General features: G+C 41.0%; 2 protein-coding genes across 5 annotated transcripts in view; one reads left to right on the top strand and one right to left on the bottom strand.

Moving 5' to 3' along the window:
* THADA (THADA armadillo repeat containing) overlaps positions 1–16431 on the bottom strand; it is a 427561-nt gene extending 411130 nt beyond the window's left edge. Inside the window, exons 1-6 of one of the 3 annotated variants that reach the window (XM_075204153.1) lie at positions 16281–16431; positions 12122–12221; positions 10600–10694; positions 8145–8275; positions 6612–6760; positions 5728–5760 (exon numbers count right to left, since the gene is read on the bottom strand). In XM_075204153.1, coding sequence (XP_075060254.1) covers positions 5728–5760; positions 6612–6760; positions 8145–8275; positions 10600–10694; positions 12122–12197 — 484 coding nt within the window. In that variant the 5' untranslated portion in view covers positions 12198–12221; positions 16281–16431. The remainder of the gene's footprint in view (positions 1–5727; positions 5761–6611; positions 6761–8144; positions 8276–10599; positions 10695–12121; positions 12222–16280) is intronic. The other 2 variants (XM_075204151.1, XM_075204150.1) reach the window with 2 other exon arrangements.
* Positions 16432–28539: 12108 nt separating this feature from the next.
* PLEKHH2 (pleckstrin homology, MyTH4 and FERM domain containing H2) lies at positions 28540–139267 on the top strand. 2 transcript variants are annotated; one of them, XM_075204147.1, is made up of 30 exons: positions 28540–28714; positions 39060–39187; positions 78340–78402; positions 90781–90930; positions 91651–91734; positions 92109–92190; positions 93673–93843; positions 94893–95827; positions 97261–97333; positions 97761–97852; positions 97979–98120; positions 100207–100343; positions 105215–105325; positions 107441–107527; positions 109958–110116; positions 111420–111500; positions 112686–112865; positions 114185–114293; positions 115188–115300; positions 122289–122468; positions 123172–123269; positions 124724–124901; positions 126178–126333; positions 126984–127081; positions 127537–127678; positions 130004–130137; positions 130640–130769; positions 133609–133695; positions 134124–134258; positions 138682–139267. In XM_075204147.1, the coding sequence occupies exons 2-30, from the start codon at positions 39065–39067 to the stop codon at positions 138865–138867; spliced, it is 4416 nt and encodes a 1471-aa protein (XP_075060248.1). In that variant the 5' UTR covers positions 28540–28714; positions 39060–39064; the 3' UTR covers positions 138868–139267. The 2 variants fall into 2 exon arrangements, with proteins under 2 accessions (XP_075060248.1, XP_075060247.1); XM_075204146.1 differs by having other exon boundaries at positions 97758–97852.
* The last annotated feature ends 4912 nt before the right edge of the window (positions 139268–144179 follow it).

Here is a 144179-nt window from a genome sequence, read left to right as displayed (position 1 = left end):
ACCGAAGCCCTGCTTCCAGGCCATCCTGAAGGAAAGCCAACAAGCGAGGGAGGCGAAAAGAGGATGAGTGACATGTCTTATTTTCGCACCATCTGATGTAGGCTCTCCAAATCGGGTGATAGATGAGAGCTGAAACTGGCTTTCTGGCTTGCATCATAGTATTCACTACGCTAGAGGAAAAACCTCTATCCCTCCAGAGGCTGGCTTCAACAGCCATGCAGTTAAACTGAGCCGAGGTAAATTCTGGTGACGGAAGGGACCTTGCAGAAGAAGGTCGTCTCGAGACGGAAGATGAAAACCTTGTCCTTCCACCATAGAGATTATGTCTGCGTACCAGACTCGGTGCGGCCATGAGGGAGCTATTAGAATTACTGGCAGACCGCCCTGCCTTACTCATCTGAGTACGCAAGGAAGCATGGGAATCGGAGGAAACAGGTATCCCAACCTGAACACCCATGACATTGTCATAACGTCCACTGCCACCGCTAAGGGGTCTCTTGCCCTTGTGCAAAACCTGTGAACCTTTCTGTTGTGTATGGAGGCCATGAGATCTATGTCCGGAAGACCCCACCTCTGAACCAGAGACTGGAAAACTTCCGGATGGAGTGACCACTTCCCCTGCATCATCTGGTGTCGACTTAGGTAGTCAGGCTCCCAATTCTTTATTCCTGGAATGAAAACTGCCGATATTGCAGGAACAAATTGTTCTGCCCAAACCAAAATTTGAGCTGCAATATTCATTGCCGCTGCACTCCTGGTTCCTCCTTGCCTGTTGACATATGCCACGGCCGTGGCATTGTCGGACTGAACTCTGACAGGGTTGCCCTGAAGGAGGGACTGGGCCCCCCCGGAGGGCCAAAAGAATAGCCTTCAACTCCAGCACATTTATTGATAGGGCTGATTCCTGAACCGACCAAAGTCCCTGGAGCCGGAGGTGCAGAATTACCGCCCCCCAACCTTTCAGGCTGGCGTCCGTCGTGGCCATGGCCATGGAGCGAAGGACCTGCCCACTGTCATGTGATCCTGAATCAGCCACCACTGAAGCGATTCTCTCGCCCTTGGAGATAGAGAGATCCTCTGGAGATCCAAACGTAGGTGGGATCCTGACCATTTCATCAATAGATCCCACTGAAAACAACGAGAATGGGCTCGACCGAAGGGGATGGTCTCGAAGGAGGCCACCATCTTTCCCAGCAGCCGCATGCACAAGTGCATTGAGGGGTTGGGAGAAGACAATACCTGAGTTGTTATACTCTGAATTGAACTGATCTTTTCGACAGGTAGGAACACCCTTTGCTGGCTGGTGTCCATAATAAGCCCTAGGAAAACCATGCGTTGACACGGAACCATCTGGGATTTATTTAAATTTATTAGCCATCCATGGCCCTCGAGAACCGCCAAGGTGAGGGATAAGTGATGACGTAAGCAATTCTCTGTGGAGGATTTGATGAGCAGGTCGTCCAAATAAGGCACGACCTGAACTCCCTGAAGGTGAAGACATGCTGCCATAACCGACATAATCTTCGTGAAAACCCTCGGTGCTGTTGAGAGGCCGAAGGGGAGGGCCCGAAACTGATAGTGGAAGGATCCCACCGAGAATCTTAGGAGAGACTGATGGTGGATCCAAATGGGAATGTGGAGGTATGCGTCTTTTATGCCTATAGACGCCATAAACTGATCCTTCTCTAAGCCGTTTATCACCGACCTTAGGGATTCCATCCGAAATTCGTCCACCATTAAGAGCACATTGAGACCCTTTAAGTTTAGGATGAGACGAAAGGAGCCGTCCGGCTTCTTGACCAGAAACAGGTTTGAATAAAACCCTTTCCTTTCTGGTAATCTGGGACCATGCAGATAACTCTTTGAGAAAGAAGAGAGGTGACACAATCCTGTATTGCCTGCCTTCTTGATGGATCTCGGGGTAGCGGAGTTAGGAAGAAACGATGTGGGACCGGGCCCAGCAGGTCTATCCTGTACCCCTCTGATATAATACCCCGAATCCAAGGATCTTGGGAGGACGCTGCGCACTGTTCCTGAAACAAAGACAGATGTCCCCCCACTGGTGCCCCCTCCGGAGCAGAGCAAACCACATCTTCCTCCTGCAATGGATACAGGGAAGAGAACCTTTTGGGAACAGAGAACCTCTTATCAGGCTGTTTCCAGGCTCCTTCTGCAATATCCTTAAGCTCTACGGAAGGGGGAAAACGGATAGCCTTTCTTTTGGCCTTCTTAAATAGACTTCTGTCTCTAGGAGTAGTATCCTCCGGTTCTGGGAGGTCCAACGCTTGTCTCACTGCTAAAACCAAATCATTAATAAATTGGCTTTTAGAGCTTTCTTCCTGTTCCAAAGGTTGAACCTGGTCAGGATCAGAATTAATTTCCCCCTCTTCCTCTGAAAACTCCTCAGAGTCTGAAAGGACCATAAGGGTATTATCAGATCTAGGCCTCCTTCTTTTAGCAGGCGGAATGTTTGGGGATTCAAGTAACTGGTTTAGTTTATCCAAACCCCTTTAGAAATGCTGCAGACATGCCGGTTCCGTCGGAACAGGGGCTTGGTCTGTATGAGAAGAGGAAGGTCCTGGTATAGACGTTCCAATAAAACCTGTGGTAACAGGGAGGCCCAACTGAGTACTAGTATTATTAGCCACCGAAGTAGCCACAGTAGATAGCAATTGATTAGGTTGAAAAACCATCTGTGCTAAAGAGGAACCCGACTGTGACAGGGAGGTCACCCAGGCCGGTTCCTCCGTCAGTGGGGCTGAAATATGCTGGGCTTGCGCAGGGGGGGACTCCTGCTTCGCAGACAGAGCAGAGCGCCAATGGGTCCTTCTGCCCACAGGGTAATTTCACATTACATTTAGAACATGTAAAATATTTTGCAATAGGGCCCTTTCCCTTATCTGACATTTCTTAATAAAGGAAGGCACACCAAACACACAGACTTAAATTGTTAAATTTAGCTGAGTAGAGAGAGAGATATAAATGTGTGGAGAGAAAAGTGTAAACTACAAGTAATCAACTAATCTAGATATAAAAGTTGTACTTGTAACATTTTAAACACGAAATAATACTTAAGGAAGTAGGAGAACTATAATATAACCCCTACTAGCCCACTTGTACACAGCAATACAGAATATGTGTTTAAATAAATCAGATACTTAGCCCATAGGCCAAACAGGGGAGAAGTCCAACAGCAGTATCCTGGTGCCTGCTCCCTCAGATCTGTTCTCTCTTCCCGGGCTTCTCCTTGGCGCCAGAAGACTGGGACAAACCATCTCTCTCTCTGGAAGGAGGGGGAGCTCTATGTGTTAGCTCCCCCCCTTCAGTAATGCTGCCTCTGCAGCGATTCTGTGTCTGAATAAAAAAATAAAAGTATTATGTGGCAGAGTAGTGGAGACCTCCAGGGGAGGTCTCCGCAGCGGATAATACCAGATGCCCCCTCCTATGTATGAGGGGGGATCCTGGTATAGCCCCCTTCTCCTCTCCTCCGAATCCAAGATGGCCGCCATCAATGCAGTATCCGATAACCGGCGCTCTATGCCTGCAGTGGCTGCGCCGGTTATCGGGGAGGCTCCAGGAGTGACAGCGGTCCGTAAGACCGCTTGTCACTCCTAATTCAGGCACCAATTTCTTCAATCTCCTCCTGTCCCTGTCAGTGAGAGCCGCTGGCTCTCATCTGACAGGGTAGTGCCTGCGCTGCCCTGCTGTGAGTGTGTTCTCTATATTAGAACACACTCCAGCACTGCCACCTGTAAAAAAAAGTTAAAAGAATAAAATAAAAGTTAAAAATTACCTACAGTACTAAAACCCTGCCCAACTCCATGGGCACCTAAAAAAACTGACAGGAAGAGGAAGAGGCAGGGGGATTGTAGAGGGGAGGGGTCTGTCAGCAGTACTAAAAGTTAACTAGTTAGGTGCCAACTCCCCAAGCTCCCTCCACAACCCATGGTAAGCAGTGTCCCCCAGACTGGATAAAAGAGAAAACATTTTTTCATTTTCTGCAAATAACGTAACACTGGCACTAGATCTTGTTAAACATTTCCTCAAAGGACCAAATAAACACCACCACCAACGATCAAAAGATAGAGCCAGGCTCTACTGACAACAGTGCCCTGTGATGAACAGATATTACCTACAAGCATCAGTCAGCATTCCGATTGTATTCTTAGTAACCCCCGCCCCCCTACGATCTCCATGTGGGGCCAGCTACATCTAGTATACAGGCTGCATGACTACCTGGCCATCATAAGCAAAGCAATAGGGGTAATCAGTTCCAGAGGGGAACCAGTGGACAAAAGACATGTTTATGAATAATGAACAAATAGAGAGCGCTGTTGTCGTGGCAACAAATTTATTCCAATTTATATAAAATAATAAAATAAATTAAAAACAACAACCAAATAGTCAATGATCAATCATTAATGATATCAACGGAATCCTTGAGCAAATGAATCTAATAAACGTTCTTATATAGAATATATTCAGTCACCTATCCACTCATATTAAACAAAAGTCTCAGCTGAAACAAAGGGGATTATGCAAACACACTCACTAGCATACTTAAGATAACTTTGCAAATAGGAAATCAGGGTCATTAGCATGCGAAGAGACACCTCAGCATACAGTTCTTCTGGAGTGAGAGTAAATGCAGACACTTATCCTTCCCAGTAACAGCAAAACACTTGTCCAGAGAAGCAGTGGTTGGTCCCCCCCTTGGTCCCTACATTTTCCACCTCTCATTCATTAACACCCCCCCCCCCTCCATACCCTATAATTCTGTAATGTTAAAACATCATCTTTTCAATTTTGGATAAATACATAACTATCTTCAGAATATAAGAGAATTATGAGAGTGTTTATGCGTCCTGCTGTATGTAAACACATGTTTTCTGCTACTGATTAACCTCTCAAGATTTTGTAATGCTTTTTACTGGTAAAGGATGTTTCTAATAAAAAGTTTATAAAAAAAAAAAAAAAAAGATTCACATTTTGATTTACAGACATAGGGAACTGCCATGGGGACTAGGTTTGCCCCGAGCTTCGATAACTTCTATATGGGGCTCTTTGAGGAGCAGTTTGTTTGGGGATCGTCGTTCAGGCCAAACCTGGTCCTCTATGGCAGGTATATTGATGATTGTTTTTTTATTTGGGAAGGTGATGAATCTTCTGTTTCTTCCTTTTTGACACATTTAAATTTAAATGATTTTGGTTTATGTTTCACGCACGAGCACTTGCAATATTACCACCATTAATTATTTGGATATCACTCTGAAGGTTAGTAACAATTGCATTACTACAGAACCTTACACAAAAGATGTAGATGCCCATAGCTTTAGGCAAGACATTTCTTACTTAATTCTCCTAGAAAAACATGTTAAAATGCAAGGGGTGAAAATTAGTTTTCTATTTTGCACAGAAGTTAAATACTGGTTGTTTTTTTCATGTAGCACAAAAATATTTGATAGCTTATTTGTACACTGAAATTTAAAGTTGATATTTGTGTGCTAAATGAAAAAACAGACAGTATTTAACTTCTGTGCAAAATAGAAAACTAATTTTTACCCCTTGCATTTTAACATGGTTTTGACCAGGAGACTAAAGTAAGAAATTTCATGCCTAAGTTCCTTAATAAATCAGGCCCAGTGTGTGTAGTGTCTTCAACAAGCACGGGTACCAATCATTAAGGCCAAGCAATAGAAAACAGAAAAGTAAATAAGAAATACTTACCCTCTGGAAATAGATTAATGACACAGCTGCTTCCTGCAAAGAAAACACATTTGAGTGGTGTCCACTTTAATACATATTACAGCCTGAACAGCGGGGTCAGTGACGATAAACCTTGCACATTCATCTTGTTAGATCAGTCGTGCCTCTATATCACTTCCAGTCTTTGACACAATACAACTGTGTTCCATATTTCCTGAACCATAGATTTCTATGGGGGTCCCAGTTATGAAGGTAAACCTGTTACACCTATGAATGTTATTCTCATCTCAGTGACTGGGGGTTATTATAGGGAAGAGTAGAGAGCCTTGTATCTTTAGGTGTAAATGGCAGTACTCCAATAGTAAATAATAAAGAAAAAGACAAAATAGAAACACCCATATACACAAACTATAAGTAGAGGAAAAATCTAACACATAGAGGACAGCATCTTGAAACCTTATTATCTTTTATTTACATAGCGCCAACATACAGTGAAGCACTGTATGGAGAATGTTCAAGTACTCACATCAACCCTTCTATACCACACACTAGGGTTAATTTCCAGAAGCGAATTACCTTACCAATATGTTTTGGGGCTGTGGGTGGAAACCCGGGGAGAACATACAACCTCTACACAGATAGGGCAGCAATGCTGACCAACATTTACTACATCCTCTCCCTAGATGTTCCCTATAATGGTGTTAGTGACACATAAGAAGCAGGTGTAGGATAACAGAACAACAGGGGTAGCGCTCGTTGACTGTTAATGATCAAATTTGGTTCAATTAGTGGCGCTATATAAATGATGATGTTGATAATAGCCCCAGAACACCCCAACTTCTGCATTAATTAATATCACCAGAGAAGAACATTAAATGGATAGTATGTGTATCCACAGAGATTACCTAGGCTGAAGCTCTCCATGCATGACGCCAAATTGCCCACCGCGTTCCTGTAATGTTCTATGTCTTCAATGTCGATGTCCTTTCTTAGACAGCAGGTAAACGCGCAGACAGCATCACTCCTACATGTATCCGGAACACTGTTCAATGAGCTGTAATTCACAAGAGACACATTCACTATCGATAGGACCAACTTTATCATTATTATTCTTATTATTAGTAAAACTTTCAGTGTTCATTACATCATTGAAGAGGTGTCAGTTAATATAAAGGAATCAGGGGCCTGGTGTCAGCACTGTCCCATCTTAATCATTTTCTTTCACCCTACTATCCTGTCACTCTGCCTTATGGATATCAGTATACGGAGACTCTGGCAGTGCCAAAAGCCATTGTTTGCCGGAACTACCTACATAGCAGATGAAACACAGCACCAACACTGAACATAATTATTTATTTTTCAAGAGAGCTCCACCTCTGGTCTAGGAGGTTTAAAGGGTTTTTCAACTCTACATCCACATTAGCATTTTGGTGAACATACTTCCCCTGAGACCCCATCTATGGGCGCTGGAGGATGATCAGTGTGACAATATGGGCAGCTCTGTGGCCTAGTGGTTTGCACTTCTGTCACACTTACAGCACTGGGGTCATGAGTTCAATTCCCGACCGTGGCCTTATCTGTGTGGAGTTTGTATGTTCTCCCTGTGCTTGCGTGGGTTTCCTCCGTGTGCTCTGGTTTCCTCCCACACTCCAAAAACATACTAGTAGGTTAATTGGCTGCAATCAAAATTGACCCTAGTCTCTGTGTGTGTGTGTGTGTGTGTTAGGGAATTTAGACTGTAAGCTCCAATGGGGCAGGGACTGATGTGAATGAGTTCTCTGAACAGCGCTGTGGAATTAGTGGCGCTATATAAATAACTGATAATGATGATGAACATATTATTAGATATTGTACAAACATTGTGTTAGATGTGTATGTTGACTGGGGGAGTTCAGGAATGAGATGTATATTTTGCATTTACTGGAGTGTGTTCACAGGAGGTCAAAGGGTACAGCGGTGTGCATTGTCAGTGTTAATAGAGTAGCCACTTAGAATAAAGGGGGTATGTTTTCTTTCTTGATCCATTATAGATCAAATTTAAATACATAATCACATAAAAAAATCCCATAAAAAGCATTTGAAGAAATATTGATTTAAGACCTAGAATGTGTTAATAAACTGTTCAGTTGTAATGACATCATATAATTATTAAAGGAAACCGCTGTCAAAGGTATTCATTGTAAAAACAAAAAATAACGAGTGACAAGCATGGCATGACCTCTACAAATAACATCTGGCTTGTGATTGGATGGCCACAGCTTGTATCCATTCAGAAGTCAGCTGTCATTTCTAGCCATGCGTCAGGTTCCACCCTCCTCTGACACGGATAGGTCGTTAGACGCTGACCAGCAGAGTTCCATCACAGGAAGTGGAGAAGTCATCAAACAATGTGGAGTTAGCTTTTGATAAGACTAGGAAGTACCCCAACTGAAGTTTACCTTGCCAAAACTTTTTTCAGTGGATTCTTGGCACTAACCGCAAAGTACATTTCAGCCAGGACACTCAAGCAGCAGCGGAGAACATCTGAACCAGCAGAACTGCTTTGTAGGTTTTCCAAAAGAGGCACAATCTAAAAAAAGATATATATATATATATATATATATATATATATATATATATATAAACATTAAATAATATATATATATATAAATATTAAATTATATATAAATATATATATATATATAAATATTAAATTATATATATATATATATATATATATATATATATATATATATATATATTATATATATATATATATAAAGCTATATAAACCACATTAAGCATTAAACAGCAATTAAACAACTTTTTTAAATGAATGAAAAGTTGTGCATTCTCGAGATGAAAAGTATGCCTCAAATAACTAAAGTTCCTTATACCCTCCTGTGCTCCTCTGCTTCTCTAACTGAGCAGACACAGTGTGACTGAAAGGCTTGCAGTCTGGTTCTGCAAGAATTCAGTGTGAGGATTGGTGGATTCATAAAGCGGAGCAGGGTCAGTGATGTCACAGCAGTTTAAGTGAACGTAGCCTCAGCTTTCTGCTCTGTGTCAGATGCATTAAGACATTGAGGGGAACTTTACTAAAATTGAAATCAAGTGCAGTAGCACTAGACTATAGCAGTCAATCAGCTTTTATGTGCTTCAGTGGAAGCTAGATAATGCAAATATTTGATAGGTTGCTATAGATTACTGCAAATCTGTACCTAAATACAAGGTCAGTAATTAACAACCAGTGTCTTTTAGCCGTCTGTGAGAGAGGGGGTGGTTATACTCTATTAATCTTTACTTTTTAACAGTAAAAGGTCTGGCTTACACTGAGTAGTGTATGTCCTCTTCATGCAACATGTCAATATTGGGGTTCAGTGGTCCTCGTCTAATATCATCTTTCCAAATATTTAAGTAACAAAATTTTGGCTATTGAATGTGAGTAAGTCTGAATATGGATATAATGCTCCCATTATATGTGTGGGAATTATTTCCCTTTAAATGAACATTACAATTCTGGTAATGCTATTTTTATATTCATAGAATGGTCACACTAATTGCCTGTACAGAAATCAATACATGGTGCGTACTGTATGAACTCTACTTCATATGGTATAACAATTGTTTGCATTTATATGTTAAAGGGTAGTTAGCTCCGAACCGGTGTATTACCAATCACAAAAGGGTAAAACTAGGGCAAATGTGACATCACGTGTCTAGATTTGCTCCAAGTTCGCCTGGTTTACAAGGAAGTACATGGATTAAATGGTGGCATACGTGAGCAAGCAAAGAGGTGCGCCAACTTGTGGGTGTTGTTATTGGGGATCAGGGACGTTCCTTGTGAAGGAGGTATGAGTGCACCCACTTCTGCAGTGCAAAAATGTATGGGACTATTTAAATGAGAGGAGTGGAGGGGGCACATTTACAGGGGCATGCCCTGATTTGTAGGAGAGTGGACAGCTCAGGTCCCAGAATTTGTCAAATCCCTCTTCCTATACCTATAGTGAGACGCACTACTGACCCCTCCAGTTGCATTTCTGAGCAGGTTCAAGCTCTGCTTCAGCCCATTTAATAAAGAACACAGACACCTGACTCATGTAATAGTCATACCCATCACTGTCATGATTCATTTACACTAAAAATGAGGCCAAAATGAACAGTATTTCAGGAGAGAAATGTAGAAGCTTAAAATGAATTAATGTGGCGGTGCTAAAGTGGTAGCAGGTTACATTCTGACAATTTTACGTTTTCCACCCAGAGCACTTCCAGCCCATTCACCGACCAGCAAAACTAGGCACCAATTGCTTTTAATGAGTGGTTTCCAATGACAAGGAAGGGGGCACCTTGAAATGTTCAAGGGATGACGAGTAGACGCATGGCTGCACGTAAAGCAATGCTGGTCCACAGATTCATCAGTTTATAAACAACCCTTTGTGCTGTGTGCTTTCAAATGCTCTTACAGGCTGCACGTAGCCCTGTGAATGTTCTGATTGGCTATAAGCTGGTCTATCCCTGTGAATGTTCTAATTGGCTATAGGCTGGTCTATCCCTGTGAATGTTCTGATTGGCTATAGGCTGGTCTATCCCTGTGAATGTTCTGATTGGCTATAGGCTGGTCTAAGCCTGTGGATGTTCTAATTGGCTATAGGCTGGTCTAATCCTGTGAATGTTCTAATGTTCTGATTGGCTATAGACTGGTCTATCCCTGTGAATGTTCTAATTGGCTATAGGCTGTTCTAACCCTGTGAATGTTCTAATGTTCTGATTGGCTACAGCTTGATCTTGTCCTGTCAATGTAACACAAGGCAATATTTTTATGTACTTAAGTTTTCAAAAGCAGTCCAATTACACTAATCCCTACAAAACATATTTATTTACCCCACCAAGGATCTCACATTGCCTAGTTCTTACCTTCTTGACACAGTGGATTTGCTGAACTCCATCTTGTAGCTGTAAACATTGCAAGATGAGTGAAGGCAAATTTTGCTCCTGGTCATCTGTAAAAACTAGGAAAACAAAGAGCTAACATATATTATCTGCTATCTGCATCTGTCCTCCTGAAACATGAGGATCCTATAATCACCCCTAAAAACAGACAATAAATGATCTAAGATAACAGTTTTAATATTGTTTTAATATTATTGCAATCATAGGAATTACATAAACTATTCACAAAAGCTCTAATTTTAAATGATTAGACTCTATAGGGGGAATAAAATTCAGCCAGGATAATAGGATTACCGCTAATACGATAATTTTAACCCAGATTTCTGCTCGTGGAGGCACAAGCAAAAATGAGCGCTAACGGTATTTTTGCAAGTAATGTGGCCAACTGAATTCCCCCCTATGTAATTGCTGGACTTAACTTTGGGTTTAAAGATAATCTAATAATTCATATCATTCAATTTGAATTCATTTATAAGTGTGTATGATATTTTAATATTCTTGTTTTGTTGTATATTGTAATCACAACAGCAAATTGAGAGATTTGTTTGCAGAATGTTGCATTAAATCCTTTAAAACTTCAGGATACCAATTATCAGTTACATTTCCTTAGATTTATGGAAAGTTTTTGCCCAAGGAGTCTGTGTTCACTGTTATTTTCATAGCATATATGGAGAAGCATACAAGTAGCTCCTACCTGATACATAAGCACAGGAGACTTTCACAGATGAGATAGCGGATACATTACCCACAGCAAATAGAGGAAGTGAAACATGGCAATCATCATCATCATTTATTTATATAGCGCCAACATATTCCGTAGTGCTTTACAATTGGGGACAAACATAGTAAACTAATAAACAAACTGGGTAAAACAGACAAAGAGGTGAGAAGGCCCTGCTCGCAAGCTTACAATCAATGTACAATCATGCAGCCTTATGGTGTTATTTATAAAGCACAGAGCACAAAGGGCACGGTACAATAAACCGTTTGGTCAGTGCGGTGCACCTTGATTTCCGACAAAGAGCAAAGGTTTGCAGATTATGATCGCAGAAGGCAGATGTCTGCACAGGCCGATGGAAGGAGTTTAAGTGGGATGAGGACCTTCATAGCTAGGCACAGTGAGGCACATAGAAGCGCCTAGTTTTGTAGAGCAGTGGAAAAAAGATATTTAATTTTGCAGAACAAGATTACAGAAATAGATAAAGGGGTAGCGCATTTTTAAAAGCACTCCTCGTCGGCTCCATGTGCACTTATATTTGTAGTATTTATTGTGTTTGGTTCACTTTTTATGCACTGTATATTTTTTCAGATTACTTATGCTTTTGACAACTATTCATTTGTTTACAATCTGAACTTTAAATGAAAAACTTTTCAAAATAAGAAGTATACAGAAACATTGAAATCACCTACATATTCCAACTAAAATTACATTAACATTCATGTTCGTTATGTATCACACACAGTTGTGCTCACCCAGGATACTTACCTCTAAGCTTCTCAAGATTGGGCCCATTGAGAGTCAAGACATCGACTTTGATCTCTTTTTTCTTCTTCAAAACCATTTCCAAGTTCGTGTCCTTCAACAACTAAAGAAAATAATCTTATATAATCATGATTATCACAGCAAAAATGTACATTATTCCACTGTTTTGTATAGCGGATTACATTCAAGTCCTCTGGCTCTCCCCTAGGTAATATTCCAATATAGCTACACACAGATGACCAAATTGTACTCCAGCTATTCGGCAGTCGGTCAATAAGCCAGATCACATAGGGACTTGTTAGCGCAATCGACAGATATCTACACACACAGCGGAAGATAGCAGTCATCTGCCAACCAGATTAAGAGCTCACACCCACTGGTGTTTTTCATGCATGCATGTGATACATGTATGTTTATCAAATGTAAAGGCATCTGATACTAGAAAGCTAAGTACATACTGCAGAAAATTTCTCCTGATGCGATATCGTTAATGATTTTACCAAAGTCCTGATCAGCATGCGGATTCATGCATACACACTATAGACGTCTTACACGTGTACCTTCTGTGCTCTTCATCTGTCATAACCATCAGCTGAAAAGATGGTGACGCTGTAAACTCTATGGAGATCTGCCTACACTGCTGGTAGTGAGTACATGCACATTTCAGAAATTGCCCGACATCGTTCCATTGTTTACAGAGATTTTTAGTCCGTTTATAAAATCTAACGATACAATGTGCTTTGGTATGATAAAACATGAACGTGGGAGCGTACACACTAATGTGATATCGGACCTAACGTTGTGAATGGCATGATAATCGGGTGAAAAAACCTGTAGTGTGTACCCAGACTTACCATACCCACTGGTGTTCTTACAGACACTGTTTTTTCCAGAACACTACGGGTTATATTTTTTGTATTTACCAAACGTATACACATGAGTAATGCCTACAATTATCTTTTACATGCAAGCAACACACAAGTAAACCACCAAATGGGTATGTAGCCTTACATACATGAACTGTCAGATGTCTGTGGATAATTCTCAGGTATATAGTTTGGTTTGAGGACACACAAGTGCCAATTGCATAATTTTCCAGTATTGGGATGTATGTGACTATCATATGACAATACCTAAAATACATTTTCACACTGCTAGAATGAGAAAGAGCACGGGGGAATGTGGGTAACATGAAGCGCTGGGGGACCGGACAAGGGTTGGGGAACAGATATGGGTTGCCTTTTAAAGCATTGTTTAATGTTGAGACTTCTTTAACTTCACAAAAGAGGATGTAAAGAAAAAACTAAGAACAACACAAACACAAATTTGCCATCATCGTCATTTTAAGTGATTTCAGAAAATTTGTTCATTTTTTAGATAGATGTCATTGGCCAAAATAAGACAAAGAGAGAAAATATTTATGGAAGGACTGGTTTAAACATTAACTATACTCAAAACCGTCTTGTTATCCAATTGCATAACTAAAATAAAATATTACATTTTAGATTTAAAATAGTTGAAAAGGCAAAGAAATAATAATATATTAATGTAGACAGTGTATATTGATTGGGGTAGAGATGCTTGCTAAATGTGTATTTTTGGTGGCTCCACTATTGGTTTCTAATGCTTGTTTCCTTCAATCAGCAATAAGATTCAGTCAATCAAGCTGCTGAGACGGAGGATTCAGCAAAGCAGGCACACTGAAGGATATGGTAGAAAAATGAGGTATGTAAGGGTTGGAGGAGCTGCACTGTGATCAAGTACCCCTGATTATGTGATCATACACAAGCACCAGCTTGGTGAGAGCAGATCAGTACTGCAAACATCGTACACTGAACTCTATGCGGAAAGTATGAACAGTACGAGTCTTCAGAATGAAAGCTGGACTCGTACAGGTGTGACATGTCCTATTCACTATGATGTGCAGGTAGGCACAACCCTCATAGGGTTCAATTACATTATTTATTGACATATATTATGCAGCTCTTTACAGACAATATTTAATCACTCACACCAGTGCCTGTCGCAGTGGAGCTTACAATCTATATTGTCTACTACATGGAAACACACCCAAGCACACACAGTAGGGTTAACTTTGTCAGACGCAAAATAACCTAACAGTATATTGTTGGAGCGTGGGAGGAAACCCACACAAACACATGGAGAACATACAAACTGTATACAGATAGGGCCCTGGTCGGAAACGAACCAAGGACTGTGAGGCAGCAATGCTAACTATCGTGCTGCCCAATGAACCTACAAATTGAGCTGCTTTCATCAACAAGTAAATGCGGCTAAGGAGGTGACAGGGAAAGTGCTCATGTGTACAAGGTCAATGTGATACCCTCACTTACAAAGCCCTTACTAACGCTTCTCTTCCTTACATCTCTGACTTTGTCTCGAGGTACATACCTACCCAGCCACTCCGCTCTGACCTCCAACTCAATTCATCTCTCATTACCTCCTCCCATGCCCACCTCCAAGACTTCTGCCATGCAGCCCCTAATCTTTGGAACTCTCTAACCTGTCTCACTCAACTCTCCCCCAACCTTCAGTCTTTCAAATGCTCACTCAAAACTCACCTTTTAAAGCTCGCCTATCCTGCTAACCATTCTATCGATCACCTCCTCTTCCTTTGCCTGCCATCTCCATTTTCTCCCAGTTGGTCCTACTGTCTCTCACCAACCCTCTTTAGAACGTAAGCTCTCGCGGGCAGGGTCCTCTCTACCTATTGTCCCATGTCTGTCTACTGTCCCTCGTACGTCCAGTCATGTCCTTTGCTGCACTCTGTGCAAGTCCTCCTAGCATTACTCACACTCATCTGTGCTACTTATGTGTATTACCCCTTCTATTTGTTACTCGCTTCTGTATCCGGAGCTACGGAATCTGTGGCTCCTTATAAATAATATTAATGAGTTTTACACCTGTATATCCTTGCTGGACTATTAATAATGTTAGCCACTTTAATACCAAAGGAAATTTCCCATCTTGGTTTTCTAGTTAACGGACAGTGACAGCCTCGTGCACAGCAATCTGACACGACGGACGGTAATAGTGTGCTGTGACTTGTGGTGCCACTGCAGGCGGTAACAGTGTGCTGCCACAACGAACAGTAACAGTGTGCTGCGACTTCTGGTGCTACAGTAGACCGCCACGGCATGCTGCAACTTGTGGTGCCACAGCACACAGTAAGTGTGCTGCAACTTGTGGTGCCACAGTAAGTGTGCTGCAACTTGTGGTGCCACAGCAGACAGTAAGTGTGCTGCAACTTGTGGTGCCACAGCAGACAGTAAGTGTGCTGCAACTTGTGGTGCCACAGCAGACAGTAAGTGTGCTGCAACTTTTGGTGCTACAGCAGACTGCAAGTGTGCTGCAACTTGTGGTGCCACAGCAGACAGTAAGTGTGCTGCAACTTTTGGTGCTACAGCAGACTGCAAGTGTGCTGCAACTTGTGGTGCCACAGCAGACAGTAAGTGTGCTGCAACTTTTGGTGCTACAGCAGACTGCAAGTGTGCTGCAACTTGTGGTGCCACAGCAGACAGTAAGTGTGCTGCAACTTGTGGTGCTACAGCAGACAGTAAGTGTGCTGCAACTTGTGGTGCCACAGCAGACAGTAAGTGTGCTGCAACTTGTGGTGCTACAGCAGACAGTAAGTGTGCTGCAACTTGTGGTGCCACAGCAGACAGTAAGTGTGCTGCAACTTGTGGTGCTACAGCAGACAGTAAGTGTGCTGCAACTTGTGGTGCTACAGCAGACAGTAAGTGTGCTGCAACTTGTGGTGCTACAGCAGACTGCAAGTGTGCTGCAACTTGTGGTGCCACAGCAGACAGTAAGTGTGCTGCAACTTGTGGTGCTACAGCAGACTATCATGGCATGTTGAGCCTTGTAGTTCCATACCAGGCTAGCAAAGCAAAATTGATCAATAACTGCTGGGGAACAACAGCCTGCCTAACTCTGTTATGGTACATAGTAGTCTAACGACTAACAGGTTAGATGGATACATTTGTACTGCAATCACTGCTGGAGAAAACAATACACCATGAAATCCTCAAAACATAAATAAAATGAAAAAACTAGTCGCATGCACAGGACTGTCTCCCTTAACATGTAAAGGAAAACAGCGCTGAGTCACGTCTGTGTACGTGTAGTACAATGTGGTTACCTTAGTATGTTACTGGCTTCCACTTCCCTGAATGCAGATTGCCATGTGCAGGAAGTGAGCTAACAGAGGTACCAGCCGGTATTGCTGCCTATTTACTTCACAACACTCACACACACCGAATCTGCCTTTACCGAAAAATGTCTCCAGTTTGCATGCGGCGGCCATTTTTTGGGAGCTCAATCCCATAAACACTATGCTCTTTGCTCCAATAAAATGGCTCCGATATTGGAGACAGGACAGGACTTAAAAAGTTTCTATCGATATTGACTCCTTTAAAATGTTCCTATGTTTAAAACAGATGCTGAATATTGTCAGACAGGATAAGGCTACTTCTGGCTCTCCAGCTTTTGTAGAAGGCTTGCTGGTACTTTTAGTTCCACACCCATTATGGAACCACTGGCTGCTAATGAGTAGGTGAAAGTCCTCAGTAGACAGCTGTGTACTTTTTTCTGATGCATGTTTTTTTCATGAGTTATTTGTTAGTATATATTTTTCATTTGGACAGTATTATAGAGATCCTTCAGTCTTCTTGAAACACAATATTTCAAATACCTAGAAACAAAACACATTATGTATGCAATGGATAAAACAGCAGTTTATTACAACTCCAAATATATTTCTATATAGTCATTTACCAGGTGCTTACATGATTCCTTTTTTCTGGGGATTATGTTTACTTAAATTACTTATATCTACTCAGTGGATAATTGTGGTGAAGTTGATGGACCACACCTGGGAAGCCAGAATACTCTTTATGAGAATATTATTTTAATTTACTTATTCTGCTAATTATACATTCTTTTGTTTCTTTATAAGCTCCAAAAACATAAAAAAAAAAAAAAGTATTGTAGTGGCAAACTTGGCCTATTTTCCTTTACATGATTCTTTACATAATCATTATGCCTAAAAATTGGCAGCATTGTGGGATTTAGTGAAATACGGATCTAACAGCAGCTGACATGTCATGTACCGTTAGATCCAGGCTATACTATGGGGCAGATTCAATTCGGCCACGTTAGTCTAGGATTAAAGTGGCGTTAGTACTATTACCTTTAATACGGTCATTTTAACACAGATTTTTTACTCGTGGCCCTGAGAGGTGTGAGCAAAAATCAACGTTAAAATGACCGTACTAACGATAATACTGCATACTTTTACCGTACTGACGGTAATAGTGCGCAGGCGGCGTTATTCTAGAAATAAAGTGGCCTATGCACTATTACCATTAGTACGGTAAATTGGATTGGCCTCTATAAATGCTGATATCTGAGACGGATTGCTGGGTGGATCGAGAACGCAAGACAATAGGACATGTTGCATCTATAGTCTATCCGATGTTTGTTCTGAACTTTTCTGTAGTGTAGGCAATTTCTGCTTTTATGAAGTCAGTGTGTGAATTGCCTAAAGGGCAAAATATTAATTATCCAGTAGTAATGATCATGAGTGGTCAAACACTGGCTCCTTTTCTAGTTTCTAGCAGCAGTGTTAACCTTTGAAAATAATTTCTACTGAAAACAATTCTACCTGCTTAGTGGTTAGCACTTCTGCCTCACAGCACTGGGGTCATGAGTTCGATTCCTGACCATGGCCTTATCTGTGTGGAGTTTGTATGTTCTCCCCGTGTTTGCGTGGGTTTCCTCCTGGTGCTCCGGTTTCCTCCCACATTCCAAAAACATATTGGTAGGTTAATTGGCTGCTGTCATAGATTGACCTTAGTCTCCCTCTGTCTGTCTGTCTGTGTGTATGTTAGGGAATTTAGACTATAAGCTCCAATAGGGCAGGGACTGATGTGAGTTAGTTCTCTGCACAGCGCTGCGGAATCAGTGGCGCTATATAAATAACATGATGATGATGATGATTGTCGGTCAGAATGTGTTAGAGGCACATGTATGAGAAATTAAAAATGTTTCAGCAATTCAAACTGGATAAGGTAGTGGTGGCACTGTTTGCTTTTACACCTGTCATAGTTATGACATAACCAAGGGTTAAAAATATCTAAAATCTGCATTATGTGTGATTACTGAACTCACTGTAGGCAGGTAACTAAGGGATTAATTTAGCTTTGCTGACATCAACTGACCATTTGCCATAGCGAGACACCCTACTGTTCATTATGCCTTGTGTCACAGCAGGGGTCTATATCTTGTTGACTGAGCATCTCCTTATCATAGTTATCAGATCACATGTCAGATAGAGATTTATGACCGTCAGAGCACATGGTCAGATCCATAATTTCAAATAAGAAATGCTCATAAAAAAAAAGCAATTTCTTCAATCATTCCTTTTCATATAATTCCCTGTGCATATTCATACTCATGAAATTGAACTACACCTAATACGTCAAACAGAAAAATCTAGCCGGTCGGAAAACAATAGAACAGTTTTGTCCCAAATAATTCATAATTTTATAGTGGTGTTTCATATCTATACATTATTATGCATTAATATGATTATGTGATGTCCAAGAGGCAACATATGGCCTATAAAAGAATTTCTGCTACTCTTGAATATACTGTGTTTCACACAGGTGTCCATTTCCCTCCTTAAGCATATACAATGCTTTTTTTGGCCTTTATAAACATTAAAACAGTTTGCCATTTTTCCTTTTAATTATTACAGAAACTTATTTGCTTAATATTACTGCATGTTATTTGCTTATCTTATTTTGTTTATATTAAGCATTGTGGCCATTTTGTCACATTAAATTCCATTTAATAACATCCTGTATCTGTGTTCTAATAAAATTTATGTGCTAGTTAAGCTTGGTTATATATAGAGCTACAAAAACTAAAATACGGGGTATTCATAGCCGGATTAAGGGGGGGGGGCACAGGGGGCACGTGCCCCGGGCCCCCCTCTCTGCGAGGGCCCCCCGCCGCCGCGCGCATAACTTCTGAATTTTTTTTACACTTTTTTTTTACACTTTTCTTTTTAGCGGCGGCGGCGGAAGGGGGGGGGGTTCGGGGCTCCCTTTGTTGGTGGGGGGAGCCGGGTAGTAAAAAAAAAAAAAAAAGATACACTACTCACCTCACCGCGGCGCTGGCGTCCCTCCTCCTCCCTCCTCTCTGCACTGTTGATACTGAATGACAGGCGTGACGTCATCAAGTCACGCCTGTCATTCAGTGAGGAGCAGCGCGGAGAGGACCAGGAAAGAAAAAAGAAGACAGAAGAGAGGAGAAGAGAGAAGCTAACAGAAAGGTAAGTAAAAAAAAAAAAGGTAATAACGCAGAAAGGCACTATGGAGGAAATAGGAAAGAAGAGAGGCACAGTATGGAGGAAATAGGAAAGAAGAGAGGCACAGTATGGAGGAAATAGGAAAGAAGAGAGGCACAGTATGGAGGTAAAAGGAAAGAAGAGAGGCACAGTATGGAGGTAAAAGGAAAGAAGAGAGGCACAGTATGGAGGTAAAAGGAAAGAAGAGAGGCACAGTATGGAGGTAAAAGGAAAGAAGAGAGGCACAGTATGGAGGTAAAAGGAAAGAAGAGAGGCACAGTATGGAGGTAAAAGGAAAGAAGAGAGGCACAGTATAGAGGTAAAAGGAAAGAAGAGAGGCACAGTATGAAGGAAATAGGAAAGGAGAGGCACAGTATGGAGGTAAAAGGAAAGAAGAGAGGCACAGTATGGAGGTAAAAGGAAAGAAGAGAGGCACAGTATGGAGGTAAAAGGAAAGGAGAGGCACAGTATGGAGAAAATAGGAAAGAAGAGAGGCACAGTATGGAGGTAAAAGGAAAGAAGAGAGGCACGGTATGGAGGAAAAAGGGGTAGAATAGGCACAGTATGGAGGAAAAAGGGGGAGAGGAGAGGCACACTATGGGGGGAAAAGGGGGAGAAGAGAGGTACACTATGGGGGAAAAAGGGGGAGAAGAGAGGCACAGTAAGGAAAAAGGGGGAGAGGCACAGCATGAGAAAAAAGGGGGGAGGAAGGCACAGTATGGAGGAAAAAGGGGGAGAGGAGAGGCACACTATGGGGGGAAAAGGGGGAGAAGAGAGGCACACTATGGGGGAAAAAGGGGGAGAAGAGAGGCACAGTAAGGAAAAAGGGGGAGAGGCACAGCATGAGAAAAAAGGGGGGAGGAAGGCACAGTATAAGAAAAAAGGGTGAGAGACACAGCATGAGGAAAAAGGGGGGGAGAGACACAATAGTGGGGACAATTAATTTAAGATGGGGTGGTTTGGGGAGAATGAGGTCCCTTTATTAAATGTGCCTATGAATTATTTAACGGTTGCGGGAAATAGGTATATTTCTGAAATGTAAATACTATTAATTTATTGCTGGGGCTGTTTATAGGGAGGGAAATAGGTTTATTTATTAAATGTGAATACTATTATTTTAATCCTGGGGCTGGAGGAAGGCCTAATTATTAATCATGGGTGGTACTGATTTAACGCCGGGGGTGGCTGTAATTTTCTAAATGTACCCATTTTTTTTCTCCAAATAGGGCCCCTAACATTCCAGGATCCAGACAAGCCGCAACTAAAGAAACCTGCAGCACAGATGGTGAACGTGAGAAGAACAGGTAGGAGAGAGCAGCAAAGTCTGTGAAATGTTGTGATTCTAGTGGGACAATCCCAATTTTTGGTGACCGTTCAATGGTGTACACAACAATGCAGTTTTTTTGTCTGTAGGAGGGTGGCCTGGCCATGCCCAGTGATGCATTATCAATGGTATTTTAATTTGCGGTATAACTGCTAGTTTTAATGTGCATTATAAATTTTATTTTTAAAGTGCGGTATCATTGCTAGTTTTAGCGTGCGGTATCATTGCTAGTTTTAGTGTACATTATCAATGGTATTTTTAATGTGTGATATCATTGCTAGTTTTAATGTGTGGTGTCAATACCCATTTTAATGTGGTGGTTTGATGATTGTTTTAATGTACAGTATTTCAGTTTGTGGAAGCAATAATTTTTCTTATGCAGACAACCTAAGCGAGCCCTCTGGGAGAGCTGTAAGTGTCATACTGTGGGCTGTACGTGATGTAATGCAGGATGTGTTACTATGCCCTTAATTTTAGATCTTAGAGGCCCCCCTGTCTTAAGTGCCCCGGGCCCCCCGAAGCCTTAATCCAGCTCTGGGGGTATTATTTGGTTAATGGTAACTCTGGCTGATTTCAAGTTTGGAATATAGATTGAGATAGAGCAGGGAGTAACGTAGGCTTCCTGTAAGAGTTCAGCTCTCAAAACAAACCAGGTGGTGGCAGAATCTTGAAATTAATAGTAAGTTACAACACAAGGGTGCCGTACACACACCCACTGCAGGAGCGAAGCGTAGTGACGCAGACAGCTGCATCATTGCGAAAGCAGGCTACTGATAGGTCCAATATAACTAAATATTTATATTTTCAGGCAAACCCCACTGAGTGTAATATTTATATATATATATATATATATATATATATATATATATATATATATATATATATATATATATATATATATATATATACATACACATACATACATACATACACATGTAGCCCTGTACAGGATAAATAAAATATATTTGGGTTTAGGTAAAAGAAAACCAGGATATGCATAACATAGCAAGTCATTAACATTTTAAACAATTTATAGTATACATGTAAAATAGACGCATTACAGTCCACAAGAGAATGCTACAAACAAAGTAACATGCATAGCCAGTTTAATAGGAACCCAGGCATATCATGGGTTCAACATGAAATAAATCCCAAATGCATTAGCAAAAAAAATATTTTCCATAATCCGTACCAAAGTAACCAATCGGTGCAATAATAGAAATATACCCTAAAAGTTAATCACCAAATATGGGCAGCACGGTGGCTAAGTGGCTAGCACTTCTGCATCACAGCACTGGGATCATGAGTTCAATTCCCGACCATGGCCTTATCTGTGTGGATTTTGTATGTTCTCCCCGTGTTTGCATGGGTTTCCTCCGGGTGCTCCAGTTTCCTCCCACACTCCAAAAACATACTAGTAGGTTAATTGACTGTTATCAAAATTGACCTTAGTGTGTGTGTGTGTGTATATTAGGGAATTTAGACTATAAGCCCCAATGGGGCAGGGACTGATGTGAGTGAGCTCTCTGTACAGCGCTGCGGAATCAGTGGCGCTATATAAATAAATGATGATGATGATGTGTACCCTTGTATCACTAAACTGAGGTCTCCCCTACTAAAAGCAGTGATAGATACTATGGTGCCTATTTATCAATGTGCCACGGTAAGGCCACTAGAAAATAATTTTTTTCCTGCAATTTCTCAATAAAATATAGCTGGGGCATCTAAGAGATACTTGGCTACCTCGGTGAAACTGTCCTGCAGCGGTATAGGCTAAATTACCACTTCGCCAACCCAGTACCACTTTGCCAGCCCAGTCTCATGTGATGTGCACATGTCTGACCTGGTTTGCTGGTTCACACATGCGCAGTATAACTGAAAGGCTAGACTTGGACTTTCAGCTCTACTTAGTGAGCAAAAAATAAATAAATAGTTAAAAATTGATGTATAGAGCGAAGCCCTATCGCTGCTGAAAACTCACACTCATAGCCAAGGGTAAATAGCCACCTAAATAACTTAGTTTTAGCAGCATGTAACAATGTAGTCACTAGGTGCAAGTTACACTGTAGGTGCAAGTTACACTGTATCTATCTGTGCTAACATGCAGGGCAGATCTGAGACAGTTCTCTCTTGCAGCAAAGTGGACATCCCTATGCTAGGGAAAATCCTGCAGAGAGGAACATGAAAATGTAGTAAAATTATGAATCAAGGGGCAGCCAGGTTCTGTGTGGTCTTTCCACAAATCTGGGACAGGGTAGCAGTGCAGTAAACGAATAACTGCCTTTGTCTTGTCTTGTTTCTTTGTAATATTTTATTTTAAATGTGCATTATTTCATTAATCAGAAATAATTACCTTTAGGGTAGTCTCTTTTTCTGCAGCCCACCCATACTTGTAATGCTTATACACTATTAATAACACTGATATCCCATTTTTACTGGATAGGCCAGTAACTAGTTCTATTCATTGGCCATCAACATATATGTTTAGTAGAGGGGATGCACACCCTCCCATTCTGTAAATGCTTTTGAAACGGATCTGCAGCGGATCTTTGTGAAGCGCTGTTGGTATTATCACAGAAAGAAGCATTCAATTGGTTTTGGGGTATTCACAACTAAATCATATGCTGTCTTCTACGACAACACATTTACCACCCTTTTAAGTTGTTAAATACAGTAAATAATTGAGTTGTTCATTTGTGTTTGACTTTAAAAAGTGCTGTAATAGTTGTTCATCTTATCATTCTGTTTTCATATTGTAACCACAGAATTGGATGAAAAGGTAACTTGTGCAACACCAAAAATATCCATTGGGAAAGTGCTTTATGTTTTTAAATTAGCCCAGTTCCTATAAACCAAATCAAAGTTAAAGGAAAAATAATTTATCATATTTTTTTTCTAGAAATATTCGGCAAAAGACGGATTGTACACAGGCTTCTTCACAACTGATCAAAGGCTGGATCTGTAACCAATTTGTGCATGCCCTATGGGCCCAGGCACACATGTTTGTTCATGTACACGTGTGTCCTATATATACCTCTAAATAGTCTTACTCAGAGCATCAAAAGAGCACGGCCTATCTTACAGCGGGTGAGGCTTAGGGGTATATTTACTAAACTGCAGGTTTGAAAAAGTGGAGATGTTGCCTATAGCAACCAATCAGACTCTAGCTGTCATTTTGTAGAATGTACTAAATAAATGAAAGCTATCATCTGATTGGTTGCTATAGGCAACATCTCCACTTTTCCAAACCTGCAGTTTAGTAAATCTAGCCCTTAGTGTGAATGTTGGAATGGCTGCACGAATCTGTGTAGAGTTTTGACAAATTGGAGGCATGGTTTGGATAGGTCTAGAGCAGGCCTTATTTTGTCTTGACTCAATTTAGATTTTTAAAAGGTGGGTAGGTATGTTTATAAAACCCATAAAGGTCAAAAGGAGAACAGCCAATTAAACAGCCAAATAAAAAAACAACCAAGTAAACAGTCACATTTGTAATAGGATCAAACCATGTAGTGGAATAAGGACAAATTAGAAAGAAGGTGCTAAGTGCCTAATTGTCTGCTTATACAGATAGAGAGCTGTTGAGTCTTCACATATAGGGCCTCATTGGAGTTAGGAGCAAATCCAGGTAAAGTCTGCAAATTTTCACCTAAACAACCATATTGGGCTGCAAATGCACTGTATTTTGTATGCAGCTCAACATTGTAGCTGGAATTACTCCTAACTGTAAATGAGGCCCATAGGTTGCATAATTATTAATGTTGGTGAAATTTTTATACGTGCTGTAACTTTTATAAAACCGCACTTGTCATACTCGGAAAAGGACTATACACCAATGAATGCAAGTGCATCAAATGCAAATGACACTTCCTTGAGCCTATGAATTCATGGGTGTAACTGGGAAGGAATGGGTGTATGCACTTAATGTACAGTAAGGGCGTGCCAAGGTTGAATGCACGCTCATCCCTCCGCTTCAAGCTCACGGCATCTCACAGGTACGTGTTTTTCAGCCATATCACTTCCACCTACTACAGGGCAGGTGGAAGTGCCCAGTGATAGTGATGATAGTCCTGTATGCAGCTAGATCATCTATATACACAGTAAACATTTAGAACATCTCCATGAATCAAAATTAAACTTTTTTCTATCTTTAATGTCTTTTTCTTAATGATTATATTATAAATAGTTGACAATCATTGAATATTTATTTTTTCCTTTGCCTTCTGCTGACACTTTATATTGCACATACGTATTGTTGGTATTGTGCAGTGTGTTTGGTCTGTCTCAGTACGACGAGCGGAGCGAACCTACATCCATATGCAACAGATGTTTTTTCAGATCCGCTTCTAGTTGAATATGGACGTCCATATGTTCGAATTACGTTTGTTTTCTATTCCTTAATGAATCAGGCCATTTACGTCTGGTAATTTTCTAAAACTAAGGTCAGATCCACATAAAGTCAAATTTTTTACACTATAAGTAATAAATACAACAATTTATCATATAGATTTGGTAGAAACTTTAAGTTAAAGTAGAATAACTATTCTCCATGTTTTCCTTCTGCAAAGTATGCCAGCGTGCTCCCTTTGTCTGGTGCCCACTAACGAGTCTTCTGATAATTAATAAGCAGTCTGAGTCCTGCTTAATGTCTGGACAGCTGGCAATGGTTTCCTGCACACTTAACTATTTTCTTCTATTTTGGCCCATGCTAAGTTTTTCACTTGTGTGTTAGCATGTCGACCAATGATCCCCTACCCCAATTTTATCACCATCATTTATTTATATAGCGCCAGCAAATTACGTAGCACTTACTCACTTGCTGTTCAACTTAATGTGTGAAATTTCTGTAAAAGTGCTACTGTGGATTTACCCTTAATTCAAATCAATATGGTAGAAGCATCAAATTTCATCAGATGATTTATGTTTTTATTAAATTAAACTTCCAACCTCTGTAACAGGCAGGGCCATCTTAACATCATTATGGGCCCCCGGGCAAAGCAGTGCACTGGGGCCCCTAGATATAGATGAATACAGATATATAGAGATAGAGATAGATAGATGTACTTGCTCAGTTACCCTTGTAGGTTTTTTTTGCAGGTTTGTTTCTTCTGCAGGATTATTTATTCACATTAAGAGCCGTGCCTATGGGGCCCCCTTGCCCGTGGGCAGGGCCTGATCAACCACTAGGCTGACCAGGCTGCAGCCTGGGGCGCTGGGTCCTGGGGGGCGCGGCACTGTGGGTAATTTTTTTTTTATTTTTTTTTTATTTTATTTTTTTCTTCATTCATTTTTTTTTCGGGGTGGGGGAGGGGGGGTCGCCGCTGGGGGTCGCCACGGGGGGGGGGGGGGGGGTCGCCACGGGGGGGTGGAGGGCTCGACGATCAAAAGCATTGGTGGTCAGTGGTTAGCAACACACAGCCAATCGCCAGGCTGCCTGTTGCTGTGCAGCAGACAGGAAGCAGGGCGTCTTCACTTCCTATCTGCTGATCTGAGGAGAGGAGCGACGCTGGCACAACTACAGGTGAGTGACGTGGGGAACTGCCCTGCATATCTATAGGGCGGGGGGGGGGGGGAACTGCCCTGCATATCTATAGGGAGGGGGGGGGAACTGCCCTGCATATCTATAGGGAGGGGGGGGGGGAACTGCCCTGCATATCTATAGGGAGGGGGGGGAACTGCCCTGCATATCTATAGGGAGGGGGGGGGGAACTGCCCTGCATATCTATAAGGAGGGGGGGGAACTGCCCTGCATATCTATAGGGAGGGGGGGAACTGCCCTGCATATCTATAGGGAGGGGGGGAACTGCCCTGCATATCTATAGGGAGGGGGGGGACTGCCCTGCATATCTATAGGGAGGGGGAGAACTGCCCTGCATATCTATAGGGAGGGGGAGAACTGCCCTGCATATCTATAGGGAGGGGGAACTGCCCTGCATATCTATAGGAAGGGGGGGGGGGAAACTACCCTGTATATCTATAGGGAGGGGGAGAACTACCCTGCATATCTATAGGGAGGGGGGAACTACACTGCATATCTATAGAGAGGGGGGGTAACTACCCTGCATATCTATAGGGAGGGGGGGGACTACCCTGCATATCTATAGGGAGGGAGAGGGGGGACTGTCATGCATATGTATAGGGAGGGAGAGGGGGACTATCATACAAATCTATAGGGTGGGAGGGGGGGCTGCCATGAAAATCTATAGGGAGGTAGAGAGGTTGATATGTATGAAGGAGGGCAGAGGAGGGGGGCTGATATATGTGACTGGGGGAGTTTTGATGTGACGGGGGGGGGGGGGGATAGCTAGCTAGCAGAGTGGAGGTAAGGAAAATAGCTGCAAGGGGGGTGGATGCAGGGTGGGAGGTAAAGAAAATGGCTGCAGCAGGGGTTAAGGAAAATGGCTGTGGGGGGGGGGTTGTGGTTAAGGAAAATGGCTGCAGGGGGTATTTTAAAAAATAGAGCAGCTTTGGGGGGCAGAATCTCATGATTGTGTGGTGGTCACATGGGTGGTCTCAGCAATCACTAGAATACTAAATATTAGTGAGATGGGGCTGGTAGAGGTTTGTATTTGATTGACAACAAATATTCAGATATTGCTTATATATGCCTGTCCAATGGGATACTTTTAGCTGGCCATAATGGAGTGTTTTGTTTTAACTAAAGGGCCTAATCATCCAGGGTTTGCATTATAATACATTTTTGCATTTTCAAAAAAGGACGCCAACTTTCCAGAAGCCAGCGAGAGGATAACAAAGTTGCAAGAGAGAAGAGCAAGGACAGGTAAGAGACAATGGCACAATCTGTCTAAATTTGAATGCTGGAGAATACACCTCAACATTTATATTCAGGAGTGTTCCTATACACCTATATATTCGGAGGAGGGGGGGGGGGGGGCGCGCTGCGGCCGTATTAGCCTAGGGCGGCCAGAACCCTTAATCAGGCCCTGCCCGTGGGGCCCTAGGGCAGCTGCCCATCGTGCCCAATGGAAAAGATGGGCCTGGTAACAGGGGAAAGCACAGGGAATGACTGTGTGTTTCACCAATATATATATATATATATATATATATATATATATATATATATATATATATATATACATACACATACACACACACATCCTCTATGTATATATACATTCAGCTTTGGTAGAACATTCATATCACACTACTCTACAAAGAAAAATCAGGGACTGTGTTAGCAGTGCTAAAAAAGATTGTTTATCTGGTTTTCATCTTATTTCAATCAGCAATGATCTGTTCTAGAGAGGGGGGGTTCCTGGCACCTGTAATCCTCCATCCCCGACCTGTATATCAAATTTGAAGCATCAGCGAAGCACAAATGTTAAGACACTAATACAAAAATACAACACCAGATGGCGCCATTGACAGCACAAAGTGACATGCAGGCTTTAAACACTTTCTCCTATTACATCGGGAAAGTTCAATTCTGTTTTCTTGTTTTTATTTTCTGCTTCACTCTTGCTCAGCCTCGCAAAAAAAAATAATAAATAAAAGGAAAGATTTTAGAGGGGAAAACATTTTCCAATGGAAACACTGTGTGGGCTGCCATGAGAATTAAACGTTCAGGGTTTGTCAGTTAATATTTCCACTTTGACAAAGTTTTTCCTCTGTGCTGACTTTGTGCTGCTGACGTCCCCCATCAAGCTGTTCTGATTCCCCCCCTCATGCTAGTGTGTCTCAGGGGCAGGGCTTTCCATTAAAATGTGAATCACTAGGCTCCTATCTGCCTGCCTACTCCTCGCTGTGTAGGCTGCAAGCACCGGACACTTCCTTCATTGCTGGACTGTTGGGATCCTAACTTTAGGGTGCTGAGAACTCCACAGCACCAGAAGGAATTCCGTGCTGGTGTTTGGGCATTCCCTCTGAAGCACGTTACCAGGTACGTTTACAATTTCTTCATGCATATTCTCTGCAGGGTGCATCAGTAGCCCAGGCTAGCATACTGACACATCTTCTATTTGATTGTTTTAAACACTTTCTCTAAGCTGGCTGCGTTCATAAAAATGTTTAAAATATTATTTTCTGTAACATTGACAATTCACTTTCTTTACACAGGTTATGAGTGTGCAGTAAATAATATGCAAAAGAAGTCATTTATGATATGGTTTGTGTGAGCTGCAGGACATCACAGGCATTCATAATGGCATCATTAAAAAAAAAGGTGTGAATTCTCCATCACCAAGGGGAGCACCTTGTCCCTCACCACCTGGAATAAGGCGCAAGGTGCTTCCTTAGTGCAGGGATCGCTACATAACCTAAACTAACATGATGTAGATTGTTTTTACTTGATTGATTAATTGAATACAATATATTAATGTATTATATTCTGTAGTGTGAGTACTCTGCGTGGTGACTTCTCTAGTTCCAACCTATTGGTTCAACCCACAGAATTGCTGTGTGCAGGTGACAGACTCTACAAGGCAGCAGAGTGCATGAGCCCTGTGATGTGATGACAGCTTAGCTCCCACTGGTGCCTTTGTGAGACCTGGCCCTGGGCCACCTGTCCTTTCATTGTCTGTGATGACATATTCAGTAGGTGTTTGTTAAGCTTCTGTACTGCATTTAATACATCACTCCAGGGTCCTAACTAGAAGTGACCGGGCCCATTGCAACATTATAAAAGAGCCCCCTCTCTTCCCAGTCACTCCTTAATCCGCTCGATGATTAAAGTCACATCCAAACACTGAAATCTGGTTGGATCCATCACCCACACACAGTGGGGACAGCAGTTTTAGATAGTCAGCTTACTCTGGGAGTTCTGGCTGGTAGTATTAAGGGTTAATTTACAGCTTCACTGGGCCAGTGTAAAAATGTGCATGAGTAAGAATAATTATTTCAATGATTTGCATCTGTTATCACCATCCTAAGATACAAGTAATAGGAAAGGGGTCATTCTCACTGACATTGATGTTTTTTGCTTACTGACTTTAAAATTGTACTTCTTTGTTAGTGGCTGTAAGTAAATGTACTGACTGTTGTCAACCCTAAATGTCATTGGCCAATTGCACATAATCTTTATACTAGAAGTACTATGTTGTGTCTGTGTCTATCTGCGCAACCTGTGGGTCAGCACCCAAATGATGTCCCAGAATCTGTTTTTTTCAGTCCTCTGGGTTTGAGATATACAATACTTCCTAATGGTAAATTCTGCTTTTAGCTTCCCACATCAATGGTACACTGACACTTGGGGTCCCAGAACAATGGTACACGGACACTTGGGGTCCCAGAACAATGGTACACTGACACTTGGGGTCCCAGTACAATGGTACACTGACACTTGGGGTCCCACATCAATGGTACACTGACACTTGGGGTCCCACATCAATGGTACACTGACACTTGGGGTCCCAGAACAATGGTACACTGACACTTGGGGTCCCACATCAATGGTACACTGACACTTGGGGTCCCACATCAATGGTACACTGACACTCGGGGTCCCAGAACAATGGTACACTGACACTTGGGGTCCCAGAACAATGGTACACCGTCACTCCGGGTCCCAGCACAATGGTACACCGTCACTCGGGGTCCCAGAACAATGGTATACTGACACTTGGGGTCCCAGAACAATGGTACACCGTCATTCCGGGTCCCAGCACAATGGTACACCGTCACTCCGGGTCCCAGAACAATGGTACACTGACACTTGGGGTCCCACATCAATGGTACACTGACACTTGGGGTCCCAGAACAATGGTACACTGACACTCGGGGTCCCAGAAGAATGGTACACCGTCACTCAGTGTCCCAGTACAATGGTACACCGTCACTCCGGGTCCCAGAACAATGCTTGCACTGTCACTTTTGGAGGTCCCAGCTACAAATAGGTTGAGCACCACTAAATTAGACTATAGTTTGTTCAAAGTGGGACATTTAAGAATAAATGTGACATAAGCCAGCAATTACACATCAACTTTCACTTTTTCAACTGTACCAGAAGAATTACATAGTTGCATTGTGTAACTGGGTATCAGCACTTTTTTTTTTCTTTGTGTCATAAACGTTTTCTAAAAAAAAAATAAAGATTATGGGGCAGATTCAATTCTAAAATAAAATCGCAGCGTATTATCCCAGAACGGCTTTTGTTCGTGCCTCATGGGACGCGAGCAAAAGTGAGTAATGTTCCCCATACCTCTTACACTGTGAACTCGTCAGCGCCAGGTTGACATCCGGTTACCTGTCATTGTATACTATTTGCTTGTTACAAGATTTCCTAGATGTGCAGACTGAGTAATATGAAGAATTATTGATACAGGGTTACCTAGTGGTGTCAGCAGTCTTCCTGCCCCCGATTCGCACAAACCACACCCCTACTGCACACAAGCCCTGCCCTAATCTGCCCAGTTACGCCCACTTTCTGACAAAGCCTCACCCACTCCTCTGTAAGCCCTTTATTGAGGCCTGACCATCTGAATTGTCCCAGCGAAAATGAGACGGGAGGAATTCTGAATTTGGAAATCCCTATAAAGTAAAGTTCAGGGACGGACTCTTGTAGTCCCTGGACAACCCATGTACTATATGTGATGATTATGACGTTTGTTTTTGTAAGATCATTCTTACTTGTCTTTACTAATATATTTTGTTACCACGCCATTCATAAAAGGTTTTTTCTACATCTGTGACTATCTGATACAGTTCTGTTTTGTTTTTCCCATTTTAAAGAGTAGCAACTATTGTCATTGAGATACACATATTGTTGTGTATCTAACTGGCAGACTCCAGTAAGATGCAGCTGTGCCCCAAACTCCATTTTATTGATTGGATGGATCCAAGAAGATTTGCTGGGCACAGCTTTGGGATCTAACAGTGCTAGAAATAGGAGATGCATCCATCCAATGAGGAGCTGGCTGTAATTTCTGCAGTGTACTGGTTATCAGCAGTATCAGGCATAGAAGAATGCTGCATTTGTACAATTAGAAGCTGGCTGTCATTTCTAGCAGTGTGCTGGATATCAGCAGTGTCAGGCATAGAAGAATGCTGCATCCATTCGATGAGGAACTGGCTGTCATTACTAGTAGTGTGCTGGATATCAGCAGTGTCAGGCATAGAAGAGTGCTACATCCATCCAATGAGGAGCTGGCTGTCATTACTAGCAGTGTGCTGGATATCAGCAGTGTCAGCTATAGAAGAATGCTGCATCCATCCAATGAGATATTGGCTGTCATTTCTTACAGTGTGCTGAATATCAGCTTTGTCAGGCATAGAAGAATGCTGCATCCATCCGATGAGGAACTGGCTGTCATTACTAGTAGTGTGCTGGATATCAACAGTGTCAGGCATAGAAGAGTGCTGCATCCATCCGATGAGGAACTGGCTGTCATTACTAGTAGTGTGCTAAATATCAGCAGTGTCAGGCATAGAAGAATGCTGCATCCATCCGATGAGGAACTGGCTGTCATTACTAGCAGTGTGCTGGATATCAGCAGTGTCCGCTATAGAAGAATGCTGCATCCATCCGATGAGGAACTGGCTGTCATTACTAGTAGTGTGCTGGATATCAGCAGTGTCAGGCATAGAAGAGTGCTGCATCCATCCAATGAGGAGCTGGCTGTCATTACCAACAGTGTGCTGGATATCTGCAGTGTCAGGCATAGAACAGTGCTGCATCCATCCAATGAGGAGCTGGCTGTTATTTTTTTTTAAAGTGTGCTGGATATCAGCAGTGTCAGCTATAGAAGAATGCTGCATCCATCCAATGAGGAGCTGGCTGTCATTTCTAGCATGTGTGCTGGATATCAGCAGTATCAGGCATAGAAGAATGCTGCATTTGTACAATTAGAAGCTGGCTGTCATTTCTAGCAGTGTGCTGGATATCAGCAGCGTTAGGCATAGAACATAGCTGCATCCATCCAATGATTGCTGTCATTTCTTACAGTGTGCTGGATATCAGCTTTGTCAGGCATAGAAGAATGATGCATCCATCCGATGAGGAACTGGCTGTCATTACTAGCAGTGTGCTGAATATCAGCAGTGTCAGGCATAGAAAATGCTGCATCCATCCGATGAGGAACTGGCTGTCATTACTAGCAGTGTGCTGGATATCAGCAGTGTCAGGCAAAGAAGAGTGCTGCATCCATCCAATGAGGAGCTGGCTGTCATTACTAGCAGTGTGCTGGATATCTGCAGTGTCAGGCATAGAACAGTGCTGCATCCATCCGATGAGGAGCAGGCTGTTATTTCTTACAGTGTGCTGGATATCAGCAGTGTCGGGCATAGAAGAGTGCTGCATCCATCCAATGAGATATTGGCTGTCATTACTAGCAATGTACGGAATCTCAGTTCTATAAGCTCCAGTTGATAACGTAGCTCAGCTTCTTTTGCGCAAATGGTGCAAGTGCTTGGGACATGCAGTCACGCAAACATGTACATTTGATTGGCTGAGTTGGTTGTTTGATGGTCACAAAACAATTGTTCTGCATGAAGAAAATGCAATTAAATTTAATCCAGGTTAATGACCCCCATTGGAATGTGTGTTTGGTCTCCCGGCATCTAGGCAACCAGGAATTGCCCCTTTGCTTTGTGACCCAGTAATTCAGCCTTCTTACTAAATACAGTTTGGCCACAGATGCAGTCAGTTGGTGATCAGAATGAACAATGTGACCATTGTGTTAGTGTATGAAGGTCTGATAAATGTCATTGCCATTGTTGCAGCATAATAATTTTAACTAAAAAGAAACAAAAAACAAATTCAAACTGCATCAAAAGTTTGCAAGTATTTCAAAATCCCAAAACACTGTTTTCCTAAATCTTCATGGATATTTCATTTCTTTTAATGGATCTGTGACTAATCAGACAACAGCTGTTTTCTCACTCTGGGTTCATTGACTCATGTACTCTAATTCACCATAAATTTCTCTTCCAAATATCCAGCAGACTCCTATGTTGTAACAACACCTGGCAGTTGCATGGATCTCCCAAGCTGTCTAATGCAAACAAATGAACAGCCTTCATTTTTACAAGCCCTAACTGCAATGAAACAGCAAATTAAACAATCCGTATACATATTTTTTTTTGCATTGTTTTGCCAAACCCATAGCCCTTGTTATTATGAAGAATGTGACCTGTGTTGGTTGTTGTGAACTCTCTTTGGTTTCCATACATATGTACATGTTGATGTTGGAATTAAACTGTGTTTTCCCTAAGAGTAATGTAAGCATTGTACATCCAAAGAGATGTCCCTAAGTAGATGTGCAAAGTACATCATGTTTATATATTGTATTTTATTAAGAAAATAACGTTATATTATTGAGGTTGGGGACATAGGAAAACCTTTGACCTTAGAGTTGTTGGAGATGTCAGCTGACATGTTTCAGTTCAGTTTGAAAATATAATTATTGGGGCACTCATATCCCCTCCCTTCCATATTCACTACAAAGAACTTGCCAAACAGCATAGACTATTGTTATTTTTTTTTGCTGCAGCAAACCTTCAGATAGTGCTTCAATGTGGATACACTTCTGTTATTTGATTGCAGCTGTCAATGCCAGAGAGCTTCCATTGTGGTGGGCACATCTTGCTAGGTTAGAGGTGTGTCATGAGTGCAGCACCTGATTGGACAAAAGCAGTGGCCAATCCAGTCAACTTGTTCATTGCACAGAATGCTATGGACAGCTGTGGTCTTCCAGCATTAGAACTCACTGTTGCTCTTCCTATGGCTGGTAGTATTGATCAGATGACAGCAGGGAGTTGTTGGGGGGGGGGGGGGAATATGCAAAAACAGGATGTTGTCAAATAGTATGTTTAATAGTATGTACTTGCTGTTTAAAAACATCTATGCCCTAACAGTTTGATATATTAGAATGGAAAGTTAGTAACAGAAGTCCTTTTAGCTTCAAATACACAGTTAACCATAGTTGCCTACTCTCCCGGAATGTACGGGAGACTCCCGAATTTTTGGGAGTTCTCCCAGACTCCCGGGAGAGCAGGACAACATCTCGGGTCCAGCTCACCTCATTTGTGATGGGGGTGGGGCTAAACGCGTCATCCTGGCCCACCCCTCCCACCGATAGGCTGAAATGGGCAAAGCTTGACGGGGCGTGGCCTAACTGGCTGCAAAAGTTGGTAAGTATGCAGCTAACTGAACATCATAGACTCTAACAATATGCAAATGTGCAGTAACCCAACACCAACCAATGAGTACAGTAGACCATGGGCAGCACGGTGGCTAAGTGGTTAGCACTTCTGCCTCACAGCGCTGGGGTCATGAGTTCAATTCCCGACCATGGCCTTATCTGTGCAGAGTTTGTATGTTCTCCCTGTGTTTGCGTGGGTTTTCTCCGGGTGTTCTGGTTTCCTCCCACACTCCAAAAACATACTAGTAGGCAAATTGGCTGCTATCAAAAATTGACCCTCTCTCTCTCTCTCTCTGTCTATCTGTGTGTGTGTGTTAGGGAATTTAGACTGTAAGCTCCAATGGGGCAGGGACTGATGTGAATGAGTTCTCTGTACAGCGCTGCGGAATCAGCGACGCTATATAAATAAATGGTGATGATGATGATGGTAGACCAATCAAAGCTAATTATTTATAGGTTGTTATAGGCATACTTCCCTACTTTTCCTACAATGTTTTTGGGAGATGTGGAGGTGAGATAGGAAAATAAAGGTGGATGGTGCTTAACAACGGGATTCGTCATCAAGCGGCAGTCATGACAACAAGCCCCATCCACCTCATTGAAACACTTAGTGGTAGGAGTCATCCCACCCCTGCCACTTGGTGCTTGCTAAGGTGAACAGGGCTTCATTACGCAATCCACGTCATGTTCCTGCTCACCTTACAGCAGATGAGTTCTCTCTGGGAGAATTGTTTGCTCTCTAGAAGGTCTAATTCAGGAGCGTTCCGGACATTCCGGAAGAGTGGGCAACTGTGGCTATAGGTCATTATTTAATGCTACTTTTGCACCATGATCCCCCGTAATCTTTACAAAGACACCAGTGTTGTTTAATGCGGTACAATCCTGCCATCCCATGATAGTTGTGTTATTTACTAACATAAGTGGAAACTTTCACACAATATTATGGGTCACCGGACAGTAAACAATCCCTAGTGTATACTTTCTGTACTAAGCTCTTATTCATTAATGAGAATACCATTTCACAAAAAGACAAACAAGTTTCCTCTCACATTATGGTTCCATATTTCAAAGAGAAAGAATCCATAAATATGTCAGTACAACTAACATCCGAAACCAGCTAATGTTAAGCTATTTGGTCACCCTTCTCTAATCTCAAATTTCATTAGTTCCAAGTGAGTAGTACAGATTTTTTCCATGAGAATGGCTGCAGGAATGGTGTTTGGGCTGGGAATTGTGTGACTTAACCCCTTTTGTCATATCTGGTTTGTAAGAGAAATCCTGCCAGCCCATTTGAGACAACTGGTTTCGGACAGTAACCAAGAGGGCTTGTTAGGACTGCAGTATGTGTGTATTATGTGTGTATGGAAGCAGTCCACAAGAAATAGATATGACATTTGAATAAATGCAACTTTTTTCATGGGGTTAACAACTCTTACCACCTCTTTTATGAACATTTTCCATTTTGGTAAAATTGATAAAACTCCAATAAAGTGTTTTCTCTGCCTATACACAGTGGGCTTCATTTACGAAGAGCAAAATTACTTGCTCAGGTGGGCTTAGATTTCCGCCAAAACATATGGGTTGGTGGAGCAAGATAGAGGAGTTTGCGGAGGAGCAGAAGGTTGCATTGGTGGATGGGAGCCCTTGGGTGGAGTAAACACGGTCTTTGTTAAGTTTTTGCAGTACTGCAAAAACAAGATTTAATTTTATTTATGCAAGTTTGTTGAAATGACATAAAGGCGTGATGAGGGTACATATAGGGGGATTGCTTGCACACAGCACTCACAATGCAATAGGACTTGATTTTTATACCAGAGGAGATCGGTTCTCATCCTATACTTTTAATGGGACACATTTTGCATTTTCCAGCTGAACTTAGACACGAATTTCTAGGCACACTCTGCCCAATGTAAATATAGTTTCAAGCACACAAAAGTGACATGTAATGCAATCAGTCCCTACCTCACTCACTTTCATGATTAACTTATCCCTAAATAAGTCCCACGGGAACCAAAATCCCCAGCCTGCACCGAACCTTCCTCCCCCAAGATTGTAGTTTTTATCTCTCTTATGATTCCCATGCTATGGCTGTTTGGGTATCAGGCTCAAAGTACCCATTAAAGGATTCCTACTTGCTGAACTTAGGATTGTATACAGGACCACCTTGTCCCGCCCCCCTTCCCATCCAGGTTCTCTGCTGAATTGGCTTCTCAGAGTCTGGCTGGTGGTCGGAGAACACAATACCTAGTACCAAGAGGGCATAATGGCCAGATAAGACACACGGTTGGGCCTTTGTTAACTCTGACTTTAGCCCATGAGTGGTAAATTGCCCTTTTATTCCACTTTGGGGCATATTTATCAAAGAGTACCCAATAAATCATGGGGTAACCATCAGCGATAATATTCCCTGGGTCTCGCCAGCATCCTACGGCGGCAATACATATTCTGTGATTGCCACCTCAGGATTATGGCCGCATATTGATAAATAGGCCAATTGGCCAGCCATCATTCAGACCAATTACTGAGGATGTATAAACAAGGAATAACCGGTTTAAATATGTGCAGTGAAATGCAAGCAGAACTTTGAATTGCCCACATGAAAGTTTAGAAACCACAGGGCCATAGTCTCTTAATTACTGTCTGGATGAGAGGAGCTGCCAGACAGGCTTAAACTTTATTAGCAAATGCCTAGCCCCTACCTTTTACGACAGGCAGTATGTCACTGCTGGAGGGTTGGTCTGACTACCACCTGTCTGGTTGATGGACAGGATTACCTTGGTAACGTAGCAGTGGTACCCGAGGGAGCTGAGGTTATGAAACAAGAGATTAGCAGAGGGTTAAGGCATTTAAGATAAGTTATGGAAAAATGTTGATTCTACCTAAGAGTCACAAACGGTATCACTTTCTAGCTGGGATTACCGGAGCGGTATATATGTTTAATAAAGCCATTTTAGAGCAAGATAAACACTTTCCTCTTCTTCTATTGGTATGGAGATATAATCCACGCCTAGCTAGTGACACCACTAGTTTATACTTGCCAACATTTTGGATCTCCTCTCTAGGAGCCCCCGGAGTGGAGATCCTAGTGCCGAGTGCGATGACCATGTGATTCCCATCATTGTGACCCCCGCTGCTCAGTGCCACGATTGGTGACATTATACATTGGGGGGAGGGCGAGAATATAGCCTCACCCACTTTGCTAAGGAACTGAGCAGGATGTGGGAGTCTGTACTGCTTTCCTGTGAGATCTCCTAGAAATTCAGGAGTCTTCTGGACATTGTGGGAGAGTAGGCAACTATATGCTCGTTCCTTGTGATTTCAAAGGCTTCAGTCTTGTAAAAATTGACGCGGACTGGCTGCCACCACTGTGTACAGGCAATGCATACATGCATAGGGCAGCACGGTGGCTTAGTGGTTGGCACTTCTGCCTCACAGCACTGGGGTCATGAGTTTGATTCCCGACCATGGCCTTATCTGTGTGGAGTTTGCATGTTCCTCCCGTGTTTGTGTGGATTTCCTCTGGGTGCTCCGGTTTCATCCCACATTCCAAAAACATAGTAGCAGGTTAATTGGCTGCTATCAAAATTGACCCTATTCTCTCTCGGACTGTCTGTGTTTGTTTAGACTGTAAGTTCTGTTGGGGCAAGGACTTATGTAAGTTCTCTGTACAGCGCTGCAGAATTTGTGGCGATATATAAATAAATGATGATGATGCATACTTATTTTGATGATGATCCAAACACATTTGGAGACATGGATAAATACTAATGCACAAACGAACGGTGGTGTTGTCTTACCAGCCAATCAGATGAATTAATTTTGTAAACTGCACTTAATAAAATAAAAAGAATTATAATCGGATCTTGTGGAGAAGTTTTTATATATATCCCCCATTAATGTGCTATATTATCATGTTTGTACAAATACATTTGATTTTCTTTATAAAACAGTATTTACTTGATGTTGTATTCTCTCTACAACTCTGTTAGTCAAACATTCATTATAGCGTATGTAATAAGTAGCAGGATTCAACTAGATTTCACAGATGGTTCATTGTAGTAGATCCACTCCAGGAAATAGAGGAGGGAGTATTGACTCTTGTCACAAAGTGACCACTCACATAGTGTTTATGTGTTTTTCTTCCTACAGCAAGCATGGCAGAACATCTGGACTGTGACGGAGCCATAGACTGGGAAGAAAGGTGTATAACGCTGGAATCTCAGCTGATGAAGTTCCGTATCCAAGCTAACAGGATCAGAGAATTACTGGCCGAGAAGGTAATGTCACACGACTGCTGTACAGGATAACATGCCTAGAACATTTAGAGGAAAAGAAGCATGAAACTGGTGTTGAATGACAAAACTTTCCCATAATGAGAACTTAACAGCAGCGCCACTTAGCCAGATGCATGGTGGGAGTTTGGTTATCTACAATGAAAGCTGAACTAACATGTCACAGACGTGTACAGGCACAAGCTAGCTCATGAAAGGAGTAGAATATTTATTAAAGGGATATGATATAGAATAAAAATATTTTGAAAGGTTATGAACAAATTTATATATATTTAAAAACCAGTGTTATTTGACACAGATAATGTGCAGAATGAACAAACGGAGAAAAGCTACAAATGTAGGGTTGTATTTACTGTTGTACATAAAGGCACAGCGCTCCGTTTCTGGAGCAGAGTTCCGCCATATGTAAAATTAGTTATTACATATACTGCAGCGCTGCTCAAAAACGGAGCTGAGGCGGTAGAGGATTTTGGTGAACGAATGAGGGGAGAAAGCAGTAGACACCCCACATATTAATTATGAATGAATGCATGCTGTAGCTCCGCCCTGACTCCTCCTCTGGCATGCCCGCCAGCACAAGGCCAAAGTGACCAAGAGGAGGAAAATATGGTTGAAAGAGTAGAAATCATATTTGTTTTCTCTCCCAGAATGTCTGGGAGACTCCTGAATTTTTTGGAGTCTCAATGGAGAGCAACCACCCTCCTGGGGGAGGCGGGGCTGAATGTCACAAATCGCGTCATTAAGTTCCACCTCCACAACACAAATACACAAATCACGGCAGGGGGCAGACCTACAGTCACACATTTGTCACCTGACCTGTAAGTTAGCAAGTATGGTGGGGCAGAGAAGGGAAGGCAAGCTTCCTTCAGTCCTGCAATAATTATACACATCATCTACAGCCACTGTGTATGGTCATTATGGACTACAGGTATTTCGTGTATGTCATTGGCCTATGCCAACAGTCACTCAACAAAGGGGTGCTGTTACTCATTTGTGCTTACCCCCGTCAACACATTGTCAGCAGTCCTTCCTTTGTTTTATTTAATCTCAAGTTGTTTTTCGATGAGTGATCTCTCTTCCTGAGTCTTCTAGCATCTTCCAGACTTCGGGATTTATCATTCGTGTTTATGTTAAAACCACTGCCTTGCAGGTCTAACCTCTTGAAGGGAGACAGACATTTATTTTTCATCACTATATTTAGTCTTGTTTTTTGTTTTTTTCCTTACTATCCCCTCTTTCGAGTTAGATGAAGTCTTGTCTATCACTATATCTCCAGAGGTGCAGTAAACAGCTGAGCAGACCAGACATTTGTGCCTGGAATAAGTCATTGTGCAAGAACTGTACAAGGATGTAAATACTGTGTTCACTGTCTTTACATCCGATCTACAGTCAGTAACCACCAACCAGACAGATTGAATTGAAATCACAATATCATTGTCTTTGAAGTGAATGCTTTAGTTTTCAGTCATCAGCGTCTTACCACTGCAGCAACATTTTCAATACTTTGCCTGTTTGCGTAACAGCAGTTCCTTACTCAGCCAAACATATTGTTCACTATCTATATGTATACTGAAACGATACCATGTGAGATAATGTCATTCCTCATGCTATGCTTTCCTCTAGTTGCTGTAGATAGTTTGATGAATCAGCCTCATTCAGTAGCACAGCGTGAAGACATGATACACAATCCACTCATATTATGGAACAACTTTACAGTGAAAATGTGCCTCCTAATGTTCTTTCATGTTGGCGTGAACCATCAATTGGAAAATAATTATTGTACTGCTTCCCAAGTCAGTTGCTTCATAGTCCTTTCTGACCCCAAAGCTGGTGTTGTGCTGTTGTTTCAGTATACGTTGTGAGATCGGCAATACCTTGAGGTTGGCCTAGCTTGTCTCCATCACCAGAGGAATTTCTGGTCCAGATACAGCAACTTCTTAGGGCCCCTTCCATAGCTGCCGAAAATGGTGTGTTCACACCGGGTTGGTGGCTCCTCCCTCTATGCAGGCAGGCCAGGGCCCGGTACTTAGTACACGCCCCCTCCTCTCACCACCCATGCCTGACCACAGGGAGATCCTTGGGGGCGGATCCAGAGAGAGGATGGAGAGGACCAGAGGGAGAGAGATCTAGAGAGGGAGGATGAGGAGGGAGAATCGGAGAGGCAGAGGTGGGAACAAAACGCCCATCTACTATGATTAACAAGGAAAGTTTGGAGAAAGTAGAGGGAGAACCTTGGAGGGGTGGGGAAAGGGGGGGGCAAAGTCAGTACTAATAGCCAATGTGGGGTTGGGGGCTCACACCTTGGATATGGCAAGGGTCCCCGCATTTGCAAAGACCAGGCCTGTAATCACTTATACAAAGAAAGGAGAGCATGGTCACACACAGCTATGGAACTATTACTCTATTTGGGAAGATTGAATATTGTTTCCACATAATAGGTAGGGTGCACGCTCATATGTTGATAACAAAGAAAAGGAAAGAACATGAGAGGCACTCCCGTTCCCAGGAACATTATAGTTGTTGAAGTTGCAATAATAGTAGTGCAAATATTAAAACGTAAATTTTATTAGTTTCTATTAAAAAAGCAGCGAAATATATATACTTTTTTTTTATATATATTTCGCTGCTTTTTTAATAGAAACTCATAAAATGTAAGTTTTAATATTTGCACTACTATTATTGCAACTTCATCAGCTATAATCTTCCTGGGAACGGGAGTGCCTCTCATGTTCTTTCCTTTTCTTTTTTATGTACTGTAATCACTTATCCATTTTTAATTAATTAATTGAATTCATACACTTAAAATGAATGATATCCACTAATTGATAACGAGATGATTTTCAGTGTGTTCATATCATCCCAGATAGTCTGTGATTTCCTATCAGTATAAAAAGAACTTGTCAGCCAATACTAATAACACACTTACCGCTGCTATCCTGCATTGGGGAAGCTGATTATCACTCAGTTGCTCCAATAATATTTTAATAATGCATTGCAACAATAACAGATTTTTGAATGCTGGGATAAGCAGCGATAGAAAATCTGTGTTAGTAATAATCAGGGGCATAAGTCTGATAGCTGTAGAGAAACCTCAATTTTAAATATTGGGTGTACTAGTTATAAAAACCAGCTGCTCCGAAACGGAGCTAAGGGGAAAAAGATAGAAAAAAAAAACCTGAATTATTTATATAACTATTCTGTAATACATTTTTACTTAATCCCTTTAAGACCAGATGTGTTTCGCCCAGGCCAGTTTTCACATTTTTATGTAAATCTGTATTACTGGGAATCATTCTACCCAAGTGAATGTTAGATCGTTGGTAGCATATTAATAAATATAATTTTTATTAGGCTGTTTATAAGCTATGAGCGGAAAAAATGCATTTAACCATGGTTTTACTAGTTTTTATTTGTACGCAGTTATTGCAACCCTACAACTATACCACTAAATATGTTTAAATAAATTCTAACACTTAAAAGGGACACCAAACATATGTATGTCTACTAGTAACGTCTCAAATTCATGTTTTTATGTCATTGGCAAAATTGTTCTTTTTTTTTCAAAAAACTTTTTCCTACTTTGTTTATAACCATTTTATTTACTTATTTTTTACCCTAACACGAGAGACATTTAGGGCTAGATTTACTAAGCTGCGAGTTTGAAAAAGTGGGGATGTTGCCTATAGCAACCAATCAGATTCTAGCTTTCATTTATTTAGTACCTTCTGCAAAATTACAGCTAAAATCTGATTGGTTGCTATAGGCAACATCCCCACTTTTTCAAATCCGCAGCTTAGTAAATCTAGCCCTTAGGGTCATTTACGAACCACAAAAAGTCCAGAAAAACAGTTCTATGTACACATGTGTCCATCTTGTACATTTAAAGGTATGTACCCATTCACAGACTTTGGAGACACCTTCAGAAAATTAATCTGCGCCAACGGTTTGGCACTCTGCAAAATGTAGCACCGTAAAATTAAGTTGGTTCAGCGCTCCTCAGAGAAGGGGGATAAGGGGTGCGGATGGTGCCAGAGTCCCTAGAGGGTTGTCTTACCTCCCCTCAACCAAAATTAATGGCAAGCTGAAATATTAGGGAATTGGCGCAATGGTTGGGGAGGGGGGGATTCTGGGTTAGGGAAATGAAATAATACAGATGGAAAAAAGTATAATATAGATGCCAGGTATAATCCAGTATTGATTGGGATGATGAGAAATGGGATATAAATGGAAAATGTGCACAGTGGTGTAGTGGAAAACACCAATAGTCAATTTTGTAAGTGAGCAGAGCGACCTATTTATTAATCAAACCATAACATAAAAAAGTTACAAAATAAGTATATTTACTTTGGAGCCCACACAGTAATTCAGTGGTGGAACTACAATTGGTGCAGTAGTGCGGTGCATCGGGGCCCATGGAGAGAATGGGGCCCGCTGCATGGGGAACTAGTGAGCTGTGGGCCCCTGTTCCCTCCTCCCCGCCTACCGGGACCCACAGCTCGCTAGTTCCGTCTCGGCAGTACTTATACTATATAAGTCAAAAAACCCTATTGCCAGTGAACATGGGAGCTGAAATTGCTCTATACACGAAAGAGTTAATGCCGGTTTGCACTGCTATTTAACGAGTACTGCAGCAATATCGTCATCTCATGATAATAAAATCATGCTCCGTTAAAGCGGCAATCCCACATAGGTTTTCTTTCTTTAAATAACACGTTAAGTACCTTTTTATGCATGCATGTGATGGTCCTTTTTCTTATCTGTCCTCCTACAAATCATTATCTCCTTTCAAAATCTCTCTGGATGATCTGCGAATCAAGGTTGATATTACAGCAAGTAGGTTAAAGAGAAATTTTACCAATGTCTAATTGAATTTCTCTTGTGCTTCAGCATTCCATGGAACGCTAATCTGCAGTGTGTTTGTAAATCGCATGATAGGGGAGTGGGTTGAGGGGATAAGGGAGGGAAGCACAAGCCAAAGGTTTTAATGATGAAGAAAAACGCACATAAGGGGGAGAAGGAGAAGAGGGAGACAATAATCAATCATATTCCTCTTCCTCAGGACTGTCAAGGGTGCTATAGTCTCTTAGCATGATGTGGCTCAGCCTGCGACAGTCCTGGATGGTCATCTTCTCCCACTTCAAAATGAGGCGATTCCTGGCAAGTCACATAGCGTCCTTAAAACAGTTCATAAGGCGCCATGCCTCCTGGATTGCCCCAATGGTGTGGGTCCCAGAAAATAATCCATAAAATATCAAATGGTATGAAAGGCAAGTCCTGGTCACACTGTCATTAAGTTCATATTCCAAGGCGTCCAACAATGCCTGTGCAGTGGAGCAGTCCCAAATATGCTGTGCTGTTTCCCTTCTGGTTATACAAAAGGGTCAGTGAACATATTGGCACAGGTTCCGGGATTGCATGAATGTCCTGATAGGCAGACCCCCCCCCCCCCGGATAAACAACCATGCAATGTCCTTATGTCTATTAGTCAACCTCTTAGAGGCCACATTCTCCCACACGTGTTTTGCTGTAGCAGCAGGGAGCCCTGGAACAGACTCCATAATGTCTTTCGCTCTGATTTGCTTGTGGACAGTTTTTGGCTTCCACAAGTCTGGCTTAAGTTCCTCCAGATGGTGCTCCCTCACAAATTGTCCAACATCCAGGTAAAACCAAGGTGTAAAACAGTTGTAAGGGAAGGAGCTGTTCCACTTGTCCCAACCAAGGGTCCTCATGATCCCGCCAACTCCACCTATTGTTTGGTGTAAACATTTGCATCCCTGCAGATACCACCATCATGGCCCACAAATTCATGGGGTTATATTTACTAAACTGCGAGTTCGAAAAGTGTAGATGTTGCCTATAGCAACCAATCAAATTCTAGCTGTCATTTTGTAGAATGTACTAAATAAATGATAACTGCAGTAAATGTACCCCATGGTCTTACTTCTAATAGCTAGAGATGTTCACTGACCCCTGGTTTTGGTTTTGGTCTTGGATCTGTATTAACTTTGAGGTTTGGTGTTTGGCAAAACTGCTCTCACGTGTTTTGGCAAAACCGCCCTCACATGTTTTGGCAAACCCTCCCTCACGTATTTTGGCAAAACCGCCCTCACGTGTTTTGGTTTTGGTTTTGGATCTGTATATTTTATTTTATTTTTTCAATTGCTAAAAAATGCTAAAATAACAGAATTTGACTCTTTTTTTGTTCCTACATTATTATTAGCCTCAATAATATTAATTTCCAGTAATTTCCAGTCAATTTTTGTCAAGTGACAAGAACACTGCTACCCCTCCTGTTCCTGTATGAGCGATGGCACTGAGCAATGGCATCGGAGACTGGAGAATGACAAGAACACTGCTACCCCTGTTTCTGTGTGAGCAATGGCACTGAGCAATGTGACTGGAGACTGGAGAATGACAAGAACACTGATACCCCTCCTGTTTCTGCGTGAGCAATGGCACTGAGCAATGTGACTGGAGACTGGAGAATGACAAGAACACTGATACCCCTCCTGTTTCTGCGTGAGCAATGGCACTGAGCAATGTCACTGGAGAATGGAGAGTGACAAGAACACTGCTACCCCTGTTTCTGTGTGAGCAATGGCGCTGGATCTCCTGGGCAGGGAGGTACTTCTGGAATCCAAAACCTGCGAGATCCGACAACGCAACGATGATGTTTTGCCTCGATTCAGACCCGAGGAAGTGGGAAATAACCAAGCCGGCTTGGCCTGGTACTCGGATTGGCGATGTTGAGGGGGAGGGCTCGGTTTTCGAAACCTGAGCCTGAGCATATCTACTAATAACAGAAACCTGAGCCTGAGCGTCACTACTAATAACTGACTCATTCACCCAAAAGTAATGTCTGACATCACAAAACAGCCTTAGTGCTGCAGGATTACACTTTTGCACGGTCATAAGTGACTGTTATTATTTTTTGTTTTTTTAATTTTAATGGAAATAACACCAGCTTACATGTGATATCTAAGCTCTAAGCTAATGGCAGAATATTTTAGCAAACACTATAATACTATGGACACTGTTTAGAGATCTAACTAGATCTAGCGCTCCCTTCTCTAAGGAATCCCCAGTGGTGACAGTCACCAAGGTTTCCAGAGGTTATGGGTGACTTTGCGTCTTCTCCACAGTGTTCTATATAGAACGTTGAGCAGGATGATCTGTCCGTGAGGGACAATTTCTGTTCATTCTCGTTGGCTTCACAGGAAGCAGAGGCTCATGGAAGCTACTCAGATGAGCACACTGCCTTGAATGACATGTACGCCCTGGTGTGTTTATATCAAGGTACAGTACACATAGGGGCTTAAATAAAAACTTAAAATACAGAGTAAGTCACAGAGAAATTTGGGTTTTAATAGTGAATGCTACACCACCTCCTTTGTTTTAAACATTTTCTACTAATGTTGGTTTATTTCTTTTTCAAACTAACTGTTAAATATCTTTAATAAATGCGTTATAGCTGGTTATACCCGCCCACTTGCTTTAGAGAGCACAGATGTGATCTTGCACTCCAGTGTGGAAAATAAAGTGATTTTAACTGTTATTTTTAGCCTGGTGTATATTTTTCCAACACAGTCCTACTGCTGAATGAAAGCTGACTTGGAACATAGTTGTGATAAAATCCATCTAAACCGTACCTTTTGTTATTATCTTGTCATAACAGCTGATGTGTGCACAGACAGCCCATCTATATTTATCGGCTGCGCAGTTTGTTTTAGAGACGCAGGGAGTCGGAATCTGACTTCCAATGAAAGATACTTTGTTGGAGTGTGAAGCTGGAACTGTACTGTCTGGGAGCGGAATTTCAGGAATCATACGAGGGAAATAGGCCAAGTTTGCCACATGTATCGGTTTTCTAAACGAATATTATTCCAAAGTGCAGAGTGGTTTTTTTTTCTTCTTCGTAGCTGCAGCAGAAAATATGTGATTTTATTTCATGTACTGTTTTTACTGTATTTCACTGGTTTGCAGTGTACCTAGGGTTGAGCAGCATAGGCAGTAGCTCAGGGCACAGGCAAGACAACATGGACAGGGGGCGCAATATTGTATTTGGAAACAAAGTTCAAGAGGAGGAGAGGGCAGAATTAAGAACAGAATTAAGAAAACTGCAATGTAGTCTGTGCAATGTGCCTGATAATAGAGCCGGCAAGGTTATTGTACAATAAAAGTGTAATTAGTTTTCTGTATATATGGACAATGGTATGACATAGAAGGGTGAAAAGGGGGTGTAATATAGTGGAAAGCGGGGGGTGACATAACGTTTGCAAAGTTGGGGGGGGGGTAGTTACAAAACTCTGTGCCCAGGGTGCAAAAATTCCTAGTTACACCTCCCCCTTTTTATTTATTTATTTATAAAAATTAATTTTTTAAAACTGTTCACCATTTCTGTAGTATTCCTTGCGTAGTTAAAAAATATAACCCCATAATTGCCAACTTGGGCAAGCTGGCGTCCTGGAGATCGGGGGAGGTGTGTGTGTGTGGGGGCTTCGGGAAACGAGTAATTGACCCGGCCCCTAAATTACATCACTCAGGTTTAGCCACAATAAGGCGCGAAATCGCAGCATAGGCCCCGCCCCCGGGAGGTTTGCCTGCTCTTCCACAAATTCGGGAGTCTCACGGAATGTAGGCAACTAAATATAACCCTCCACGATTAAGCATAACAAACTGTCAGGCGCCGTCTCCGCACCTCTCATGGGTGCCGGAGACGGACACCTTCTAACCGCAGCTCTTGTCCCTTTGCCTAGCAATGGGACCCCCTTCCGCCCACATGACCGGAGCACGCATGCGCAATTCGCCGCTTGGCTTCCTAGCAACGGGTCGCTTGCCCGGCGATCAGCTGATTCTGATCGCCGGAAGTCTCTCTCCCTCATTTCCTCCTCCACACTATTTAAACCTCACTGCCAGAGTATTGGTTCAAACCTACTCCAGCTTCCTGCAGTTCTTGTTGTCTCCTGTGATATCCATATATACTTGGCTTGTTTGACTACTCCTCCGGATCTCCCTTTTGCACTTCGCTGCCCTTTCTGGTATTGACCCTTGGACCGTTCCTGACTACTCTTGTCTATTCTCCGTGGTACTGCGCTCCTCTGGTTTCAACTCAGCCTGTCTGACTGCGCTTCTTCCTCTGCACTGGTGACTATCTGGGAGAGCCACGACCTGCGCACTTCACGCAGCGAAGTCCATACCTCCTTGCGGGGGTCCCTGTTGAACACCGGAAGTGCGTTAGACTCCGCGCCTCCCAGCTTAGTCGCGCCAACACCAGTCAGAGGCAAATTCCAGTGAAAGACGTGACACAAACTAACCTATTGGATAGTTGTCTACTGTTCCAGAATGTCTATGAGACTCCCGAATTGTGGGGATATATAAATGTGTGTGTATGTATGTATGTATGTGTGTGTATATATATATATATATATATATATATATATATATATATATATATATATATATATATATATATATATATATATGTTCTAATACACTTTTACATCTGCTTGTGGTGACTTGCAAGCATTAGGTGTTATGTAACCTCTGTGCTGTCGGAAAATATTTCTTACATGGGATGTGCTTGCTTGTGAGCCACTAATGGTGCATTATCCTTACTGGCCCCAAACTGTAGCAATTTGCAATTTCGCTGTAAAATGTAGAGTATATGGATGATGTTGAAGACGGATCACAATGTTACCCGACCCTAGACACGCAATTGTGTCTAGGGCCCCTGCAAGTATTAATCACTATCTTCAGACTGTCTTATATATGTATTGCTGGCCTATGCTGATTTTTCTATAGCCATATTCAGTCATTAAACCTGCCCCATGAGCCCCTCTGTCATTTCTAGATCTAAGGCAACTGACTGTGTTGCCATGTGGATATCCCAGGTTTGGATGATTTTTCAATATGGTATCTCCGACTCCTATTATTGCTAATAGATATACAGATAAATGAAAAAGTTCACATTTGAATGAAACGCGTCAGTGCGGCAGGAACTGTGCTTGGATATCCCTCTATTAGAAGCACGTCTTTTGGAGTCCTTAGGGACTTAATTTATTCACTTCAATATCCAAATTCCTGGAGTGTGATCCCTAAATAGAAGCCTGGAGATCAGAGCAGGAGATTAACAACTCTGTGGGTGGCCACCTGTATGTATGTTTCATGTCCCAAGTCTTCTGGATCAGGTGATTTTAGCTTTATTGGAGATCCCAGGAACTGGGTAAGAATGTTTGGATCTTTGCTGAATTGAGAACCTAACAAGTATCACCAACAAGTGACCAGAGTATACGTTTTATGGTTTAAACCTGTCGGGTCAGGTGATCTGTTACATTTATATTGCAGTTCCCAGATATTGGGTAAGAACGCTCAGACATACATTTATTGAACTAAGATGCATAGATGTGGATACTACTTGTTTACAGCTATTATCAGTATTCTCTGATCAGAGACTTATGCTCATGAGTGTCTGATACAGGCTGTATGTATTGATAGATGTGGATTTCTGAATACAAGGAATGCTCTGTTTATAGAGTGTATCCTTGTACACATATTTTATTTCGACTAAAAGTGTTGATTTTATATATTCATCTTTTCTATAGAATGTATGTGTCATATGTGTATATTTTATGTTCACATATATAGAGTTTGTTGAGATTAAACTATCATATTTAGGTACAGTATGTATGCTTGTAGTTCATTATTCTGCCATTTGTGACCCGTTATTATTATTATTATTATTATTATTATTATATATAGAGCTTGCAGATCGCTGTATTTATTTTTTTATTTTTTGTGCCCTGTGTACACAAGCCCTAACTCCCGATCAAACATTTATTTATTTACTTAAGAAAATTTTAAGGATCACTAAACCCCAAAATGTAACTTTTTAGATATAGATCATGAAAATAAAAACAGTGTGTAAATTATGTCAGACTTTCATAAGGTCTCTAGGCTTCTTTCTGAGGCATTCTCCTATCCTAAACCATCTGCTTCCCTTATGCTTCACATTCAGGTTTTTTGTTTTTCTTTGCTGATGTAGAGATATATAAGAGCACTTGACCTATCAGGTTGCTAAAAAAAATAATTACTGTGCTTAAGCCTCTGATATATCTATATAGACTTCTCAAAACCATCCTGATTCCCGATTCTGACAGGTATAATCCAGAGGAATGCACAATGTGTGCAAAGTTTTGCAGAAAAATGTTGTGTGTTTTCACTATAAGTTAAATAAATGAGAAATAAGACATTTTTAACAATACTTACAAAATATTTAAACTAAATTCTTATGATACATCCTCCTTTAACTGCTACCAACCAGAAACAGTATATATACAGCAGACTGTATCGGACTGATTCATCTTCGGATGTCAGTCCATTTGTGCGTTGTATTTTGCGTGAATTCGCTCTGGGTATGCGTCAGAACAGGACTGACGCCATTGAATGCAATTGCATGCAATTCATGTTCGGATGTAAATGACACTTACCACTGCCTATGACTTGAGGGGCGGAATAGGGTGTGGGAAGGGGCCGTGATAACAGCTTCTACATCCACTGGCTGCCATTGCTATCAAACCCAGTGACATTGCAATGATATCAAAACCTCGCTTGTTAGATGAAAGAAACTATGGGATGAACCAAAATATTCTTATTCCAGTTTTCTCTATAGGATGGGCATTAAATAAAAATATATTTATTTCAATGTTCGACCAAAACAGAGCCCTATAAGACCTGAAAATCAATATAAATTCAAGTGGGCGAATTAAGAAATAAAAATGTCCTTATGAAGAGATGCATTGTAAAACCTACAAACATTGGTCTGGTCATAAAAGTCCAGAAAACCCTCCAGTCGTGAAAGGGTTAACATTATAAAGATCTTGCAGTGTGCTCTCTATAAACGCAAGTTTCTTATAAAACAATAGACAGAAGACCATGTAATTATAGAGAGCAACAACTCCACTGGCATTGAAACCACACAAGCAGAAATAGCTATATTTAAACAGCTTAGCATAACACCCCAGAAATCAAATGATTCACCAATTCAATTTAATTTGTTTAGACACATTTTTATATAAGTATTACAGAACCTCCAATACACAAATATGACCCCTTCCACATCGTTCAAAATACTATAAGTGTTTCTATAGCATACTTGCCAACTCTCCCGGAATTCTGGCTGGGTCTCACGGGCTGCCAGGAGAGTATGACAATCTCCCGCCTCTTAAATCCAAAATGCCGCAATTCACCGTGAATCGCGGCATTTGGCCCCGCCCCTGCTGTAAAATGCCGCCTTTGCGTCATTACATCACGGGGCAGGGCCAAAATTATGCGACTTTTCGGAGCCCCGCCCCCTGCACACCCACCTACCCCCGGCAGCTTCCGGATCATACTTGCCATAAGTTGGCAAGTATGTTCTATAGTAGTAGGGGGATGTAATATAGGATGTGACGCTTACACAGTGCCATACCTCCCAACATTTGTCTCTCTGGCAGCGGGACGGGGGCGCATGACCACTTCACGATGGGGTGTGACCATGTCATGATGGGTAAAGCGCAATGCTGCCCCGTACTAACCTCCACTTCCCTCCGAACCATTTGCGCCACCCATTCACAGCTACTCTGCCGTGTAGAGCATAAATGATGATGATGATGATGATGAATGAACAACACAAACCTCCCAAATTTACCACACGTGGGACAAAGCTGTGCCGATCGGGATGGCAGAAGAGAGCCCTCAAATCGGGACTGTCCTGCCTAAACCGGGACAGTTGGGAGGTATGCAATGCCAGGCTGGAGATTTTCCTGTCTCTCCGCACACCTAGACACACTTCTGGCTTGCAGAACTGTCTTCCAAGAGTAGAAAGCAGGCATGCAGCTTGTAGTGCGCTAGATGGACCATGCAGCAAAACCAATGCATTTTGCAGTGCACACTGAGTGCTAATATACACCAATCAGACACAACAATAAAACCACCTGCCTAATATTGTGTAGGTCTCTCTCGTGCCACCAAAACAGCTCTGACCCGTTGAGGCATGGACTCAACAAGACCTCTGAAGGTGTCCTGTGGTATCTGGCACCAAGACGTTAGCAGTAGTTCACCGGTTGTCCTTCCTTTGACACCAGTGGGTACTAACCACTTGATACCTGGAACACCCCACAAGGCCTGGTGTTTTGGAGATGTTCTGACCCAGTCATCTAATAATCACAATTTGGCCCTTGTCAAAGTCGCTCAGATCCTTGCCCATTTTTCCGGCTTCATACACATCAATTTCAAGAACTGACTGTTCACTTCCTGTCTAATATAGCTTATCCCTTGACAGGTACCATTGTAACAAGAAAATCAATGTTATTCACTTCACTTGTAAGTGTTTTTAATATTGTGGCTAAACAGTGTATATAGAAAAATAACATTTGTTTAGATAGGTCTACTTTAAATAGTTTGTACATTAATTTGTATTGTACAAATTTTAATACAACTTAAATAGATACTGAGGTTGCTGTTTTCAAAAGCTATTCCTTGGCAAAGTCAACAATGTAGTCTGTCATTTTTGGTGACAAGTTTTTATTGGGGTTTATATTTTAAGACTATCTTGAAGTTCATCATTAGAGTCCATCATAGGAGCCTATAATTCTATAATTTGACTTTATCATAGGAATCCATGATTGGAGTCTATCATTGGAATCCATGGTTGGAGTCTATCATTGGAATCCATGGTTGGAGTCTATCATTGGAATCCATGGTTGGAGTCTATCATTGGAATCCATGGTTGGAGTCTATCATTGGAATCCATGGTTGGAGTCTATCATTGGAATCCATGATTGGAGTCTATCATTGGAATCCATGATTGGAGTCTATCATTGGAATCCATGATTGGAGTCTATCATTGGAATCCATGATTGGAGTCTATCATTGGAATCCATGATTGGAGTCTATCATTGGAATCCATGATTGGAGTCTATCATTGGAATCCATGATTGGAGTCTATCATTGGAATCCATGATTGGAGTCTATCATTGGAATCCATGATTGGAGTCTATCATTGGAATCCATGATTGGAGTCTATCATTGGAATCCATGATTGGAGTCTATCATTGAATTCTATGATTGAAGTCTGTCATTGAATTCTATGATTGAAGTCTGTCATTGAATTCTATGATTGAAGTCTGTAATTGAATTCTATGATTGGAATTGTTGGAGACCATCAGATTGATATGCATGATTATGAAGTAATACTTGGATTTTAATATATGAACATCTCTGTACAAAGAGATACAATTGTATCTTGATCCCCTTTAGGGAGGCACATAGAGGTAGCCATTAGTATAGCCAATTTACTCAGTTGATTGCCAGTACTGATCAATATCTTGGGGTACATGTGTCAAGCTGAGAGTTTTCTGGCGGGTTTGAAAAACCAATCAGATTCTAGCTATCATTTATGTAGTACATTCTACAAAATGATAGCTAGGATCTGATAGGTTGGTATAGGGAACATCTCCACTTTTCAAACCTGCCAGAAAACTCTCAGCTTGATACATTTACCCCCTGATGTGATGTCATATAGATGTCAATTAAGCCTAAAAGAAACGTCATCTTAATAAATGCTGTACAGTCATTGGCCAACTGGACTAATTTGACCTGATTGTTTTGCTGAGCACCGAGCAGCCAGATCTGTCCAGTTAACCCCATGTGTGTGTCCATCTTGGACATAGATCAGTTTGATCGGTGCCTGAACCAAGTTGTCAAATTTACCCATTTATGGGCAACAGTCGACCCAGAAAGGTACTTATGCAGCTATAAATCGAGGTACAATGTTTCAGTTTTGGCTTAACATAATGTGATTTATTTTTTATCTGGAAAAAGTCTGCCTATAATGCTTCCAGTTAGAAATTCCAATGTTAGTTAATTATTTAAGAAAAAGTACTGTACGTATGACCTTCTACACTTATTCCTGAGCTAACCCAGCACCCTGTGTAAATGCCATCTCTGTATGTTTCTCTGCATTTGGCAGGACTCCCAACTCGGTCATCTCAGCCCCCACTGCAGAAAAACGAAAACAGAGAGCAGTTATGGTTACTCATTAATTTCAAGGCTGCCGAAATCATTCTATATATAGACGACATGGATGTGCAAAAATATGAAAACAGTTCAGATAAAAGAGTCGAGGATGTCTCTTGCTTGAGTGCCATAATTCAGGGTACTAGAGAGGCTTAGCTACGTGGTTGAAAGTTCATTGTTCTATAAAATTATGATACAGCAGCAATCTGCATCGTTAATTGCCTCATTTTGCATCTCATGAAATCAGAGGATCCTCTATGTACTATGAAATTAATGCCAGATAAAAGATCTAATTTTCAGGCTTTTTTTTTCTTTTTTCTCCAAATTATTCATAGCTGGCATTCATAGTTTATATAATTTCCTGTCCAGGAATTCTACACGCTATCTATATGAGAACTCTTAGAAATAAGTTGTTCATTTATGAAAATTAATTTATTCTCCTCCAGGTATTTTCTGTCCCCTGATGCACTCCTTTACCGTGCAGTCTCCGTCCCCCGATGCACTCCTTTGCCGTGCAGTCTCTGTCCCCTGATGCACTCCTTTACCGTGCAGTCTTTGTCCCCCGATGCACTCCTTTACCGTGCAGTCTCTGTCCCCCGGTGCACTCCTTTACCGTGCAGTCTCTGTCCCCCGATGCAGTCTCTGTCCCCCGATGCACTCCTTTACCGTGCAGTCTCTGTCCCCCGATGCAGTCTCTGTCCCCTGATGCACAGCTCCTCCGGGAATTCTCTGTCCACCACTGCACGCTTTCTTTTGCGCAGTCTGTCCCACGATTTATGTAGTTACTTTGTTTTTGTTTGCAACGCTATTGGTGTTTCTTGAAGAGGACCTGTCACCTCAGACTGCAGAAGAAAGTTTGCCCTGGAGATGGACAGATTGAAAGTTAGCTCTTCGTTTTAACTGCATACCAAGAAGCCCTCTACCTCATGCCTGCCAGCCCCCTGCTCCACACCAGTACTTTCCACATGTGTAGAGAACTAATTTGGAGCAGTTGCGACAGTAGCTGTGATTAGCATATTGATTGTGCTGGTGTGCCTTAGTGGTATAATTCCGCATTACAATTTCTGCAGCATCCTTCAAATGTTTATTATTGAATATAAGGGGGTTCAACTCTAAGCTTCAATGCTCTTTATACCTGCATTCCGCATGCACTTGTCTGGTAAGCTTATCTTGGCTATGAAAAGGCCTTCAGTAAGGCATTATTGTTATTACTTTTGTTTGGCCTACTTACATGGTGTCAGCATACATATTAATAAGTGATTCCCATTTACTTTCTTGGATTTGAGACTGGACAAATGCTGACATTTACCATGAAAATGTTGCAATAGTCGTTCTCTATCTTCCTCTCTCCAAGGACAGACCTTGCTTTATGCAAAAATGTCTGTGGTGGCTTGCTTCCAGGCTGAGAAGATTCTCTTATGTCAGGATTTTATTATATTAATATCTGCGGATTGCATCACAATGTCAGGTCTCTAGGAATTATATTTGTAAATAGGTTTTTGAATTTCAGTAGTAAGAATACACAGGAACAGTCTTTAAATAAAGAGATATAGCACCTAAATATGAAAGAATGAGTCTAAGAACTGAGGTATTAGCAAGTCCAGGGCCAGAGAAGGTAATCATCCTAGAGCCAGGGATCAAAGCCAGAGAAGGTAGTCATCCAAAAGCCAGGTTAACAAAACAGAGAAGGTAGATGTCTGAGAGCCAGCCAGGGTTCAAGCCATAGAGGGCAGTCATCCGAGTGCCAAAGGTCAAATACAGAAAGGCAGCCAAGTAACAACAGAATCTGGAATGTTGGTTCAAGGAGAGAAGCTCAATATTCTTGGCGTGGCAGGATGGCTTAAACATACATTTGCAAATGTGTGCAACAAAGACTTTTGCATTTTTATCTACAGTAGAAATGGCAGATCTGTTGCTGGCTATAGCAGTGTGCTGGGGGAAAAAATGTTGTGTGTATGTTCCTTGCAGGATAACCCCACCCTTTCAGCACCTGTTATGGCCTATAAATTGATTTGAGCAGCTTCCACTTTTGTATAAGCTCAATATTCTGTCAGTGTGTTGTTTCCAGGAAGCTGCTTATACAGGCCTGAAATAAACATCAACTGCTCGCATCTAATTACTAGCAACAGGTCATTTGAAAATTCCCTGATGCAGGTTACACAGTTGAGATGAAAAGAATAGAACAGGCTATTTAGTGAACCTGCTGCTACCCACATTTGGCAGCTTTAGTCCAGTAGTGGTGTCATGTGGTATGAGAAACCCTGTGACTGCAGCAGCCAAGCAGCTGCACCATATTGGAAAAGAGGTGTGATCCCAAATGGGGACCCCTGCATGAAAACAGTGAAGATATAAGAGCATATAAAACTTGTGGACTAACCACAGGGTAAGCCAGGGACTAAACTAGCATGAGACCTGATACTGTCTTCCTCCTCCAGAGATATGTCTGCACTCATCAGCGTGGAGAGTGGAGATTGCATTAATATAATATAATAAAGGACCCTGATGTGACTGTAGCCATGGAGCATACCAGCTCTATCTCAATGCCATAATGTGGGAATCCTTCAAAACAGTATTATGGGGCTCTTTTAAGGCCAACATTGCCAACGTCTATATGCAGAAACCACAGAGTAGTTAGAACTGATACTAGTTAGTCACTGGTGGACACTGAAATTTTATTAAAAGACAAAATAATCTTGTTTTAACTGTCTTTATTGCAAATTGTATCCCTGACTAGGAAACGGCTTCTAGACCAAAACAGTAAATATTTCAGCAAGACCATAATGGGAAATTGTTCTTCTGGTTGGCTACAGAGCAGGACTCTTTTCCTAGCATCTCTCATATTTTTGTTGGAGGTTGAACTTTCCACACCTATTACTATTAATTATCTCAATATTGCAAAATGATGTTTGCTTCCGAGTTGTCCTGTTCAAAGGATGCTGTGGTTTTCATCTCAGTTTAAGATGTGGTTTGTGGAATTGAGAACAGACATGCCTGGACTGATGGAGGAGCAGTGGGATGAGGTGCTAGATCACTTACCTGTTGTGTTATCAGTGTTCAGTGTTGGACTGGGGTATCAAGTGCCAACTGAGCGACGCAATGGTAGGGGCCTATGAAATAGTGTGCTGTTGGGGAGGGAGTGGCCAGTCAACGGAGGGCATGTTCAATCAACGGTGGGCATGGTCAGAGTGTGCTTAATCAGATTGCCCTCTAACCACTGCACTTCCCCTCCATTTTACCAATGTAGTCTGTGGAACTTAACGTCAGCTCTATGCCTTACCTTATCTTTTAATAAAACTGTTAAAAAATTGTGAAGGCAGTGGGAAATTACAGAGTAGTACCGAGGAATGTCATCAAACTAAAGACAGGGTTGTGTCTAAGATGTACTGGAATACCATCTCAGTTCAGCTGCTGGACCCAGTGAGTTCAACTTTGATATTGCCATCTCTGTTTATCTTCTGTGGCCTCCTTGGTGGCAACAGCAGCTGCTGCCACATCTTCTGTGAACATGAGGAACAATGTTCCTGGCTCTGTGTCCAGCAAACACATGATGCCCAAGAAAAATATGGGGCACATGGATACTCTTGGCAGCTGGATAACCATAAGAGTGCCCATACAGCACAAAAGTGAAAGCCTTCTCCAGAGGTTCAGTTAAAATAAATGGTGAAGGATAGTTATGATGCAATGTTTGGTTACGTTCAGCTGTCTGACTTCAAAGCAGCATGGAGGAGTCAGGAGAAGTTATGATGTAGGTGTAGAAATGGGGGTGGTGGATTTCCACCCATAGGGACCACCATTGATTTCCATGGTATGTTTGTGGGTCAGCCCAATACTGCTTCCTCCACAGAGTATATATCACTCCAACTTGTTTGAGGTTGATGAATCCTGGCAAGTTGGATATGAGACCTAACTAAATAGGTGTCCTAAATGTATGAGAAAAAATGGCACCTTTATCACATGATGTGGACCTGTGTGTTACATCGCTTATGGAGCAGTATGGCAGTGATATTGATACCCAATTTATTAGACCATCTGGAATGTGTATTAGGAATCGTGGATGAGGCTGTTCCTACTAGGATAAAGCATTGTCGTCTCTGCTTCTCAAGAAATTTAACTTCCTCATATACTCCTAAGAAAGCATGATGGTTGGATTTGGTTAATTCAGCCTTATCTTTATAAAAGATGACATAACTAAGCCATAAGTATCCAAACAAATTCTACACATTTTGGTCCCCTTGGTTAAAATCAACCATGACAAATGTCTCATTGTTCTGTGACATTCCTTTTATAGTAGTAGTTTCATTTTAAATACCTATTTCAGGGATTTTCAATGATTTTGGGGAGCTTGATTGGTGTGTGTGTGGGGGGGGGGGGGGGGAGGCAGGGATCTGGTTAGGAGGCAGCTTCTAGGAGGTTGGGCGTTGAATGTTAAGGATGGTTTTTTTTATGTTTTACTCAAAAATGCCAATGGAATATACCTATTAAAAAATAATTATAGTTATTAACATCTGAGTATAATCAGCTCAGTCAAGAGCTAATTGATTTATAAAACACTTAAACATTTGTTGAAAATAAAGTACAAAGTTCCTCTAGAAACCCATCAAAAGGAATTTGTGAAACTGACTGCGACAAGGTCATCTACAAATCCAGATTGTAGCATCTAGCAGTCATCGCACTGGTCATAACGATGTCCTTTAATCTGTATAGAAAGCTACCTGGCAAGAGCATGAACTGTTTCTTGAGATAATTGGACTTTGGAATGTGCAGAGAAGCCGTGAGCTAATCAAACAGTAGGGTCACACCACAGTCTCTGCCACTGAACTAACAAAGGATACCTGTGACAGAGTGCAGAGCTGCTAGTTACCAACATTAATAATAGTAAAATTCTTTTGTAATTAACAAGTAATTAAAAGTCAGTAAAGTGGACCTGTAACCTATATTTTAAACATACATTATCCAAATAAACAATATACACTTACACATGTCTAATTTATTCAGATTTTTTTTGCAGCTGTACCTATCATCTGAGCATATGAGAATTATTGTTAGTGAGAACATCCCATGTACTGACCCACAAATGCTCACTTTTCTCCTGAGAAGTTTTTTATGACATCAGCAAACTCTAGGAAGTCTACTAATTTAAAGCAATGGCAATGGATTATGCCAGCCCACATGACGTGACCCACTAACAGCTAATTTGTATTATGCCAACATAGTAGAAAGTACAAGAGAGACAATGGGAGCCACAATGTCTCAATTATTTTCAGAAGAATGATTTGAGTTAGTAACTTTATATTGCAATTAGGGTTTACTGAAACAATGCTATTAATGTTAGATTAATTAATACTACAGGTCATGTCTTCTTCAGTAAAGGTAATAATTGAAATGGTTAATTAAATAAAATAACCTTTCATTTGCCTCTTCAGACGTTGTCCACTCTTAAAGGAAGAGAAATTTACAAAAGTGATCTGGTTCGCTAGAACAGGGTGACAGAATCTTATCTTATTTTATAAATGTTTTCTGATACTTTCAATTAAAGTAAATGCGTTAGTAAATACTTTATGTTTCTGGGAATACCAATCTCACTGATGTATTCACTACCACTTAAAGAAATTCTCTGGGTAGTATTTGGGCATATCTTGGTGGGCCTGTTCTAATTCTCAGACCCAAAAAGAGGTGTGGCCTATTGAAATTTTGACATGATTTCACCAGGCGGGCATGGTTGGGTGAATCTGGCAAGGGTTTAGGTGGATCGGAGTAGTCTTTGGGCGGTTTGTGGACCTGCGTCAGTGCTCCGAATTGGAAACCATAACATTGTTGCAGTCAATGGGATTGCTTTGCTAAAGTCAACACTATGGAGTAAATTTATCAAGCTGCAGGCTTGAAAAAGTGGAGATGTTGCCTACAGCAACCAATCAGATTCTATTTATAATTTATTTAGTGCATTCTACAAAATAACAGCTAGAATCTGATTGGTTGCTGTAGGCAACATCGCCACTTTTTCAAACCCGCAGCTTGATAAATTTATCCCTATATCTCAAGTTAGCATTATAACACCGTTATGTTTTTTAAGATGGCAAAACACGTGGCTACCATGGTGGGCCAGTTGGACGACAGGCATACAAGTACGAATTTTCAACGACCACAAATAATCTGTGAATGGATTTTAATATTTTGTGGCAGAAAATGCAAATGGCTGGGATTGTTATGTGCTCAATTACCACAACAACTGAATGACCATGTATGCCCAATTGGCTACCCACATACGTGGGCAAAGTGAACACAGATCCAGATGTGTAGGCAACTTTAGTAACAACATTTCAATCAAAGTGAAGACATTTGATTTATCTTGAAGTACAGGATTGAAGGGTGAACCTTTTACTTTCGGGAAGTGTCACACAGGAGCTATAGAATGCTGTGATTTTCTGAACAAGAATACATAGCATTCTAATGTGACCATGGCGGGATGGGGGCAGCTTTTTTGGCTTTAGAATGCTGCTATTTTCTTGGCCAGCACATGGCGACATTCTAAAGCGCCTGAAACTGCACATAAACTGAATGTAAAGTTGTAACTACAGTACAATCTGCTGAAAATAGACTCCACTGAGAAGTACCAGATATGTTGCTGTTGCTAGGTGACAATCCACTTCAACACAAACACAGATTTTCAGGTCCTGACAGTTGCTGTTTTTTGTTTTTGTCTTTTACTCTTGTCTGTCTTTTTTCTTCTCGTTTTCTGTCTGTTTGAGGTTCGTCTTTCAGCTTCCTTTTGTGCTTTTCTTACCAGGGAAGATGAAGGAGGAGAGATTAGGTGAAAATTGATGACTAGTACCAGATCCCAGTTAAAGTGTTAATTGTGTTTGCATTTGTATTGTGTTTAAATAAATACATTTCTAGTACTGGTGTCATAATAAATTCACTTTACTGTAACATTTTACCGGTTTGCTGAATAGAACAGTATTTTTTTCACCTTGCCTTCTCCAGTTACTCTGGAAAACTCCTGCAATATATTACTCCTGATTTGCAAATCTCTTGGCAAACGTTCACACATCTAAATGATACCAGTTATGTAGCTAATTAAAGCCAGATAAGATACAGATTGATTACAATCAGTCACGGAACCTGTATCCATTATATCTGTCAGCAATTAAAGGGATGAGTTAGCAATTCTGCTTCACAGTCTGGCCAGTGAATTTCCTCGCCAGCCCTCCCAGTGCTTGTGATATTTAGAAGAAGAGAGGGGGAGACTGGTACCAGGCACTCACTGTAGTGGGATGCATTGAGAAAATGCAATATCTTTTCATCATTGGGTGTGCAAAAGCTGATGAAGAGAGAAGAGCTTTGCCCAGATCGAATCTGATGCTCTTAGAAAGCAATGTTCATATTGAGTCCAGGTGAGTGGGTGAGTCTGTTTTCACCCACGTTATATTTAAGTGATCATTGCTGACGCTTTTTATCTTGAGTTGTGTTCTGTTTGGAATGCAGCAACAGTATTCCAGTTCTATGGACTGACCCTGTAGAGATGGGTTCCATATACCGACCGCTTATCCTCCCGCCTATAGACCTAAATCAGCACTTCCACTGCATGCTGCCATACAGTGGTAGCACATGTTTGCCCTGAATTCTGATAAATATTCGTTTCGCTATCCCATCTTCAACTCATCTCTAATGTGATTGTCACGGAATTGCAGAGATGGCCGCTAACCTGTATTGGCGCAACTGAACAGGGAGGCGCGGAGTCTAAAGTACCCCCGGTATTTACCAGGAACCCCAGCAAGGGAGTTTGGACTTAGCTGCAGAGGGTACGCAGGTCGCGGTTCTCCAAGGCAGTCACCGTTGTAGCAACAGTAGTAGACAGGCATAGTCAGGCAATCGTCTTCATCACCCTGTGCCATGCTGCTTTGGCCACCCCTTCACTCTGCCATGCTGTCTGTGCTCCCCCTTCAATCTCTGCCATGCTGCCTGTGCTCCCCCTTCGCTCTCTGCCATGCTGCCTGTGCTCCCCCTTCACTCTGCCATTCTCCCCCCTTGCTTCCGTTCCTTCACTTACCTTTTCTATCGGCATTTTTCTTCTCTTCTTTCATCAGTCTTCTGTCTTCTTACCTCCTCTCTGCGCCCCTCCTCACTGCAAACTGAGCAGAGAGGAGTTGGGGAGCGGTCATGTGAGTATTTTTTTAAAAAAACACTTTTTAAGGTTAACCCTAATCCTAACCCCTAAAATAGTACTTACATTACATCACTGACAGCTGGTTCCGTCCATCGCCTCTTTAAGACAAGTTGCTCTTTGTTATGACGTCATCTAACAAAGTCGGCAACACAATGAGTTGTCCCATGAAGATATCTGCATCCTGGTAAGTAGGTGTTTTTCAGGTCGCTGTAGTATCGGGGTCTGGTCACTCTCCCACTGATACTATTTTCAGCCAGAGGTGAGAGTCAAACCCCGAGTCAGGTTCCCTGGAAGTATTTTTAGGCAGGAGATTTAGCTTTAAATCATAGACATAGTGGCGCCAAGGATGGAGAGGAGGTTGAGCCCCCACTCCCTACCAGCTCGTGGACAGAGGGGGAATACATTCCCCCCTGTCACTACCAACAAGATTAAAGGTGCATGAATCAGTGCATGAATCAGCCTGGATAGGTTAAAGGCCCAGAAGGCTAGATTACCTCCTTCCAGGTTATGTGTCTAAGACTGTAAAAAGAACTCTGTAGTCCCAGAAGGAAGTGGTTCCAGGTGTCTGTGAAGAAGCCTAGTGGTGGCAGTACAGCGCCCCCTAGAGTGTTTAAAAGGGATACGTTTGGAATAAAGAAAGGGGGCGGTGGCAAGGCAGGCGGTGGTCCATCCTGTAACAGCAAATCTTTTCATGGATAAAGGCTCCTGAAGTGTATCACTGCTCTGTGCTGTTGGGAATACTCCCATGATCTTATTGGCTACCGGTTGTTCTATTCCCACCCAGCTAAAAACTGGGGACCTTCCGATACGCTCACAACTGCCCCTGTCCTCTGTACAGCACAAGGACTGCAAAGCATGCTAACTGATGTATTCACTCTTACTTAGTAAGTGCTCTCTATTAATAAAATACAGTTTTACTAGTGTAGAAAAAGCAATATGGAAACAGCTGTTCCTGATACAAATTGATATATGGAGACAAAATAGCTAAATATTTAACAGATCATGCTGCAGTTCTTTAACCGTAACCTAGCTTCAATACGTACATTCAGAAATGCATTTTCCTTGTAAGTAAGCACTCCATTATAGATAGTCATATTCATAGATACCAAAATAAAATACGGGCTTCGATTGGCAAAGTAAATGTTGACTTTTCTGAGTTTCCTGTGGAAAATAATCAGCGATAAGTGACCTAAACAGTAAAAAATAGTTTTATGTGTGTAGCGTGTGTGACATGTGATAACAATGACAGGGCTTCTATCCTGTTATTTATTCCATCCATCAAGCGCTCGTTGTAAAAGTATGTGGGTCGTTATCAAGTTACTAACAGCAAATAAAGGAAAGTCAGTGAGCCATCAGAAGATCAGGAATGTACTTGCAGAGTTATCTGACAAAGGATGTGTCAGAAAGAACTGCTTTATTTTTCTTCCTATCATCACAGGCTGGAAAACACCCCACTGATATTTAAACATTACACATTCAGCCGTTTGTCAGAGTTCCCAGAAAAGTAACAGACCCACTTTTAAGTTCAAAGGAACCTAAATGTTTTCAAACTTACTTGAAAACTATTTGGATCCAGCTGTATAAAACGTTATGTACTATGCGTAATCTTTCAAGACATGTTCAGCCCTCCTACAAAAATGATAACTCTTCTAATGGGAAAGTACTTAAGGTGGCCACACATGAAGCCATTGAGTCATTCGGGCCGCTGTCCAAACAAACAGATCTGTGGGTTATTTGTCAAAACACTTGGAAGGCCAGTATATATATATATATATATATATATATATATATATATATATATATATATATATATATGTGTGTGATTGTTTGGCGATCAGGCCAAATAGCTAGGTTGCAGAGGACAATGTATCGTGGAACATCGATAACAACATCCACAAGCAGATAAGATCATTAGCTAATCTCACTTTCCAGCCTACAGTGCATGCATGAGATCAGTTCGTATCTTACACCAGGGATAGAGCACTCACAACAGATATGTCCCTGATACCCGTATCTGCGTTTAGGTCTACGTTGGTCACATTTACTTAAACACTTCCTTACTGAACTTTGACTATACATGGATGTCCCTTGCTTCCCCCAATCTGCCTCTCTAAGCGTAAGGAGTCATATGCACATGATCCATACAGAATCAAGCATAAGTCTTTTTTTGTGGGCCTGCGCAGTAGTGGAATTTGTATTTTATGCTGTGCAAAAAGACTTGCTTCCAACGCTACATGAGGCCCTTAGTCTGATATAGCAAAAAAGTAATTTCTGTACATAGCAGACTCACTTCTCCAACATTATATAGGTCCATATTCACCATATAAAACCCAGCACATACAACTCTATAACAATGGTAATCCAGCGCTAATAGACAGTTTAGTAGATAGACATGATGTGTATATGAACAATGGTGCTTGTAAAATGAAAAAAGCTTTTACTACCACTATAATAATTACAATACAAGATAGCGTATCAATCCATACATCAAAATAAACAATACACAAATAGAGAAAGATATAGGGCAAAAATCCCCCCCAAAAACCCAAGCATGTGATATGTATATGAACAAGCACCATTGTTTATATACACATAATGTCTATCTACTCAACTGTCTATTAGCACTGGATTACCATTGTTATCTTTATACCCAATACAAGTTTGGATCACCTTGTATAATCAATCTAGCAGCTTTAACAGGACATTAGTTTTCTATCTGGTTCAGTGCGCATGTAATTTTTTCTATATACAACTCTATGCCCAACACATAATACCCTAATGCCCACACTATACAGTCCGATGCCCAACATAACTCTTATGCCCACCACAGTCTCATACAGTGACTGGCACTGGCAAATGGCAAGCATATACAGCTATATGCCAAGCATAATGACAATGCCCTCAATATATAGTCCTATGTTGCCAACATATACAATACAATTACACCATAATAGCTGAATGATGCCAGCATATATGGCCCTATGCCATTATAACAACTCCATGCTACCATAACAGCCTGATGAGCAAACTCCTACAGCCCCCAATACATGTCCAAATTCCAGCGAGTAGGTACTCAGTACTGTGCCTTGGACACAGGAGAACCATCCAGTAATACTAATGTATAGGAAACAACTCCAGCTAAGGTTGCATTTCCAATATATTATTATTATTATTATTAATATTATTATTATTATCATCATCACAATCATCATTTATTTATAGGGCGCCACAGATTGAGGAAGAGAGGACCCCGCTTGTGAGAGGTTACAATCTAGAGGGAGGGTGTAATCCGAGACTGTACTACTGTACTACGGTGATAATAGGGTAAGAGGGAATGTTGTAAATAGATGAGGCAGAGGGAGTGGATGTAAGAGATGTGATGTTGTAGTGAGGGATGGCAGCAATGGGAGCGAGGAGGGGTTCTAGACAGGTCGAGAAGGATAGAGTGAAGGCCGGGAAGGTGTTGCTTAGTGCACACATCTGTGGAGAAGGAGAGCAGATTGTGATCATAGAGAGGGTCGAGTGAGTTGGAGAAGATGGAGATGTTGCATAGACAGGATAAAACTAGGGAGAAGGAGCAACGGTCTTGGTGGGTGGGAGAAGATGTCCATTGGGGAGAGGCCATAGGAGGAGGTGAGAGTAAGTCAGTAGTACTGCTAGGGTGTCAGTGGGGATGCAGCAAAGTTGTTTAGAAATTATGAGTGCGGGGTAGGGGGTCAGGGGGACGGAGATTAAAGCGACATGGAGGCTGAGAGGAAAGAATAGTCAAATAAACTGAACTTCGAAGGAAGAGAAGGAGAGAGAAGGATTCTGGGGGGGGTGACATTGTTGGTACAGCCAGGAGACAATATGATGCCTACTCCACAACCATGACAGTCACGAGGATGAGGAGTATGGGTGAAGTTGAGGCTGCCGTAGGAGAGTACAGCGAGTACAGCGGGAAGGTGGAGTCCAAATGGGAGAACCAAGATTCAGTAATGGCTAAAAGATAGAAGGAATGGGAAATGAAAAGGTTGCTGGTAGCTGTGAGTTTGTTGCACACAGATCTTGCATTACAGAGTGTACAGAGAATGGAAGGTGGGAAGGAGGGGGGATAGAGATGAGATTGGAGGCACAGAGAGTGTGAGTGTTTTGTAATAGTGAGTGGGTGACATAGTGATGGGTGGAGGATAGGTGATAGTAGGCATAGGGCGGAACCAGAGATTTTGGCTGATGCCACCAGCAGCCATGATGGAGAAGAGGTAGACGCAAAGACCCTCTTGTAGGAGGCAGATGCAGGGGCATGACAGATTGGTAGGGGTAGGTTAGGTCGAGAGGATGTGCAGTATTTGTATACTATCACAATATTTCACAGTGTTTTCCAGAGAATATTGAACAATCCATGTCCCTGCCCCATTGGAGCTTACAGTTTAAATTCCCTAACACACAAACACACTAGGGTACATTTTGTTAGGAGCCTGTTAACCCACCGCTATCTTTTTGACTCTGGGAAGTTGAATCCATGGCCCCATCGTGAGTCTACAATGCTAACCACTTTGCCACATTCTGTCTCAATTAATTTGAATTAAACCCTACAAAATTTTCTTTTACTGGTTGAGGACCTTGCTGCATGTTGAGCTGAACCGCTAAAGGTAATTTCATCACATGCAAAAGAGTGGACCCTGCAGAGCGAATGCAATTTGTGCATGTCCGAGAGAAATGTATATAGAGTTTGTGTGTCACAATAGCAGTGTCTACGGAGTGCACAAATTTTGACAGGAGAAGCTGTATGGATTCGGGAAGTTGACAACTAAATGCAGGCTGGGTGCATTCCTGTGCCCTATTTTATGCCTCTTTGCAATATCGAGGTCTTACTTTAAATGGAATGTCTTTTGCACCTTCCATCTGTACTTTATACATGAAAAGCACATTTACAGGAGCAATTCTATCAAGATAATAAGGAAATTAAAATGATCACACATGATTTTTTAAGATAAGGGTGAGAACTAGTATTTAGGAGGAGAACTGAAGAGTCTAAATGGCCTTAAAGTAGTAGAAGGCTGAAATATGATATTTATTCTGTTTCCACCTCGCATATTTCCAGCTAGAACCACAATAAAAGTCCATATAGAGCGTTTTCAGTGACAGTTGCTGGAATGTTGACATGCTCTGTGCACACAATAAGCCACATAGAAATGGATTGCACTCCTGAATATTTTGTGGTTTGTCAATGAACTTTTATGTGTGACATGTTCCTAAACTGTGTTTTGCATGTTGAGACTCTATGGGTTGTCAGGTTTGCTTAACAGCTGCATCTCTACCATATAAGAATATTAATTCCACCAACAAAACTGTAAAAAAAATTCTATCACAAATACTAATCGGTCTATTTATCAAACGGAGAAAAGTCCTAAATCCTGTCTTTTCCCCATTTATCAAAGCCCTTTGGGTGGTAAGGTCTATTTCCAGCTAGCGCTGGAGGTAGCCTTCACCAGGGGCCTCTGGGGAAGCCTATTTGACAAGGACAACCTTGGTACAGGTACTGCCGCTGTCCTCCTAATGCTATCGCCATCTCAGGAGCATCAGCCTGGCTCACACATACACAGAGAGACCCGGCGCTGGCTTGGCGAGTGCTAAGACTCCTCTTACCTCTGCCACCCAGTATCGCCAGGAAGCTGAGCATGCGTAAGCAGCAATAGATAATCAGCACTATTGCCCTTTAATGATAAATAGACCTCTTCAGGGGCAAACGCAGGATTTCTAGAGGGGGGTTACCACACCACGCCGCCAGTGGGCGTGACCAGCATGATTGGGGGAGTGGGTATAATTTTAGACAGTGCTTGGCTGCTCTCCAACTCTTCCTATCCCCATAATATACATGGGCAATGCTGCGTGCACTACTGTTAGATGCACGCAGCTCTTCCTTTTCAAGCAGAGCTGGTTGAAGTGGGAGCAGGGTCCAGCCACCTCAATTATACAGTACCCAGGCTTGGAGGGGGTTTCCAGGCACTAGAAAACCCCCCTTCTCCCCCTCGGTTTGCCTATGCCCTTAATCTATGATGGTAAATAAAATTGATACATCATCGTCTTTACCCAAGCCTTAATATCTTGTAATAATTGTCCCATAAACTAGTGTTGTGCTTTATATTCTGTTTCCAGGCGATGCTGATACTCTCAAAATTTCCTTGAATAGGATTATTTTTCCATTTTAAACAAACGACGTAAGGGCTTGCACATCCTGGCAATTTGGAGCAATAATAATAAACTGTTTGCGTGCATATTCTTGAGTCAGTGTTCTGTGTTCTGGCCCAGATACCAGGATGTCCATCCAGATTGGCAAACTGTACCGTGCAGATGTGCAACTAGGAATGAAAATGCTGAAACTCCACCGCCCCTGTCATTGCCTGGCTGGTGAATTAGTTGTATGGTTATCACTGAAGAACCCTGTGTTTTGAACGCAATAGTTTTTCTGAATATTATTATATTATCTTTTAATATCTAGATATTGCAGATCATGTGTACAAGTATTTTAGCAGCAATATTATGGCAGAAATATGTCAGGGTAGATATTTGGGGCCTGATTCATTAAGGAAAGTAAGGCAAAAAAAAAGTACATATTTTCCTACATAAACCATCTTACAATACAAGGGGTGCAAATTAGTTTATTATTTTGTACATAAGTTAAATACTGGCTGTTTTTTCATGTAGCACACAAATATTTTATAGCTTTATATTTACACTGAAAATTGAAGTTGATCTAGGACATGCCCTATCCCAACTATAAATGTGTCCCCACATTTTAAATCATACTTGCCAACTCTCCCTGAATGTCAGGGAGACTCCCTGAAATAGGGGTGATCTCCCTCACTCTCTGAAGAGTCTGGCATTCTCCCTGATGCTGAGCCAGTACAAGACATGGTTGGCTTTGCCATCTGTGGCATGATGACACAGTTCAGAAATTGTGTCCTATGTCCATGTATTGATGCCTATGGAGGTGGCCATTTTCATGGAGACCAAGATTCAATCAAAGACTGACAGGTAAGACAATATGCCTTCAGTAATGGAGACAGAAATGTAAAAGATACTTCAGTCTCTAGAGATTCATTAGCTGATTTTCTTTAACACATAGTTGCCTACTTTCCTGCGTTTCTGGGAGACCTCCTGGGCTCCCAGGAGAGCAGGGCAACCTCCCGGTTCTTACCCCAGCAATAAATAAGTAGCAGGGGCGGGGCTTAATGACGCAAATAGTGTGTGACAGTCGTTTAGGGGCGGGGCCAAAATGATGTGATTCATCAAGACATGCCCCGGCACGCCCACCTCCCCCGAGATATCCCTGAAGCCAACGAATTAAAGTTGGCAAGTATGTTTTAAATTTACCTCCCTTTCCAATGCAACATGGCTTTGCCCAAGTGCAAAGTTACTCCTTTTTTTATGCTTTACTTTCCTTATTGTATCAGGCCCTTGGAGTAGATTTGGTACATTAAGCCAGAAGAAGAACACTAGCAAACCTTGGAGTGGGGAGCCACCAATGCATGCACAGGGGCCTGCTTCACTGTGCTTACTCTGTGATTTTATAGACTCCAGCAGTGGTGGAACTATTACCCTTGCAGCCCACCCTGACCCATGGGCCTCGTAGCCGCAGCACCCCCTGCAAAGAGAGTTGTTCCGCCACTGCTGGTGTTACCTTGCTGAACCTCTATTTTCCTAATGGCTATTAATGTGTCTACATGATCATCATATTCGTCTCATTCTTAAAGATATTATTCCTATTATTCAGCATATAATGCTCTCGCTACTTTTCGGCAATGTGCTTTTGTGGGCCATTATATGCTCACCGTCATGGCTGGTATAGCCCAGACACTTTTTTATGATTAAACCATTAATGGTGTCACCTTTGTCAGTTTCTCTGCATGTGTTTATGTCTCTGCATGTCATAGTTTCTCTATGCTTCATAGTTTTCTACATTCCCGGAATGTCCGGGAGATTCCCAAATTTCGGGTAGTTCTCCCCAGTGGTCGAAGTGGAAATTTAGAAGAGGCGTTATGGAAATTTTTTACTGAAAACCCATAAGGGATTACTTAAGACCCACAATATTTAGGGAATTTGATAGTTTGAAATGAAAAAAATAAATAAAAAATAATTACCTGTATCATCATCCTGTCTATTTTCTTAACATAATGAGCAACGGTTTATCTCACAGCAAGCAACAACATGATCGCAGCCATAGTAGATTCATTGTTCCTAGACAATGTCCATGCTGCGCCAACGAGCTGCCCATCATCCTAACTAATTGGCACTGGTAATAGTTATGGAGCGTCTTCTTAACAGAGAGATTCTGTGTAATGCTATCTCAGTATGTGGTGTGTAAAAGAACACACAGGGCCATAACTAGGGCTGTACGATAGGGGGGACCGCCCAGGGTGCAACACTGAGTGGGGGCACAGTTTATGAATAATTTAGGTTCATTTGGTTAATATTGAGGGCTAAGGGGGTGGAGTTTTCGTTTCTCGCCCCAGACGCTAATATTTTAAGTTACGGCTCTGAGAACACATACATAACAGAGGGGATGAGGAGAGCCACTGTGTACCCCTCTATGATCCAGGAAGGATACTCACACACATTGCATGGCGACAAGCGGCCTTTCGTATGACGTCGCACATGAAATTCGGGTCCCGGGACATGAACCCCTTCTGCTTCCAGAATATACCCCACAAGTGTTTCCTGGTGAAATCAGCATTCTCATCCTATCTGGTGATCTGTCAGCTGTGGGTGGAAGTACGGGGCCTTCAGTTCTCCCTGGACTCCGGCTAGACCTACTCCATCTACTCCCTGCTACCTTGACACATAGAGACACCGACCGCAGTGTAAACTAGTATAACTGAGGCTGGGAAAACAAGCACGTGGCTCCTTTGAATGGGAGCGATGATTAGATGGTTTTAATAGTATTTTACAAAGCTGCTGGCGCCGATTAGGATTTCTCCATTCATGAGTATATCGCCAGCTTGGTAAATCAAGCAGGAGATTTTAGCTGCAGCTCCTTATTGGAGAAGTGCCGGTATATCTTCCTGCCCTATACTGGCACACTTCAAGCACTGGTTCTTCCAGACCCCTGGCAGAGCAGGCCTTTCTCCCAGATCCCGCCCACTACCTAGTGAAGTGGCCAGTAGCGGGGGCTGAATGATGCAATTCGCTGCGAATCGCATAATTTCGGTCACACCCGCATGGCGCAATGTTGGCATTTCTTAAAAATGAAGCAATTTGCGGCACCACACCCCACCTGCGTTTTCCACACGACCGTTTGATTTTCAATGTTGGCAAGTACGCTATAGCTGTCAGTCTCCATGTCACCATCTCTTTGCTTACAAATCTCTGTTTCTCTCTCAACATCGCATTGTTTCTCTCTATCCATTTAAAAATGTCTCTGTCTCCTTGGCCCCATGTGTGTTTGTATAAAAAATTGTAAATTGACCTCAAAACCATCTGTATTGTGGATATCTCTGGTTATTTATCTATTTTCTTTGCTCGTGTTATAGTCTAATTCCAGAGCTAATTTTTAGTATACTGCCAATTTAGTAGTCCATGTTATTCAAATGGACACAGATTTAGCCTGTCTGGGCCTGATGCAGAGTTGGTTGCAAATTGGGCAACCAATCAGATTCTAGCTATCATTTGCTAAAATGTACTAGATAAATCATACTTGCCAACACTCCTGGAATGTCCGGGAGACTCCTGAATTCCGGGTGCCCCTCCCAGACTCCCAGGAGAGCAGGCTGTCTTCTCGCACCCTGCCCACTTCCCTAGCAAGTGGGCAGGATGGGGGCCCCAACGTGATTCAGTCATTTTGATCCTGCGACGTGATGACGCAATCACAGCATTTTGCCGTGAGGGGCGGAGCTGGATAACGTGATCCGCTGCTCTCCGCCCCCTCCTCGCTAACTACTTGACCTCTGCTCTGGGATCTCTTGGCAACTATGAAATAAATGCTAGAACCTGATTGGTTGCTACGGGCAACACTTCCACTTTTCCATTTTAGAACTTTAGTAAATCTACCGTCATGGTCTGAGAGTCAGGACTTATTTTTAACATCACCTCATGGGCAAAGTTCCAGGGTAATGTAATGCACAGAACTCAGATATCTGAGCTGTTAAATGAAAAAACAACCCATTGATTTGTGAACAGTTTTAGCTTAAACAGGGAATGTTACCTGAGTGTAAAGTAATTCCCCCAAAATGGACAGACCCAGCTAACCTGTTTCACAGAGACTGCTCTGCTACAAGAGATTCCTTTCAGTATTATTCTCCTCTGTTTATATTGTACATCTTGCATTCATTGCCATATAAGTGAGACATTTATTGTGCTGCGAGGAGAATGTTGTTATTACTCTCAGCACTGAGTGTTTTACACCATTTCATTAAATATATACACGCTATCTTCTAAAAATATATTATAGTTACTGTGATTCTTGTTGAAAGAAATGTATGGATAGTATATTTGCCAACTATCCCTAATTTCTAGGGACAGTCCTACATTTTCCAGTCCTGGAAATATTGGTATTTGTGAATATTCCTGTTTTTAATATTAACTGTTATGAAAAGTTTTCTTCTTAATCTTTCATTTTTACCTTATACAAATGACCTAATAATTATGTTCAGTAAACGTGATCAGACTGTGACAATCTTATCTACCTGAACTCCTGGATCCTCGAAGCATTTAACAATCTCACGCTGCTCTGCTAATGCTGCTCATTTAAACAGGCAAACTTTTTGAAATATCTGAGCTTGATGATTTAAATCGGTGATGGGCAACCTGGTACACTTCATAGGCCGGATGGGGCGGCCCTCTAACCTTCAAAAGGGCCACCGCACATTAACCTTCATTTTAGTAATTAGTTAAAACAATACAGTTAATGAAAGAAAGAGACACTCATCGGTAATAACATAAGAGGGTATTTTAAACAAGTGCTACAAGCTATAACAAACAGACCTGACAATAAATCCGGATCTGTGAAGGCTCAGAGGGTCATCTGTTGCCCATCGCTGATTTAAAAAAGAGATGAACAATTCAGAAGATTAAGTCATCTATTTCGTAAAAATTGCAGGGAAGCACATTAGTTAAAATAAGCTGAAGTTGGAAAATCCCTTTAAAACAAATGCAGACCAAGTAAATAAATATTGCTAGTACATTAGTATTAAAAGCATATCTACACTTGATATTTGGAGTCTGCAGTATCAGATAAGATAACTAAGGATGCAGTGTAATATTACAGCAACACAGTTGACCCATGCACAGTGTTATTCTGTTATTATGTCGCATATTTGGTCATACAACTATGACTGCGTCTGCCAAACACATCAGAGTAGGCAAGATTCTGGCCGGTCCTAGCTAACAATAATGTGTCTAATATTTACTTTATTCTGCTCAAAATTCCTCTTCCCCCAAACGAAGACATAAATGACTTTACCTGTCTCTAAACTCTAATGGTTTTCCAAGACTGTCAGGAAAGTGAAAGTCACAGTAAGAGATGGAGGGAATAAGACATCAAATGGTGTATGTTGTATGTGCATTACAAACGTTAATGTGTTAAAACCTGTCGTCTGGGAGATCCCTGAGGACTGGTCATGTGACAAGCAAGTGTAGGAGGGTGGGGGGGGGGCGTGGTGACATGTCATTAAGCCCCACCTCCACAAGTGTCCAGAAGGTTACCTACTCTTCTGGGAGTCCGGGAGGACTTCCCAAAATTCGGGAGTGTCAGGTGCCGTCTCCGCGCTCTCCACAGGCGCCGCAGACGGACACCTTCTCTCCGCAATTCACGTCCTGTTGCCTAGCAGCAGAACTCTATATCTACTCACCTGTCTGCAGCCAGCATGTCTTAACCGCCTAAATCTCCCTAACCCTATCAGGAGGCACCTTAGAGTACTTAAAGCAGCCTCTGACACATGTCTAGTGCCAGAGTATTGGTTCTAACCAGCTCCAGCATTTAGTTTATATTCCTGTTCCTGACCTCCTGTGTATTTGACTCCTTGGCTTGTTTGACCTCTCTTCCGGATATCCCTTGTACTTCACTGCCCGCACTGGTACTGACCTTTGGACCGTTCCTGACTACTCTTGCCTACTCTCCGTGGTACCTCGCTTCCTTGGTTTCGACTCGGCCTGTCTGACTACCCTCTAATCGCTGCACTGGTGACTTCCTGAGAGTACCGCAACCTGCACATCGCACGCAGCAAAGCCCAAACCTCCTTGCGGGGGTCCCTGGTGAACACTGGTGGTGTGTTAGACTCCGCGCCTCTTAGGTTAGTAGCGCTAATATCAGTCAGTGATATTCCTTGTGTAAAAGTGTGATAGGGAGCCTCCCGGAAATTCCGGAAGAGTAGTAACTTATGTTCTAATTACAACAAACCTTAAAAATCTACGTATCAATATACAGCCTATCAATTTATTAGGATGTGCCTCATGCCCCAGTGATGTCACTAGTTCCTAGTGATTTGATAAGCCACATCCTGTGAGTACGGGATATTAAAATACAGAACAACAGCAAAGGCTTATTTTTGCTAATCCTCATTTGCAGCGGAGAGTTTATATTTGGCCTCACCATATTATCTAGTATAATTACTGTTAAGGGCAGAGTAGCATGAGAGCCTCAACTGGTAGAACTGCTTCTTGAGATGTTCACCTTTAGCAGCCCACCTTTCTGAGGAATGTGTTACATTCTGCAGGACTCGGTTGACCCCAGGACTTAGGCTTTGTTAGCAGCAGATGTTGATCTAGCACCTGCCCGGTGGAGAGGACAGAACACAGTAGGAGGTAATGAGCAACCAGGATATATTAGCAGAACTCTGAGCCAGACAGGCAATGGCTAATGTGGAGTAGTCTAGCACTTGTATGATGAAGTGGACAGCACAAGGCAGCAGGTAGTGAGCAACCACAATGTATTTGGCAGAACTCAGGGTCAGACAGGCAGGGGATCAAGAGTAGAGAAGACAGCAGAATCCTGTAAACAAGCCACGGGTCAGGGCAGGTAGAGATATGAGAGCAAATCTGTTTAACAAAGCCAAGAGTCAGGAGTGGAGAAGACAGCAAGTCCTATAAACAATCCAGGAAAACACTGATAGCAGAAAAGGTCAGGATACATGTCACACTAGGTCAAGCAGCAACTATCACTAGCATTGGTATGCTGCCTGAAAGAGGTTTATAAAGGCAGCAGCACCAATCAGAACTGCAGGATGATTAGCTGCATGAGTGTGGTAGGTGATTGCACATCTGAGGCTGCGAGACTGAGAGCTGAATGAAGCTTGTAACTATTTGAGTAGCAACCAGCTGATTCAATGAACTGCAGGAATGATCCTACACATAGTAGTAGCAGTAATTGCACAGATGATAGCTCAGACAAACAGAAGAGCTCCTATTTCTTAACAGTTACTATTAGAGACTTTCTTTAAAAAGTTATATCAAATTAAACTTTTGAAAATGTTATTACATTAGGTTAATATACAAGACACCGCAAAAACATTAATTCATGCACTCATCATCTCCCGCATCGACTATTGCAATTCCCTCCTTACTGGTCTTCCCAAAGTCAGACTTGAACCCCTACAATCTATTTTGCACGCAGCAGCTAGATTGATTTTCCTTACTAACCGTTATTCCTCTGCTGAGCCACTCAGTCTCTATATTGGCTGCCTGTATATCAACAAATCCAATATAAAATTCTTCTACTAACATACAAGGCCATGAACAAAATTGCACCGACATACATCTCTTCACTTGTCTCAAAATATCTCCCTACTCGACGCCTCCGTTCTGCACAAGATCTACGTCTCTCCTCCACTCTCATCACATCCTCCCATTCTTGGTTATAGGATTTTTTCCGGGCTGCACCCAATTTGTGGAATTCCCTCCCACGCACAATAAGACTTTCCTCTAGTCTTCAAACCTTCAAGCGTTCACTGAAAACCCACCTCTTCAGACAAGGTTATGATATTCCTCAACCACCATCTTAATTTCCCTAGATTACCCTATTACCATCCTCTACACTGCTAACGCAAGACAACAACCCTCTGACCAACATTGCAACACACACAGCCCACTCAATACTTTTACCTTTGCGTTCTAGCTGGTCCATTGTGCAATATGATGTAGCACATGCCCTTGTGTTTCTAACTACCATTGTCCTATAGATTGTAAGCTTGCGAGCAGGGCCCTCTTACCTCTCTGTCTGTATGTATTACCCAGTATTGTCTTATCAGTGTTTGTTCCCAATTGTAAAGCGCTACGGAATTTGCTGGCGCTATATAAATAAATGTTGATGATGATGAATATTGCACTGAGGGAGAATGTAATTGAAGACCTACCATGGTAAATAGTTAGCAAGATATAAAAACATGGTATACTTAGTGCTCCTTGCATATCATTACATGCACTATAGCAAAAAAGTAAATAACAGTTTTGTGATCCTGGTATGTGACCTTATTACATAAACATTTCTTAACTAAGTATAGAAATACATCCTAAACTGCTGGCATTTTTCTCATATTGGTTAACAAACGTAGCAACATAGAATTTGACGGCAAATAAGAGCCACTTGGCCCTTCTAGACTGCCTATTTTTTAACCTCAAACCCTCTTTGATCCCTAGTTCTTTGTAAGGATAGTTGTAAGATATTTACACTAATGTATTCTGTCAAGAGTAATAACATGACAAGAGGACCCGTCATGTGACATGCCTCTCAACATTCCATGATAAATCGCCAGGACAGCTTTCCCAAAATATCCCAACATTCCTAAAGAAAACATCAAAACCGAATTAGCCACACCCACAATCCCCCCAGACCTTGCCCTTTATGGATGTAAAACATAATAGTGTAATACTGTTCCTAATAGTGTTTAACTGTTTGTTTATTTTTTCACCAAGTGGAAAATGAAAGCCTATGGCTGGGCTTCCAGTTCCACTGCACAAGCTGAGCCGGCTAAACGACTTCCGGATATATCAGCAAGGACTGGCCCGGCAAAACGGTACACTAACCGTATTGGCGAGGCATCTGAGTATCACCCAGCTGCCACCGCAAGATTTATTGATAAATTGCATCAATAAGAGATTTATTGGGGTGATAAAAACATTGTTACCACTGCTTGATCATAAATAGGCCTCAAAGTTCTGATTGTAAGTGTAGAATGTTTCCTATACAGAGCAGACTTGTAGTAAGTAATCCCATTGGAGTACACTGTAGTCAGCCAATCATAGTCACCTTGAGCAGGGAATGCTTGGTAAAAAAGAAAGACATTTTGGGGGAGATTCAATTAGAAACAAATACACGGGGTGTGTCTCCGGAACGTCCGCGGAGACACCAAGCACATATTTGTTTAGTGAAATTTCAGCTGATTTTAACTCGTAGAAGTATGAGCAAAAACCAGTGTATATTTTTACCATGCTAATTAACTAACGTTCCTGAGAATATCGCTGCTAATTGAATCTCCCCCTTTGGGCTCAGTTACATAGCAGCTATAAATAGAGTGTTAAATATCTTGTATTTGAACCTGACCAGGACACAGTCAGGGTGCCAGTTGATGCCGATTGGATGGCTGCTTCAGCTTGTCCAATCAGCTTTAATTGTCACCCTGGCTGAGTCTCAGGAGCTATGTTGGAGTTACGTGTAACTGTGGATGTTGCCTCTTTTTTTATGATTTCTTTGTAGATCATCTGCTTATGTAGGAAATTTGGTGAAACATTTTTCTCCTATACTCAGGTTGTTTGGCTTACAATTCCTGGCATGTATAGGAATTGCAAATTGCAGTCCTTCATAACCTTTCATGCATGACATGTATCACTAAGAGGCTTTCATCTCAATTAGAAGACTATTGATAATGTCACAATCCATTACCAGAACTTCAAAGCATGTTTGTATAAATGCCCATTAAATAATCAACACTCGTCTCTTCTTGTGCAGATGCAGCAGCTGGAAAGACAAGTTATTGATGCAAACCGACGGGCAGAGAACGCTTATGAGCAGGTAATTGTTACTAACTGGAATGTGGCCCCTATAAGCATTTGTTCTTTTACCTCTGAAAAATGTTATATTTTATAGTGCAGAATGAAGATGTCGCTTTCTTTTTTTTGTTTTGTTACTTTAAACATTTATTTCAATGGTTCTTTTACCAGTATTGTCAATGGTGTATTTGGGGGAGGAGGAAGAACTCCAGGTGCCTGGAATTCCCCAAAGACTAGAAATATTGACATATGCTCAGATGGTTATTCTTGTAAAACAAACATAAAAAGTACAACATCACTAAGATACAGCTCTTTATATCTCTATACAATTTATTTTTGCTACCATTGTTTGACAATAGGTATTTTCTACTATCTGTCTCTCTCACTCTCTCCCCCTCACTCTCACTCTCTCCCCCTCACTCTCTCACTCTCACTCTGTCCCCCTCACTCTCTCTCGTCACTCTCTCTTCCGTCACTCTCCTGCTATACCACCTGTTTTGGCATTTGTTTTAAAGGACAACTAATCTATCGCTTGCCCTATATATAGAGCCCCCTCTATATTACTTAAACTCAAGGGGCCTGATTCATTAAGGATCTTAACTTAAGAAACTTCTTATTTCAGTCTCCTGGACAAAACCATGTTACAATGCAAGGGGTGCAAATTAGTATTCTGTTTTGTACATAAGTTAAATACTGACTGTTTTTTCATGTAGCCCACAAATATCAACTTTAAATTTCAGTGTACAAATAAGCTATCAAGTATTTGTGTGCTACATGAAAAAACAGTCAGTATTTAACTTATGTGCAAAACAGAATACTAATTTGCACCCCTTGCATTGTAACATGGTTTTGTCCAGGAGACTGAAATAAGAGGTTTCTTAAGTTCAGATCCTTAACGAATCAGGCCCTAGAACTGCAAATCGGTGAACAGTACTCACTATCCATGGTGCTCAAGATTCGCTTTTCTATAGTCCTCATTCTTTTATACCTTTTACAACTGGTATTGGTCCTGACATCCTGCACTTGCTGCTTGAGCCTGATTGATGCTGTATCAGTAAAATGATTTATGCTATTCTTCCAGGGATAATCGCTGAAAAACAGGACAAGGGTACTCACCTATATCTAACAGAGTTTCCACTGTTTAATCATATACCCAGCATCATTGGACTTGAACTAAGCTATCCATGTCAGGATGGTTAGATACATGCTCAAGTAGTACCTAACAAGAACCTTTCAGAATAGAGTCTTGATATTTAGTCGGCAGGGTATAGTTAGTCATCTATACATACCCAGTCCTTTGAAGATCGAGACACTGCACCAAAAAGTATTAGTTAGACATAAACTGCTAGAGAATGTATCTAACTAATGGTTAAAAATAGTGTAGAGGTTATATTTGCAAAATAGACCTTTGTGAATGTTTCTCACATTTAACCCTGTCCCCTTTAATAACATATTGAGCGTAAATGCTGTAAGATATGTATAAAACAACAGGCTTTTTTATTGTGTTTGGAAACATGTTCACATATCTTGGCAGTTAAAAATACCACAAAATGCAAATATGTATAGCAGTAAACAGGGTAAATGGTATTATAGCTGGTAAGAGAGAGAAACAGAGAGTTTGGGATCTAAAAGAGGAATAGTAGGGTGCCACAAGTTCATTTTACTGTTTCCTATACATTATTTCACATATGTCATGAAATATTTCAACTCATAATGTTTGAATATTTTAGATAGTAGTGTGTTATTCGTCTGGTGCCAGAAGTGGTGTGATTCTGATCATCTACAGTTTTACACAGTTATCACATAATACTTCTATGATGCTCTCTGCTCGTTACCAGTTTTTCAAAATTGCTCAAGGGTGGACCCAGAGCCAAATCATCCATCAGGCAACCTAGTGTCCCCCCTAGGGCCCATTGAGCACTGAGGGGCTCGTGTCCCTATATCCCGTTTTTATGTATTCTTTTTTTGACAGCTGTATTTTTCATTTGCTTTGAGATTTCTGTTTATTTTCTGTGTACGGCAACAGAAGCGTGTATGACTCACCTTAGTCACAAGAACTTGCGAATAGGATCTTCTTCTGGAAAATCCAATACGGTGTGAACCTAAATACTACCTATGGTGCTGCCAAATGGAATGTCACCAGCTTATAAAGTCTACATGGAAACACACGCCCTTATAAAAAATAAATGTCAACCTCAGATAGTTCATTTGCAGTTGTTTATTGTTAATGGAATCACAGTTAAAATGTTCTTGTATGACAGTGGTGTTTTGGTGATTTGCTATTTTAGTGATGTGCTTTTCTCAAACAATAACATCTAGCAACGTAGAGACCACTGTTCCCAGGAAAGTATTCCATAAGCAGCGATAGAACATCCTCACAATGGAGGGATCTTGTTAAATAGACTCAGCCTCAATTACACCACACCCATTACTTATATAGCTGACACATTATTTTATATGACCACTGACACTTTTACCATGCCACATTAAGCTCACCTACTTTACTGGCATAACCATGGCGTTTTTTTTAGGACTTATAGTCAGGCCATGAAATATTCTATCAATGGAGGTGATGATGGCCAATTTGTTTACTGGATTTTAATGAAAATGGATTGGATGAGTCTCTTACAAGAAATGGTGCGGTTTGTGTTGTAATGCAAAGGAAAAAGAAGTGCATCTCCATTTGTGCGGCCATCCAAACAGGTGATGAGACAAGGAGTAGGAGGCGGAGCTAAGGCACGCAGGCATCATCTTCAGCTATTTATATAGCGCTAATTCCGCAGCGCTGTACAGAGAACTCACTCACATCAGTCCCTGCCCCATTGGGGCTTACAGTCTAAATTCCCCAACATAGCTACAGACCGAGAGAGACTTAGGTCAATTTGATAGCAGCCAATTAACCTACCAGTATGTTTTTGGAGTGTGGGAGGAAACCGGAGCACCTGTAGGAAACCCACGCAAACACAGGGAGAACATACAAACTCCACACAGATAAGGCCATGGCTGGGAATCAAACTCATGACCACTGTGCTGTGAGGCAGAAGTGTTAACCGCTGAGCCACCATGCTGCCCATGCATTCTGTGCTTTGTCCCTTCCTCCATGCTCCATCACCTCTGAGGTAGAGGAGTTCAGCAGAGCTGCATTGTATGTAATAACTAAATATTTCATACCTCTCTGCTTGAACAAATGGAGTGTTGCAGCTCTATATGAGTTAGTTCATAGAGCCCGGTACCGCTAGCTATAATCATTAGATTTTTGGGTGATTGGTCCAGGGATTCAATACAAATTCCATTTATGGGCTCTGGAAAGATGTTTTTCTCCACTGTGAGGATTAATTGACAACTCCCTCACATTATGAGACCAAACTGTGAATATTTGTCTCTACCCATTGTGTTATGTAGGATATCAATGACAGCCTCTGGTTACTGCATTGTACCAGTTCAATAAAATGTTGTGGTTTTCATTGAGAAATCTTTAGCTTGTGCATTTGGCTTGTCAGGTAACTTGGCAGAGTCTTTGTGGCATTACCTGGGAATGCCTTAGTTAAGAGGCAGCTAATATGTGCAGGGAAGTCACAATCCAGATTTCCCTGCACCTGCAGCAGTGATCTAATTGTAGGGAAGACACAACTGTTGTGTCTGACTTTCAAGTGTCTCCCAGAAACAAAAAGAGCCACATAAATTGAAATAAACAAAAAGAAAAGTAACTGAAATAACATTTTTGGAGACATCAGAGATCATTTACGATCTGGAAAAAATGCAGTGTGTTTAATTTTGCACAAATGCGTCTATTCATCCGCCTTGGATTCTGGAAAAGCATTCTGCTCGGACTGCTGTGGGATGGCAGCCCATCTGGAAATGCTAAAAAGAAAACAATGTTCAGCCTACGGTGACTTTAGAACCACACATTTCATTAATTTCTCTTCAAAGTCTGCTTTGTCATTTATGTCTTGAATAAAGCGACACGGGTCAGCTTATTATATATAATTACATTTGTCGCTATTATATATTTCATAGTTTGTTTGTTCTTTTGTTAACGTTGGACTTTCTGTATTATGTGTGTCTGTGTCCCATTGCAAGAATATGCCCGAAGGACCTGTAAAATACAAGGGGGTATATTTACTAAAATGCAGGTTTGAAAAAGTGGAGATGTTGCCTATAGCAACCAATCAGATTCTACCATTTTATAGAATGTGCTAACTAAATGATAGCTAGAATCTGATTGGTTGCTATAGGCAACATCTCCACTTTTTCAAACCCACAGTTTAGTAAATATACCCCAAGATCATTTTGGAGGAAGGGGAAATGCTCTGCGGCTCCCACTAAGGAGGGGCCCCTTGTAATTATCCCCTCTTCACCTCTTGAATCTCATCTTACAAAACAAAATTTAAATGTGCTTAAAATGGGGTGCACTAATGCAATTAGCCCGTATGTAGGAACTCCCCGATCTGCCTAGTCCCTCTCATCAAAACATGCAAACTTTTGCACCCCTGCAAAACAACACCATTTTGACGTATTTATTCCATGTCCTTTTAAATAAATGGGATACAGTCACCCAAAAATAAGCCTATGCTACCACAAAAAGTCATTTGCACTGTGGGTTGAGGGGGTTTTGCACTTTTGTAAATTATTCTTAGATGGGGTTGTATCGAAGCGTGGTTTTGCAGTTTTAATATCGCCATCAATTGGATCTGGTTTTCAAAGACAAACCTCATTATTCATTAATCTGGAGTTTGCATAAGATCGCATCAGACGTGTGCCACTTGCAAACCAAACATCATGCAAAAACTGTTCAATCTAGATTTACGGCGTCACATAAGGTTTAAATAAGAGACTAGGGGCCTGATTCATTAAGGATCTTAACTTAAGAAACTTCTTATTTCAGTCTCCTGGACAAAACCATGTTACAATGCAAGGGGTGCAAATTAGTATTCTGTTTTGCACATAAGTTAAATACTGACTGTTTTTTCATGTAGCACACAAATATCAACTTTAAATTCAGTGTACAAATAAGCTATCAAGTATTTGTGTGCTACATGAAAAAACAGTCAGTATTTAACTTATGTGCAAAACAGAATACTAATTTGCACCCCTTGCATTGTAACATGGTTTTGTCCAGGAGACTGAAATAAGAAGTTTCTCAAGTTAAGATCCTTAATGAATCAGGCCCTAGGTAACTAGGTTTTTTAACATCTCTTCATCTCTTAGTTAAAAAAAAGTGCCCTTAAGGCCCGTACTTAACAGACTTTGAGCATCTGGAGGATTGATCACTAACACATAACTAAAAACTGTGGATTATGTACTGATTATGTAGCAGATTTTGGCTTCTTAAATTCAACTTACGCAGACCCTTAACTGCAGCTGAAAGCAATTGTACATGGTTGTAACAGCCAATTACATGTCTAGGGCAAAACAGTGATTAGCAACAAGGCATACAAATTAGTCCTTATTTAAATGCCATACTGCATCTCACTTTCTTCCAACGTTTAATTGGATTGTAATGTCAACAAGGCAGTAAATGCTTTTGTGTATACTGTTGTCGGGTTAATGGAGCTTTAGTGCAGTGACTTTTAGAGCTGCTTTATCTTTTACACAGTAAACATACACATAAAAAGTCGATATATAAATAGTATGTTACGCCACGCTCAACGTGGACAGTATACAGGGTATACCTCACTGCCACTTCTCCTACTGCCGTCTTTAAAACTATCAAATTCTATTTACATTTTTATACCGCCACTTTTGAATTTCCACTTCGACCACTGATGTTACATCATTATAAGTTTACTTTCATATTCACATTTTTACATAGAGATGCAGTTGAGAGGTTACATACACCGTTTATAGCGGCAATTAAAACGCATATCAAACTTTCGTTGTAGAGGTCATTGTAGGGTTTACCCTCTGTTTAAACACAACAAAGCAGAAAGTGCCTTATTAAAAGTTATTTATATAGCACTATATATTACGCAGCTCTTTACAGGGGTTGGGTACCTTATCCTGAAGCTGAAAACGCCGACATGAAATAGTCCGATATGATGAGATTGAAGGTTAACAGCAGGAATGATAGTGTGGTCCTTGAAACTGACGTCATTGTAGGCTCCCAGGATGTTCATTCGTCGGAACGGTTTGAAGTCTCCTTTCAAGCTGTCACTATTTCCACGCTGTCGTACGTGACCCCTTCGGCCTCATCATGTTGGGCTATTCCATGTCGGCGTTTTTAGCTTCATGATAATTACTACCACCACTTTACAAAGTATATTTAATCATTCACATCTGACCCTGCCACAGTGGAGCTTACAATCTATATTCCCTTCCACACAGAACATACATACAAGTTAGGGGTAATTTCATCAGAAGTCAATGAACCTACCAATATGTCTGTAGAGTGTGGGAGAAACCCCACAGAAACATGGAGAGAACAGACAATCTCCACAAAGATAGGTCCATGGTCAAAATCTAATTCATGACCCCAGCTCTGTGAAGCAGTCACCAACCAGGTAAAATCACCTGTGCATTGACCAGGACTAGGGATGGACCAGTATCCACAGAGACAAAGGGGATCAGACGCCCCAGACAGGAAAAGTATTACAAGTGACTTACAGCTTTATGGTCATATTGGGGGTAATTGGCTTAAACTACATTTAAACTGTTTTAAACGCTGTTAGGACTGAACTAGTGATGTGATGCAGTTTCCCAAGATGAGCCTCCGGACATCACAGCAACATGACCAGCTGCCCTCATTTCCGCCTGCTGCGGTACCTGAACATCGCTGACTCTCCTGTGCACCGCTACGGGGTGTGAAGGAATATCAGTGACGATACATCGCCGAAGAGTTCCCGTCACGCTTGTTCCCGGAGACCGTCCACGGCACATCGTGGGGTATTTTATGCTTTATAATTGCACACATATGAGTAGTTTCTAATACAGAGACAATGCCGTGTCAGTCAACACTATCAGTCTCCACTTACACCTGCCCTGTAGCTGGTGCAAATTATACGACTAAAAAAAGTGTATGTTCATGATACCCAGGACTTGGATCGTGCTGCATCTGCATTGGCACGTTCTTACTGTACATCGCTTACGTTCGTCCGCCCTTGCAGATGTAGGCTGTCATAAGTGTCGTTTGCATTCAGACATAAATTGCATGCAGTTGCGCTCATTGACATAAGTTCCATTCTGATGCATGCGCAGAGCTATTTCACGAAAGATACGGCACACAAATCATCATCATCATCATCATCATCAGTTATTTATATAGCGCCACTAATTCCGCAGCGCTGTACAGAGAACTCATTCACATCAGTCCCTGCCCCATTGGAGCTTACAGTCTAAATTCCCCAACATACACACAAATACACACACAGACAGACAGAAATAGAGAGAGACTAGGATCAATTTAATAGCAGCCAATTAACCTACCAGTATGTTTTTAGAGTGTGGGAGGAAACCGGAGCACCCGGAGGAAACCCATGCAAACACGGGGGGAACATACAAACTCCACATAGATAAGGCAATGGAATTAAATCTGCATATGAGTCAGGTCCTTCAATTTTGCTCAGTTTCCTTAATAGAAGAAGGTGTCAGCCTTCAGTTGGGATTATTTTAAAGTCATAATGCATTTTCTACTGGATATTAAAAAAATATTTTTTCATTATTATTGCAGTACTGTGTTAACCAGAAAAATCTATGTGATGTTAAATACTTTTGTGTCAAAAGAGACAAAAGTATTATAGGAGTGATACCTTTATTGGCTAAAGAATTATTTTTTTTTATTATATTTGCTAGCTTTTAGAGCACAGAAGCCCCTTCATCAGGCAAGTTTACAAATGAATGACTGAGAAAAAGGCACAACATTTAAGAGCTGTTACATCAAGAATTTGTACAGGGGGGGATACACCATTAAGATAAGCTTAAGTAATAAAAAGGAGGTTTTCGATATGGATGGAAGAGTTAAAGTCCCACGAGTTCAGAGGTCTGCACTCTGCTGTGGGACATAAATCCAGGTGTTAGATTGAGTCCTTTAGTCAATGACTGGAATGTTCTTATCAGCTTGAATTCCCATGTTTTTCTCTCCCTGTCATTTTTAAAAACACCTTTCAGTATTAGGACTTTTAAATCTGTCATACTGTGTCCTGGTCCAGAGAAGTGTTTACCCACAGCGTTGTCCGGAGTCTTCTTTATTGTGTGTCTGTGTGAATTCATCCTGGATTGCAGTTTCTGCTTGGTCTCCCCAATGTAAATTCCCTCAGGGCACCTTGTACACTGTATCATGTACACCACATTGGAGGATGTACATGAGAATGTGTCAGTGATTTTATAGTCCCGTTGTGTGTTGGGTATGTGGACTGTGTTTGTTGGTAGGACATGGGTGCAGGTTTTGCATTTTTTGTTTTTGCAAGGGAAGGTGCCAGTCTCTGATGGTGATGGGAGGGCACTTCTAAAGAGGAGATTTCTTAAATTTGAAAGCTGTTTGTATGAAAGGAGAGGTAAATCTGGGAATATTTCCTTCAGTCTATTGTTTTTCTGAAATATGGGTTGAAGGTCAGCAGCAATTTTCCCCAAGATGTTCATGTGGGGATTGTAAGTGACCACTAGGGGCATCCTGCTGTTAACCTCCTTTTGTTTGTAATCCAGGAGACTACTCCTGGGGATCCTTGTGGATCTGTTCATCTATAACTATTGGATGGTATCCTTGTTGTAGGAATGTACTCCTCAGTGATACCAGGTGTTGTTTTCTGTCTTCACTGTCTGAACAAATCCGAATGTATCTCAGAGCTTGGCTGTAAATGATGGACTTCTTTATGTTTTCCTGGGTGAAAGCTGTTCCATCTCAGATATGCAGGGCGTCCTGTAGGTTTATAATAGACTGATGTTTGTATAGTATTGTTTTTATTGTATAGGGTCATGTCCAGGAAATGTATCTGAGATCTTGAGTAGTTAAGAGTGAGTCTAATGGTTGGGAAAAATTTGTTGAAGTTTTTATGGAAAGTCAGTAGCTCATCTTCAGAACCAGTCAGGATTAGTAGCAAATGATCAATATAATGGAAGTATGCTAAGAGGTTTCATTGTGCAAGTTGATAAGAATTCCTCCTCTAGATTGGATATTCAGCAGATTACTTCCCATGACTGAAATGAGAGAATCTGTCTAAACTCCGCCTACACGCAGAGGGACAGCCATTTTGTTGGGTGAACTAGTAATCCTGAGAATGCAGCCGATCAATTCACCACTAACCAATAGGAATTTTATCAGTGACAACACTGAGGTCTTAGAGACACAATGGAAGTAGCCATTTTGAGTGCATCTTGATCACACTAAGGGAGGCGTTGTCAAATCATATTTGGGGGGAAGTCCCATCTCTTCATGGCATTCCTAGCTATTCAAAGCACTAGGCGACTCGATACTTCGTCCACCCCTACAAGAGATTCATATTGCCATACACACCAGCAGCAGCAGCAGCTGCGCATAGGCCCCACTCACCGTGGTGTTGTCACCAGTGTAACCAGACAGATACCTCCCAACTGCCCTGGAGACAAAAGTGTTGACTATTGGAACAGCGGACAGTCCAATCTGTGTCGGCACTACAACTAGTCAATCCGAGGTGGTCACCTAGTGTGTCAAGACTTGGGGGTGCCTAAAACATAGAACGAGGTGACATAATGAGCGGAATAGAGGATGTGAAGCCCCCACTCCCTCACGCAGTAAGAAGTGGGGGCAGGCACCCTCCCTCTTTCTGTAATTCTGACATTTTCTGGTATAAAAGTAATAGAAATCAATACTTAAAATGCTAAAAATACATAACCTTGTTCAGTGAATTGCTGTTTAGATGCTGCCGGCCAACAGCAATGTGTCCTTGAAAATTATTTAAACTATGCAACTATGATGTCATCTGACAAAGTTAGCATGACTTGTAAACAAGCTGAATTGGTCAGTGTTTATGTTATTTTTCCTTACAAAGCAGGTCATGTACAGTAGCACAGATCTGTCCTTTCTCATGCCATTGCTGACAGCTACGGACAGATCCTTCTTTTCCAATGTTAAACTTGACGTATAGCTAAGCTCTGTAGACCTCTCCTCTCTGCAGATAAACAATTAAATGCATGTTTTAGGAATGTTACAGGGCACACACAACAGTTCCAGAGCCCCTCAGTTTGACTTTAAAAGGATATATTTAGTTTTACTACTATGAGATTCCACAAAATAGATATGAAACTTTCAGGGGTATTTAATGATGTCCTGGCAGAGGTCCAAGGGACTGTTGGAATTTTACATCCAGGCTTCTGTTCACTAATAAATTTGGGAGAGCTTCACGACTGGCCATGGTATATAACATTTTTCATGCAGACTTCAAGGGAGAATGTAATCAACAATACAGTTGTATTATGATTATAACTTCTACTACTTGACTTAAACCCCTAAAATACATTAATCAGTCCCAATTTCCAACAGCAGAGTTATTGCATATTGTCTGGCTGGGTCAGACAAAGCTTAAAGCACTGAGGGGGTCGTTTACGTACAGGAGATTATGCGCCTCAACATTTATTTATACACAAATGTGCCTATTTCTTTCCTCCCAGCTATTAAAACCTCTAAATCGGGATACGGCTATACCTCCTACAAAAGGGGGCAGGATTGCATCATGTTAGGGGCATGTCCATGACACAGTGGGCACGTTCACACACTCGTAGGTGTGCCTAGTGTATCTGAAACGCTAAACTGTTCAAATCCCTCCTCGCCTGCCATGAAAACACCCTTGAATTGCATGTACCAAGAGCACATGCCTCCGGTGTGTGCAACAGCTGCTAACCATGGTGAGCATGGATTTACCTCCCAACTTCCATGAGTCAGGACGGACATGCCGAGCAAGTCGGGACTGTCGCACCGAAATCTGGGCATTTTGGAAGTATGCCCATGCTTAGCCCATACATAGGTGAGCACACGTATTTCACTTCCTGGGATCTGCTCTTGTAAAAGCACTCTATAAAACCTTTCTCACAATTGCTGCCCAAAGTGAAATATGCATGGTGAGAAAAACATGACTTCTAAGTCCTTCCTAGTATCACTTTAGGTCCACTACCGTCATTGGGCCTAATTCATTAAGGAGAGCAAAACAAGAAGAGGAGTAAATTTGCTGCTGGACCGAACCATGTTACAATGCAAGGGGTGCAAATTAGTTTATTATTTTGCATTGAAGGAAAATCCTGGCTGCTTTTTCATGTAGCACACAAATACTTGATAGCTGTATTTTTACACTGAAATTGAAGTTGATCTAGGACATGCCCTACCCCAAATATAAATCTGTCCCCATATTTAAAATTTACCCCTCCCCCCCTCCAATGCAGGATGGTTTTGCCAAGGTGCAAATTTACTCCTTTCTTATGCTTTACCTACTTTAATGAATCAGGCCCATTGAGCGCAACTTTAACATTTTCTTACAAAATACTACTCATATCAATAATATGAGAGTGTGGCAATCTCAAGACTGTCTATATTACATGTGTCACTACTGTACATTTTAATATTATAAGTTTTTTAGATTGGCACCTTTAAATGCACTTTCCAGCATGTATCTGAAGGGCAAAAGGCATCCCTTAAAAATGACGAGTCCTTTGTTACTCTAAGTAAAAAATTAATTAATTCCTTTTACAGGAGTGAAATACTTTTATCCCTCCCCCCCTCCACTAACTATCATCATCATCTATTTATATAGCGCCACAGTGCTGAACAGAGAACTCACTCACATCAGTCCCTGCCTCATTGGAGGTTACAGTCTAAATTCCCTTAAACACACACAGACTAGGGTCAATTTGATAGCAGTCAATTAGCCTACTAAAATGTTTTTGGGGTGTGGGAGGGAGCCCCTGGAGGAAACCCAAACAAACACGGGGATAACATAAAACTCCACACAGATAATGCCATGGTGGGGTATTGAACTCATGACCCCAGTGCTGTGAGTCACAAGGGCTAACCACTAAGCCACCATTCGCTCACCGAGTCCTGTGGCATGACTTTAAGAGAGTTCAGCGTAAACAAATGCCTTCAAACATCAATTAAACAAGGCAGTGTTGTAAAGGGGAATGGGCTAAAGTTCCTGAACTAAGGGACACAAAGAAAACTTCAAGTTATGGCTCTAAAGGCGGTTCTACAAGCTACTAATCATAGGGAATACTTACTTTCTTTCACATGTTGTCTTATTTGTTGTTGACTAAATATTGAAGTCCCAATTGTAAAGCGCTACAGAATTTGCTGGCGCTATATAAATAAATGTTGATGATGGTGACGATAAGTCACCATCTGTTTCTATAGATTTTTAAGAGAATGTGCTGTTTACATGGCTGTAAGTCAGACCTTTACTCCTACTAATATGCCACTAACGGTTTGTGGTTAATTCATTACTAGGTTCAGATCATGGAAGAAAAACTCAAAGTGGCCGATGTGCAGACCAGTGAGTCAGAGACGAGGTGGTACAAAAAGAGCCAAGAACTGGAAGTATTGGTGCAGGAGAAAGAGGACATCATCCAGTGCTTGGAGCAAGAGCTGGAGGAACAGGTGAGCAAAAGGATACAGTATTTCCTACAGAGCTACTTATTTGAAATATAATATAATAAATATAACTAATAAATACACCAGGGTTTGTCTTAGATGCAGTGTCGCCCCCATTTCGCCCCAGGTGATTACTTAAGCAGCATCTCAACACAATTTAATGTGCCTCATTGTTAGTCATACATGCCTACTCTCCCGGAATTTTCGGGAGTCTCTTGAATTTTGGGGAGCCCTCCCGGACTCCCGGAAGAGAAGGCATCCTCCCGGACGTGATGAAAGTGGGGCTTATTGATGCGATATTGCGGAATTAAGCCCAGCCCCTGCTATGAAATGCTATGAATTTTGGCATTTTGTAGCAGGGGGCAGGACTTTTGTGATGCAATAGCGTCGTCATGCACCTCCTACCTCCTGAACAGCCCAGTTACATGTTATATGTGCATATCTTATCTGCAGCTTTCACTCAGGGACTCCTGAATCCTGCCTCTGGGGTTAGCCCTGGTTCAGTAACTAACTAGTAAGCGTACTGTTAGATGCACAGCATAAAGTACAATAGAAAGCAGAGGCATATTTGTCTACTCTCCCGAAATGTCTCAAAGTCCATCCAGTGCAGGCCACTGTCTCTGATTCCTGCTGAATTAAATAGCGCTGTGGTAAATTCGGCTGTGTCATGGCGGAGTTGGACATACTGGGCTGATGTATGTTTGTTTCTTTCATGTACGTTTTTAGAAACGAATACGGATACAAGAAGCGAAGATGATAGAAGATAAAGCAGCAAAAATTAAAGACTGGGTGACAGGAAAGTTGAGAGAGGTACGTACCAAAATAATACTATGTCAGTTAAGACATAGGTGAATAAAAATAAATATATACACAAGTGATATTACTTTATACAGATAATAGCATTTCTAATTCAGACATCGTGCTAAAAACTGGCATTAATGGTTAAGGCAGCTGTTTTGCAAGCAAAATAATATTCATAAGAAGACTGTATCTTATCAATTCAGTAGGAAATACTAATATCAATGAGGAAAGAGACAACCCGGCCTCAGGGATGTCTTGTACCTGGTAAATTAAAAATAATAATTTTGTTAACATCCCTCTATTTACAAAAACTAAACCCATGGGAGATCTTGATTGGTCATACAGTTTAAGTGAAAAATCTCTTCTTCTTTTTTCTTTTAAAGCTGGAAGTTGAAAATCAAAATCTCCGGTTTATTAACAAAAGCTACAGTGAAGAAATAATTGCCCTGCGTTCTAGATCACAAGGTAATTATGGTCGGTACTTGTTATCCTTTTATAGTTTCTGATTAGTCTTTTGCCATGTCTTAGAGAACATTAAGGTGGAAAATACACCAAGAAAAACAAATTGGTCCTGATTCATTAAGGAAAGTAAGGCAAAAACAATGAGTAAATTTTCTCCTGGACAGAACCATGTTACAATGCAAGAGGTGCAAATTAGTTTATTATTTTGCACTAGGATAAATACTGGCTGTTTTTTCATGTAGCACAGAAATAATTGATAGCTTTATTTGTACACTGAAATTTAAAGTTGATCTAGGTGATGCCCTACCCCAACTATAACTCTGGCCATCACATTTTAAATTTACCTCCCCCTCAATGCAACATGGTTTTGCCTAGGTGCAAAGTTACTCCGTTTTTTGCCCTTACTTTCCTTAACGAATCAGGCACAATATGTTTTATATATAACACTGTGTAGTTATTTCTCTCATTACTCATTTAAATGTGAATACTTGCATACATGCCTTGTATTAATAAGCAAAAGTCTGGGTCACAGTGCAGTAAAAATTGTTAAGGAGTTTATCAGGACAGAAGGTATGAAATTGTGATCTGGAAAAAAGTTTTATTCTTTTACACAATAAATTTCCTCTCAGTAATCACATTAAAAGGGCACTCTGGTCTCCTAACATAAATGATCTAATTGGAATAGATAATTAATGCCTCATTATTCTGTACATGTTCTTATAGTGACCGTTTACAGAGGTTTATTACTTAGTTGTATATTATGAAGATAGCAATTACACATGTAACACTGTAGTAATGTTTTGTATATACTACAGTGTACAGAATGGGGGTAATTGTGATGATGGAGCTGGTAATGTCTGTGGCTCAGTGCTTTGTAGTTACACTTCTCCACCATGAATATATATATATATATATATATATATATATATATATATATATATATATATATATATATATATATAAACACACACACTACAACATATATCCAACATAATTTCTGTAAAAAATGGAATATATTGACAAGGTAATGTGGTGATCACCAACTTGTGATGTAGCAGATGGGTTTAAAATGTAATTTAACAATGTTGCTCCAAACACTGGAATGGATTGATGATTTATAGGTGCTATAAGCCTGTGTCTAAGGGCTCCTGAAAGAAAAGGTTATCTCCTCAATGATAGCTCTTTCCACCCTATGTTTCAAACCCCTTAGTTCATACTAGCCCCTTCCATTTTTTTATGCAAATTTTCTAGAGGTATATATAGGTCAGTTTAGATGGGTGCAACCACAAAGTTCTTAAATGGCAAAGTTAATATTATGCTGGATTAAAATGTATTGGGTTTATTCACTTAAAGAATATTGTCTGACAAAGGACAATGTGACTTGAAATATTTTCCATTAGACCAGAATGGTTCAAGGGCATTATAAGTTCCTCATGAATATTTAAATTCTTATCACGTATCCCACCCATGCATGAATATTCCCAGATATAAGAAGTAAGAAATCTCCAGTCTGTTCCACACCAAAGCCAGTGGAAGGCCAGCGTCTAAGCGGTTTGACCTTTGGGTGCTTTCAGAACAGAGCAAGAAGCCCACAGATGGACCCAAAAAGAGATGAGAACAACAAGCACTCCAACGAAACCATAGACCTTAGTGAAGGTAAAAATATTCTTACCTTGTAAATAGAATTATTTCAGACCCCAGAGATTTCCTTCGGCGCAATTGGATACAAATCTGCAAATTGTCGCTAAACTTGCAATATCGCAGTTAGTGCTGCAAACCTAAAAATGGAAAAATGAACCCATAGCTGGTCTGTCACAGGGCTGGCACTGGTAAAAGGAAAAAAAAAAAATTAGAAAAATGGGTAGTAAGCCTCCTCCCAAAATCCTCAACTAGCCCCAATTCAGGAAAGCCTAGGCTGCTTTCCTCTATAATAGGGAGACCAAGGGATAAATGTGTGAATCATTGGTTTCTGTAAATTGCCGGAAATCGGCGACTTTGCAGGGGAAATTTAAAGTGGCGATGGCTTTTTAAAGGGCGATGTTTTTTTAAAGGGCGATGGTTTTTCCAGGGCATATTCTGGATTTCTAGAAAGGGGGTTTCCATGCCTCAAAGCCAGAATGTATGTAAGGGACGTGACTATCATTTGAGACAGTACTAGGCTGCTCTCTAACTCTTTCTATCCCCTTCAAATACACAGACATAGGTAGCAAACTGTTCTGATTCTGGTGGAGCAGTCCCAATTTATTTTGACTGTCCCAATCAGTCAGGACTTCGTCCCAACTACAAGAATAGATGGGATGTATGCCCTGCTTCACACTGTACTACTTATTAAGGGCGAGCTGCTTGCAATGAACAATAGTTGATGTTGCTTAACGAACAGTACTGTCAGGACAAACTTCTGAATAAGTGTGACAGTCACACAAACTTGGCACTGACCCACCAGAATCAAAACAACTCCGCCCCAATGGCCAACTCTTTATACTGCAGGCCTATCTGGGAAACCATTTGTACGTGTTCACATTTGATGGTAATGTCAAAGGTTCCAATCAAACCAGGTATGCTTAGGGAGAGATCAGGTTTCCTTTAGTAGATATACAGCAGTGCTACCTATACGCCCATCATTGCTGGGCATGGTCTACTGTTGATGAGTAACATACATTGAAACCAGACAAATCTGCATATCTACATTTGTTTTTTACCGACAGAGCACAAAACGAAAGAGAAGACCCCCAGTCACCAGTGGCAAGATGTCCTGGCATCACAGACATCTTTACTACAAGATATCGGCACTATAGAAAGACCGGGCAAGGGAAGGGTGGGTTCTGATATCCCTAGTATTACTGTAAGTGATTGGAGCTCAGAAGAAGACATCAAGAAATCTCAGAACAAAGCCAGGTGTGTTTCCACATTGTCCAGCCAAACTTCTGAAGAAGGCAACCAGAATAGTAAACGAGGGAGTGACATGTTTCTAACAGCTTCAGAGGAAAGTTCCTCTACTTGTGAAGATGATAGCGTGGGTTCACCTAAAAGTGAACAAGTTCAATTGTACTCCTTGCATAAAGGATTGCAAAAGAGTAATAACTTGGGTGGCAAAAAATATTTTACATTTTCAAGTCAGCGGTCAAAACTGGACAACTCTTCTGATGAACTAAATTCTAAAAATCAAATTCATGGCTCATTCTGCCCCAACAATGCCAGCACCCCAAGTCAAGCATTTACACCAACCATCTCATCTAAAGTTTCTAGTTCTGTAACATATGGACCTCAGTGTGCTAGCTCAAAAGATTTGGCAACCAACCTACCATCACCTAAGCAACGAACTCCTAATATCTTGAGTATAAGTGTAGCTATGGCTAAGAAGCACCTAAGCCAACCTCAAATGAGTTCGGACAGGATGTTTGGTAAGGATAGGAATGCCATAAGTATGGTGAAGCCGTACAGACCCCAGGAGACAAACATTGACTTGGTTGATGAGCAGGGTGTTAACATGTTCCAGAAGATGGACACTGGATACGACGAAGGTTTATTTTCATATGACGGAAAAGAGAATCACGCTGTAGACCAGAACAGTTCGGGATCACCGGAGAAGATTTATTGCTCAAAACCACCAACTCCTCCTCTACACCGCTTTCCTTCTTGGGTAATTATTGCATGAATTTTACTGTTCTGCTTCTTAATATGTTCTGTGTTGTTTAGAGATTTTCACCAGCTATACATACTCCAAGCCAGATAACCTACCTATACTAGTATAATGATAGGAATGAAATAGCATGTGGCCATGTTTAAATGGCACTGAATATCACTAAGTTGACGCAGTTAACATCAGAGTGGTATGTACTAAAACATGACATCACAGGACTGCAAACGGTGACAATAGGCTACACCAGTGTTGGCTAACCTGTGACACTCCAGGTGTTGTGAAACTACAAGTCCCAGCATACCCTTCCAGCAATAAGCCGCTATATTTTGGCAAGGCATACTGAGATTTGTAGTTTCACAACACTTGGAGTGTCACAGGTTAGCCAACACTGGGCTATACAGTACGGAAGACAATTTACTGTATCACAGACTGTCACAGGTTACACAAGACAGCAAATGGGACTCCGGAGAACAGAACAAGGACAAACAAATAATATGAAGTTTGCGTAGTCTACAAAAGTAACCTCATACATTTGCTTGCTAACTGCAGTAAAACAAATGTACGGACCTACATTGCTAATGTTCTTAATCTAAGGAGTATATTTACTAAACTATGAGTTTGAAAAAGTGGAGATGTTGCCTATGGCAACCAATCAGATTTTAGCTGTCATTTTGTAGAATGTACTAAATAAATGATAACAAGGGGCCTGATTCATTAAGGATCTTAACTTGAGAAACTTCTTATTTCAGTCTCCTGGACAAAACCATGTTACAATGCAAGGGGTGAAAATTAGTATTCTGTTTTGCACATAAGTTAAATACTGACTGTTTTTTAATGTAGTACACAAATACTTGATAGCTTATTTGTACACTGAAATTTAAAGTTGATATTTGTGTGCTACATGAAAAAACAGTCAGTATTTAAATTATGTGCAAAACAGAATACTAATTTTCACCCCTTGCATTGTAACATGGTTTTGTCCAGAAGACTGAAATAAGAAGTTTCTCAAGTTAAGATCCTTAATGAATCAGGCCCTAGAATCTGATTGGTTGCTATAGGCAACATCTCCACTTTTTCAAACCCGCAGTTTAGTAAATCTATCCCTAAGTGTTTCAGGCACTTGATTATATTAAAATAAATATTTAAAGGACTATTTTCATTTGGCACTATCGGAAGAAGAAGAGATAGACTTGAGAATCTTTTCACTGTTATCTTGACATCATTGAAAATGGAACGAACTTGCAGTATAAGCACCCATGCTGGTAACTGTGGATTCAGCCACAATAATGTAAACAAACTAAAGACATCTGCTTTTGATTTTAGTTTTTATTGTTGTATATATGTTATAAATTAATCATAAAGCTAACGTTGCACGTTAAGATTTGTATTGAATATTTATTTAACAGTTTCTAACCGTGACATTTTTCTAACAGGAGAATCGTATATACGCTATTGCCAAGTCTGGTATGAGATTGTCTGACGTTTCTGTGGATCCTAACATCAAAAGTAAGTTATTCATTTTCTGCAGTATGGCAGCGTGTGGCCAGCAATACTGTTGCTTTTCACTGTTTCAATAGTTTGACATTTTCACTGTGCTGCAAACCATGGGCCTGACTGACGTTTGGACATTAGTCCCTTTGCGTGCCATCTCTTGTGTGAAATCTCTCTACACATGTTCCGAAATAGAACTTACATAAATAACGCAAATGACACTTACAATTACAACTGCGTTTAATCTCCTTTGCATACAACACAAGGCATAAAGCAGAGGGGAAGAGACAAATAAGGTGAATATTTAACTAAAAGGGAGTGATTCTGGGACAAATAGCTACCATGATCTATATATTTTTTTATATACTTTTATTTTGTGGCAACAGAAACTCTAATTTTACTATGTTACACGTTTGTGATTGCATTTGTTGTTTTTTAGTAGGTCCCACAATGACAGCATGTTCAACATCCGGTGTCTACACATCTCTCATATACAAGAACATGACCACTCCTGTCTACACCACGTTGAAAGGGGTATGGAAGTGCAAACTGTATTACTATACATTGTTATTTATTTTTATTATGTTTATAGAATTTTTTGACTATGATATACTATAACAGGAGTAATGAGATTTCATATTTTATTTTTGTGATATGCAGAAAGCAACTCAAATAAGCACCAGTCCTTTGGAGGATTCATCGGGATCCGAGGAGGAGGTCAGCTCCCGTTCCAGCTCCCGGACCTCCGAGTCGGACTGTCGGAATCAGAGCGAAGCAGGAAGTCCCAGAGCTCTGAAACGAGGTGAGTATACACTATGAGTACTGCATTTTGGCAGAAATGATGTCAGAAAATGGCAGGGCCCCACAACTGGACAATTTATTTTAAGGGATAGGGTTAGGCTTGCCGCTTTAAATTCACAAACCTCAATGTCTCTCTGTTTTGTGTTGTAAAACGGAAGTGCCGGCATGCAGTCAGTTCGAAATTGATAGTAGTAAGTGTTTTCAGATAAGTTCTGTGTCTGTATTAATGTAAGTCAGCATTTGATGCAGGTCTGTTTTATGGCAATCGGTTATATTTGTCTTTATACTCAGTGTCGTCATTAAAAGCATCGCATTAACGTACCCCACCCAAATTCCCAGCAAATTGTATATACAAATCCCTGACAGCCACGCATCATCAGTCACCATCATTGTGTTGTCATTCTTTAATAGCTTAAATAAATAAACTTTAGACTGTACAGAATTTTTGGGCGAGTTCAGTTATGGCACTGAGTACTGTGGTTACATAACGAGATTACTATTGTAGGTATGTGACATCAAGAGACATATCTTCTCTATAGATGCTACATGTGGATCTAATAATAGATGGGAACCGCGAAACAGTTGTTTGTTCAATTTTAGGATTGGTAACAGATGTATTCTGGTGGAATATAAATGTACATTGACAGCAGCTGGTGACATTTAAGGGAACAAACACAAGTGAATGCATTTCCAGCCCCGGTTGTTTTTTCGCATTGCTCTCGTCACACACACTTACCATTAAGTCTGTTCTCTGCACAATTACATTGCAGTATATTAACATTATACGTCACACTCTTTATAATTCCACAATGACTATAATGTCAGGTTTGACCTGTGGCTTTCACTTGTATGTTCTATATTGTATACATCTATAGACTATGCTTTGTAAGCGCTGTCCATAGACAAACCGAGGAGGGGTTTGCTAGTGCCTGGAAACACGGCTCTGCTCGAAAAGAGAGAGCTGCGTGCACCTAACAGTAGTGCATGCAGCATTGCAACCGTATATTATGGGGATAGGGAGAGTTAAAGAGCAGCCAAACACTCTCTAAAATTATAGCCACGCCCCCATGCATGTTGGTCGCGCCCACTGGCGGCATGGTGTGGGAACCCCCCTCTGCAAATCCTGCGTTTGCCCCTGCTGTCCACTTTTGGGCAACTGCTTCTTTATTAAACCTTCCACATCTTAAACAGAGGTGAGGCATTTCCCTGTAACTGAAGGGAAGATCTGGCTAACACTTAAAGTATATGAACGCTGCAGGGAAATCTAGTGTATTGTAGGCTGGCTATAGCACCAGAATAGAGCTCTATAGATGGTCTTCGTTTACCAGCACTGAGAACCACAATTGCTTCCGGTAACATGTGGGATCCTAGGGGAGTTGGGAGAGGCAGTCCCGAATTTAATTAAGATGTTAGCAGACAATCCCTTTAAGGCTGCTATTGAGGGTCTATGGGTTGTAAACATAGGTTCTTCATAATCTGTCAAATGGATCTGAAAGTCTTGTTTCCTATGGTGAATAGATAATTCGGATATTAAAGAAGATGCATTGTGGAGCATAAATGCAGCATGCATTATTTGGCAATGACTATGTCATCTTTGTGTACTGATTATCTATTCAGCATAAGGAGCCTTGAAGGGTAACTTTAAATAAAATGTAATATCTTGCCAACTTCCCATGTAGCACAACTATACCAACGGCCCCACCAACACTACCCATCTTGTCCCAGCGTTGAGAACCTATAGCAGTACAAACTGCGCTGTGACATTGAGTAACACTAAGGCAGAACCGCCTTTCTGTCCAATCAGTGTCTGTTTTACAAACGGACACAGCCTTGTTTATACGTCGTCTTCTACTCGCTGTCAATACCAGGAGTGTTGGTGTCAGTTCTGCTGAACTGTGTGGTCCTCAGCATTGATCGTTCGGCTAGTTGGGGAGCATTGACGTGTTGGTCTTGTAGTGCCTTGTAGGTAATACACAATGCTCTCCTGTTATAAAGCGGTCTTTGATCTTGTCAGAATGTAGAACATCTGCCTATTGCATGTGTACATAAAACAGAAGAGATAAAGTGACTATCCTCTCTCCCTGCAGGCATCTCGTTCTCCTCCATGGCATCAGATAGTGACTACGCCATTCCGCCTGATGCTTATTCCATTGACAGTGAATTCTCAGAACCAGAACAGAAGCTTCCAAAAACCTGTTCCTCATCAAGTGATAATAATAAGAATGTAAGCCATATGGGGGCGAAATTCTGATCTGCTGCTTCCAGCAACATATTTTCCACATAGATTTTTTGTTAAAGTTTTGCATCGGTTTACCAAGCTGATTATTTTTTCCAGGTGGTTCTCCTATAACTCAGTGTTCTTTTTTGCAAAAACTGTGTTGCAGATTTAGGCTGCCTCTACAAACAAAATAATGTCTCTCTCCTAAGCCAGTTAGTCAGTAAGCTCCTTGGTGGTCACATGATGTCAGGGGTTTTATGCAATGTATGTATCAAACATGGGTGATGTTGGTCCACCCACTCTGATCTTCCTTATTTTTTCTTCAAAACAAAAACAAACTTTTTTTTATTGCAAAGAATGTTAACAATAAAAAAATACAAATAACTATGAATAACGACACAAACAACATAAACAGTTAACATAAGGAATGATAAGCAATAATAACAATTACTGTCATCCTTGGATAAATATTATAAAAAAAAATTCTGTACATAAATGATGAGAGAGGGAGGAAGGAAAGACGGAAAGGGAAGTGGAGGATAGATGAGTACAAGAAATATTATGAATAGTATACGTTATAGAATATTTGGAGACTTTTTTGAAAATAAAATGATAAAATTGCAACAAATTAATAAATAATAACTTTTAAAGAGAAGTAGAAAACAAATAAGTTTAAGAAAACGGCTATGATGTGGCTTCAGAATGGGAGAGTCGTTCAGTCCATATTTTTTTAATTTATTATAACAGTCTTTTATGATGCTTGTTATCAGTTCCAGATTATATATGTCCCATATTTTACCAATGATGTTTTTTAATGTCAGTGGGTTATTTTTTTTACAATAAAGAAGATATTAAAAGTTTTGCTGCATATATTATACAATCGATGAGTATAGATGATATATTATTCATTTTTGGAATGGGACGACAAATTAAGAAAAAAGAGGGATAAAAAACAAAAGACATTTTTGTTATATCTCTAATTAAGTCACACAGTTTCATCTATTTTTTATTTTATTTTAGGATATGGGACGACGCGCTTCCTTTGCAGTTTCCAACATTCATCTGTATTACTATGATTGATTTAATTAATCTTCATGTGCGTGCGCAGTGATGTGACGTATGAGTGATTAGCATACTGCGACTTACCTCCTAACTGTTCTGATTTCAGCGGTACATTCTTGTGTTTAGGCCTCTGTCCAGCCCAGCGACATGTTTGTCCCGTGGGTGGGAATGTTAGGGGAATGGAGATAGCTAATGGGCAGCCTAACGCTTTACAGCCCCCTGGGGGCGTGGCCAAGCCCTCATAGTGACATGGCCACACCCCCTGCCCTGCTACTGGGGACTTGCATGTTGGGAGATATCCTGTGGTGCTGATTTAGAATGAAGAGCGAATACAAGTGGTGCAAAACTTAAATCTGGACAAATCAATCTGGGCTGCAGGGAGGGAAAGTAAACTGCACATCCCTATGAAGAGTTATGGGGGTAAAAAAAGAGCTGGACAATATTTGGGTGCAGAATGCAAAAACAATATTTCTGGCTAACTCTAAATCAGCCGAAATGCGCCTAATACCGAATCCTGTCCTGAAGCGAGAACATTTTATTTCTATGGTAGGCTTTTATTCATAGTTACCCATTCTCCCGAAATGTCTCCCGAACTCTCAGGAGAACAGGCAATTCTCCCACATCCCGCCCACTTCCTTGCGACTAAATGACGCAATTCCGTCTCTTCGCTGCAGGGTGTGGGGCCATAATGACGCACCCCTCTTCACTGACACTTCATCTCCCCTCTGGGATCTCCTGGTGAATGATGCTAGGTCCTCTTTAATAGAATAAACACACTTTTTTTAAAAATATACATAAGAATCTTGTATAGACCGATCTCTGTCTATATATCTATATGTATGCTTTTCGATAGTAAAGTGAACTTCACACATATTTACCCCTGAGATATAATCACATCCAGCAAGTACGCAAATGGAAAGGGGAAAAAATAACATTGACCTAAACTGAACCGCTAAATCATCTGTTTGCTGTTATCTGATTATCTTATCTGCATTAATATTCAGCTACAGTATGTGCTGCCATCTGTGTGGTTCTAAGCTGCAGAATTAGCGACATCGGAATGTAGATGTCTCTATCCAGCAGAATATCTCTGAGTGGAGATAGAGATACGGAGGGAGGTCAGGAATTTGGGGTAGCTTTTGTCACAGGCTCAGTCAGTAGAGACATAGGACAATCTCTGCATTAGTTATCTCTTGTTTCCTGCACGTTATGAGGACATATAAAAAGATGACATTAATATTTAGCTTTTTTTTTGGTTTTCCTTGTGTCGTTTTCATTTTTCTTTGCAAAAATTGGACCAAAATGTGTATATATTTCCTAGAGAAAGAAAAATCAGAGCAACTTTTAAATTGTAGTTTTAAATAGTTTGTTATTATAGTCTGCTGTTGTGGATTGCAAAGTGATTTAATTACTGACTAAAGCTGGGTACACACTACAGGGTTTTTGTCCAATAATTGGCTCAACCAGCCAACATACGACCGCTCGTTCGAAAGTCGGGTCAGTGTGTGTAGTGACACGATGGTCGAAAGTCTTCCCAAATGAACGATTGTCGCCTCATTTGGTTGGTCGTACCGTTCAATATTTTCATTCCAATGTCCTTTCCGTTGTGTAGAGTGTATAAACTTCCGACCGATCCATGACAATCCTCCTATACTTCCTCGACCTGGGGGACGTGTGTATGTAAATTTGTGATGCCTGTACCAGTCTCACGTGGTGCGGTATCCGCACATCACTGACTTGTGTTTTGTATACATGTGTATTGCACCTGTCTGGTTTCAGACCATTACACTTGTGTAAAGCATGTGGTCTTCTCTTTTTATGCGGTTTTCGGTGTTAACAACAATGAAAGCACCTTTATGCTAATATCTTTGGTATATCGTTACATGACCCGCAAATGTTGCTTCAATGTGCACGAAATTAAAATCATTGCTCATGACAACATGGCTGTAAAAAGTAGCTACCAGGACGGCTGCTCTTCCCTTTATCGTCTGAAACAAGGCTAGTGTGTATGCAGTCCATGGACCGAGCGATCGGACCATCGATCAGATGTAAAATCGATCGGCATAAAAAGTTGGTGGAAAATTCTGTAGTGTGTACCCAGCTTGAGGGCCAAGCTACACATGTAAGATAATGTAATGAAAGATAATTGTGTGCAACGTGTCTTTTCCACCCTGTTGAATTGCACATAGTGTTATTAGTAAAAAATACAGTTTGTCAATATAGCGGTTAGAATTGTTACTATTAGCATACACGCCTACTCTCCTGGTATGTCTCCTGTCCTGCCCCCGTCACTAGGAGCCTCCATGGCAAGATTCACAGTGAATTGTTGGCACTACATCAAACTTACACTTCCGCATCATTGAGTTGTGGGACAGGCCAAAATGATGCAATTCACTGCACCCCCCTTCTGTCCTCACACCTCATCTCCCCTATTTGTAAGTATGGCTGTTAGCAATCAATTAAAATAATTAGATACCACAGTGAAAATGTCATGTCAAAGTAGACAAAATGCACAAACACAGTGTCCTGTAAGTGCTTAGGATATGTGATTCGATTTGTGTAACCTGGGTAGAACAAAGATACATAGTGTGGGTCTGATTCATTAAATCACGAAAAACAAATGTATTGTGTTTTTTTTAAAAAAACACATGTAAATCGGAATATATGCACCTCCATATTCAACAAGGAGCGGATGTAAAGATACGTCTGATGATAAAAATAGGTCTAGGTGCACTCTGCTCTAACAGACAAGACACTGCGGGATACGTCCAATACATATGTGGAATATAAAGTCACAAAACAACACACAAAAAAATGTAATTTATGTCACCTGATAGTAATGTAGGGCCTGATTCATTAAGAATCTTAACTTGAGAAACTTCTTATTTCAGTCTCCTGGACAAAACTATGTTACAATGCAAGGGGTGCAAATTAGTATTCTGTTTTGCACATAAGTTAAATACTGACTGTTTTTTCATGTAGCACACAAATATCAATTTTAAATGTCAATGTACAAATAAGCTATCAAGTATCTGTGTGCTACATGAAAAAACAGTCAGTATTTAACTTATGTGCAAAACAGAATACTAATTTGCACCCCTTGCATTGTCACATGGTTTTGTCCAGGAGACTGAAATAAGAAGTTTCTCAAGTTAAGATCCTTAATGAATCAGGCCCGTAGTCATTAATGCCAAAACATTTTTTTTTTAAAGTTTTTTTCCCAATAAAATACATTTATTAGGATGTTACGTGTGTCTACTGTATCCATTTCTTTGTATGTGACATTTGTTACAAATCACATATAACACTCAAACATTCAGCGGTTCATTAGTAACAACAAAAATGATGGACACAAACAGAACATTCAGCCATTTCATTTCTTGTCTGCACGACACATATTGCTAGTGTAGCCGTAGCCTAAAATGTGAAAAGTCTTTAATAAAATTGCAGTTTTAACAAAAATGATGCCAAAGCACTGAGACTTCTCAGAACCGCTACTTAGTAAATATACCCTTAAGACCCAATGGGGCACCATTTGACATAAAACCCAAAACATAAAAACAGGTCAGGATAATCCGGGCCCCTGAGAGCCCACAGGGCTATGGGCGGAAGCCTAGGTTGCCTCATGGATGATCCGATGCTAAGGAATAATACAGTACATAGAGCAAAATATTTGTAGATGTATGCAGAATTGTTGACAATATATATTGTAACAAAAAAAGAATATACACATTATAAAAAGGCAATAAAATCATATTTTCAAGGTTTTGTGACCTTATATAATTAACGTTGTAATTGTTTTTTTTACATTTTAGGAGCTCTTGGAAAAATCTGGATACTTGTTAAAAATGGGAGGCAAATTAAAAACCTGGAAGAGAAGATGGTTTGTACTTAAAGGTGGCGAATTGCTGTACTACAAATCTCCAGTAAGTGACAAACTAGTAAACTACTCGGTTGTATCATGTTACATTTTGGGTAAATGAAGTAAATTATATTTGATGAAAACTTGCAGTCACCGAGACCAGAAGTGATCCCTCCACAAGTGGTGTCTGACAATCTTTTTTGGGATTCCCTTAATGGCTTAAATTCAGTAGATTACAGCAGATTATACTCATTTTATTAAATGAGCTTTAAGATGTAACATGTGACAAATGTTCCTTGTTAATGTACAGAAATGTTATTTTATCTTCAGCGTAGTCATATATCATAGTTCAGAAACAGGTTCTCTCATTAGCATAAAGATTGCTTCATAATACACATGTGATGCTAATAAATTTATAAACTGCTGTATATAATACCTGTATAAACAGTGAGTTCTGGGGGTAAATATATCAAGCAGCAGGTTTGAAAAGTGGAGATGTTTCCTATAACAACCAATCAGATTCTAGATATCATTTATTTAGTACATTCTACAAAATTATAGTGTGTCATAATTTCACAAGATTTCTATGGATTTTATTTTTATGTTTGCTTTATGAGACACTATAAAGACGTTCAATACGTGGAGAGAAGTGTTGGTTGCACAAACAACATTTTTTTTTCTAAATAGTAATTTTTTATATTTTTAATTTTTTGTATAGGTTTTATGTTTAAATATTGATATTAAGATATCATTTTTTGATTCACAAGTGCTAGCTCATACTATACTGTCACTTAAAAGAAATAATTAATCTCCTACTGGTAACTTATAAGTATATTATAAGTCACCTCAGAGTCTGTGACCTGTATAAAAGCAGTGTGCATTGAGTCTTGTGCCTTTATATAGTCACAGAACTCCTCAGTACCTTTTAATATCCTTGTAATTTACGGTAGATGGTACATGATCTCATATCAAAACTTACTGGGTGCAAAATTGTAGTATCCAATCAGACGTTCACTTTCATTAATCTAACTTGCACTGTACTGGACAAGAGCTTATTGCTGATTGGTTGCTATGTATTGCTGCACAGTTATATTTGTACACATATATAGAACCATGCATCTTTGTATTTTTACAGATGGAGTAGAGTGTATTGCATTGGACAGTGCATTGGACAGTGCAGTATAGTTAAGGATTAAGGGGAGAATCCATGTCAATTTATAACATACTTGCCAACTCTCCCAGGATGTCCGGAAGACTCCCAAAATCCGGGTAGGTCTCCCGGACTCCCGGGAGAGCAGGCAAGTATCCCGCATACTGGAATTTATTTGCCATAATGACGCGATTTGCGGTGAATCTCGTTATTTTGGCCCCGCCCTCGTGACAAAATTACGTTTTTGTCACTGGGGCGGGGCCAAAATGACACGATTCACCCCCCCCCCCCACTCCTGCCCTCAAACTACACCCCCTGCCCGGAATTAACTATGCAAAGGTTGGCAAGTATGATTTATAACAGGGGGCAAGTATGATTCTTACCAGGGGGCCCGCTATCTTCAGCCTGGTTGTCACTGTGACAGCCAGGCTGAAGACAGCAGCGAACACCCTGGGACTGAAGGACAGCGGGCAGACCTATGACTGTACTTTCAACCTTAACTTCTGCAGTGGAACGCATATGCGTTTTCACCAACAGGAAGTTCGGGAGTTAAGGCTGAAGGTACAGTCACGGCTCTGCCCGCTGTCCTTCAGTCCCTGAAGTCTCTCTCTCCCTCCCTCTCCCCTAATACTAATATATATATATATAAGGTAAGTTTTTTTTGTTTGTTTGTTTTCTACAGGATTTTTTTTTTCATTGCCTTGGGCCCCCTTTCCCCTGGGCCCCCAGGCACCTGCCCATCATGCCCAGTCGAAAAGATGGCCCTGGTTCATCGGGGGCGGGGGGGGGGGGGGTCATCGGAGGGGGCCCTGCCTGCTTTATTGTACTGGGCCCCACGATTTCTGATGGCGGCCCTGCTAGGTATATATGGTTGAAATACAAACAAAACTGGGCCGTACAGTGCAATAAACTCTTCTCCATATATATGTTTGTTCTTTTGTTTCCGACGTTTGAGAAATAATTGTTTTTGTTTTCAATGCATTCATGCTTTAAATCCAGTCCTGAGGTAATTGTGTTTTCCCCCTGTAGAGTGATGTCATCCGTAAGCCACAGGGTCAAATTGAATTAAATTCCAGCAGTCACATAGTGAGAGGTGACGGGAAGCAGACTGTGCAGGTAATGTAATAATCATGTATAATGTATTAATTTGTAAAACTCTCTAATCTCCCCGTAGTTGACATCTGGCAACACTTTGACTGTGTAGCAGCCATCTTTCCCCAAACTGTACTCTGTAGGCCTATAGCAGCACATTGTTCTTTTGTATTCAATTTAACTTTATTTTTCATCATTTTTTTTTTTGTCACATAGGCCCATAGCAGCCCTGTTCATGGGCATTATGGGGCTGATGCAGGGTTGAATGCAAAATAGGAGTAACTTAAGGGCCTGATTCATCAAGGTACGCAAACGCAAATGCATCTGCTAAACGGGACTTGAGCTACGTAAAACACCACATAGGCAGCGCAAACAGAGCAGATACGGCACTCAAAGTCAACTCAATCTCAAACTCCAACGCAAATATAACGGTTTGCGTCACTCAAAGTATGATACACAGATGCGTATGCGCTTGCGTACCTTGATGAATCAGGCCCTTAGTCTTAGTCTACAGAAGCCGCATTTGCACCTTTAGTGTACTTGGCCAAAGTTCACACTTCTCTTACCTCCACCGTCCCGTCACTCCAGGTGCTGGTGGGCAGAAGTACCATAATGATGTCTGGATAGGAGCATATACACGTACCCACTTTCTCTGCATGTGCAAGATATGCTACACAAACTGGCGTACTTTCACTTTTCATCAGCCCCTGTTATTTTATTTTATTTCAATTCACTTTTATTTCGCCTCACGTTCTATAACTTAGGCCCACCGCAGCATTGTTGATGATACATTACTTTTCCGACGACATTGGTGTTTTACTGTGACTTTTTACACATGTTATGTACTCAAAAAATAGTTGGCGTTCTATTCACTGTATAAAACATCTCAGAGCAAAGCTTTAGTCAAAACTTAAATATACATAGTAATTACATACTTATTCTACAACAAGTTAACCCTTGCATGATACTCATGCATTCTAGTCAAATCAAGCTACTTAAGGTGTTAAAAAGGTTCTTGTCATGCATTTGGGCCATAGCCCAGGTCTCAATCACCAACCACTCCCCACTGTCACCCCCGGCAACCACCAACCACTCCCAACTGTCACTTCTCCTTCAAGAAATATATATATATATATATATATATATATATATATTTTAAATCTTTATAAACACTTTTAACAATTAACAAATTAAATTAACAAATTAAAAACATCTTAGTATACAAAATTTCAGCCCTTTCTGAATTTTTTTTTCCACACACACTAAGAATTTAGTAGGTCAGTGTATAACTCCGCCCAGCAGGTGGCGCTGCAGCTTGGTTTTATTTTTTTCACACACACACACACACACACACACACACACACACAGACAGACAGACTAACACACGCCACTAGACATTTATATATTAGATACTGTTGTGATGGCCCAGATGCCATTCAATCAGCCAAGTCTGTTATAGTGAGAAACAAGTTCTGTAACTAGCGTAAAGTTATAACAAGCTAAGTCATTCTTATTGATAAATGATGCCTATATTAAGTAGGTAATCACCATTTATATTTACAAAAACAAATCTCCAGTAAGTAGATATCACTAAGTAGGTAAATATTATTTATACTTACATAAATAAATTCCAGTAAATAATAATCATTGTTTATATTTACATAGATAATCTCAAAATAATAAGTGTTTAAGTGGTGAGTAATGAATATTTTAAGTCACCTCTGAGATCTGTGACTTATATGTAAGTACTCAGTCTTTGGCCTCGCTCCTTTATAAGTTCACAGAACTACTCAGTGACTTCCAATATCCAAATCATTTACAGCACTGAGATCCATTATCCCACTTGTAAACTTACTTTTAATTATACATTTTATTAGCAACAAATGGAATTACTGTTAAAACATATACAGAATATATTATGAGTCTAAAGGGTAAATGTATTAAGCTGCGAGGTTCCGTCGGGTTTGAATAGTGGAGATGTTGCCTATAGCAACCAATCAGATCTAGTTATCATTTATATAGTACTTTCTACGAAATGACAGAATCTGATTGGTTGCTATAGGCAACATCTCCACTTTTCAAACCTGCAGCTTGATACATTTACCCCTAAAGTGTTCGGTCTTGAGTCATTAAGGAAAGTAAAGCATAAAAAAGGAGTAACTTTGCACCTGGGCAAAACCATGTTGCATTGGAGGGGAGTTAAATTTAAAATGTGGGTACGGATTTATATAGGGAGAGTATGTCCTAGATCAACTTTAAATTTCAGTGTAAAAATAAAGCTATCAAGTATTAGTGTGCTACTTGAAAAAACAGCCAGTATTTAACTTATATGCAAAATAATAAACTAATTTGCACCCCTTGTATTGTAACATGGTTTGTCCTGAATCACATTTACTCTTTGTTTTGCCTTGCTCTCCTTAATGACTCCAGTCCTTCATCTTTATCTCACATTAGTTGGTGACAGAGAAGCGGACTTATTACCTGACAGCAGATTCCCCTAATATCCTGGATGAGTGGGTCCGGGTCCTGCAGAATGTCCTTCGGGTCCAGGCAGCCAGTGTGCTCTTCACACAGCCAGACGTCAAACCAACAGTGAAAGGATTGCTCACTAAGGTGAGAGGTTTGTAAAGCAGAATTTATATTCATAACTCCAGGAGGTATATTTACTAAACTGCGGTTTTGAGAAAGTGGAGATGTTGCCTATAGCAACCAATCAGATTCTAGCTGTCATTTTGTAGAATGTATTAAATAAATGATAAATAGAATCTGATTGGTTGCTATAGGCAACATCTCCACTTTTTCAAACCCGCAGTTTAGTAAATCTAGCCCCAGATCTATGTTGTGGAGACACATTTTAGTGCAAGTACATGAATTGCGCAACTCTAAGGGGCAGATTTAATTGCTGGCGATGTGGCGTGCAGACATCACCGTGATGTCCAGCTCCGCACATTGCCAGGCACAACGGTAGGAATCTCTGCTCATTTTTGTGCGCACCTCTATGGGGTGAGAGAAAAAATGAGCTGAGATTCCTGCCATAACATCTGCGCGATGCGTCTCTGTGGACGTTCCAGAGACACCTCGCACTGAATTGAATCTCCCCCTAAAGGTCTGGTAGATGGTGACACAAAGCTGTATTGAGGACCTAAGGATGTGTTGCACCCAGTGTGAGTTCTCGGGGGTGTGGGGGGGGGGGACGACGACGACATGTTATAATGATGAGGGCTTGCCCAAAGGTGGAAATTTCTTTCCAAGCAATCAGTATTTAAGACCACATAAAAAGTGTGTATTTTGCCTTTAATATTACCTGTACAATGCAACTGAGTAGCATTAGGGACATCAGAGTGTAACTGTACACATCTTCTCATACGTTCAATCTGGGAGTGGTAGCTTTATGTGCTCTTCAAGTATACATAATTTTGCACAAAATGTGATTGTAATTGTTCATAATAAAAATGTACCTCTAGAGCTGCAATTATTAACTGTACAAGTCTCGGTTGTTTATCGGAAGACTAAGTAATTAGTTTGATGTAGGAATGAGCTCCTAGTGCTAGGCAGTGATATAGAAGCAGCCATTTAGCTATTGGTCAACAAATAAATAAATAAATACATAAAATGAATACAGGATGCAATGGTTCTAGAACCCAATCACTTCTAGTATATGTATTCTGCACTAGACAATGTACACTGATGTGAAGAGCATTAATATGTGAATGATATGTGGGTTGACATTTGGGCTAGTTGTATATTTCATTCTCTCTGGCACCCCCGATGGTAAACTAGGGTTATGACGCTTTGAGTTCAGCAATCCGCAAATGCAGGGTGCAAAAACAGCGTCTTGGAAAATTTCATATGTCAAACTCATGGAAAAGATGTGCAAGTAATGACAGAATGCCACATTTTGGTTTGTATTTATCAGGTTAAACATGGATATTCTAAGAGAGTTTGGTGTACGCTGGTTGGAAAAACATTATATTATTTCCGCAGTCAAGAGGAAAAGGTAAGTCATGTTGTATAGTAAATTAAAGATGAGGAAAAAAAACACCCTGAAACTTTGCACTTGTATAGCATAGTAATTGCCTAATCAGTATCAGATTTTTACAACCTGAGCAACAACTGCAAAGAAAAAGAAACGTCATCATTTCTAATACAGAGCTGAAAATGGCTTTGAGTTGCTAACATTCCGAGCACTACTGGTTGCAGATTGCTATCCATCCCGGGCTGTCATTGTTATAGTCTACCTTAAAGAGAAACGATAGCTGTACATGCTATGGGGCATATTTAACAAACAGTGATGGTGCACTATCGTGCACTTACCATACAATCCATGGTCCTCTGTGTGTCCCGCATATTTAAGAACGGTGTATTGCAGCAGATATCATGGATATCTGATGCTTTGCATTCTGCTTAGTTTTTGGGAGCAGTCACCATTCAATGGTTCGGTGACTGCGCCCTCTCGCAATCTAACAAGTTCCGAAAAATAAAGCTGGCGTACGTTATCATAATTTAAAAATTTAAGTGCTGTCAGCTCTGCTCCAAAGAGCAGAGCTGGACAGCGCATGTGTGGAGGGATCACATGATCTCTCCCTGTCACTCACCGCTCGCTCTTTGCAACTATATGAATTAAATAATCACGTGTGAAAGACTATGTAAGTGAAGCTAGAAAATAATGGTGATTTTAAGCCAACGTAGTGGCTCGCTCTTATCTAGAGTGCGCCTTCACTCTCCAGTAACTCTTGCTGGTTTGTAGCTCCAGCTGGAGATGTGCTTGGTGGAAAGAGATAAAGGCCCTTTAAACACCAACCTTCTATCACTGTAGAATTGTCCCATTAAAATAGAGGTCACCTCCAAAACGTGGGTAACAACAAATCATTATGTGGGGTGAATAAGTCGTGCGGCTGCCTGCAAATCCCCCTTTGTGCTATCTCCACTCCTTGAACCTCATTTAAGTACCTCGCACCAGGAAACAAAATCTTGTTTTTTTGCATGTGGGCGTAGAATGAAGCGCAGGAGAACACCCATCTCCTCCCATCAGAACGTGTACCACTTTGCACCTCCCTGAACATTTTAACATGACATAAAACCAGGTGCATTTGCACAAACATAGCCGCACACGACACTGCATGCACCTAGTGTTATAAGTCAAATGTTCCTAATGTTGTATTGTGTCTAAACTTTCATCTAGTTCCCTCTAGGACAAATCAAGCTCTGGGAAGCAAAGATAGAGGAAGTAGACAGGTCCTGTGACTCTGACGAGGACTATGAAACAAGTGGACGCAGTCTTTTATCCACGCATTACACCATCGTCATCCATCCCAAAGAGCAGGATCCCAGCTATCTTCTCATTGGATCAAAGCATGAGAAAGTAAGCGGATAATAGCAATGATGAATGTGCTCCCTACTGGAGAATCACAGCTAAATAACTCCTCTGAAAGTCTCACACTAGTGGCATGGATCATGGGCCATATTTCATACTTGCCAAATTTATGTTGGCTGGGTCCGGGAGACCCTGGAGGGCAGGAGGGGTGTATGGATGGAGGTGGCGGGGCTTGGCGTTTTGCGTCATTTTGCCCCGCCCCCGGTGACGTGATGGCTGTTTTGGGTCTTTTTACAGTGTAAAAAGACCCCAAACAAGCATTACATCACTGGGGGCAAAATGATGCGAACGCGAAGTCCCGCCCCCTCCGCCCGTACATTCCGGCTCTAATTTTATTGAAGTGAGCAGATGTGCCAGATGCGGGAGAATCGCCAGCTCTCCCAGGAGTCCGTGAGACCTACCCGAAATTCGGGAGTCTCCCGGACATTCCGGGAGAGTTGGCATGTATGCCATATTTATTATTAAACATATCAGAAGGCATTGTAAACAAGTGTTGTAAGCTATAACAGACACAACTGACCATAAAGCAGGAAGGGTCTGGGGCCGCAGGTGAAGGCTCGGGGGGCCACAGGTGAGCCCTTTTGCCCATCTCTGATTTAGAGATTGAGATAGAAAACATTCAAATCAGTGCTAGTGACATCACTCCTGTTCAGCTTACAAAATGGCTGCCTCCATTGTGCTTTACAGTAAGAGTTCAGTGTAAGAACATTTCGTACTTAGGCTGCCATGTGAGCCGCCATATGTGTTTATTGAGTGATAATGGTCAGACCAGGGGCGGATCCAGACTTTTGCTATACCCCGGGCGATTTTAGGGGGGGGGGGATTTAGGCCCTGCCCCCTTTCTAATTTCTAAGGCTGTCGGCGGCTGCACACGATGTGCAGGGCCGTTCGGCAGTGATAATGTGCTGTCCCGCTGCTCTGATTGTGTTTAAAACACAATCAGAGCAGCCGGGCAGCACACTGTCACTGCTGAACGGACCTGCACAGTGTGCAGCCGCCGGCAGCAAGCCCCTGCTAGGGGGGGCGATCGCCCCCCCCTGGATCTGCCACTGGGTCAGACACAATCTCTCAGGAAATAAGGAGTGTAACTAGAAAATATGTCCAACATGCAACACATTCATTTACAAAAGTTCTGTGAAAGTAGGGAAATTAATATAGGTATAACGCTACTTACTATATGGTAACTTGTATTTTAGCTTGTTGGTCTAAGATATTTGCATCAAGCAGAGACATTAGTGGGGTGTTTACACTAGTGAAAGGAACAGAGATATGGAACACAGCTGATCCATGTTTACGGTGTATTCTAGGATACGTGGCGCTACCACTTAACCATGGCGGCTGGAGTGACGGGAGCCACCGTGGGTACAGAGTTTGAGCAGCTGGTTTGCAAATTGTTGAGCCTGGATGGAGAGTCGTGTAAGTAATGGCGTTCTAGTTCATTTTTAAATGGAATATCACACTCAATTATATGTTACTCACATCGAAGGAATGAATGTTATTGTAAAATAGGGCAGAGTGACTGCACCAAGGAGATGGACACTGGAGTCGGGTGAGTTGGAAGACGGAGACATTTCCAGAGAGAGATCATTGCTGGGTGTTTTAACATATAAGAATTTAAGAATTTGTTTTTTGCTATAACATTCTATTTTAAAATAAGGTATCTTTTGTAGGGGGAAATGTAACATGTAGGGGCTTATTCAATTGACAGAGCTGTTCCACCGGACATAATCACAATGTCCACCTGCGCAAATTTCCGGGTACTACTATATAATTTCTGTGCACCCTCTATGGGGTTCAAGGAAATATCTGTGATAGTGCATTGCCGTAGAGTGCCTCTGCCCCCATTCTGGAGCCACTCCGCGGCACAGCGCTTGGAACTGAGGATTGACATCCCGATGGGCTTTGTCTTTAATAATAATACGTGTGAGAGTCAATGTGGTCTCTGTGTTGTCAATGATAGGGGATCACTGGGATGTACCTCTATGAGTCTTTATCCAGCTGCTCTAATAAGAAGCATGCTGCCAGTGATCTATAGAAATGTTTAGTGTGATAACGGAGAACTCTAGCGGCAGTTCTGTACCATTCTGTGTCCAGCCTGCCTGACCACACTCCACATTGACCAGCCGCACTGTAAAAGCTATCATGATTACCTGGCCCCGTGGCCCTATACTACTCTGACTATAAATTAATCATTGAATTATGTTTTCTTTGCACAACAGAATTGCTATAGGCTGAAAGCCGACAGCCTTAAGATGTAGTTGGAATGTCGTGTTTCCTGCAACATAATGATTTTGTTTTTTAATTATTTAGGCACACAGGTGTGGAGACATCCGGCTCTCTGTCACAGCAAAGAAGCCATAACGTTCCCCCTTACCACGTTACCATCAGAGGCATTGCAGACAGAAGCAATCAAACTATTTAAGGTAAAGAGGAATAGTAACACTTTGCATCTGTGGTAGAGAGATGGTAGTAGCTACAGTTTATGAGTCTATGGTAAAACGTAAATAAATATATAAATCTATTTGTGTGTATATCATATATAGGCACACACACATCTCAGCAGAGATGTTATTACGGTACGAAGTTTGCTTACAGAATCCTTACAGACAATAAATGCAGTTCTATTAGTGGTGAGCAATTAGTATTGCAACAAGCTTCCAATTTTATATTGCCTATTTATCTGTCAACAGTATCAGATGCATTAACACATGGTTCCAGGGTAAAAGCCTCCCTCTGTCTATAAGCATTACCCAGAGGTGGTAGAGTCGCCGCTTCTAGTACTAGATAAAGCTGGTAAACCTGGAGCCATGCTCGCCCCCTGCAGGACGATTTGTCTATGATTCTCCTGGTTCCTCACTGCAGCCAGAAAATAAACTGGCAAAGGAAAATGGCATAGTGCAGTGTTGGCTAACCTGTGACACTTCAGGTGTTGTGAAACTACAAGTCCCAGCATACCCTTCCAGCAATAAGCTGCTATATATTGGCAAAGCATGCTGGGACTTGTAGTTTCACAACACCTGGAGTGTCACAGGTTAGCCAACACTGGCATAGTATAATGTCTTCCCGGAAGATAACTGTCCCTGATTTCCAGTCTCAGGTCTTTAAGACTTGTCCTTGAAACCTGCCAATTTTTAAAAATAGTATTTTTCAAACTGTATTGCACATTCCTTATAATTCTACGTATAAGGTGCAATTCCCATAATCTATTCCTGTGGGCTTTACATATCGAAAGGTTTTGGGACGGGATCCTCTTCAAAGGTAGCAGCCTTTTGTTTAGTTATTAAGTGTTTAGATGCAAAACATGAGTCTTCAGCGTGTAATTTAGAGCATAAATTAGCTTTAGTTGTCAGCACTGGTAACTCAGCATAAAACTGGTTTAAAGGAAACAAATAACTTGGTTCCCATGAGGAGTGCTAACTGACTGCTTCACCTCTTCTTATCAAGTGGTCAGCTGGTCCCTTTACTAAATTATCTCTAGTACAGTTTCCCAACTCCATGTTTTAAGGATATCCATGCCTGAGTAAAGGTGACTTAATTAGTGCCTCCTATGTTTTGATTCAGCCACCTTTGCTGAACATGGAAATACTTGGAACCTGGACTGTTAGGGTGGCTTGAGGACTGGGGTTGGGAACAACTGCTATAGTGGCACAACACAAAAATACACAGTCCTAGAAGTTCCCTACTCAAACCATCAATGGGGTAATTTGTTGTACTTCCAGCTTTTCAGGGCAGGACATCCTCCTGTCTCCAACTAGCAATGCTAGCAAACTTGGGTCTTTCTTCCATGACTCTCCTGAGCTCCTGTCAAACAGAGTTTCTATCTCCAACCGGTCCTACGGCTGGGTCTGCAACTTCTCTCTTTAGCACAGAACTCTCTGAGGTCCTAGTGGAATTATCTATCTCCAACTTGTCCTAGAACTGGGTCTGCAACTTCTCTCTATAGCACAGAACTCTCTGAGGTCCTTGTGGAATTGTCTATCTCCAACTGGTCCTAGAGCTGGGTCTGCAACTTCTCTCTTTAGCACAGAACTCTCTGAGCTCCTTGTGGAATTATCTATCTCCAACTGGTCCTATGGCTGGGTCTGCAACTTCTTTCTTTAGCACAGAACTCTCTGAGCACCTTGTGGATTTATCTATCTCCAACTGGTCCTATGGCTGGGTCTGCAACTTCTCTCTTTAGCACAGAACTCTATGAGGTCCTGGTGGAATTGTCTATCTCCAACTGGTTCTGGGTCTTGGCTCTCGTGTCTGCAGCAGGATACAAAACTGCACCACACTGAGCTCCTGAAGATGGGTGTGGCCATACCACTTTTCACTGTAGTTTGGGGAGAAATTCCAAACTCCAAATTCCAGCACTTGAACAGGTTGCCATCTATCGTCACCTAGACTTAACTTGTCCCAGTGTTAAATATGAGCATTTAATTTACAACAATATTACATAGTAGCAATCCTGGAAATGATTTGAAAATGTTGACAACTATATATAATGCCACTATAATTACTCAATAAGACATTTGTATAGGAGTTTCCCAAAATAAAATACTACTTTTATTCGTAATGCATACATGCAGAATGTAATAAGGCAATCGTTTTTACACAAAAGGCGGGATCCCCAAATGAAGATCCCATGATTGCCGGTCTCATATACAACAAACATTTTACAATACAGACCCGTAAACCTATCAAATTCATTCCAGTTCTCCAGAATACTATACACTGGGTAATGTTGGATACGTTGAATTTAGGGAAAATGTAATAAAAACAAAGTGTTGCTTTTTCAGTGTTTGAAACGTGTGTAATTAAAGAGCTACTTCTAATGTTATTCTAGTCTGCAGACGGTTCAGTGCAATCAAGGATTGTGAGTTGATTTAAATTTGTCTTTTCTACACCCTCGCCCATACATGTAATGTGAAACCAGCAGACACTTAGGTCATTGGCACTACACACCTACTGTAAAACATGTTGGAAAGCAGACACAAGACTTATACAGCTGTTGCAAATCAACAGCATATGTGGGAGCGTAATTCTTACAAGATTCTAACAGCTTTGCATGCTGGGAGGTCACGGAGTGCCTGTGGGATAATCCTTGCTGCACCTTATTCTAAAGTCAATTCAGTGCCTTGTGTACCCTGACACAGGGAAACCGTGAGTGGATTATAGTGGATTTCAATTCTCATTGATCCAATTAGTTTGGAATCTGGATCATGTGCATCACTTATTTGTACAAGCTGCACTCCCTCCAAATACTGGAAACTGCCACACTCTCTGACCTCACATCAATATATATTGTGACAAGTGTGTGATCTGAACTTGTTTCTTTGCAAATATACAAAAAAACAAAAAACAAAAACATATATATATATATATATATATATAATACGTTATCTTATTTCTATTAAGAATTTATAGGAAAATGTGACACATACAACTATTTTTCATTTTATGTTGTATTTCATAATAGTGATAATTAAAAAAAAACTAATTGTAAATCATATTATGAAAGTGTGTATGAGTCATAAATTCTGCAATTTTCTAAATTTGATGATTAATCATTCTCTAGCCTCCACCCTCTGGACTAATGCACTTGAGCTATGTCCACTATTGTCTCTTGACCCAAACAATTATTGATGCTCTGGTGCAAGCCCTAAGTGTCGGCCCCCTCTTATATTGCTTAGCCTACCGCAGTGTGGGCTAACCTGTGACACTCCAGGTGTTGTGAAACTCCAAGTCCCAGCATGCTTTGTCAATATATAGCAGCTTATTGCTGAAAGGGTATGCTGGGACTTGTAGTTTCACAACACCTGGAGTGTCACAGGTTAGCCAACACTGGCCTACCAAGCAGGATGTGGAGCCGGCATGCTCTCCTCCTGGGACTGGGAATATGACGCTTTACTGTGACATCATAGCCAAGCGCCCCAGTCCCGGCATAACTCTGACATGAAATTGCAGCTGATGGCTGCTTCTCCTTCATGTCAGCGGTTGGCGCTTTGTGTCGAGGTGTCGCAGAGGCATTAAAAACACTGGATGAGTGACATTATGTCCCTCATTCAGTGTTTTATATGCCCCTAACCATTGGCGGTCTGGGCAACTGCCTAGGTTCACCTAATGGTAGCAGCGGCTGTGCTGCCACCAGCTACTTGTTTGGCCTCTCTCTCCTGTCTCTGATGTCCGCTGATTCCTCTTCTTTTATTTTCCCAGAACAACAGCTGCTGTGCGTATTTCCCACTGTCCTGTTCTCTCTTTCCTCCAAGCTTGTCCATAATTCTGCTTCATCATGAAACTCACAATCAGCCACTGCTCAGCTCCAAAATAACACATGAAAGTTGTCAGACTCAATGCTCTAAAAATACAACATGCGACTCTCCAGCTGTTGTGGAGCGATAGCGGCTGTCAAAATATGCTGGAAATTGTAACGTTAGCAGACAAGGAAACTGCAGTATAAAGTCACTTAATAGGGTGTTGGGTCTCCCCATGTGATCAGTACGGCTTCCATGTGCCGTTGCATTATGTCTGTCAGTGTCTGGGATTGTGCAGGAGAGATGCCGCACTATTCTTCCATAATAAAGTCACTTCTTAATGCCTGGATGATGGCGACTCTTGTGCATGTGTCTGTTTGTTAAGTACATGGGGAAGGATGATGTATGTGACCATATCACCTTACCTCACTGCTTGGTCATCCATTGCCTGTGCTCTTTGTACCACTAAATTTGCAAACGTGCATGGCCATGTGTGATGGGCGGTCCTATGACGCCCCGCTCTGTGGAGATCTTGGCGGTCTGTTTTTGAAGATCCTGAAATATGTACTTCCGCCCACTGTTTCCCTTTGCTGATATTTTATCCTTGGAGGTCCATGCTGACATTGCTCGTGAAACATTAGTTATTTGAGTGGTCTTGGTCAGTGAAGCTTCTACCAAACACACCTCAACAATAATCATGCTTTCAAAGTCACAAAAGTCGGCTTTGCAGTCATATTAGCGAAACTGATAGGCAGCCAGGGCAGAGCAACATTTTAATACAAAACCCTGATCATGCTGTTATTTGCTTAACTAACACATGGACCACACCTGTGTGGAAACCATTGCTTTCAATATGCTTGGTGTCCCTCATTCATCCAGGTGTTTCCATTTTTTGTCTACCATCTGTCTACCATGACATCTGGTTTAAGTCTTATTCACTTTGTCTCAGTAACTGCTGAGTTTGATGATTCATTTATTGCAGGCTCTTTTAAAGTGAATCTGTCACCTACAATCAGTAGAGGCATACATTTTTTGGGTACACTAATATTCATGTGAATGTAGCCTGTGCATTTACATCTCATGAATATTAGTCAGGCCTCATAAATATTAGTCAGGCAGTGCCCCAGTTATGTCACTGGTCATTTTTATTTTACTATATGCCTGGTAGAGGCATGGGAAATGAGAATTACTCAATATTCCATGCTCCTGGATGGGGATTAATGAAAAAACAGCACATGTAGGGCATTATCATGCAATTTTGTTTTTAAATCACTAATTTGTAAATATATATTTAGCAACCCCATGCCAGGTTTTGCCTTTAATAATTTTTCTGTTTTAAATCCTGCCGCCAAAATGACCAGAAATAAAGACATAAATAAAACATCCTTCTGCCTTAATTAGAGGTGAGCAAAATTTTCAAAACTGAAATGTGCCCTCATTCCGCATATAGTTGTTCACATTTTACTGGTGGATTATAGCCTTAAGTGTTTCTCGTCTTACCCCAACCACAAAACATGAATTAACCATATCATCGCGCCTCTATTCATAGACTATAAGGCACCTATTTATCATGGAGCAGCGATAGATGATCTATTATCAACGCTATTAACCATTAAAATTTCGCTGTGACAGCTTAGTGATACTCGGGACTATGGCGATACTGGAGTCACCCAGCTTGCCGGCTCCCCTATGTGCACTGGAAGCCTTCACTGACGCTTACAGTTCTTCTTTCAATTTAAAAATAATATAATGTAAAAAATAAAATAGAATTTAAGCAGCAGCCCTGGGGTGTGGGGACTGGAGGATTCTCAGGACATTATAGACCTCATTTAGAGTCGGATGGAAAGTCCGTCTAAGAAGTGTAGGAGTGGGAGTGTGCCGCAGCTTGGTAGGGTATTACAAGTAGCATGCAACCCCAGTTGCGTCCCACTCGTAATACCCTACCAAGCTGCGAGCAGTTCCTGCAGCTATTTAACTGCTTGCGCCACTTAATTCCTGCTGCACAGTTTTAGCCCTCATTTGACTAATGTTGCGTCTGCGCCTCACTGCGACTAGGATTTACTTACATGGTCATCCGCGTTCCGCCCGTTCTCTCGTAGTGAGTCGTAAGCTGTTGCAAGTGTTAATTGCGTCTCAGATGCAGGCGGATATGGTGCTTGCTGCACATGCGTGATAGTGTTTTTTTGTTCGATGCGCCTAAAGTGGACTTTGCGTCCGACTCAGGGGTGTACGCATGGGGGGTTTCTGTGTCTCCAGAAACGCCTCCCCTCTGCTAACGAAGTGCCCCACATAGCGGCACTGTACTATACAGGAGCCGTGGCGCTGTCAAAGAAGCGTCCGCGGCAGTGCTGTATTGTATACAGCACCGCCACGGACACTTCTTTGACAGCGCCGCGGCTGCTGTATAGTACAGAGCTGCCGAAACGGAGATGCTGCGGGTGGGGGGGGAACCCCCCTCTAAAAATCCTGCATGCGCCCGTGCGACTCTGAATGAGGTCCTATATCTTGCTATTTACCATGGAATCCCAGCGATAAACGGGCATAATATTTTGGTCATATGACAATCATGGGACGTCAAAAATAGATTTTGGACTTTTAACAACACCATAAAATAACAGCGCAAGGTGCAGATAATTGCTGAAATCAATAACAGACAGTTTAGATGTCAGCTACTCAAATGTTTCCAGTTTTCATAATTAATGGTTAGTATCATGTAAACACAGGTCAGGTAACTAGCACTTTGACCTTGTCAGCATGACTCGGTGATACCATTAACTGCTTGTCCTGGTGTATGTCTTGAGGAAGGGGGTTACTAGATTGTGACCAGATGCTCGGAGTGTCTCTAGTGTTTTCAATTGTCAGAATCCTAAGCTACCACAAGAGGGAGCTAGAGTCATGAGTTTGAGTCTTGGATCTAACAAACAGCAGTAAATATTAATAAACCCAATTCTGTTATTTTAGTAATCACTTTCAAAATATCTGCCAAGGGACATCAGCCTCATGATATCATAGCCATATTTAAATGTCACTGTATAAAATAATAAGCATTGTTTTATGGCGTTATGTTATACTCACATGCCAATCAGGTAAAAGGAAAATGATTTATTTTTGTTAGTTATCCATTCCATATGGTAGATAATGAGATAATAACACATCATTCCCTTGTACTCTGCAGACCTGCCAGTTATTTCTCAATGCAGCGGTAGATTCACCTGCCATAGACTATCATGTATCCCTGGCTCAGAGTGCCTTACGAATCTGCCTCACCCACCCCGAGCTCCAGAATGAGATCTACTGCCAGCTTATTAAACAGACAAGACACAGGCAGCCACAGAACCAACCAAGTCCCATCCAGGTACGGCATCTCTCAGGGTCTCACTTCTGCCTTTGTGAGACCGTAGTGTTCAAATCATCTTTTACCTACACTACACGTTTGTGAAATGAACACATTCCCTGGACAAGGCTAGCTGTTAAGTTGTGAGAAATGTCAGTGAGTCCAGGGTAGGAGAATGAAGGAGCAGGGAGGAGAACGGCCTCAGGGCTATTCTTGTTTTTACAGGAGATTTGGCATTTACAGGTAGAATGCAGTCACTGTATTGGTTATATCTGGCCAATACCAGCATTACGCTGCCAGTCCTTTATCATATAGTTACACAGCTACAATCACCTCTGCCAGCCTGACCTTTAAATTCTCTAAAACTAGTGCCCACAACTAACAGCGTAATCCCACCACCAACTCAAAGAGTAATCCCACTTACAAGTCACTTGCTTTGTTTCATACTGTTTTGTATAATAAATACAATGAAGCTTTTATATATGAATTATTATATTATTATTATATATTATTAATATCTGAATTTATTTGAAGCTTAATTTCCACTTTATCTTTTGATAAACCATAATCATTGCGATTCACTAAGCAGCCACCAGATGTCACTAGCACACCTAGATTATTGCATGACACACACATACATCAAGTCTGGTAGTTTGTTTAAGATGGACAGTCTGTTGATCTTCATGAAATAATTATCACAATGACCTGTGTATATCTGTCTAAGGGTTGGCAGCTCCTGGCGCTGTGTGTTGGGCTCTTCCTCCCCCAGCATCCATATATCTGGCTCCTGAAACTGTTCCTGAAGAAGAATGCAGACATCAGGTATATTATAACCTACACACATATCACCCTATCTGTCCCTCTTATTATATGTAAGTGGGATTATAAATTCCTGCTGGATATGTAGAACTGAAATAAGCAAAAGGTAACCGGCCCAATCTAGGTGAAATACATGAAGGAGTAGATCAGCAGATCACTGGTTAGGGGCCAACATCATAACAAAACACTTGTTGGATGTAACGGATTTACTGGATATTACTACAATCTAAATAGCGCTGGGTTACTTGAGGTACGGAGTCTAACGATCTCCCCGTTGTTCACCAAGAACCGCCGCAAGGCGGGATGGGCTTCGCTGCCTGGAGTCGCAGGTCACGGCCCTCAGGCTCACCCTTAGATGTAGTGCAGCGTAGTAGGAGCAGGAGTAGCGTAGTAAGACAGGCCGGGTCGGTACACAGGCAGGCAATGCAGGCAGAATCAGAAGGCAAGCTCGGAGTCAATCAGGCTGGGTCGGTACACGGGTCACCAGAACAGAAGAGTAGTCAGCAAACTGGGTCGGTACACTGGGACTGGAGATGTAGAATGGTCAAAACAGGCAGAGATCAGTACACTGGAAACAGCAGAGGTCTAGGAAGCAGGAATCCACAGGGAACAGGAGCCAGGAACAAGAGATGTTGCTCTGACACTCACCGAGTGTCAGAGTGAATGTGACGGGGATTTGAATTCCCTGCCTCCGGGTTGCGGTCATGTGACCGCCGAACCCAGAAGTGCGGCATCCGGACGAGCGGCGATGACAGGTAAGTCCGTAACATTGGAGACCACAGTTTCATGCTTTGTATTGAAACTAATATATATATATATATATATACATATAGCGAAAGACCATGTAAAATCACAGAGCGGGGTCAACGACTTCTGAGGTGCATGGTGTGTAAAAGTCACCAACACACTGCTGATTCCATAGCTGAAGAGTTCCGAACTTCCACTGGCATAAATGTAAGCACAAAAACTGTGCGGCGGGAGCTCAATGAAATGAGTTTCCATGGCCGAGCAGCTGCATGCAAACCTCACATCACCAAGTCCAATGCTAAGAGTCGGATGGAGTGGTGTAAAGCACACTGACACTGGACTGTGGAGCAGTGAAACGTGTTCTGTGGAGTGACAAGATTATGGTATATATGTAATCTCCACACACACTCAAATTTTAGTATTCCGATATTTTATTTTACAGTTTACGGGTCTTTTAGTTCACAAATACAGACCAACTTGAGTATATGGGTTTTTGTCCTTGTGTTTATAACTAATAATACAAATATTTAGCATATTTTTGTTTTGGAGGTTAATTCCATAGGACACTCCTAGGATCCTATATTTTCTTGTGTACCCTACCATATTTTAGTGGCACACCTTATATATATATATATATATATATATATATATATATATATATATATATATATATTATATGTGTTAACATTTCTTTTCACTGTTTGTCACAGAACTGAAGCTGGAAAATATGCTATCTACTGCCAGCGCTGTGTGGAAAGAACACAACAGAATGGAGATCGTGAGGCGAAACCTTCCAGGATGGAGATTCTCTCAATTCTCTTACGGAACCCTTATCACCATTCCCTGCCCTTCAGCATTCCTGTGCACTTCATGAATGGCACTTATCAGGTAACTGACGTCATTTATTTTACACCTACCTTGTGTAGGCTGCCCCCTAGCTGTGACCTTAAGTACTACTGGGCTATACTGTGGGTTAGATAGACTCTTGTATGGATGAAAACAGCCGCCATGCGTAATAATGAAATTCGGTCATAAATGAGGTGAGAAGGTGACTGGAGATGACATTAATGTGGTGACCTTCTGACTGCACTAACAGGCCTCAATGAGGGTGGAAGAGGCTGCTTGTGTGGCCAAGTTGTGCGTGAATTTTTCTCACCCAGCACTTGCGCCAAGAGGCAGGATCAGCCTGTATGTGACTAGTTTAAAAACAAGTTGCACCTAAGACATAGTGAGTTTTATTTTAGGTGTGTCTAGCCATACATGTGGTGCACTAGAGGTATTCGGCTTTACCTAGTGTGTATGTACACTTAGGGCTAGATTTACTAAGCTGCGGGTTTGACAAAGTGGGGATGTTGCCTATAGCAACCAATCAGATTCTAGCTTTCATTTATTTAGTACCTTCTACAAAATGACAGCTAGAATCTGATTGGTTGCTATAGGCAACATCCCCACTTTTTCAAACCCGCAGCTTAGTAAATCTAGCCCTTAGTCTGAGAATAGAGGCTTTTCTCATATAACATCTCAAAGAGGAGCGTCAAGTTTTCTCTAATGAAGTAAATTGCAATATTCATTTTTATTAGTTATATATAGCATTAAAACAAAATGATTTCAAATATATTTTCCTTTTCAATAGAAGTTAAAGGCAAAAAATAATTATGACTCATTTAGCATCAGTGGATGAAGGTTTGATTAAACATTAACAAAGAGCTAATAGTTAAGAGCTTAAAGAAGTAAAAAAATGACGGTTTCTGTTTTTATGTAATGTGAATAAATTAGAAATACCTTTATCGGAGAACCAGAATGTGCGAATGCTGTCAGCACTGTATATCCAGGATAGTCTTGTGCTTTATATAGTCATAAAATGTCTTCTTTACTCCTAATGTCATCTAATATAATTTTCAATAATATATACAGTGTTTATAAGACAGAGAAAGTAATATGTTTTCATGGTAGTAGATACGTCACCTTTGAAAGTCAACATTGCCACCCATGGGTGGGATTACATAGGAATGGGTGGGATTACATAGATGGAATTACATAGGAATGAGTGGTGACTTCAGAGATTAGACATGCAAAGCCACGTTGGCTCCCGTAGAAAACAATAATTAGATCAGGTAGTTTGCTGGCATATAAAGACCATTTGAAGTGTATTTATTAACTGTAGGTCGTAGGATTTGATGCATCCACAACTGTTGAAGAATTCCTCTGTACACTTAACCAAGACATCGGGATGAGAAGCCCATCAAAGTCTGGATTTGCGCTGTTTACGGATGATCCCTCGGGAAAGAACTTTGAACATTGTCTACAGGGAAATATTAAGGTATATACAAATATTACACGTAACAAGTGGCAGCACCCGGATTGGGGAAAGGATCTCAAACACCCATTTCACATGTATGTCCAGCTGCTTCACACGTGTGGGTTATTTAAGTTCCACTTTGAAAATGTTATTTATATCAGCAGATAGCCTCAGTTATTACACATCTATTATTCAAATTTAAATAATATGTCCTATGCTGGGACAGGTGGATAAACTAATCCTGCGCAGGGTAAGTAAAAGGGGCCAAAACTCCGTCCCAGTCTGTAGGCACTGGGCATGCCGCTGCCGGATACTAACAAGTGCCATCCGGGGCTGCTGGCCAGGAGGGGCATTCGAAGATGGCTATGTGTTATGGATCACTGTTTTTTGTGTTTGTCACGTACGGCGCTGCGGACCTTTTGCGGCGCCTTATAAATAAAGATAATAATAATAATAATAATAATCTCAACATTTTCAAAGCAAGGTCTTCCATGTGTAGACTATTGAGAAATGTCTATTTAAGGTTAATGTTACTGGGATTGTGTGTATGTGTTTCTAGAATGTACTAGAGAAATGATAGCTAGAATCTGATTGGTTGCTATGAGCAGCTCCTTTTTAGAACTTTTAGTAATGCTACTCCCTAATCTGCTTTATTTCCCTGTCATCGCCAGATATGTGACATAATATCAAAGTGGGAGCAGGCGTCTAAGGAGCAGCTTCCTGGGAAGTGTGACGGCACCCGGACTGTACGGCTCACCTACAAGAACAGGTGCTGACCAGTGATCCGCACAGGTTGTGTTATGCTCGGGACGGTGGCTTAGTGGTTAGCACTGCTGCCTCTCAGCACTGGAGTCATGAGTTTGATTCCCAACTATGACATTATCTGTGTGGAGTTTGTATGTTCTCCCCGTGCTTTTGCTTGGGTTTCCTCCGGGTGCTCCGGTTTCCTCCCATAATCCAAAAACATACTAATAGGTTAATTGGCTGCTATCAAATTGACCCTAGTCTCTCTGTGTGTATGTTAGGGAATTTAAACTGTAAGCTCCAATGGGGCAGGGACTGATGTGAGTGCGTTCTCTGTACAGCGCTGCGGAATTAGTGGCGCTATATAAATAGATGGTGATAAAGCCGCGAGGTATAACAGCTTTGTACAAGCCTATCATTATTTACCTTTTACATGTAACCATATACCTACCTCTAGTAACTTTTAGCACTTTCTTGCAGGCTGAGCTTCTCGGTGCAGGTGCGAGGGGAGACTGAGCGGGAGAAGCTGCTGCTAATGTACCAGACAAATGATAAAATTGTTAATGGCATCTTTCCAGTAAATAAGGAGCTGGCGCTGGAGCTGGCGGCTCTGCTTGCCCAGGTAACCTCTGAGAAATGAACTATGTATTCCTTTTAATGCAATTTCCAAAGCAATTACTTTTAATGAAGCATTCCGCTAATGTGCAGTACACTATTAACCACTAATTATACAATTTGAGGTCTCCATGTAAAGATGACTTGCGAGGCGGTTTAACCTTCCCTCTGCGCCCTTTGCTTTCTGCTCTTTTGTCCCTTGCTCTTTCTGTATATTGCAGGTGGATAACAGATGTGAGAGTCAAGGTATTATTAGCGTATTGATTTAATGGGTCTACGTGTGTGGTAATGTGCCTAATGTATGGAATAATGGCAGTAAAGTGGTTTTAAAAGAAACAAAGTCAAATCAGCGGAGGCTCTTACATAAGCTCCTGTTCCTATGAAAAGTCATTTTTTTTCCTCCAAGGTCTCTCTAAAAGCAATGGTTTACATAAAGAAAGTAAATGAATGATCAGGTTGCTGAAGGCAGCCTTATAAATCTTGTCATAGAGCTGGTAGGGGCCATTTATAATGGCTAAAAAAATAATTTTACTAGTTCAATGGATAAATGCATGAAGCTATCTAAAAAGGAAAAGTGGAGGTGTTGCCCATAGCAACCAATCAGATTCTAGCTATCATTTAATCTACAGTCTAGAATCTGATTGGTTGCTATGGGTAATGATGGTTTGAGAGCAGAACAGGGGCCTCAGGGGAAGCAGGGGCCTTGGAGGGGTGGGGGGGGGGTCCCTCACCTCAGGGCCCCGTAGCCTCTACGGCCCCTATTATTATGCCCCTTTCCCAATATTTGGAGAGTAACTTTTGTGATGTGATTCATTTTGAAAGTTGTCAGTGAAAGTAAACACAGAGGATCACATAAGACGAGCAACTTGTTTCATTTTAAATTGGAACATGTATTATAGGCATACTTGCCGATTATTATAAACTCCCCTTCTGGATCAGGTGACAAGTGCACAAGGGGACGTGCCATGTCGTCACAGCGGCCCCGCCCCCTGCTATGGAATGTCAATATTCACGGCATTGCATAGAGGGGGCGGTGCCTTATGATGCAAATCATCCGGGATGATGCCTACTCTTCTAGGAGTCCGGGAGGACTGCCCGAAGTTCCAAGAGAGTAGGCAAGTAGGATTATAGGGAATAATGGTCCCTTACTGTAAAATAAAATTAAAATTAGAAGTCAGCTTGAAGTACTGCTACCTGTACGTGACATGGTCATACAACTCCTCTGTGACTTCTAATACCCTTAAGTTTAGATTAGGTGGGTACTTTATTCCCAATGTTTTTCACAACTCATACTGTTCTACAAAACACACAAGTTACTATAGCCAGGACAATCCTACACAACTGTGCCCACCTAACCCCGAATATGCACTGAGCTAATAGGAGTCATTCTACAAAACTCACTAAGCATTAGCAAGAAGATCACTATTTGTTTTCTTTATATGCATTTTTATATTCTTTTTATTATTTTTTTAACTGTTTTAATAACACATATACATTAAAAGAACAACAACATGGAATAAAGGTTCAGAAAAGAGAGAGCCATCATAATCCTAAATGGACGCTTCTATATACATGTTTACGCACATTTCTCTAACATAACGAAAGAGGGAGAGAGCTGCATTACCTGGGCATTACTGCTATACCTGTTCTCTCCAGGGGATACATTTATCAAGCTGTGGGTTTGAAAAAGTGGAGAGGTTGCCTATAGCAACCAATCAGATTCTAGCTATCATTTTTTAGAATGTACTAAATGAATGAGAACTAGAATCTGATTGGTTGCTATAGGCAACCTCTCTACTTTTTCAAACCCGCATCTTGATAAATTTACCCCCTGCTGTATGGCCAAGTCGGACATATCTGACTATTTGGAGAAAGCACCCCATGGGGCACAAATAATGTGGTCGGCTAATGACCACACATATTGTCCAACCACATTTTCTGGTAGTGCCAATAGGCATCTGAATGTTTTCTACTAGATGTTAATCATGGTTGGTGCAGTTGTACCATCACATGCTGTGATTTGTGGCCAATTAGGTTTAACATTTCCTTTAATTGTTGGAATACTATATCGGAGTTTGTGTTGGTAAATCTCTACTGGTCATTATGGTTATATGGATGAAAATGAAATGAATAAACCATTTCTGATGATACCTTTTCATTTTCATTTTAGTGGCTCTATATCAGTATCATCCCCAGCCACTGTTTTTGGGGCTTGAAAAGGAGCCTGTACATTAAATCAAGAATCTGAAATGTATCACCAAGCTAGTTGCTAAAATACAATCTTCATTGTTAATGTAATTGGACTTATTATTAACATGTGTTGTCACTCTAGGTTGAAACCGGAGACTTTGAACGCCCGTTCCAGGCCACAGCGTGTCAAGCAAAATCAAGCCAAGCCATAAAACAAACACTGGAGAAGTTTTATCCGAAGAGGTATAGAGAGGACTGCACGGAGGAGCAACTAAGGTAAGATTGGATGCACCAGAGATGACAATTATTATTATTATCATTTATTTATATAGCACCAGTAATTCCGCAGTGCTGTACAGAGAGCTCATTCACATCAGTCCCTGCCCCAGTCTAAATTCCCTAACACACACACACACACAGACAGACTAGGGTCAATTTGTTAGCAGCCAATTAACCTACCAGTATGTGTTTGGAGTGTGGGAGGAAACCGGAGCACCCGGAGGGAACCCACACAAACACGGGGAGAACATACAAACACCACACAGATAAGGCCATGGTCGGGAATTGAACTCATGACCCCAGTGCTGAGAGGCAGAAGTGCTAACCACTTAGCCACTGTGCTGCCCATGACAAGCAGTTACTTTATTAAATATTATTGGCTACCTAATTCTACTGCTCCCTATATACATTTTACTTCATACCCACCCCCCATTGAGCCATTAATCCTAGCTGCAGCTAAAGAAATACTCTACAATATGTTTAATAATGTTTATTCCAGACAGCTTCACCAGCGTCTGGCCACCAGGTGGATGGCTCTTCGAGGACATAGCGCTTCAGACTGTGTACGAATATACCTCACTGTTGCAAGAAAATGGACATTCTTTGGGGCCACCCTTTTTCCAGCAAAAGTAAGGAACCCGTGCTGTGCAGAGATGTGTGTTGTACAATCTCTATATTTGCAGTAATATTGTACCAAAACACAACATTTTGTTTTCAATGTTTTATACGTCTGAACACATGAAAACAACTTTGTTTTTGTGTTTGTAATTATTCTCATTGGCTACGATATATACTGTAATGATGTAACCAGTAATATGTAGGACGCCCAGCAAAGGAATGTTTATGACAACTTAATAAATTAAGAAAAAATGTGATGTTGCCCATAGCAACCAATCAAAGATTTGCTTTAATTTTGCAAACAGCAGTAGAACAATGTCAGCTAGAATCTGATTGGTTGCTCTGCATAATGTGTCCTGTTCTACACAGATGTGGTCATAACAGTTTAACTTCAGCCTGGGACAACTCAATGGGAGGCTCATACTTGACCACTGCTGTCATACTATTACTTCTGTCCTGTGTTGACCCGCTTTGCTGCTTTGTGACGTTATTTCCCTGTACATCTCCTGCAGCCATGATGCATGTCTGCCTTTGTAGAAGTCTGTCTGGCTCTACTGATCTATAGTGATGTGCCCATTGCAATTCGATCATGAATGAGTGGTAGCACCTTATCTGCGGGCACTTGTATGCCTTCTGCCAACATGGAGAATAGTAAGACCTACTCTTGATGGTAGGTTAGTTTGGGCCCCCTTACAAAACATGAAGAGCTCCCAGTAATCTGTCAAATGCAGTGCGGTGTGGGAAACTCTCATGTGCCCATTTATTGACCTTCTGGTTGGCGTGACTCAGAAACCCAACACAGTGCTCCTAGCTTGGTGTCATTCAATGTGACCAAGGGTGCTCTTTGCTCCTGAAGATAATCCTCATGGTGGAGAATTCAGTTATCTGCAGAGTACTTCCATCATCATCATCATCATCATTTATTTATATAGCACCACTGATTCCGCAGCGCTGTACAGAGAACTCATTCACATCAGTCCCTGCCCCATTGGAGCTTACAGTCTAAATTTCCTAATATAGACACACACTCACACATAGACACAGACAGACAGAGAGGGAGACAAACAGACAGAAAGGGAGACAGACAGGGCGAGGCTAGGGTCAATTTTGATAGCAGCCAATTAACCTACCAGTATGTTTTTGGAGTGTGGGAGGAAACCGGAGCACGCGGAGGAAACCCATGCAAACACAGGGAGCACATAAAAACTCCACACAGATAAGGCCATGGTCGGGAATCGAACTCATGACCCCAGTGCTGTGAGGCAGAAGTGCTAACCACTAGGCCACTCTGCTGCACGCACTTCCAGGACGAAAGGCATTCCGCGTTACCGCAATATCACGGATTTCTCTTCACCCCCCATAGGGAGAAATCTGCGATGTTGCAGTACCATAGGAACATAGCATAGACAGAAGTAGACCATGCGAGTAATTCAATAAGCTGTGGTTATGTCCTCAATGAAAAGTTATGAACTAAGTGTAACCTAATAATTACTTCAAATCTGCAATTGGACTCTAAAGTGTCAACAATGTATTTTTGTGAAGATCTATATAACCATCACTAGGCAGTTCCTAGAGCAGTACAACCGCCTGGCAAAGCAGTAGCTGAAACTCATGGCACAGCAAAGAGCAAGGCGTAGGCCCCTGGTGATACCACCAGTAGCGCACGCAGGGGGGGTTTCTGAGTCTCTAGAAACCCCCCCCCTGCGCTAACTATGTGGCCACTGTCCTATACAGCAGCCGCGGCGCTGTCAAAGAAGCGTCTGCGGCGGTGCTGTATTGTATATATAGGACAGCGCTGGCAAAACGGAGCTGCTGCGGGTGGGGGGGAACCCCCCTAAACCCCCCTAAAAATCCTGCGTGCGCCACTGCGACTCTAAATGAGGTCCTATATCTTGCTATTTACCATGGAATCCCAGACATTCATGGGACGTCAAAAATAGATTTTGGACTTTTAACAACACCATAAAATAACAGCGCATGGTGCAGATAATTGCTGAAATCAATAACAGACAGTTTAGATGTCAGCTACTCAAATGTTTCCAGGTTTCATAATTAATGGTTAGTATCATCTAAACACAGGTCAGGTAACTAGCACTTTGACCTTGTCGGCATGACTCGGTGATACCATTAACTGCTTGTCCTGGTGTATTTCTTGAGGAAGGGGGTTACTAGATTGTGACCAGATGCTCGGAGAAACCCCCCTGCGCTAACTATGTGGCCACTGTCCTATACAGCAGCCGCGGCGCTGTCAAAGAAGCGTCTGCGGCGGTGCTGTATTGTATACAGCACCGCCGCAGACGCTTCTTAGACAGCGCCGCGGCTGCTGTATAGGACAGCGCTGGCAAAACGGAGCTGCTGCTCTCTCGTTTTTTTTTTTGGGGGGTTGTTTTGGGTCGGCGGGGAGAAACCCCCCCCCCCCCTCCCCCGACAATCCTCCGTGCGCCCCTGACCACGGTACACAATCAAAAAAGAAAGCATAGTACTATATAATATTGTAATCATAAAAACAGATTTCTTTATTAATCAATAATATAAGCATCACCAAAAGTAACACATTTCACTACAGTTAGGGTTTTGAAAGCCCCACATCTGTCTGTTCTTATACTGACTGCAGAGTTATCACAACATAAGTTACAGCAAATCAGCTTTACAGTGGCAGAATAAATGTTCCATGTATATGTTATTTGACTATATCTGTTATAAGCAGAGGATATTCCTGGCAGCATATTTTATTATTCTGTCTAATTAACGACCCCATTTGGACACATTTTATATGATATGTGGTTACGCTGTAATATTAAAGTCTTTTGTGAAGTTTTGTTCTTCTTATGCCTATCTTTCTACCTATAGCCCGTACCCCCGACTCCCTTCGACGGTCCGCTGGTTTGGCTGGCTGTACATGAAGACGGAATAAGTGTTCTGGAATATAACACAATGGTATATCAAAGTGCTTTCATACTAATAATATTAGTATTTAGCCACTGTAGACGGCAAGCCAATCATGTCAGTATTAAATACAATGCTTTATTATAATAAACTCCATTTCTGCTTAAAATACTGCAATTTTCTGCCGACAAAAGGATTAAAATTTTCACTTCTGTAGGTGTATTGCTAAAAATGTCAAATGGCTTATTTATGGATTTATTACAAACCCGTTAGATTTCCTGAAAATAAATGTACGCTAGACATATTGCTTATACGGCCCTTGGAAGAAAAAAAAAAACCATAATGGCAGTCCTACAGTCTTTTATTAAGTAAATGCATTGCTTTTGTTTGAGTCTTTCAACACAGTCGTTGTTTGAATTGGAAATAAAAATAATGTTTTGCCCTCTCTTTCTCTTCCTCCCACTCTTCTGCTTCTTAAGAGGTTGTTGTTCACGTACGTACACAGGAGTCTAATGACCTTCGGAGGTTACTGCGATGAATTTATGCTGGTAGTTAACACACAGACAAAGGACAGCTCAACTGAGAAACTTCTGTTTGCCATGGCGAAAGTAAAGGTAGGTACATTAGCTGAAATACACGCCAGCCGCTCAGAGGTAGGCTTTTAGGAATAAAGTACTCTTATATGCCTGGATATAAAAAGCATGAATTAAGCACCTGCAGTTTAAACAAAGCCATGTTTATTATCTTAGCTGGAAGCTGTGAGAGGAAAAAAGCAATTATAAACTATAAGACCAGGTGATGTAATTACCAAGTGCTTGCTCTTTTGTTCGTCTAGTGGTCTTCTCACCGGGTTCCAAATCTCACTCACACAAATAAAATGTGGCATCACGAAACGAGCGAAGCTTTTCTGCCGAGCAGCCTAGATTGCTACTAATAAAATATAACAGAGGTAGTGGCACCTGAAGAATATTTTCTGTTTCCAGCACTTAGCTGGTGGTAGGAGACATGGGGGCGAGGGGAAAGCAGTGATTATTTTATTTTTATTTTTTAGTAACGCTATGTAATATCAACTTGGATTTAACAGTCAAGAGAACAATGTTAAAATAATTGTTTTAACAAACTAATCTTATTTGGGAGTTTAACTTTGTTTTTTCCATACAATTCTGTAGGGCATCTTAAGCTAGGTACACACTACACTGTTTTCGTCCAATAATCGTCTCAATCAGCCGACATACGACCGCTCATTCAAAAGTCGGGTCAGTGTGTGCAGTGGCACGATGGTCGAAAGTCTGCCCAAGTGGACGATTGTCGCCTCATTTGGTTGGTCGTACCGTTTAATATTTTCGTTCCAATCTCGTTTCCGCTGTGCAGTGTGTATAAACTTCCGACCGATCCACAACAGTGAGTACGAAATTAGTCATTGCTCACGACAACATGGCTGTAAAAAGTCGCTAAAGGGACGCCCGCTCTTCCCTTTATTGTCCTAAACAAGGCTAGTGTGTATGCAGTCAATGGACCGAGCGATCGGAACATCGATCACATGTAAAATCGCTCGGCTTAAAAAGTTGGTTGAAATTTCTGTAGTGAGTACCTAGCTTTAGTCCAGTTTATAAATTAGTGGAAGGATTTAATGTACTGTACCTACTGGGGAAAATTAAAATGAGGAGGATTAGGGGGTACTCCCAGCGGAAGTAGAAGATCATTTAAGTTACCTGGGCAATTGGCTCTGAATTTAGTAAAGGAATCATTTTCCACAAAATGATATGTTGTTGAGTTTTATTTTTACCTTTTTTAAATAATAATTTTATTTCCAAAAAAGAGTCAAACACAAAAGGACAAAAGAAAATCTAAACGTATATGGTTGGCACATGCATTTGTATAATTTTTATAGGCAGCATCCAGATACATGAGCAGTAACCTGCAGAGAGAAGCCTGTTAAGGGGGTGAGGGAGGTGAGCGAGGGTAGGGTACTAATGGGGAGGGGGGGCAAAATGGTTTGGGTTTGTGGTGGTCAAAAGGACAGCAGATTATAACCAACACAGGGAAGGAGACGTTTAACCTAGTTTGAGTTATATGTAGAGGTCTGAGAGCCCCCAGTGAGGAGCCAGCTTGTGTAGTGTTCCTGTTAAATAATAATCAAAGGATCAATGTCTGAGCAAATGGATGAGATTTATAATTAAGATGAGCTGTCATTTCTTGCATTGCAGCAACATGCCAAATTTTTCTATGGAGAAGGGATGTAGGTGGGGCATTGTACACATATCTTCTAATAGGAATCCATTTTAATTTTATATTTACATGGTTTTAATAGTATAAATTGGTTATGTATATCTACAGTTTGTTAGTCTGAAATTTCACTAAGGAGAATCTTAAAACATTGTGCCATAGCAATTCGTGAATGATTTATTGAGTTCATTAATTTATAACAGCAGTCAACTGAAGATATCTATACATCTATATATATATATATATATATATATATATATATATATATATATATATATATATATATAGATATAGATATATATATATAGATACAAGTTAACCCGTGCATGATACTCATGCATTCTAGTCAAATCAAGCTACTTAAGGTCTTAAAAAGGTTCTTGTCATGCATTTGGGCCTAGCCCAGGCCTCCTCAGGGGAAGAGCGTTACTTCCCGACGCGCCCTTTTTAATGTGTGTTCATGAGGTAAAATTACCTCACGAAAATGAGTTTGAGCCCTCAACTCGTAAATTTAGCCTTTACTACCCCTCCCACAGGAGGAAGGGGGGAGGATGGAAGTTAACTGACTTCACTATTCTAATTTTTATGTCAAATAATGTCAGTATACCAAATTTCAGGTCAATTGGATGAGCCCTTTCTGAGAAAATAGTTTTTTCCACACACACTAACACACGCCGCTAGGCTTTTACTTTTATATATTAGACAAGTTAAACCGTGCATGATACTCATGCATTCTAGTCAAATCAAGCTACTTAAGGTGTTAAAAAGGTTCTTGTCATGCATTTGGGGCTAGGCCAGGCCTCCTCAGGGGAAGAGCGTTACTTCCCGATGCAAGCGCCCTTTTTTAACGTGGTTTTGTCCACATGTCACCACCTCATCATTTTTCTCCATCACCTCATCCTTCATCTTTATCGCCACATCTATCCAGATGTCTATCCAGACACAGGGATCTCTCTCAGAGGTCCTGAGTATCACACTCCTCTCGCTCTGTCACCCCCGGCAACCACCAACCACTCCCCACTGTCACCCCCGGCAACCACTCCCAACTGTCACTTCTCCTTCAAGAAAAATATATATATTTTTTTAAAATCTTTATAAACACTTTTAACAATTAATAAATTAAATTAACAAATTAAAAACATCTTAGTATACCAAATTTCAGCCCTTTCTGAGGTTTTTTTTCCACACACACTAAGAATATAGTAGGTCAGTGTATATCTTCGCCCAGCAGGTGGCGCTGCAGCTTGGTTATTTTTTTTCCACATACAGACACATGCCACTAGGCTTTTATATAGTAGATAATGCTAAGAATTTAGTAGGTCAGTGTATAACTCTGCCCAGCAGGTGGCGCTGCAGCTTGTTTTTTGTTTTTTTTCACACACAGACTAACACACGCCGCTAGGCTTTTATATTATAGATAGATATATATATCCATATCTATACATATCTATCTCTTTCTCTCCAGAATACGCACATATCTGACACAAGACACCGCAAAAACATTAATTCATGCACTCATCATCTCCCGCATCGACTATTGCAATTCCCTCCTTACTGGTCTTCCCAAAGTCAGACTTGAACCCCTACAATCTATTTTGTACGCAGCGGCTAGACTGATTTTCCTTACAAACCATTCTTCCTCAGCTGACCCACTCTGTCAGTCTTTACATTGGCTGCCTGTATTTCAACGAATCCAATATAAAATTCTTCTACTAACATACAAGGCCATCAACAAAATTGCACCGACATACATTTCCTCACTTGTCTCGAAATATCTCCCGACTCGGCACCTCCGTTCTGCACAAGATCTACGTCTCTCCTCCACTCTCATCACATCCTCCCAATCTCGGTTACAGGATTTTTTCCGGGCTGCACCTACTTTGTGGAATTCCCTCCCACGCACAATAAGACTTTCTTCTAGTCTTCAAACCTTCAAGCGTTCGCTGAAAACCCACCTCTTCAGACAAGGTTATGAGATTCCTCAACCATCATCTTAATTTCCCTAGATTACCCTCTTGCCACCCTCTACACTGCTAACGCAAGACAACAACCTTCTGACCAACATTGCAACACACACAGCCCACTCAATACTTTTACCTTTGCAGTCTGGCTGGTCCTTTGTGCAATATGATGTAGCACATGCCCTTGTGTTTCAAACTCCCATTGTCCTATAGATTGTAAGCTTTCGAGCAGGGTTCTCTTACCTCTCTGTCTGTATGTATTACCCAGTATTGTCTTATTAATGTTTGTTCCTATTTGTAAAGCGCCACGGAATTTGCTGGTGCTATATAAATAAATGTTGATGATGATGATTCCCTGCCCTGTCCCTCTCCTTTATTGGTGGTGGATGCCACTGTTTATGGTGACCAGCTTCGCTTAGCAACCATGCGCACATCGGGCCAATTCATCAGGGAACGCAAAGTGAAAGCAATTTGTTTTTTTTAAAACAGACGATAAGTGCAAGCAGGTATGCCCGTATTTAACAAGAAGAGGATCTCAAGAAATGTTTCTAATTGAATACGGGTCTAAGTACATTCTGCATATACGGCACTTGCTGTATGCAGACAGACACAGCACACAAACGCACAAAATAAAAATTAAATACATTAACACATGTTAATAATATAGTTATTAATGAATAAACATCAGGAAAAAAAACCTTTTTTTTATTTATTAGGATATTATTAATGCCTACTGTACATAAAATGCACTTATACAGTTAATTGCAAACACATGTTCTAGCATACATATACGCGACCGTCATTGAATATATCTAACGTGATTGTTTATGTTTAATGGATTCCGTTTCAGATTTTGGAGATAACGCTGCTGATCGCCAGTTACATCAACACAACTCAGCATCAGAAGGTGACCGCACACCATCTCTCTGCCCCAGCCCTGCTCTCCGCTCAGGCTGAAGAATCAAAGGTCAAACACATGGGAAGCCAGCTGCTCTTGTCAAACAACAGGCCGACCAAAGGCCCTACTTTGTTATAACTTGTATCTGTACAGTTAGCTATACCACATTCCTGAAGTCCATTATTCATGGATACAATCAGACATTCCCATCTGACAAGCGGAACTGCAGATCTGCGGAGGCAGCCATTTTGTGTGATTAACTAATATTCACAATATATATTTTACACAGTATCAACAAGTACAAAATCACAATGCCACCTTTGTATTGGATAGAGGACACGACAAATGGAAAGTTGCATTAATCCTCTTAGGGATCAGTGTTTGTTCAGTACATATCCATTAGGCCTTGCTCTGTGATAGACCCTCATGCTAATATGAAGCATGCTGCTGACCAATGAAATGTAAAGCAATGGGGCCTGTTTCATCTCACTTCAATTTAACTTCTCTAAGTGTTTTGTATGAACATTTGAACAAGCTTTTGGGGTATATTTATCAAGCCCTCTAGAAATTGAGGTATTGTCCATTGCAACCAATCAGATTCTAGCTTTCAGAATGTACTATAGGATGATGTCCATAGCAACCAATCAGATTCTAGCTTTCAGAATGTACTATAACTATGATAGCCAGAATCTGATTGATTGCTATAGACATCATCTTATAGTACATTCTGAAAGCTAGAATCTGATTGGTTGCTATGGACATCATCTTATAGTACATTTTGAAAGCTAGAATCTGATTGGTTGCTGTGGGCAATACCATCACTTTTCCTTTTTAGAAGGTTTAATAAACCTACCCCTTTATGGTTTGTAAAATTATTATTAATCTGGTAGTTTATAATCATAGTTTGGCCTAAAAATATTTTCCACATTGGCATTTTCAAATATATACACAATATGAGATGACACATGCACAATAGCCAGAAATAAATATTGATTACCTGTTATGTGGTGTGAAAACTAGGGTCGTTGGATGATTGCATTGCGAATCATATAATTATGACATCTGTGGTATCTGTTTTGGTGGAAAAGATGAATGGTTTCTTTTGGTGTTAAACAAAACAGAAGACAGGGAGTGATCGGACATAATAATACTTCAATTATCTATAATGTATTTTTGTTTGAATTCTGAGATATTAGAACAATTCAACACATATGATACTCAGTATCCACACATGTATATTAGGATGCTATGCTTTAAGCAATGCGATATCAAGCACATCTTATGGGTACCCACATTCTAAAAATCTCTGTAAAGGGATCTATACTTTGTTTCTGACATTTCGGATGGATCACTGCAAATATATAGATCCCATAAAATGACTTAATAATATTTGTTGCGTTATTAAGGGTGTGAGATATCACTACACAATACTCACTCCTAGTAAACTGATAGGATAAATATTGGTTCGGCTCACAAAATGGCTGCCTCCACTTTAAAGGAGAAGTACCAGTGTATAACATGGTGATGAGACATCAATAATTGTTTTCTGAAAAGTACAATCTACTTATCACTTTGTGTTCTTTCCTGAGGATTCATCAGAAAAGTTTTTATTTCGAAAGGGGTTTTCTGCCTTCAGGTGACTTTAATTTATTAGCTTGTATGTGCCCTCCTGTCACTTTCACTAAGACATAATTTCATACTTGACAGGGGGGCGTGGTTGTAGGGCGGGATGAATGCAAAGTACATTGTTCAGCAATACCCTTACATTCCACAGCAACTCTGTTAGAAAGTGCTGCATAATATGCAGTTGGAGAAGCCCCTCCCTCATCATGGCTACCTGCAGCAGAATTAGTGAAAGAGGATGGGTATATTTAGTGACGTATAAACACTTCAGTTATTTCAAGTATATTATTTAACTCAGTAATGCACCATCTTTGATATATAGTAATGTCAAATATTTGCTTTAGTTGCTCTTTAAGAAACTGCTCAACACCAGGAAGTCTTATTATACCACTGTCACACTGCCGAAAACACCCGGGTCCTTGGGGTGACCCCCTTTCAACCCGGGTCTTACCGACACCTATTGAAAGTTATAAAAATAAAAAAAAAATTACAAGAGGAGCCAATCAGAGCTTCTCTTGTGATGTTGCCATGGCAGACCCATGTTCAGTGTGAACACAGTCTACCCGGGTATTTGTCAGGGTCGGAAGATCTGTCCCTCAGCAATATCCTGGGTTCATGTACCCGGGTTATTGCCGGGGTGGTAATCTGAAAGTGGTATAAGAGTGGAGAATAGATCTCTAAATAATAAAACTATTTAGAATGTCACACGGGGATAATTAGAATGTCTGGTATTTTATGACACTTCCTCTAATCCAGTACTAGCTACAGCTGCTAAATTTACCAGTCAACCGTTTATAGTTTTGATTTATTTAAAACTTATTTCACTTCCGTAACAACTCTGTTTTTTGCAGTTTATGGCATTTAAAATGCAGGTAGATAAAAGGGTTACATTCTAATCTCACATCAATCTGTTGGTACGAATATAAACACATCTACACTGATTCTTGACCTGGTCCTCTGATGTAACTTTTATTTTGCTTTACTATACAACACCTTGCACTCAGGAGAGAGAATTTTATTTAAACCACTGTTTACGCGCTATGCTCTCTCCTCGACTGGAGGGGATGTGAGGTACAGAGGAAGCCGGCCTGCGAGAGAGCACTCTAGACAGCACTCTAATCTGACAGCCCGATTTAAACTTTCAGACTATTCCCGCAACGGGGCCAGCTTAAACTACACCTCACAGCTCTCCTGCTGTGCGAGCTGGAGAAAGTCTGTTTTCTCCTGGCACAAATCACTATGTAGTAAAGAAAAAAAAAGAAAATCACAGGACCTGGCAACAAGTCAGATTTAATGCATTATACTGAGTGCCTGAACACATGAACACTTTCCATAGTGAACCAATTAAATGATAATTTCCATGAAATAATTTATTTTATTATTTTCAAGTGAAGAAAATAGCCCCAAGTACCATGCCATTTTCTTCCTACATTATTTTAACAAAAACATCTTAAGCAATTACTGCTACATTACAGCTGTGTATGATTGCGCAAGTATTACTTGTATTTATCCTGCAAAGATTGGAGCACAAAGTCGTATGTAACTAATTGTAGAAACAAACATTTGCAGACATCAGTTTTTTTAGTTTTCTATTTGCAGCAATTGATATCCAGTTTTTGAATAAGAAGGATATATACAGTCATAGACCATATATACTGCATAAAGTGTTTTTTGGAATATGGTAGTGTCCACAAAATAGGAAACGTGTATACAGAAGAGACATGGGGTTAGATTTACTAAATGTCTAAAAAGTAAAAGTGGTAGTGTTGCCCATATTAACCAATCACATTTTATCCACCATTTATCTAGTACACTAGATAAATGTTAGAATCTGATTGGCTGCTATGAGAAACACCTCCACTTTTCCTTTTTAGTAGGTTTAGTGTATCTAACCCCTGGGGGTATATTTACTAAACTGCGGGTTTGAAAAAGTGGAGATGTTGCCTATAGCAACCAATCAGATTCTAGCTGTCATTTTGTAGAATGTACTAAGTAAATGATAACTAGAATCTGATTGGTTGCTATAGTCAACACCTCCACTTTTTCAAATCCGCAGTTTAGTAAATCTAGTCCCTGGTCTTAACATCCAGGCCAATCCCTCATCAGTGGATACAGCCAATATATGTAGGAAATCTATAAAAATAAATTGACTATTTTTTTTTTCAAATTTCTATTAAGAATGCCATATTACAGGAAAATAAGCAACATATCAACCTGGTCAAAAAAAATCACTAAAATCAGCCAGAAATCCACCAAAATAACTATTTGGTACATTTTATGTAAATGTAATTTATGTAATGTTTCTGCAGTGTAAGATTTATTTGTATAGCTATTATGTATTGATTGTCATTTTTGGGAATATTTATGAAGAATATTAATGAAGAAAGGGTGGTCACCAAAATATATAACCTCTCAAAGTGTGCCTGTGACAGACGCCCATTGGAGGCAGCCATTTTGTGTGCTGAACAGATATTCAGCCTATGAACTCACTGGAAACTACTGACATCACTTCACATATATGCTGACTGTAGGTTTACAGAGCCAAGGCGGCAAATATGCTGTGAAAACTTTAACTTCATTGTCCGAAAGTTAATAGCAAATAAACTGAAGTACAGCCAGCTTCAACATGGCTGCCATTATCAAACATAAAAACATCATATTTAGTTCCATGGCTTTATACCTAAATGTCTATTCTTGGCTCCATGGAGAGTGGTCATTCATTTTACCTGTTACATTTTTCCAGACATATTTGAGTCTCACTGATCATAGAGGAAACCATTTTTTATTTTATATCATACTAATCTTGGGTACCTGGAATGGAACATTGATAGGATCCCTTGACCAATGACCAATAATTATCATGACAAACTACCAACTTTAATAAAGTATCGCAGTACTGTGGTAATCCTGTGTTTTATAAAAGTTACATAATTCAAAAGCTATTACAGAACACAAATTGTCTATAGAAAGGGGAATAGTGTAATATTTCTTGACTTATATACAGTGACATGATACTTACCATCATTACACTTATTTTTCCCCCAAAATGTATTTTGCAAATCTTTTAATATTTGGTGTAAAGTTTGTAAAACAAATTTATCGGTAACAAAGTTACTGGTAAATTTAATTTGCAATAATAAAAAAAATTTGAGTTAAAGGTATGTAACAAAAAATATATAGGCTTTAGAACTATACGTAGGAGATTAAATTGAAATCGATTTACAGTTTTTCTGCTTTTATCAGTAAGAGAAAATAATTATACTGTGGTTTTAATCTACTAAAATGTAAAATGACATGTAGAGTTAATTACGAGTTATTATCTTCATGCAAGCATTCAATTTATGTGGAGTATTCATATTTATTCATTAGCTAAGTCACTTATATTTTCTAAGGGTTTATGAAAATGTAACTCTTAACATCATATATTATTATTAGTATCATTACAGTTGTGACTGACTAAAATACAACAAATTATATAGCAGTTGGGTTGGTTCACTGTTCCAGAAAAAAATGTATTATTTTATTAATGACTAACGTATCTTAAATTTGAAAATATATATTTAATATAAAAAAATAAATGAGTCAATTTGGCATGATAATATTTCAATTATTAAGTCTATTTTATTGTTCCTGGAGAACAGATTTTACTTTTTGAATATTTAATTATTTTCATAGTATTTATAATGAATCCATTGCTTTATAAACTTCATTTTTTGTCAGAAAAGCTACTTGAGGGATGTTTAAACTTTGAATGTATCCACCAAACTAGCAGTGACATTTTCACAAGTCCAGATTCTTTTTCAAGGCTTAAAACTCTGCATACATTT

This window comes from Mixophyes fleayi, chromosome 3, assembly GCF_038048845.1.
Source record: "Mixophyes fleayi isolate aMixFle1 chromosome 3, aMixFle1.hap1, whole genome shotgun sequence".
In the NCBI taxonomy this organism is placed as follows: domain Eukaryota; kingdom Metazoa; phylum Chordata; class Amphibia; order Anura; family Limnodynastidae; genus Mixophyes; species Mixophyes fleayi.
The sequence above is the reverse complement of the archived record's forward strand: the minus strand, read 5'-3'. Positions and strand labels throughout refer to the sequence as shown.

Coding starts and splice junctions, on each gene's coding strand:
- PLEKHH2 (XM_075204146.1), top strand. CDS start 39,065: ATGGCAGAACATCTGGACTGTGACGGAGCCATAGACTGGGAAGAAAGG. Junction 95,828..97,260: donor TACACCGCTTTCCTTCTTGG/GTAATTATTGCA, acceptor TTTTTCTAACAG/GAGAATCGTATATACGCTAT. Junction 123,270..124,723: donor AAGAAGAATGCAGACATCAG/GTATATTATAAC, acceptor TGTTTGTCACAG/AACTGAAGCTGGAAAATATG.